The 144,179-nt window shown below is 31.7% G+C and overlaps 2 protein-coding genes and 2 long non-coding RNA genes across 4 annotated transcripts; 2 read left to right on the top strand and 2 right to left on the bottom strand.

Annotated features, from left to right (window-relative positions):
• The first annotated feature begins 22,816 nt into the window (after positions 1–22,816).
• On the top strand, positions 22,817–41,395 carry LOC143070751 (uncharacterized). Its single transcript, XR_012976679.1, has 3 exons — positions 22,817–22,928; positions 25,377–25,613; positions 41,207–41,395. It is a non-coding gene; the product is annotated as an uncharacterized LOC143070751 (long non-coding RNA).
• A 15,387-nt stretch (positions 41,396–56,782) lies between these two features.
• Positions 56,783–59,471, top strand: LOC143070750 (uncharacterized). The gene is made up of 3 exons (XR_012976678.1): positions 56,783–57,239; positions 57,937–58,129; positions 59,371–59,471. It is a non-coding gene; the product is annotated as an uncharacterized LOC143070750 (long non-coding RNA).
• Positions 59,472–73,660: 14,189 nt separating this feature from the next.
• On the bottom strand, positions 73,661–88,473 carry LOC143070748 (uromodulin-like). The gene is made up of 4 exons (XM_076244916.1): positions 88,353–88,473; positions 87,409–87,615; positions 75,431–75,598; positions 73,661–73,821 (listed from the first exon to the last, which is right to left on the bottom strand). The coding sequence occupies exons 1-4, from the start codon at positions 88,420–88,422 to the stop codon at positions 73,739–73,741; spliced, it is 528 nt and encodes a 175-aa protein (XP_076101031.1). The 5' UTR covers positions 88,423–88,473; the 3' UTR covers positions 73,661–73,738.
• Positions 88,474–95,428: 6,955 nt separating this feature from the next.
• Positions 95,429–142,022, bottom strand: LOC143072889 (von Willebrand factor D and EGF domain-containing protein-like). Its single transcript, XM_076248031.1, has 19 exons — positions 141,826–142,022; positions 136,513–136,684; positions 133,539–133,763; positions 127,630–127,748; positions 126,546–126,815; positions 117,428–117,702; positions 116,753–116,839; positions 113,493–113,876; positions 113,034–113,183; positions 112,572–112,775; positions 110,668–110,894; positions 107,860–108,217; positions 105,511–105,660; positions 104,966–105,152; positions 102,316–102,500; positions 101,077–101,328; positions 100,217–100,256; positions 97,536–97,638; positions 95,429–95,952 (listed from the first exon to the last, which is right to left on the bottom strand). Exons 1-19 carry the CDS (start codon positions 141,884–141,886, stop codon positions 95,736–95,738), a joined length of 3,666 nt encoding a protein of 1,221 aa, XP_076104146.1. The 5' UTR covers positions 141,887–142,022; the 3' UTR covers positions 95,429–95,735.
• Positions 142,023–144,179: the final 2,157 nt, after the last annotated feature.

Here is a 144,179-nt window from a genome sequence, read left to right as displayed (position 1 = left end):
AACGAGGATATGCTACAACAAGATTATAATATTCAGTTGTTTGTAACCATAACGACCTACAAACATTACAATATATACGTCATCCATTTTGATTACCATGTCAAATCAATATCGACTTGCCTACAAAAAACACATTTTTTAAGGTGGACAGTATTCGGAAAATTAAGAAATAACAATATTTGATAAATATTCATTATTATTACACAATGATAATTGAGTTAATCAGGTAGGTCGTCGTTACCCATTATAGTAACTTGAAGGTAGAATAACAAGGTCATTTTGTGTATGTAGATCCATGTTTAGAATACCAGACTCTCAATGAAGACAAACGATCTCCAGGTCACATGTTTGAACCATCTTCAGATCTTGCAATTAGCGACGATAGGTTGACATTAGGCTGGTACAGGATAATGAGTGAAGCAGGAGAGACTATGCCTACAGCTGCTCCAGATGCATTTAAATGTGGAACATGGTATCCAATATGGCTTAACGGTATGAAAGTTTACTTTGAAATGTAGTATGTAATATTGTATATGAACGTAACTTAATCTTCTAACTACAAACGAGGTGTTTTAAAACACCGCTCTGAAGTACGTCCAATATTCATTTTTTATTATTCAAAATTCAATAATGAATACTGAAATAGTTCATTATTCACTATTCAACGTTGAGTGATGAATAATGAATAATGAAACAGAGTATAACTTTGATATTGCAGTTTTCAAATTGAAAAGAAAATAATGAAACAAACAAAAATGACTGACACTATATCCCGTATTTCAAAATTCGTTATTTTGGTCAGTGTTGTATAACAATTTTTCAAATTAATATAAACACTCTGATGTTTTTTAATTATATTTATTTATTAAGTTTCGGTGGATAAATTAGTTGGTTTTTTAACAAAAAATCCTTGGTTCATTGTATGGACGACCTGAATACCAAAACATATATATATAAAAAATAAATCACTCTAAGTTGTCTTTTTTAAATCTTCACTTGAACTTTGCTATTCTTCAATCCCTGATTATGGATAAAACTTGTCGGTATTGCTGCAATGACCATTACGGAGAACTTACATGACAAAATACGAGTGAAAATGAAGAAATAGCCAATTTTGGAAAATGAAATGGATATTTTAAATAATGGAATGGACTGCTGCGACCCGCCAGCACCTAACTACAGAAAACAATTTGAAAGATTATAGATAGAGGAATAAAACCGTAATAACAATATGTGCCGCAATGACCCTTAGAAAGGGGAGGGGGTCACAGAGGACCTAAATACAAAATACACGTGAAAATAAAGAAATAGCCAATTTTGAATAATGACACAGATATTTTGAATAGTGGAATGAACTTCTGCAACCCTTCAGCCCAAAATCATACTAGGCATACCTTATACCTCATTCGAAAACTTATTGCTAGAGGAACAAAAGCTTCTTTTAAATATTCTTTTGGTTGACCTGAATAAATACTATTTCATATAAATGAGGGAAAGGGGCGATGAGAAGATTATTTGAAATATATATTAGGACTGAATTTTCATTTAATCAGCAGGAGGACGTCATCTTTATTAGCGCAACAAGAATTTGAAGCGTGATAAATAAAAATAAAATTGAGAATGGAAATGGGGAATGTGCCTAAGAGACAACAACCCGACCATAGAAAAAACAACAGCAGAAGGTCACCAACAGGTCTTCAATGTAGCGAGAAATTCCCGCACCCGGAGGCGTCCTTCAGCTGGCCCCTAAACAAATATATACTAGTTCAGTGATAATGAACGCCATACTTATTTCCAAATTGTACACAAGAAACTAAAATTAAAATAATACAAGACTAACAAAGGCCAGAGGCTCCTGACTTGGGAGAGGCGCAAAAATGCGGCGGGGTTAAACATGTTTGTGAGATCTCAACCCTCCCCCTATACCTCTAGCCAATGTAGAAAGCTTCTTTTGTTTATTATTGAGAAAGACTCGTTAAAACAATCGTATGTATTAAGGAATTAATTTGGGTGAAGAGAAAGTTTAAGAAGAATTTTCTGGTAAATAAACGAGCTACCAATCCCAATATACGTTACACATTTGTTGTTAATTCACATCAATCCAAAAGTATTCTTTAATGAGTTTAATCAAAATACAGTATTCATCTCTTCAGCTCCATTATAAGTGTATTAACAAAAATACCGAACTCAAAGAAATTCAAATTTCAATACGGAGGTCCCTTGTCAAACGAAGAAAAACTAATTTCTGACTTGGTACAAGCATTTCCTTATGTTGAAAAGAGTGGATTAAACCTGGTTTTGTAGCTAGCTTAACATCTCACTTGTATGCCAGTCGCAATAAAATTCCATTATATTAACAACAATGTGTGAACAAAACAATCATAATAGGTCTGATGTACATTTGTCGTTTGTTTATGTAATTTATACGTCTTTCTCGTTTCTCGTTTTTTTTATATAGATTAGACCGTTTGTTTGTCCGTTTGAATGGTTTTACACTAGTTATTTTGGGGCCCTTTATAGCTTGTTGTTCGGTGTGAGCCAAGGCTCCGTGTTGAAGGCCGTACCTTTACCTAAAATGGTATTATTATTTGGATGGAGAGTTGTCTCATTGGCACTCATACCACATCTTCCTATATCTATAATAGGTGCACATATAAAAAAGGCGTATAGCAGTCAACATTGTGTTATAATATCAGTTACTATAAAAACGAACAAATATGTCAACAAAGAAAAACAAAAATGCAAATAGACAAAGCACATAAGCAAAAATGGAAGACAAGATTTCAAAAATCGACCATACTTCGATTACACAATAATGGGACGTATAAGTCCTGTGACACGCCAATAGGATATTGCCAAAAATGGTATGAACAGCCAAGGAAAATGATTTACAAAGACAAATAAGAAAACTATATTTGATTTGGCATTCAAACTGTTTTGATGAAAGTGCTACTGATGATTGTTATGTAAACCAAACGATAAAAACTAAAACGCTGGATACTTTTGTCGAATTTATAAGGGTTTAGCGTAACTATGTGTGAGTGTCAATGAGTGTATATTTATTTAGTTAAAACGGTTGCAGTATAATGTTTGGGTTCTAAGCGAATTGTTAATTTTTCCCCTTATAAATATTTTACCAATTCGTTATGTATCCATGATTTCTAATTATTAATAAGTATATTTTCCTTCATAACAAAATAGATGAATGACTTCATGCGAATTTATTTTTCAAATAAAACCTGTTCAATGTGCAGATGCTTTTTTCAAATCATTACAATGTTTCCTAAAAGTAAAAATCTACAGTTTCTTACTGCGTAGATATACCAGAACAAAAGCACACGCTCCAATGTAAATGTAAAGTATGTCTTAAAACTCATTATCAAATATATTTTTAATGTTTACTTGATACATATATGATACAGTTATTTTTTATGTATTGAAGGAGCTCCTCCCGTTACCACTGGAGAAACGAAAACAGTGCCAGTTTGTCTAAAGACTTTCGATTCGACATGTGAAAACACCTGGGATATACAAATAAAGATCTGTTCGAGTGGCTTTCTCGTTTATGAACTTTCTCCAAGTCCAATTATAGATTCAGCATACTGTTTTGGTATGTTTTGAATCAAATTTTAGATGAAAGTAAAAAGTTAATAAACAACTTTTTACTAAAATTTACTTACAAGTAGGTGTAAAGAGAAAACTGTCATTACCCTTAAACATTTCTTTCTTTAAGGATGTATTTTTCTGACGTTTCAGTTTCGTTGAAATTTCGTTCTGGAATATTTTCCAAAACATGTGATACAAGTGAAAAATATCAATGAATTTTCAAAATATCATTATCAAACATAAATCTGTGAAAAAATTGTGTATCTACAATGAAGAGTTTTTGAGTAATCCAGTTTTAAAATTTTACGACCAATCAAGTCTTTTAAGCCAAAATTTTGAGAAAATGGGTGAGGGGTACACAAATGATTTTACAAAAATCATGTACATCCCATATCAATTTTGTCTTTTCAAATGTACTTTTTCAATCATTTATAACAAAGCAGTTGAAATAATATGCATTTTGTTCTGAAAACTAAGAAATATCACAAATTTACAAAATTGAAAGCATGGTAAATTTGACACAAAAAGCATCAAAATATGAGAAAACTTTCTTGATATATTAACACCTTTTTTATGCCCCACCTACTATAGGAGAGGGGCATTATGTTTTCTGGTCTGTGGGTCCGTTCGTTCGTCCGTCCGTTAGTTCGTCTGTCCCGCTTCAGGTTAAAGTTTTTGGTCTAATTTTAATGCCAGATAAGAGTTTTGACCCAATTTCACGGTTCACTGAACATAGAAAATGATAGTGCAAATTTCCGGTTACAGTTTTTGGTCAAGGTAGTTTTTAATGAAGTTGAAGTCCAATCAACTTGAAACTTAGTATACACCTGGTTAATATGCCACATTAGAGTTTTATCCCAATTTTACGGTCCACTAAACATAGAAAATGATAGTGCGAGTGGGGCATCCATGTACTATCGACACATTCTTGTTATTTACTGTTATTAAAAAAAGTTAGGAGAAAGCAAGACAGAACCACAAATGATAATAGGTGTATCTAGTTGTCATGTTAAAATTCTTGTAGAGTATGGTATATATAATACCACTGCATTAACAAGTTAACTTGTGTTTACATACATAAAAATTACACAAGCATGTTCACAGTCTATTTAGGTTTATCGTAAGATGTATTATTTTTGAATTCGTCAACCTTTTTATCAACATGCGTAATGCGGGTCACACATTGCCAATTATTGCTCCCGTTTGAGATCAGACAGCGATCCGACACGAGATACGACACGAAAAGTGAAAAATTCGGATTACTATCCTTAATTGTCTGGAATGTCGTATCATTGTCTGAACGCAGTTGTTTAAGATCGTAACAGATTCCTACGGGTCGGGATCAGTCCGAATAGTTCGGCGAAGCACCCCGACAGCTAAGTGCGTCCCGTAACATTCGGGGAACTCAGCCGATTTTGTCTAGTCGGATTACAATCGTGCCTATGTCGTGACAGATTCTGCTGTATCGGATCAAAATTCTAACAATGGTCTGTGTATTCTGGACGGTGTCCTGTGGAACGGGAATGATCTGGAGAAATTTTTCATTGCTGTTTTTCTGCCGATTGAGTCCAGATTGCATCCAGATCTTGTCAATTGCGAACTGTTTTTGCCGAAACCGTTCCGGAACAATTCCATGTTTAATACGAAATTCGTCAATGATACTCATGTCAGAGTCCCGACAATTACAGAATACAATACGACTGAGATCAGACAAAGCCGTTTGCAATGCGATAGAGCGGACCATGATAGGATTACGTTCCGACAGTACCTGATCATCCCGAGTATGCCGATAGTTTTCGAACGGATAACTTCCGTCAGCGTCGGTTCACTGTCTGACCACTGTCTAATCTCTGTCGGATTACATTCGGTAGAATCGGGACTCAGTCGTGGCAGACTCGGTCGAATTTTACAAGGCGAAAAATACAAATTGGATTAGAAGCGGATTGAGAACGGGATTATCGGGATAAATTCGTTTGAATATCGACGCTTCCTGAACAATATCTGATTGTTGTCGTGATTAAATTATTTGTTTTACAAATTTTAATTAAAGTTTGAATTTCGATCCACGATTCACAGAATCTCGATCAGACTTTTGACAAATTTTAATCGGGAATGGTCCTGTCAAGGACGGCAGTAAAAATCGTGAATGTGTGTGACCCCAGTTTAAGCAAATAAACGTTTTTAGACACCGCTAGTGGTTGTATTATAGAACTCGTTTACTTGAGAAAGTACACTTATAAATTGATAAAAACCTACCCAAATTAGACGAATTAAGTTCCTATGAATTTCATTAAAGAACAAAGTAACCACCAAGATGAATAAAGATTTTTAATTTAAAATTTGCTTTGCAAAAGATCGAAAAATATCGTATCAACAAAAGCACGATTCAAAATAAAAAAATGAGAAATATTGCATTTATTAAGTGTTTAAGTGTTATTTTGACAGGAAGCAGTGGCCCATGTCCAAATGGAACATCTTCTGAAACAGGAAATACTCCTGGATGCAGTAGTAAGTTAGAAAATATAAGCATTTTAACGTTTTCAAATACAGAATTTTCATAACACACACAGGAACCTAACCCAGTTGTTATTTTTTGTTGGATTGTGTGTACTATTTTTTGTTTTTCGTAAATGTTTAAGTGATGTACATGTATTCTTTTTATTGTTTTTTTTTTTTTTTTTTTCAGGATTTCCCATTTTATGATATAGGGAATATTTACAATGAACTATAGATTGACAAGAATACTACATCTATTTATTCTTTAACATAATACATTGATAAATAAAAAAAAAATAGAAAAAAATATTTTTAAAAACAAAAATTGTCTGCAATTTATTCGAGATCTGTTCACAATATCATTAATTGTTCGAAATAAAGGCGCTTCTGTATACTAAGTAATCACAATTGTGAAAATTGTACTACATGAATGCATTTAAAATTGCAGCTGACTTTCCCCCAGAGGAATTTACACCAGAAGTCACAGTGGCTAGACGTGAAGGGAATGTATTGATAAGTGCATTTAACGTTTACAACATTGAACCAGTTTTTATTTGTTCCTTTCCGGATCCTGGTCAGACATTTTACTATGACATTCACTGGTACATTAATGAAAATAAAGTAAAAACAGAGAAGAGTGTCCTATTTGCAGACTTAGAACAAACAATTCTTCGACCGAGACACTGGGAAGCTGCATATGACATGAATATGAAAGTAATTAAGCTACTTAGTTAATCCAAAAATTATCTAACTGTCATAAGGATGTAAAATGCTAATGTTCTATCAAATTAATGCATTTCAATTTTCTTCGTAATTATGTTAATATTATTATAGGCACTTGAATAAAGACAACCTAAAATGGTTTCTTCAATACTAGTAAAAACGCTCATTCTTTTTTCTCTTACTGTTTATTACTAGAAAAAGAAAGATCTGGTACAAGTGTCTATGAGACAACACTCCATTTAAGTAACAATATGTACAAAGGGAATCATTTAAATCAAAGAATGGTCTTCAACACGGAGCCATGGCTTACATCGAACAACGGCTATACAGGGCACAACAATGACTAGTGTAAAACAATTCAAACAGAAAAACCAATGGTATAATCTATATAAAAACGAGTAACACGTATGAACCACATAAACAAACACCAACCACTGAATAACAGGATCCTGACTTGGGGCAGGTGTAATTATCACTTTGAGCTGTAATTCAGTGGTATTCCCATGCTGCTGCATTCCGGCACAATTGCGTTTTTTTAGGCGTTGTGTTTGTTTTGTTCATGGTTGAAGCCGATGGTGACCTGAAGTTATTCACAACTGTGGCAATTGTCTTATGATGGATAGTTATCTCATTGTCAATCATAAACATATCCTTACTCTTTATATATAAAGACACGAATACATTATAGCTATTTTATCATTGATTTTAGGTCAAGTGTTCTGTTCGTGCCAGAACCAGTGAGAATTCAGTTCCTGGATATCAATTTTACAGCGCAGACTTTGTTGCTGGTATTGTGGTATGTCCAAATAGCGCACTAAAAATGAACTGCATCAAATATTATATATTCTTGCTAATGGACATTACTTGATGAATTATAAACAAAAAATCCCTCTCTTAAAATAGCCTTCCAACCTAATATTTCACCGGAAATGGGACGTCTCTTAAATCGTTTCCTAGCTGAATGATAGAATTGAGAAAGGAAATGGGGAATGTGTCAAAGCGACAACAACCTGACCATGGAGTAAATAACAGCTGAAGGCCACCCATGAGTCTTCAATGTAGCGAGAAACTCCCGCACCCGGAGACTTCCTTTAGCTAGCCCCTTCAAAAATATGTATACTAGTACAGGGATAATAGACGTCATACTAAACTCCGAATTATACACAAGAAACTAAAATTTAAAATCACACAAGACTAAAAAATTGCGGCGGGGTTAAACATGTTTATGAGATCTCAACGCTCCCGCTATACCTCTTGCCAATGTAGAAAAGTAAACGCATAACAATACGCACATTAAAATTCAGTTCAAGAGAAGTCCGAGTCCGATGTCAGAAGATGTAACAAAAGAAAATGAATAAAAAGACAATAATACATAAATAACAACAGACTAACTGATATGCCATCACCAGACCTCAATTAAACTGATTGAAAGATTACGTCTTCATCATATGAATATCAGGCACAATCCCTCCCGTTAGGGGTTTAGTATCATACTATCATAAAATATATGAGAAGAACATAACCCGTGTCATGCCAACAACTGTTTTTTTTTTAAAATAAATGTGTTTAGTTCCGATGCAAAGACCCTATAAGTGAATCAATATTAAAGCCAAAATATGCAATCTTTAAGGACCTGACAGTATCGTAAGTATATCCCTTCTTAATAAGTCTGTTTAACGGTTGTGTAAGCTTTTGAGGTGAACACTGACATTGTTGTGTTTTGTAAAGAATATTACCATGAATTCATATATAAAAGGTTTTTTTAAAAATATGATTGCATTTATTAATGGATAAATTAAGCTACCACCATGAATGCAAAATTAGTTTTTCACATTGCCCACTACTTTACACATACATTAACTTGTTTGAGCCTTATTGTTATTGTAACTGGCAGGGAACATCAGCATCAGCACATAGTCATCATCACAGAATTATATGACTTTTCAAACTTTCTTTATCTCTCTCTCTTCTTTTTACCTGTAAAAGCTAGTACTAGTATCATTTCTTTGAACTGTCTGTATGCATGTCGATTATTATACCCCATGCAACGAAGTTGCGGAGGGTATAATGTTTTTGACCCGTCCGTCCGTCAGTCCGTCCGTCCGTCAGTCCTGTTTCTTGTCATCGCAACTCCTCTCAAACCACACAACAGAATTTCACGAAACCTTTTCAGATAATAAGGACATACTATGTAGTTGTGCATATCGACGGGAAATTGCGATTCAATTTTTTTTCTAGGAGTTACGCCCCTTTGAACTTATTTACTTTAATGTACTACTGCAACAGTTTGTCATCGCAACTCCTCTCAAACCACACAACAGAATTTCACGAAACCTTTTCAGATAATAAGGACATACTATGAAGTTGTGCATATCGACGGGAAATTGCGATTCAATTTTTTTTCTAGGAGTTACGCCCCTTTGAACTTATTTACTTTAATGTACTACTGCAACAGTTTGTCATCGCAACTCCTCTCAAACCACACAACACAATTTCACGAAACCTTTTCAGATAATAAGGACATACTATGTAGTTGTGCATATCGACGGGAAATTGTGATTCAATTTTTTTTCTAGGAGTTACGCCCCTTTGAACTTATTTACTTTAATGTACTACTGCAACAGTTTGTCATCGCAACTCCTCTCAAACCACACAACAGAATTTCACGAAACCTTTTCAGATAATAAGGACATACTATGTAGATGTGCATATAGACAGGAAATTACGGTTCAATTTTTTTTCTAGGAGTTATGCCCCTTTGAACTTATTTGCTTCAATGTACTTCTGCAACAGTTTGTCATCTCAACTCCTCTGAAAACACACATCAGAATTTCATGAAATTTTGTAGATAATAAGGACATACTATGTATATTGACAGGAAATTATTATTCAATATTTTTTCTTATACAATTTTTTTTCTTATACTTATTTAATTTCTCCAATGACAATGTGGGGACATGGAGTATGTGAGCGTGCTCACTAAGGTTCTTTAATATCATACTATTATTGTACATGTAATTGTATAATATTGTATTATGGAGAAGACTTCATAAGTTTAATTTACTTGTGTCTAATTAATTTTGTTTTAATTCAGCAAATAAAATAAGTTTAAATTAAACTAAACTAAACTAACTTGTTTGCATACTCTGTCATTTTTTATAAGTTTTTAATTTATTATTTCAGCCTGATGCGTTCGTTTATGAAGTCGATGAGGGACAAACAGTTAACGTCACGTTAAGGGCTACGGTTCCAATTGGCTGTAATGCACAGATTTTTATAAACAATTGTAAAGAAACCATCAAATTGTCATATCCGAATGAATATAGCTGTAGGCATGGTGATACAAAGTGGGGTCCTATTATTCAGGAAGGCTGTGGTGCTGATATATTAGCCAATACCTGGTATGAAAATCATACTCTCGTTGTACATGGAAACATCGACAATATGTATAATATCAACAGTGTGAGATACGCTTCTGTTAAACTGACAAAAGCTTCAAGTAAAACGGATCCATCCAAGGCATGGGATAAAGTTAATATTCCAGATATAATAGTAAGAACGTAAAATTGTTTAATTAATCTTATAGAAATGTAAATACCAGTTATTTGACAGTTATTAGATACTATACAAACTCGTAATAAAAGTAACAAAGAAACAGGCAGTAAATGTAAGTTATAATAGTATAAACACATTTTTTTTAAATTTTTTTTTGATTTATCATATTTTATTGAAATCTGCACATTTGTTAGTTTAAAACATCAAGTACCGGTACCTTATCCCGGACTCGTTAACATTAGTAAATAACATATTTATATAGTTATTAGTATTTTTGAGTATTATACATTCAATATTCAATATTTGAAAGAAAAAAAAATATATATATACCTTGTCAGTAATTTCAAAAAGAAAGAAGTTTACCATTAAGATTTTCAAACATAATTATCTAGTATAACAAATGCACAGGTTTTGAAAATATATATAGTTTAAAAGTAAAAAACTCAAAAAATCACATCATAAATCGAACATTGTTTCTGTTAGCGCTTTCACCGCAACTCATGCAGTTCATCAGACAGAATTGTTATAGTTAATAGTAACGACTTGTGACGTTACGTTATAGTAACTACTTGTGACGTTAAGGGGGCTCGCGGGTCTAAATCAAATTTTTTATTTAATATAGGATTTCTCTTTATTTTTCTATAAATTAACTTTATCTTATACCTAATAGAAAAATAAAATAAAATAATGGGGTCACCGTTCATTTACGCTCACAATCTGCCTTCGAAAGAAGCATACACTTTTGTTTAATGTCCCTTTTTTTTTGTTGAACTAATAGCAGAAATAGCGGTAATATCGAAATAAAAAAATAACTAAATTACAGAAATCGCTTAAATTTTACAATTATTTAGTTTATGTACAGCTTCATCGAAAACAACAATAAAAAATATAGGTCACCGATGAGTTAAAAAAGATATTTCAATTTTAATGCCAAAAAATGGCATTTTTGCACAAAGGGAGATAATTTGGAGCATTTTCAATGATATAAACATTTTAGAGGCCCCTCATGGGGGGGGGGGGGGTCCTAGTAATCACATAATCACCATTTTTTTGCCAATATAATCACATAATCATTAAATATTTGCTTATCTTTAGTAATCAAATAATCATAAACTAAAAATACAGTCCTAGGTAATCAAATAATCATGAAATATTTGGCTTAATAATCAAATAATCATTAAAAAAACGGCCAAGTAGTCATATAATCAAAAACCCCATGAGGGCCCTCATTTTAAAAGTCACCTGGGGCCAACACGAATTGATTTTTTTGAATGATTTTTGTACCATATGATAAAATCACAACTACTAAAGGTAATAAATAAAATTTGTAATGAAAAATAAATGTTTAAATTTTTTCTGAAAATCTTATACCCGTGAGCCTCCTTAAGTTATAGTAACGTCATGCTGTAGTTGTATATATCTTACGATGTGATTTTTTTGTGTTTTTTACTTTTAAATTATATTTTCTGTACCAAGGACTTTTTATTTATCAATATATATTGTTTTTTATATTAAAGGAGTAGGTCTGGTAAGTGCCGATTTTGGCCTCAAATTTCAGGTTCATCTTACGAAAGATTTATGACACTTTTTAAACACTTAAGTGTCTATTTCAACTGATTAAGTCATTTTAAAAAACGCTCTGATTAAAGCTTAGATATGAAAAACCTATCAAATATGCTAAAAAATGACACTTTCAGATGGAATTTGTCAAAAATGAAAGTGGCCGCATGGGTGTTCATCCTCAACCTTTATATATGTTATGTATTATCATCAAATACAACTTACATTTCAATATTATGAATGAACACGAATGCGGCCTTTTTCATTTAAGACGGAAACCGTCTAAAATTTAACTAAAATGCTAAAATTAGTATTTTAGCTTGTCAATGACTTAGTGATGTTAGTACCCGATATCTATGCATTGTATTGTCAAAAACAGCCCATATTTGTGTAGCAGAACATTCTACTTGCCAATAAATAGCTAAACGATTACATTTTCACAATTCTGTAAAACTGCTATATTTTGGGGCCAAAAAGGGGTCTTACTAAACTTACTCCTTTCTTTTTTTCTTATATGCAAATGAACATAATAAGTTACACACATTTGTATGCATACTAGTTATATACACTAAAAAGACGATATATAATATATTTAATAGATACAGCAGTTTTAGTTTGATACATTGCAGATAATGATTTTAAGACAGAGGCTGTTTGGATATGAAATATATATACATTATATGTGGAGTCTATTTGGTTTTTTTTTGTTTTTTTTTTTGTTTTTTTTTTTGTTTTTTTTTTATTTTATGATAGTAAAGGAGTCCAGGGTTTCCAGCAGTTTTCTGCCCTACTGACTAATTTATTTTTATAGATTTTTTTTTTCTATTAATAAGTTTTCTATGAAAATTTTTTAAGTGCTATTATTTTGATTTGTTCCATAGATAATTTGCTTCTATAGATGTAGAATTTTGTTAACAGAAGTATCAAGTTTCTTAAATCATTTTTATCTGTTTTTGTTAAAATACCAAATAAAACCAAATCAATATTTAAAGTTAGTTCTATTTCTGTCTTCTCAAATATCCAGGAATTAAGGTCTTTCAATAATTTTGACATATATGGACACGTCCAGAATATATGTTCTATTGTTTCGACCCCTCCGCACCCAAAACTACAAATATTTGTATCTTTAATTTTTATTTTAAGGAGAAGTTCATTCGTGCCTAAAATTCGATGTATTATTCTGTATTGAAACCACTGCAATTTTGAAATTTGTAATACAAAAGGGCAATACATGGATATTTTTCCAATTGAAGTTTGCATTGAGAATTAATGACCATTTTTGTTCACATTTTTGTTTAGGATTTGACTTTTTACCATTCAAAATATTATACATATCTTTTGAACCTTTCTGTGATTTAAAAAAAAACTTTTAACACTGAGAGCAAAACTGGACCGTTTTCTCTCTTTAAGTCATTTGGATATATTTGATATTCTTTTAAATACTTTTTTATTGCCGAAATTAGGCCTTGATATGTGAGAAAATTAGTTTTAATATTGTATACATTATTAAAGTAATCAAAAGTCATAAAATTTTCACCTTCCTGTAACAAGTCATTGATAAGCCAAACCCCTTTTTTGTCCAATCTTTATATAAAACTGAATGGTTATTTGGTCATTTTTGGATTCGAGCGTCACTGATGAGTCTTTTGTAGACGAAACGCGCGTCTGGCGTATATACGAAAGGAGTAGGTTCGGTAACATAATAAACATATATAAGGTGACACATTTTCTCATTTCCCTTCAACAGAGAGTTTTTTTTTCAAGAAAAAAATCAGGAATCTAATAATTTGATAAAAAAAAAAAAAAGAATCATATCAAGTAAAAAATGAATGTTGTACACATTTAAGACTTTTTAAAATGCAACTTCGTAAAAAAGTAATAAATTACAGAAATGTTTTAGTGGTGAGTAAGCTAACGTTTGATTTTTATGGATGAAATGTGTGCGCATGTGCAAGGAAATGGACGTCTAAATTGCAGCTCTCAAAAATATTTGGAACTTACAGCTTTTCCTAGAGTATTAAATCCCGGAACTTGCTATTACATCAACATTTGGCTTACATTTGTCATTGTGTGTATGAAAATTATCAAAATGTTTGATATTTCCTTGTAAATTAAAATATTTGTATACGTAAATTTTTGATTCACATTTGTACAGTGGCGGGAAAATTATTTTCCATAAATGTAAACAGTGTAAACCACTTCCGGTTTACTTTTTTGTTTGTTTTTGTTTTGATCGGCAAACAGAGTCTCTGTGATTAAATAGGTAATAATATCCTATCTATCAATCCTTACACCTTATGTAATATGGCTTCCTAGTGTGTTTATCCTGTGTCCTTGAGTCGCCCAAGGAACGAAGATCTAATTTGTCATCAACTACTAACTGTCTTATTAAACATGTTATGAATGTGTATGAGAGTCACCATCCTTCTCTTCACTGATTATATTTTTGTGACACTTAGACTCTGTCAAAATGTTTAAACATAGCTTAGTCGTGATTTGCTCAACATTTTTTATTTTTCTGAGCACAGTCAATGAGTTTAATATACAAAATAATATACTAGATTCCAACAAATATGAGGGTATCACTATCAGCCTTCAATGTGACACAACAATTGAGGTATCCACCCAGATTTATTACTGGCACTTACATGTGTCCAATTTTAAAAATAAATGTGTTTTTGGCAAATCAGATCGCCACATTCACCTTTTGATTAGAATTCTCTTAAGCAACCAGGTTGAAACCAACCCTGGCCCATCAAACTTGAATGACTCCAGTTATCCATGCTCTATTTGCTCGCATGAGTGTACCTGGGACAGTGATGCTATTGTTTGTGATAATTTGCGATAAATGGTGTCATATTGGATGTGTAAATATAAGTCCATCTATGTATGAAAAGTTTGGAAATTCATCAGCACTTTGGATATGCCCGATATGTGATACTCCTAATCACTCTAGAACCATTTTTCAATCATACCTCTCATCAGGTAATTCTGTTTTGAACCCTAACTCATATTCAGTTCTTTCAGATAGTTCAGCTTTTTCCTTAAGCTTCAATATAAATGATAGTCATGAAAATTTTGGAGACCCAGTTGCTACATCATCACCAAAACCACCAGTGACTAAGCAATTAAAAAATAAAAATATTAATAGACAAAACTCATTAAGAGTTCTTCAGATTAATTTTAGAAGCTGTAAGAATAAAGTTCCTCAAATTGAAAATTTATTAACGTCATCTAAACCAGATATTATTATTGGTAATGAAACTTGGCTAAACAAAGATGTATTATCTTCTGAAATTTTTCCAAACACACTATTTGAAGATGTATTCCGAAACGACCGGGTCGGAAAAGAAGGTGGAGGTGTATTAATCGCCATTAAAAAAGGTATTATTTGCCAAGAAGTATATAAAAGCAAAAATGTAGAACTCATTGCTGCCCAAATTAATATAACTGATACCAAATCCTTAATTATTATTTCTGCATATAAACCACCAAATAAAAATGATATAGACTATCTAAAACAAATGATCATTGAAATTAATGAACTTAAGTTAAAATTTAAAAATTCCACCTTCTGGCTTGGTGGTGACTTTAACCTTCCAGACATAAAATGGCCGGAGCAAAATATATCTGACTCAATGTATACTAAGGAGCTGAATGAAGCATTTATAGATATGCTGAACAACTTAGGCATTGAACAAATGGTTGATTTTCCAACTAGGAAAGATAATATCCTTGACCTTTTCTGCACAAACCAACCTGCATTGATAACAAAAATAAAATCTATACCAGGTATATCTGACCATGATATTGTATTAGTGGATGCAATCTGCAAGCCCCAAAGATCTAAACAATCACAACATAAAATTTATTTATGGAAAAAGGTTGATATTAAAAAGATAAAAGACTAACATCTCATTTTATATCTGAACTTATATCTCAGGCTAATGAAAATTTAAATATTGACCAATTATGGAATAAATTCAAAGAAGGTAGTAATAAAATAATAGATGATAATGTACCAAGCAAAATAACTAAATCTAAGTACACCAACCCTTGGGCAAATAGGGATATAGACCATTTATGTAAAAAACAACGTAAAGCTTACAACAAAGCTAAAAAAACTGGTAAACAAGAACATAAAGATAAATATAAAAAGTTAAAAGCTACTGCTCAAAGAGAAATAAGAAGAGCCCAGAGCACGTACATGCAAGAAATAATTAGCCCCCCGTTAGAAGAAAAACCTAAATCTTTCTGGCAATTTATAAAAAGCAAAAAAAACAGAAACATCTGGAGTGTCACCATTAAGAGGAAAGGATGGTTTATTATATAGTGAGCCGAATACACAAGCTAACATCCTAAATGAACAATTTAAAAAGGCTTTTACTACCGAAGATACATCCTCTATGCCAAATAAAGGTACTAGTCCCCACCCCACTATGCCAGACATATTTATTAGTAATAATGGCTTATTAAAGTTACTTAAACACTTAAATCCACACAAAGCCACTGGCCCTGATAATCTGCCAGCATATTTTTTACATAATTTTGCAGAAGAATTGTCTCCATTTTTGACATTCTTTTTCCAAAAATCTATTGATACTGGTAAAATCCCAAATGATTGGAAGCAGGCTAATGTTGTACCAATATTTAAAAAAGGTGACAAGCATATTACGCTATTAATTATAGACCAGTTTCATTAACTGCAATATGTTGCAAAATTCTAGAACACATTTTAACAAGCAACATAAGGAAACATCTTACAATTAATAATATATTAAATGATAGTCAACATGGGTTTAGAAGTAAAAGGTCTTGTGAAACCCAACTTATCATCAGCATACAAGATCTTGCAAAATCATTGGGATATGGTAACCAAATAGATGTCATATTTTAAATTTTTCCAAAGCTTTTGATAAAGTCCCCCATCAAAGATTAGCCCAGAAATTAGAATTTTATGGTATTAGAAATCAAAATTTAAATTGTATAAATGACTTTTTAGCTGACAGGCAACTGCAAGTACTATTAAATGGTGTTAAATCTTCAAAATTAGCTGTTGACTCTGGTGTGCCTCAGGGAACAGTTTTAGGCCCAACATTATTTTTACTCTTTATTAATGACCTACCCGAACATGTAACTTGCAATGCAAGACTTTTTGCAGATGACTGTTTATTGTATAGAAATGTAAATAATAGTTCTGATGCACAATTACTTCAAAAAGATTTATCTAGTTTAGTAAAATGGGAAGAGGACTGACAAATGAATTTTAATCCTGAGAAGTGTTATGTAATTCATATTTCTAAAAAAAGTAAACCTTCCTCTTTTGATTATATATTGCACAATCATGTTTTAGAAGCAGTAAAAGACAGTAAATATTTAGGCGTAACTATAAGCCATGATCTTGATTGGGGAACACATATAAACAATATTACTTGTAAGGCAAATAAAACCTTAGATTTTCTTCGTAGGAACCTGAAAAACTGCACACGTAAGGATAAAAACCTTACGTACACATCACTTGTCCGTCCAGTCGTCGAATACTCTTCCCCTGTCTGGGATCCGTACAAAAAACAACACATCACTCAGGTTGAGCAGGTACAGCGTAAGGCAGCCAGGTTTGTCTTCAATGATTATAAAGACAGATCACCTGGTGCAGTTTCAAACTTAATTAAATCTTTGGAATGGGAAAATTTAGAAATAAGAAGGAAAAAAGCTAGATTAACTATGCTGTATAAAATAAATTGGGGGTTAGTGGAAGTTCCTATGGACAATTTAACAATATCTGATAGACGTACTAGGGGGAAACATAAATTTAGGCAAATATCTACAAATAAAGATTTCTATAAATTTTCATTCTATCCTCGCACTATTTCGGACTGGAACTCACTACCTGAAGCAATAGGTATGTCTGACACCCTGGAATCCTTCAAAAGTGGCATATCCACTCTAACACTTGAAGGATCCACAACAACTTATTAAACTACAAAGCCACTGTACATAATGTATATATGTTATTGTTAACGATTTTTCTTTGTCATATTATTTTTAAATTAAGTCCATATGTACATAGCACACAAGTTCCGGGAAGTTTTACACTCCTACCTAGGAGTGTACTCCCGTATTCGAAAGAAGAAGAAACGGAAAGCGTGTAGGGGGGGGGGGGAGGGGGGCTAATTTAATTTAGAAATAAACAAGCTGTGATCTTTATTTTGCTGAAAAAAGCCAGAATATGCCATTTCATCCCTCCATTCCCCCTGTAAAAAAATTCGTAAAAATCGCACGTTTGTTGCCAAATACATGAATTCAATATTCAGTGGTGGGGTCCCTGGGGTTGGAACCCCCTTTTTTTGGACGATCAATGCTTTTAAATGGGGACATATAGTTTGAACCCCCCCCCCCTCTGTTTTGTACTGGATTGGGAACCCCCTTTTTTATAATGGCTTGATCCGCCGCTAATATATATATATGCGTAAAAAATAATTTTCACATGTGCAGATATATATATTCATTAAATAAAATAATAAAATAAGTGAAAAGTTAATAGAATGGAACTGTTAACTTTTTACTTATTTTATTATTTTATTTAATGAATATATATATTATATATATATAAGTACGTCTGAGTCAGTGACAACTCTACAACAGATGTATCCATCGGATCGCCACCAATGATGGTGATACATGGCTGTGTACATAATGTATATATATATATATATACAACTCGTCTAAACATCAACCCAACAATGTTAGATCTGTAAATTTGCTTTCGCAAATTTTTAGTTCTTCCCTGGCCGGGATTCGAACCCATGCTACTGTGATATCGTGACACCAAATCGCCTGCACTGCAGCCGTCCCGCTAGACCACACGACCTATATACAACCCGTCTAAACATCAACCCAACAATGTTAGACCTGTAAATTTGCTTTCGCAAATTTTTGGTTCTTCCCTCGCCGGGATTCGAACCCATGCTACTGTGATATCGTGACACCAAATCGCCTGCACTGCAGCCGTCCCGCTAGACCACACGACCACCTGGGCTCTTAAAAATAGAGCTTTCGCTGGCCGTGTGTTACCTTTCCACGTCAGTTTTAATCTAGCGGCGTACTGCAGTACATGATATATAAGGCATGAAGATGTTATTGTTACAGATCAGCTAAATTATCTATAGTAAAGGATCCTACAAATTAATGTAAGATACAGTCACAGAAAATAATTATAGATATAAGTACGTCTGAGTCAGTGACAACCCTACAACAGATGTATCCATCGGATCGCCATCAATGATGGTGATACATGGCTGTGTACATAATGTATATACAACCCGTCTAAACATCAACCCAACAATGTTAGACCTGTAAATTTGCTTTCGCAAATTTTTGGTTCTTCCCTGGCCGGGATTCGAACCCATGCTACTGTGATATTCAATAACAATATAAATTTATCAAACGAATGAATTTCCTACTTCATAAGTGAATGAAATTGTATACAAAAAATGAATTTTGTCTTAATATTATATATATTCAGGCATATACTTTGATTTTTTTTTAATTCATGCTCGTCTCTAGATATGCAAGTGTTGATCGGGATTAAACACGTGTTACTAAATGATCCAATCGCAGCTTACAGTCCAAAATTGATGCAAAAGTTGAATGATTTTCCTCTTGATTTGCTGCTTATTTGGACGTGTATTACACGAACACTTTTATTTATAGGATCAATCGTGCATTGGTGAATTGATAGGGATTTTATATATATTTTTTTTTTTAATAAAAAGGTCGCCGGTATCATGATTTCTTTACTTTAAGCATTGTCCAAAATACTATTCATGTCCATATACTGAAGAAAACATTTATTGACCGATTAGTTTGCTTCATAAAGGGGGCGATATGTTATTTTTTGAGTACATTAACTATTTACTTTTCAACGCCATCACCCAAATATTTTTTTAGAATTAGCACTATTAAATATACGGTATTCGGAAAATAAGGAATCATGCAGAACATTAATTTGTCATCTGCTTGACCATAGTAATTTTTTTCTCATAGAATTTGGGATTAAAATATCTTTTTAAAGGAGAAAACCATACCCCCCCCTTTTTTTAAGTTAAATGTCTAATTCGTTAGTGTACTGATATGAATAGTATTTTACTGGAAATGTTTGAAAAAAGATATTGATATTAACGTAAATATAAAAAACAGGAAATATGTCGGTGAACCAAAAAGCGGCGTTTTGCATTTGCGCCGATTGCGCCGATTTTTTCTTTCAATCGAGCCGATTTTATTTTTCATTTGCGCTTAATTTTTTTACAGGTTAATTACAGTTTCATTTATTATTATTACCAATGTAATTTCAACTGACCGGGCGGAGCGAGCTACGTTTTAATTTGCATGAGGACAGTCGATTTGAAAATGTGTGTGATTACGATGCTTGCCGTTATAGTTATTACTGATTTCTAATCACCTATCAGTGACCTCAAAGGAATTTACAAAAGAATGACTGGACAATGCATTGATGAGTGTATCCTAAAACACCTATCTATAGATGAACTGGTTTATTATGAGCGAGCTGGATAAACTCCGCCCAGTCAAGTGAAATAAATTGAGTAATACTAACCTCTTCCGTTAACCAGTTGTACAAATCATATGAATTGTCAATCATAATATGTATATGACGGTTGTCCTGTGCTCACCACAAAGAGGTGGAAGTAGGATGTCGTGCAGGATAAGTCAATTTAAACGCACTATGTTCACATACTTTAAAATAAAGAAGTAAAAACCTTAGATAAAAGCACTCTGTTAACGTAAATGACGAATTAAAAATATATTTACAACATTAAAATTCATAAACGGAATAACATTAAAATCATTAATCTGTTCTTGTCGAGTATTTATAGGCAACACATCTAATATATTAATTTCTTGTGATTTTATCTCTTCTATATTTGTCGTAATTGTCAATAGAAGAACAAGAAGAATTGTTTATTATAGTGCAACCTGAATATAAAGTATATCATTACATTAAATACATATAATATAAAATTTCAGCCGGTCAAATAGGCTTATGATGCACTGTTTGAATCGTTATTTAACATACATATAATTAAGAGACTTTATCATTGTTCATAAAATTTAGTGTCATGTTATATATATAAGCGAATTGTAAAAAAAAATAGATAAATAATTTCAAATCAAATGATCATAGTGTTATACTTCTGATATGATAGCTTAATGAATCTGTTCCAATGTCAATTCCTTTACAAATGCGGTTTATTTCCGTCACTTGATCGTCAACAAACACTGCGAACAGGGTTGGTGCTAAATTGTTACCTTCTTGGACGCCTGCTTCTACTGAAAACCAGTCTGTTAGAGATCCGTTTAAGCGTACCGCTGCTTGAAGCTTTTCATAAGTTGACTTAATCGCCTTGTACATATTTCCATGAATTCCAATCGACAAAAGTTTGTGAAAAAGTAGGTTGTGATCTATGGAGTCGAACGCCCTTTGAAAATCGATGAAACAAAGAAAAGTGTCTTTATTCGCCAGTTTTCGATTTCGGAGAATAGTGCACAAACTGTTTAAATGGTCTAAGCATGATCGGAGTTTCCGAAATCCATTCTGTTCCTCGCTGAGTAAACTATTGTCCTCTATTTATCCTGATATTCAAGAAGTCGAGTGTTAAGAATATTGCTGTACGTTTTCGCTATTGTTGAGATGAGGCTAATACATCGACATCCTAAAGGATCTCTATAGTCTTTTCCCTTCTCCAAAAACGGATGAATGATACTCTCCGCCCATTAGTCCGGAACTATTCCATGTGTCAATATTGAAGTCCATGTACAAGTATTTACTCACCTGTGTTTAACTGTAAATGCAATAAGAAGCAAATTTAAAATCGGCGCAAATGAAAGAATGACAATTTTAAAAATCGGCGCAAATGTCATACGCCCCTAAAAAGTTCAAATCTAATTGAAAGTTAAAGTGCCCATGAACTAACTGATCATGCACGAGTGATTCTATTCATCAAAAGTGTCCGTGTATCAACTATAACGAGTCCGTGTATCATCTAAAAGGAGTCCGTGTAACACATGTTAATGTACTGTTTTTCTATTATAGCTCTACGTCGTATTTCTGTCGTACAAAATTAAATTATTTTACTCTTAAAAAAGGTTTTGAACATCTATACTACCGAGTTTTGTAAATTTTATTGCTGTTTGAAATGTGCTAATAAACATAACTAGCTGCTTCCCGTCACGAAACAGTTCTCATTTGAAAATCATACACTTTGCATTACAAAAGGGTAGATGAAAACATGATCATTAATTTTAATGCCCCTCTTTAATTGATCGTCAGCAGTTACTGTTAAAAAAAAATAATCTTGATTTGGTCAAACTAACGATTGTTAACGCATGAGAAAATTATAGTGAAACATCAAACAACTGGACTGGAAATGTGAAACACAATAAAATGAAATTTTTAATATTTTACATCAAAATATATTATCTTCACTGCATTTCATGTTTATTGACTCATTTAACTGTATCTTTCAAAGAAAATTCGAAGGATTTAATTGAAAACTTTTCCAAGATATATAATACTTTCAGATAGTATTTGATAATATACATGTATATATATATAAAAAAAATACATTGACTGCAGCACACAGAGTTCATCTCTAACCCCTTTAACCATTTCTTTCGAGTACATTAAACATAAAAGCCACCTCATTCTACAATTATTTAAACACGAGAGATACTTTCATATATATTCCGCTTAAGATCTTTTATAGACTTTTCATGTTCACGTTATGTATTAATTTTTAACGTATTAATTTTTATTGTAGATTAAAATCAACGATCGAGATCCTTCACTCTCGGGTAGGAAATGCGAGTCATATACCGATCCTAACTATAATACATTTGATTATAAACAGTACAGTGCTCAGATTTCAGGAGAATACGTGTTGTACAGGCATAAGCGAGAACCATATTGGGTAAATAACCGTTTTGATAGATTCATAAGCTGTCTTTTAGACGTGTTATTAAAGTAAATTCGGCTATCAACACTGAACAATCATGTGGTCCGAGTACACAGTTATCGTCCTTTGATTTTCGTTGTTCACGAATATAGTCATTAGTGTGGACAGCGTGTTACTTGCCAATTTTTGTTATACCCCTTCCAAATTTATTTCTCCATGTTTTATGTCTCATATAGCAAGTTGGGGAGGGAGGAGGGGAGGTGGTGAAATGACACTGTAAAAAAATTGAGTCATAAATATTAATGTAAAGTACTGATTAGGTCCAGCTGAAAAAGGTCAAAAATTAGCGGAAGCTGTCAAAAGATTTCAAGACCCCCTTAATATAAAATTGTCCATATTGAGTTAGAGCTGATGAAGTTTTCTATAATTTTGATATAATTTGTCCCAAAAGTAGTACAACATGTACTGTAAAAATATTATAGAGAAAGCGCAGGTGGGATTTTTTAAATATTCATTTATTGTTAAAAGAAATGCACTACGAAATAACTGTGTACTCGGACCATGTGATCATGTTTAACATTTTTAGCTGATAGAAAATAACTTTCATTAAAATGGGAGAACCCTCATCCCTTTGGCATAGTTTATGAGTGTATGGATACAATTTGAAACCAATTTTGGTTATATAGCTGTTCATGTATTTATACATTCTGGGCTTTAATTTATTTGAATTCTAGCATTCTCGATGAAGGTAAATAAAATAGATTTTTACCTAGGTACTTTAGTATGTTGAATATATCATTTAAAGATACGGAATCTTTTTAGAATGATAAAAAAAAATTAACCCATTAATTTCTAATAAAGTGGAAAAACTGGAGCAATGATTAGGAAAACTGAACAATGTTTCCTGCTGTTTTGATTTTTGCCAGTTGACTGATTACCACTGTAAAGCATACAGCTGTCATTTATTCCCCTAAAATATTTGTTATTTCATGCGAGTTTTTTTTCCCACAGAGCCCTTCTTGTGGGAATTGCATATTGACTTAAAGCTACTCAATTTTACCACGAATATCTACTTGTAGTAAACACAAAAATAAAAATTGGCATTTCTTGTCTCGTCTTGGTGATGACTTTAATCTTGACAGCTCTCCGAATCAATTTGTTATATTTTTGTCACATATTTTATGTAACAGGGTCATCGGCCTATTCGGGTTGTCTGAAGAAAGGATGTTTTCTGTTGGTTAAAAAAAAACAGTAATTTCTTCTAGTTCAAAGAATCGGGAACGCATCGGAGTTTGAATTTCCTCCAAAATGATAAAAATGTCTCATTAATAACGCAGTGTACCTGCAAAGGGAACACTTAAACACAAACAAAAAAAATGAGCTATGTATGATTGTTAATTTCCCATCGTTTATTATCCGTTTTTAGATGATGACGTTCCCTGACCAATGTCAACATCTTATGGAGTTTATATATCTCAACATATTTGAATCGCTCGGGTATATACCAACGTATTTGATTTCAATGAAAGAAATCTTTGTATTACTGTAAAATTATTGCACCAGGAATTTTGATAACACAACTTTTTTTTATCATTGGTAAATTTAATTCAACATGCAGACATCTTTTACGTTAAACTTAAAATACTCACATCCAATATTTTATAGTAAATTCTTTTCAAAGCACAACAATGCGGCATTCACCTCAAAAGCTAACAAAACCCTATAAACAGATTTATTAAGAAGGGATATAGTTACGATACTGTTATCGGGTCATTAAATATTGCATTTGCTGGCTTGAATATTGATTCACTTATAGGGTCTTTGCATCGGAATTAAACACATTCATTCTAAAACCAGTTGTTGGCATGACACGGGTTATGTTCTTCTGTTATATTTTATAACACTGGGCCCCTAACAGGAGTGATTGTGCTTGGGGTTTGGAGCTGGCATTTCAGTAAGTGCTAGTAGTCCTTTGTTAATTTTTGTATCATTGAATTTAACTGTGCGTATTGTTGTGTTTTTTTTTTCTAAATTAGCTAGAGGTATATGGGAGAGTTGATATATCAAACACATGTTGAACACCGCCGTATTTTAGCGCCTGTTCCAAACCAGGAGCCTCTGGCCTTTATTAGTCTTGTATGTTTTTAAATTTAGTTTCATTAATATATTTTGGAGTTTAGTATGACGTCCATTATCACTGAACTAGAATACATTTTTGATAGGGGCTAGCTGATGCGAGCCTACTGTTGCGGAATTTTATCGCTGTATTAAAGACCTATTGCTGGCCATCGGAAACTTGTTTTATTAATAATTTCTTCTTAACCGGTGAAAAGCTCGGCAAGGCTTTTCTGCAAATATTCTAAGCGCGTACAAATAAAAATCCGATAATGTATAAATATTTCTTTTTATATATATATATGTTAAAGGATTTTTTTTTTAACTTCAGACATTCTTTAATTTCAGGTACATACACTGTCTTCAGCATGTTACTGGGGGTCCTGCAACGTTGGAATTGCAATTCGAAGTCATGATTCTTTGTTTGTTGTTAGAACGGTAGACGAATGTAGAAACCCAATTCAATTCAATGGAACAGATCATGACTACACAGCAACCATTACCAGTCGTACATATCCAATGATAGATTTCAGGGTTTGTGATGATAGGAATATGAAAATTCAACGAAATGGAAAAGAATTCACGGTAATAACAGCATATTACGTTTTACATCTGTAACATGAGCGGAGTTTCCACTGGCCCCGTTGTATAACCAAGTTCTGGGATCTCGGACAACTATAAAACGTCTGCTCATTTAAATCCTTATTGTAGACTGCCCTGAACCCAGTGATTGACGGCATACTTATAGTTCAGAAGGACAAAAAGTTACGGAAATAAAATAATACTAACATAAACCAATTTCCCCAAATAAATAGAATGAACAAGCAAACAAAGTGACCACCATTACTCATCATACAACATGAAATAATTAAAGTCTTTTTAAGGAATTGCAATTGACAAATGACTAAAACTGAATACTCCTACCCTAAATGTGTATTTCATTATGTTTCGATTTTGTAAAACGGCAAGCCATAAAGAAGCCCTTTTTTTTACTTTTAAAAAGCGGAAACATGCAGTATTATTTTGAAACACTATATTTATGATTTTTCAAAGGGATATCTTATTTCTATCAGTATTTACCTAAATATTAATTTACCTTTTTAAAGTTGATGTTTATATATATATATAGGGTTAATTAGTTAAAGGCAATACTTTCAAGCTATTTTTCTGGCTTATTAAATTAAAAAATAAAAGGTCAAAAGGTTACACAATTTATATTAAATACAAGAATACTTGCATTAAATCAATGGTGAAAACACTGAAATAAAGTATTGTTAATTACGAATATGATTTAACGACAACACATTCGAATATTATTTTATTGACATTTTCCTTATTTCTTTACTTTTGAAGTTTTGTATGAATATCTCTTTTCTTCGAAAGCCGATAAGGATTATTCAAAATTCAAAATTCAAAATTCAATATTCAAAATTCAAATTTCAACATTCAAAATTCAACATTCAAAATTCAGATTTCAAAATTCAAAACACAAAAAATCCTTCTTTAATCTATCATTTTCCTGTGCATACGAAAGCCAACAAAGATTGCACAGAAAATACTACTGAAAGCTATGATATTATGCTAATAAAACGATTGTCTTAAAATAAGGCAAAGATTGCGTAAAACCTTAAAAGGAATACAAGAAACTTTATCATTTGAAAACCTTGGTAACACACCGTATCACATCGTATAGATATGTATTCAATGTGCAGGCACAGCTAGAGTATCGTTTCACTGAAATGAAACGTTCACAATGGAAACATTGAAATCATCGCTTTTTAACTGACACTCGTTGCCGATTCCGAATGTTCTGAGTTTACTGTATCCGTGATATCTTTCAGGTTAATTGCTTTAGGTAGCACTCCACACTTAGAAAATAAAATTAAAAATGAGCCCCAAAATGTTTTATCATCTCCTATTCCTGGATTTCTAATACATTAACCTAACTGTTTGTGTTGTACATGTGCATATGTATGTAATCAGTATCTTCCATAGATTTGATTTTCAAAAGTTAAAAGGGTGAAAATTAATTCCTTTTATGTGTATCCATGGCAACATTCTGCATTTATTTACCATAAAATATTGCAAAAAGGGGGGTGAACATGTCACATTATCCCCCCAAAATTTGGATCAAACTAGAATTTCAATGCCTTTGAGTGATACCTTTTTAGAAACTGTTTTCATAAATCTTTCTAATGATCAAATAAAAAATGGGTGTCTTTCGCATTTTTTCGTAAAATCCAATCACAAAAATCGTGCGATAAAAAGTTGGAAAATAACATTACAATAATTGCCGGACCAATGTATGGTATGGACATGCAAATACGGACTGTCATACAGAAAACAGCCTATATTACATACATTACATAACCTTGTTGTTCATATAAACCCAATACAAAGGCTATTTTAATACTCAGCTATCTAAAAATGATTTTTATTGCACACTAGCTCTCATATTTTAAAAATCCACAGGGGCCAAAATGCGAAACTACACACCTAACTGTGGAGTGCTACCTTATATTAAAATAACCTAAGTCAACAATTGCTGAGTTTCTCGTGTTTGTGGCGAAACAGAGGTAATGTTAAGATAAATTCCAGTTATTTCCATTTTGATTAAGAAGCTCTTTTCAACGTCTATTTCTGAATAATATAGAAACTTCCCTTTGAGTGATGTATAGAATTATGGTGATCTCTCGGTCTCTTTCTGATTTCTGATTACCAGTAAAACGCTTGTCAAATTAAAAGATATCTAAATATATGGTATGAGTGCCAATGAGACAACTATCTAGCCAAGTAACAACTTATAAAGTAAACCATTATAGGTCAAGGTAGAGCCTACAACACGGATCCTTGGATCGCACCAAAACCGCAAGCTATAAAGGGCCCAAAAATTACTAGTGTAAAACCATCCAAACGGGAAAACTAACGATCTTATCAATAGAAAAACAAGAAACACTATTTTTTTTATTTTTAATCTTTTTTATTGTTTCTAATTGTGAACTTATAACTAAAAGTAACTGTCCCCGCCTAAACAGAAGCATTATTGAAAGATGATTTTTAGTGTTTACATAGGAGTTTATTTTGTGACACTGACAGTGTTAGATGCAACTTTGGGAAATTGATATCCAGAAAAACATTTTTACTTTTCATAGGCGTTTTCGGGTTCAAGAAGTAACAGAAATAAATTAATAAATAATCATGTAAAAAATATTGTTGAAATTTTATAACTAATTATAATGATCGTCTAATACCCTCCCTACACCCCCCATAAATAATTAATGTTTACACCAGTTAAGCATGTCAGAGGTAATTTTAAACGTTGGATTGAAGCCATAGTTATTAGTTTTTATTAGACTAAGTATGATTGTTTTTTTTTTAGTTATGATTCTTATAGAGTAGAAATCGGCTTATTAATTGTACTTCTATTTTCGCAAGTTTATTTTTAGGTATTTCCACCTTTCCGTGGAACGACCTATTGATTTTGTTCTGATTATTATTATTATTATTATTTTTTTTTTCTTCCGCCTAATTTTTTCTTGTGTAATTTTGTTGTTTCAAAAGATGTCACTTAGATATTTGGAATATGATATCGTATAGTTTATACGCTTTAAAACTGACAACCGCGCAACTCAATACTTTGCGTTGTAAGAGTTATCTCCCCAAACACCGTTTTTCTGGTGGCCACTACTTCTTTGCAACCGTAAAAGATTACGACAAATTTATTTTACCAAATTGCTTGTTACATCTTCAGGATTCCGAGTTTAGTTTTGACCGAAGCTATCCGGAGACTCCATATGAGAGTTATTCCCCCTTATGTATTTGAAATAAGTGATTTGCATTTCTAACTGATAAACCATAAGTGATAGAGACCTAGGGTCTTTTGATTTGAGATCCTTTGTCCAAAAAAATTAAAATTAGGTCAAGGTCAAAGGTCAAGGTCATATTCTAATTTTTTTATTTTGGCTTATCTATAATACTAAAATTACGAGGTCCAATTTGTCAGCCGTCATCGGGTAAAAACGACAAATCAAAGAATTCAACTCAATATATAACTAATATAGGACAATGGTGTAGATTAAAAATTACACAACTCCAGACCCTTTAAGCCCTTTTGTTTTCCACATAATTAATATTGCCAATAATTAACAAGTTCCGGGTCTAATCCGATACCGATACCAATAGTATATTCACCTGTTAGCGATTACCTTATCTGTACGTTCCGCATTTGACAGGCGCACCACCAAACGGTGTATTTAGGATTTTGCTGTATACACGGGTCATAATCAAAGGGCTGACACTACTAAATTCAATCATTGTCAAATTGTTCCCTATTGTAGCTTTATTCAGCAATCAGCAAGACTTTCTAAGATAACTAATATAGGACAATGCTGTTGATTAAAAAATACCCCATTCCTGGATAGCCTGGACCTTTTGTTTTCCAAATAATTAATATTTCCAATAATTGATAAGTTCCAGGTCGACGGGTTCAAACAGAAAGATTTGAAAGCAGAGAAAACTGTGTATCTTATAATCGACATGACTTTATCAGATGACAATACCAATTACTAAAATAAGGCTTAGACATAGTTATATACTTTAATTCAGTCACGGACCCGCGATATCACGGGTGTGTACTTGTTTTTACTAATTTTCAAAACCTTATAACATATCAACATCTTATTTTCACTAAATTGTTAGTTGCGACATGCCGTTACTTATAAATTTTGGTTGAAAGGATGCGTAAACAATAAATAGGAGTTTTCGCCCATCTTATATTTATAATTACGCTTAAAGTGATATTACTCTTTAACCAAACATATTAAAGACCTAGGGTCTTTTGATTTAAGGTCCTTGGTTTGTTACCTTGAAATTGAAGTCAAGTTCATAGGTTAATAGGACGTTCTAGATTTTGACCTTTGCTTTAAATGGAAGTACACCACTAATTAATGGCCCCATTGCTTTCTATGTTAAATTCCTCAATTTCGAGTAGTCACAGCTCTTTTATCTTAAGTTCAAATAAAGTGACAATCATTGCATGTCAAAGCAACACCTTCTGGTGTCCTGTACTGAAAAAATCAACATACCTTACATTGCATATAAGAAAGAACTGGTTCCCGGAACTTCGGATGTACCAAAACAGGTACTTCCGATCTGACAAAAAGGCAAAATGTACCCTCCTTTTTAAATTTCATGCCATTTTTTTATTATTCAAATTTATCAGTCAAAAATTGTTCTACAATGATCACCAGTCATGCAGCTTTCATTTGATACCAAAATTAATAAAATACTCTAAATATTTTGAAAGTTATGTCCATGCGTAGGAACTATTTTGTGTTAAATATGTACTACTTTCTGGTATGTGCTTTCTGGCCGGGCCCGAATTAGTGGTGTTACACCAAATTGATATTAATACATCATAAAGCCATAGGAACTAACATTTTAAACTGATTTTTCATATTTCAATATCAAAATACATCTTTAATAGTGGAAATACCTTCAATTGTTCTCTGAACAATTGGTTTTTAAATATCATTAATTTTCTTTATAACTACAATTATGTTGAATTAAGATTACATTTTCGTCTGCTTAAATTAGATGAAGATAACAGTATTTTCCAAAGAATTTATTACACTAATTATTATTATTAAGTTAATTATATTTATAGGACATCTTCAGTAATGCAGTATAGTCATTAAGAGTTCAAATAATAGTCTTATGAAAATGCAGCTGTGGCGATTTAAATAATTTGTTTTTATCGTCTCTGGGAATCAAGTGTTAAATATGTCGTATGTTCAGACGTACACATTCCGTCTTTATGTCTTTAAACAAAACAAAGATTTTCTGATCAACTTATTTGGCTCTTTAGATGTCAGACTACCAATTAATACTCCCTTCAATTTAGAACGTAATTATTAACAAAAAAAGTCTTTTGGATGTCATTGTTTACTTAAACTAACCATCCAATTTGCATAATTGGAAAGATTAGAACTTGTTCTAAATCTTTACTTAGGCACTGGCCTCCCTAACAACAGGACAGGTTAGCTACTGTTACTAAATGTATTCACACTGAAATATAGTTCCCTATGGTTCTCATGTATGTGCACATAATACACATATAAATTGAAAAAAACTGGGTATATTATTGGAGCAGCTCATTCAAGAATGTATGTCATTAAGGTGTGTTGATGTGCAGGCTTTTTAAAAAACATTTTGATTAGGTAACTGGGTATTGATTCAACTAGTATGATTGACAACTGTCATGATCACTAAACAATCAGAGACAAGGCGGACCTTTAATTACAATGCCCCACCTCCTAAACTGCCAATCAAATTGACCACATTACCTATCAACCTCAGTCTTACATAATTATACAGACCACTCAGTATACATATAATTCTAAATACACAAGTATTTGACCTCATAATTGAATACACAAATGTGTATATTAGATGTTTGATAATTATAAGGATGATAGATTTATTTATTGCCAATTACTTTTGATCTACATTACATAAAGTGATTCTGTAAATTATATCTGAAAGATAAATGATTAATGGATTTATATATAACAAGATCTTAAAAAAATGAAATATGAATATAAATATGAATAAATAAAAGCTATTCAGGTAAGGCCTATAATTTACTTGATAAATTTCCAATAGTCATCTGTAATTAATCAACAATTACATTACTACACTCTTTTTTATCAGGAATTGGCTTGAAACAGTTTATTTTTAAAAATTTTAATTATAACAAACCATTGTTTATTGGTTTATTTCCAATCAATCATTATGTATATTTTAGTCATTTGAATTTTTATTAGAAGTGAATATATGTTTTTGCAATCAAGAAAGAATCCACATTTCAATAATATAAGATTTTTTAATTGGTTTACGTTGAAAAAGTACATTTTCAATGCCCTGTCTTGAAAAATACTTTAAAAATTGATCAAAAGGCACTCTAAAACTTTCAATCTTCAATGCCATATAACCTCTGTTTCAACTTACAAAATTCCCCAAAACAACATTTTTCAATTTTTTTTGTTGACACTTTACAGTTTTTAAGCTGTTGGTCCAGATTTATGTCTTACAAGGATAGTTGGTAACATTTACTAGAAGAATTTTTGATTTTTTTTTTTGTTTTTTTTTTTAAACATGTTCAGAACCGGCAACATAATTTCGATAAGATATAAACTACGGTTTAAATAAAATTGTGCAAATTAAGAGACCCATATTATTTAATTTGAGCTCATTTTATCCTCATAATGGAAAAGCAAGTTTCGTTCTAAAGACCTGCTGTAAACGCAATTTTCAGCAATAGTGCTTTATAAATGTTCATTTCCCCCCACCATACCTTAATATGAAATAATTCAAACTACTCTTCTAATCTTTTCATGAGTGATTTCCATCACTTTGATTGAAACTTTTGGTGAAAGGAGAAAAAATTGGGACCAATTTGACCCAAAATTCACTTGTGTATGAGTTTACATTACAAAATGAGGATTAATGCGTTCCACAGTGTATACTAGTTTAAGATTTCCAGAAAAAAAACAGGGGCTATTTTTGGAGTACATCTTTTTGAAGGTCGTTTTTTTTTTCTTTCTTAGAAGGCTTTGAAGGTATTTCAAAGTTGATGCATGTACAATTCAAGATATACCTGGTTACTATGATGTTAAGTGGTAAATTGTTTAGAAAGCTGTGAAAATCGCAAAATTTGGTTAAACAGACAGGGATGTTTAATTGGGGGTCTGACACTTTTATATGGGATAAACCGTAATTAGCGAAAAGATTAATAAACTATAAATAGAAATAGGCATCAAAATGATTAAGTACGAGACACAATGGAAAGCTACGGAAGTGTAACGACATAGATATGTCGTAATAACGACATCGCTATTTTTATATAAAAGAATATGTATTATGATTAGCAAGAGACTAAATGGTACAGATATTAACAACTATAGGTCATCATAATGTCCCAAATAATTAGAAAAGCCCCTGCATAGTCAACTATAAAAGAGAGACGAAATATACAAGAGGGAGAGTCCCAGAAATGCTGTGTGGCAGACAGTATTTTTAATTAATTATTAGCTCCCTTGGTAAAACTCCAAATTTCATATTTAATGTATTTCATTGTTAAATAATTTACATGAAGCTTAATAAGTATATATTTGTTAATTGCATAGCTTTTGCTATTTGAATTCATTGATGATTTTTTTTATATTTCGTTTTTTTTTCTTCTTCTTCGTCGTATTTAGGTAAGGTACTCTGTTCTTGCTCCACTAGTGACTCCTTACCTCAATACGACGAAGAAGAAGACAAACTAGAGGCTCTAAAGAGCCTGTGTCGCTCACCTTGGTCTATGTGAATATTAAACAAAGGAAGCAGATGGATTCATGACAAAATTGTGTTTTGGTGATGGTGATGTGTTTGTACATCTTACTTTACTGAACATTCTTGCTACTTACAATTATCTCTATTCTTGCTACTTACAATTATCTCTATCTATAATGAACTTGGCCCAGTAGTTTCAGTGGAAAATGTTAGTTAAAATTTACAAATTTTATGAAAATTGTTAAAAATTGACTATAAAGGACAATAACTCCTAAGGGGGCAATTGACCATTTCCGTCATGTTGACTTATTTGTAAATCTTACTTTGCTTAACATTATTGATGTTTACAGTTTATCTCTATCTATAATAATATTCAAGATAATAACTAAAAACAGCAAAAATTTCCATAAAATTACCAATTCAGGGGCAGCAACCCAACAACAGGTTGTCAGATTCATCTGAAAATTTCAGGGCAGATAGATCTTGACCTGATAAACAATTTTACCCGATGTCAGATTTGCTCTAAATGCTTTGGTTTTTGAGTGATAAGCCAAAAACTGCATTTTACCCCTATGTTCTATTTTTAGCCATGGCGGCCATCTTGGTTGGTTGGCCAGGTCACCGGACACAATTTTTTAACTAGATACCCCAATGATGATTGTGGTCAAGTTTGGTTTAATTTGGCCCAGTAGTTTCAGAGGAGAAGATTTTTGTAAACGATGACTAAGATTTACTAAAAATGGTTAAAAATTGACTATAAAGGGCAATAACTCCTAAAGGGGTCAACAGATCATTTTGGTCCTGTTGACTTATTTGTAGATCTTACTTTACTGAACATTTTTGCTGTTTACAGTTTATCTCTATCTATGATAATATTCAAGATAATAACCAAAAACAGCAAAATTTCCTTAAAATTACCAATTCAGGGGCAGCAACCTATCAACGGGTTGTCCGATTCATCTCAAAATTTCAGGGCAGATAGATCTTGACCTCATTAACAATTTTACTGCTGTCAGATTTGCTCTAAATGCTTTGGTTTTTGAGTTATAAGCCAAAAACTGCATTTTACCCCTATGTTTTATTTTTAGCCATGGAGGCCATCTTGGTTGGTTGGCCGAGTCACCGGACACAATTTTTAAACTAGATACCCTAATAATGATTGTGGCCAAGTTTGGTAAAAATTGGCCCAGTAGTTTCAGAGGAGAAGATTTTTGTAAAAGCTAACGACGGACGACGACGACGACGACGACGGACGACGGACGACGGACGCCGGACGCCGGACGCCGGACGCCAAGTGATGAGAAAAGCTCACTTGGCCCTTTGGGCCAGGTGAGCTAAAAAACGAAATATAAAAAAAAATTATCAATTGCCAGTGAATTTGGTTATGATGAAAGATGTATTCCAATTATAATTATAGCGAATAGCCGAAAATATAATTTTTCGTCCACCTTTTAAGAAGTTATCGATCGTCAAAGAGCTGTATAGCCAGTCAAAGTCTCTGTAAATTAGTATATGATGGAAGAATAATATGTGGAATTAAATGAGGACTGACATGAAGTGGACTTAAATAAGGACTGACATTCAGTCCTACCTAGGCATCTCCCTTTAAATAAGCGCAAACTACATGCCTTCATGTGATAAGGGTGATGTGAAGTATTGATTGCTCTTTTGCTACTATCAACGTTGGGCACGATGTTCCTGCAACACGACGTTACACTTTCACTGTGCTTAAACGGCTGTGGGTAACTTAAGTTACCCACAGCCCAAGATGGCGGACTCTAAACTCGTTGATATTTAATTCATACAAATGTACCTTTTGCGACGTTTTTCATGCAGAATGTAATAACTAACAATTACCATAAATTTGTTAATATAGAGTTCATTAAAGCGCAAGGCCAACTTTAAAAAATGCATAAGACGTCCGTAACTTTTTGATCGAAACTAAGCAGACTGTCCGTAACTTTATTTTCAGATGTGGGTAACTTTTGATTTAAAATTTTAAGAATTATAATTTCAACAATTAACATCATATTTGTAACCTTCACGGCCGTTTATATTACTCATTCACCACCAAATGTGATTTTATTAACGCATCATACTTACACCACAGAGGTTTTATGTGGGGTTTGTGGTACTCGATCCTGGACCTGGTTATGGTTTGAGTTTTTATTAACTGATGTGCGTCTTATCGAAGTTTTCGATTCGCACAATGGCTGTGTCATGAATTTTTCGAAAAACTAAGGATTTTCTTATCCCAGGCATAGATTACCTTAGCCGTATTTGGCACAACTTTTGGGAATTTTGGATCCTCAATGCTCTTGAACTTTGTACTGGTTTGGCTTTATAAATATTTCGATATGAGCGTCACTGATGAGTCTTATGTAGACGAAACGCGCGTCTGGCGTACTAAATTATAATCCTGGTACCTTTGATAACTTCATACTCTTTAATTTTTTTAGTTTAATTATCTGTTTGCGGTTTATTTTCACCTCTGTTTCTTTTTATGTGTATTTTGATGAATACTCTTTGACGCGGCTCAGTATTTATACAATCCCACCAGTAAGTTATAGTGTTATGTTTTTTTGAATACGTTTCCTAGTTTGTTTGTTTTTTTTTTTTTTTTTGTTTTTTTTTTATTTCTCTTTGTATGTTATCAGGGATTGTTAAACTATTAAATTACTCTGTTGTCTTAGTTATTTATATTTTCATATACTATTTCTAATTGTTACACTATGTTGATTGCCCTATTCCTTTTATGTCACTGAATTTTAACTATTGTGTCCTTTAGTTTAGTTCAATTTTATGAAATTTAATGCAACTTGCATACAAATGAAATAGACAGCTCTGTAAAACTAGGTTTTATACATTTTTACAAAATGTTCTTTCTTCAAGTTTTCTCATTTACTGCAAATCTATAAAGTTCAAGCATGGAATGCAACAGGCCACTATAAATTCTAATCGAATCGTAATGTCATTGGACTTAGAATTAAGTGATTTTTTTTTACATCAATGGAAATGAATGTCTTATGAATATAATCGTTTTTGGCTGAACCTTCGATAATTGTCATGTGATTGGGCAATTTTGGTCCCCCCCCCAACCCCCCAAAACAATAAATAATCCCGGATTTACGCATGATCTACTCTTGTTATTGCTGGGAGAAAATCAGTTAGTGCATACACGCCATATACATGTGTAAAAAATACTTGTGTAGTCTACTTGTTCAAAAATAAAAATCAACAATGATGTTTTAACAGATTATCTGCAATGGTAGGAAACCACCATCCGAACTGAGCGATTTGGGTATCCCAACGTTATAAAAAATCAGACCCGAGTTTAACGGATTTATCGTTATTTTTTTCATATTATTCCCAATTTTGTCTTCCATTCTAATTCAAATGAATTATATCATACTAGAGATCTACTTCATTTCTGATTATGTATTCGATGCAATCTCTATCATAAGTAAAACATTACGTCCACGTATGTCGATTCTTTGAAAGTTACGGACATTGGTATAATGAAAAAAGTTACGGACAAGTTGTTTTTAAGTTACGGACAGCCTAAGCGATTTTTCAAATCGTGCTGTGATCGTTTATTTTGTAGACTTTAATCACCTGTTAAGTTTAGGGGTTTCCCTAAACAATTAATACAACTTTTTAATTCAGTGGTTTAATTGATGCATCCATGGTATTGTTATTCTATAGAAGAGAAGTCCCTAACCGACCCAAGGCGGCTCCATCTTGGGCTGTGGGTAACTTAAGTTACCCACAACCGTTTAAGCACAGTGACTTTAATAAATGCGGCGTCGAAGAGGGTTTATGACTTCGATTAATTTTTGCAAGTTTTATTCGTTTTTAACCGGATTTTTGTGACAAAAATGTCGGTTATTGATTTGGGGATGTACGGCGGGCGGCCGGGCGGGCGGGCGGGCGGCAATCAAATGTTGTCCGTGCATTAACTCATGAACCGTTCAACCAAAGCTTTTAAAATTTTAATATGTTATTACTGACAACTATAAGAAGGTCAAGTTCAATAATAGCGATTTTGACTTTTACCGTTCAGGAGTTATGGTTCTTGAAAGATTGAAAAATGGAGTTTCCAGTCGTGTTTGTGCATTTACGCATGAACTGTTCTACCAAAGCTTCCCAAATTTTAATATGCTGTTACTGATGACAAAATGGAGGTCAAGTTCAATAATGACGATTTTGACTTTTACCGTTCAGGAGTTATGGTTCTTGAAAGATTGAAAAATGGTGTTTCCCGTCGTGTCCGTGCATTTTCTCATGAACCATTTAACCAAAGCTTTTAAAATTTTAATATGATGTTACTGATGACAAAATAGAGGTCAAGTTCAATAATGACGATTTTGACTTTTACCGTTCAGGAGTTATGGTTCTTGAAAGATCGTAAAATGGCGTTTCCATTCATGTTGTTGCATTTACTCATGAACCTTTCAATCTAAGCTTTTCAAATTTTAATATGTTGATACTGATGACAAAATGGAGGTCAAATTTGATATTGACGATTTTCACTTTCACCATTCATCAGTAATGGTTCTTGTGATATTGCCAGGAAACAAATAAATGTTAATAAATCCGGTTTGCTGTCGTTGTGACAGCCTCTTGTTTTATATGTTGGTTGATTCTGGATCTGTTCGTTTTGTGATGTCATTTTATCATGAATTACCTCAAGTTGTTGAAATCGATTTAATAATGTTTACCCTTTAAGTTATTTCAACTAAAAATGCAGTACTGTCGCAAGTAATGTAGGAAGGAAAGATGGGACGTAAGTACATGTATACGGTTTTCCATAAAAAAAAATTTTAGATGTACAAAACTTTTATCATAGGACTTTCAAGGTGCATATCATCTGCCATTGTAAAATTTCTATATCTTAATTCAACCCCTAATACAAATATATCTGACACTCTGCAAGTACATCGAACATTTTTACCCTTGGTTAAGTTTGAATAGAATTGTATTCTCCCTGGCACATAAGTTGTCGAAATGCACCCCTTCAATTACTTGAACCTTGGCTTGAGAATTATCTCCCAAGTCATCTATAGTGTTTAACTTCTGATATACATTTATCCAACGCAATCATAGTTTGAACGTAGTTTTCAATTTAGACTCGTATATATATAGATATAGTAATTGGGTCGCCCGCGAAAACCGCTAATACAATCCCGGGTTTTTATTAATTCGATGCAACGGTTTTCGTCGCTGTTTGGGATCTGTCTTTCAATAACCTCCATTTCATGCACAAGTTTATATTGACGAAAAGTTCCGGCTTCGCTAGTACAGGAATTACTTTCATCACGACAGTTATAACATGAATAGCAGGACAAACCGCGAAGTAAAACATTCCGTGAACTGGTATTAAGTCTTTTAATATTGGTGATTGCACCTTACTGAAGTGACGACTTTAAATGACCTATTTCGGAGTACTTCCGCAACATAAATTTCAATTCGCATTTTACATTTAGAGGACTGTTCATGGACGAAGTTCATGTAATGAGATTTATTCCCCATTTCACCATTATTTTAAATAAATCGTTAAAAGCTATAAATGATGAATAAAAATTGCAAAATTTAACCTGTGTCGAACCCATGTCCTCGGGCGGAGTCCATAACAACATGCACTATTCTTTTTTTTTTGGCAGCAATCATCAACCTCTTTTTCCAAATTTTTAAAACACGATTTGTTTTAATTATCATGAACATTTAATTGTAACTTTAGCACATGTAACGTCGGAAATTAGCGTCTTTCGGATTTAAGACGTTTTCAGACGTTTGGACAAATTGGCTGCCGTTTTGTAATGTGTGGAAGCATTTTATTCCTTTAAGACCCAAATATGTAGTTAATAAGAAAAGATTTTTGGCATTTTTTACTCTTACTTACTTTTAAACTTTTGTTTTGATCAATTATTAAAAAAATACGCGTTAACTGCTTTGAAAAATTAAAAATCAAAGTTTTTAACGACCTTGACTGGCTATACAGTCCTTGCAAGGTCGTTTTTGAAAAATGAAATATAAACTTGGACAAAATGGCTACCGTTTGAAAAACGACTGTGTAGAGAAGATTTTATTGAATCAGAAGTATTTGAACTCACGAACAATGAGGCAAATATTTGTACTTTTGGTAGATATTATTATTGTCTTACTCTTTTTATTCATTTTCTGCTTTATCTACTTTCAGTCGTTGAGTTAACGAAAAACGTCGTTGGACATTTTTCTTATTCCAGCTTAATATGCAGCAACTGAGTCAAATGAAAGGATTTGGCAAAATAATGGCTTTAACGCTTCAAAGAACCGACACATGTCACTGTTCCTGCAAAGAATTAAGAAGATCAGAGAATAAGAAATAGGGTCACTATACATAAGAGTTAAAACAGTTTTTCATAAATGTATCGTTGGACATCCGTGTTTTTCACTTAGCGCTGTTATTTCAATCCTCTAATATACTAGATATTACTTAGTATATGATCAAGAGCTGTAAAAATATCATTTAAAACATATATTGAATTTGTATTGGTTCGTGTTTTCTAACATTTTTATTTTGTTTTGCGGATGAAATTTCGAAGATTCTGTTTAAAATCCTAGGGGTTGTAGGAACATCGTGCCTAAAGTTTGAAAGTAGAAACAGAGCAATCAATACTTCTATTCACCCTTATTACAAGAAGGCATGTAGTTTGCGCTTATTTAAAAGGAGGTGGCAAGCTTGGCATGCCTTGGTAGGCTGAATGTCCTCATATATTTCCACTTATTTTTCTTCCAATTATTACAACAGCAAGAAGATTATCTTCTCTGGCTATATAGCCTTTCCACGACAATTAACTTATTATTCTGCAATGGGATGTATAAAGATTTATTAGTTTCTCACAGACGGTAACCAAAGAAGGTAACCAACGATTCTGCGACGATGCAAATATTAAACTTTACAATATAAATAAATATCTTTGACCAATGAATTCAAATAGCAAAAGCTATGCAATTAACAAATATATACTTATTAAGCTTCATCTAAATTATTTAACGATGAAATACATTAAATATGAAATTTGGAGTTTTACCAAGGGAGCTATTTAATAATTAATTAATAACACTGTCTGCCACACAGCATTTCTGGGACTCTTCCTCTGGTATCTTTCGTCCTTTTTTATAGCTGACTATGCGGTGGCTTTTCTAATTATTTGGGGCATTATGGTGACCTATATTTGCTAATTTCTGTGTCATTTAGTCTCTTGGCAATCATAATACATATTCTTTTATATATATCGGGACGGCTACAGTGCAGGCGATTAGGTGTCACGATATCTCAGTAGCATGGGTTCGAATCCCGTCGAGGGAAGAACAAAAAATTTGCGAAAGCAAATTTACAGATCTAACATTGTTGGGTTGATGTTTAGACGAGTTTTATATATATATATATATATATATATAGCGATGTCGTTATTACGACATAGCTGTGTCGTTACAACGACATAGTGATGTCGTTATTACGACATGACATGTCGAAATTACGACATAGCGATGTCATAATAACGACATGTTTTGTCGAAATTACGATATGCTATGTCGTTTTTACGACATAAAAATATTTTTATGAATGGCCCTTATCGGCTTCCGTAGAAAGCCGCACAGATACGTTAAGAAGATAACTATCGTAATCCGTATTCATGGTGTACAAAATTATTAAAAATCGTCGCTTAATTCCGACTGAAAGGAAAACATTAGCTTTATACGCTCATTAATTCATTCTTGAAGATTGTTTGCATCTTAACTGCCGACGAATGTATGCTTTTTCTGATTTACTGATTTTTGATTTATTTATTTATTTTCAGGTAACCCTTCCATCTGGGACAGAAATATTCTTTCGAATAAAGTTAGACGTATGGAATGATGATTTATTAGTTGTAAACAATATTAATATCAAGCCATCATTATTAGATATTTCACAAACAGAAGGATTATGCGGAACTTTAAATTTCAATTATAATGATGAATTCCAGGAAAGGAATACAGAAACAATTGTGAGCCAAGATCAGTTTGTAACGTCATGGTCGTAAGTATTTATTCGCTTTATAGATATATCGCTTAACAGATGAAATTAGAAACAATGAGATTAAGGAGACCAACTCGGTTCACATTAGATTTGTTTGTTTTTAAATGGGGATTTCAAAACACGCAGAAATTAATATTATATGCAAGTTAAAATTAGATTATTTTGTACTGGTTAGAATATTTCAGTTAACTCCAAGAATTATGTTACACGTTGACGTAGGTTGTCCTGTAACTTAATTCTTTAAATTTGGATTTGTGTTCAATTAGTGATGACAGTCCATGCTTCTCTGCTGGTGGATGTGTTAATCTTACTTAAAAAGAAAAAAAAACGATCTATAATGTGAATGAATCAAGACTTGTAGGATATGGTTGGTCAACACAGTGAAAAGAATTTACAAAACCGTACCATAGTACACATATGTAGATGTAGAATTGACATTTTATAATAAAACATACGTTCCTGTCAGTTATGTTTGCAATAATTACGATCGTCAAGTATTTACGGATGTACATTTTATTTATCAAATGAATTCTATTTTTAAATTCTAACATTCCACTATATGAATGTGTTACTATGCAAAATATAAGCAAAGACTGTGTTAGTGACTTAAAGCAGAACAAAATAGTTAACATTATGATAGTAATTATAAACATTTTGTTATGATTATTGTATAAAATTATTACGTGTTATTTTTTTTAGCTGCAAGGATTTAAGTCTTTAATTGTGATTGAAAACTCACAAGTATTTTTATTCATGACGTTTAAGAGTTTAACATTTAATTAATTTATCTTACTTTCCGTTTCATCGATAAATTATAATACAAAAAATTAAATGACAGCTTACTAAAATGGTATGAAATAATAAACGTAGAAATATAATGATTATTATTTATCAACATTTTTTTGTAGGATGCCAGATTTTTTTTCAGATTTAATTGTTATGTTTCATTTACAACTAAATTTTTAAAAATACCAAATCAGAGTATCTTGTTACATAAAATACTTATTTCTTAATTACAACTCTGAAAATATACTGACTTCAATTATTGTTAATTTCTAAAGAAGCATATATACAGTAGATATTTTGTATGTATTTCTTTAATTTCTTTTAAATTAGTTATATTCAATTCAATTCAATTCAAAGTTTTATTGTCATTTAAACTATACAGTTTGTGACATATAACAACAGCAAAAACAAATGAAGACAATAACTAAGTAGCTCAATATATATAAACACCCTGCCATCAAATTCACCCATGAAACATCTAATTCCACCATAAACTATCTTGATACATCTAGCACCCTCTCTGTAGGTATAATAAATATATATACTCTAAACCTACCGATACTGATCAATACTTGTCGCCTGAAAGTTGCCATCCTCCACACTGCACGAAGAGTATTCCATACAGCCAAGCTCTCAGAATAAGGCGAATCTGCTCCTCTGAAGACACTGCAAATCAACGTCTGGGGCAGCTCTAAGGACATTTGAAAAGAAGGGGATATAAACACAAAAACATCAAAAATAGTTTTCGAAAAGCGGAATCCATCGTCAGAAGCAGTCTGCTAACTTACAAGGAAAAACAGAAAAGTAAAAGAATCCCATGTGTGCTCACTTACCATCCATGCCTGAGAAATAGTTTCAAGACCATTCGTGATCATTGGACAGCAATCGAGAAACATTCTAAGTTATCCAAAATCTTTCCTGAGCCTCCCATGATTGCCTTCAATCAAACTAACAGCCTGAGAAATATACTTGTCCGTGCTGACCTTTCCAAACCTAACCATACTGTAGGTAATTGCCAGCTTTGTGGGGATAAGCGCTGCAAATGTTGCAACCAATTGCTGCATTCATCAACATTTCACAGTAAGACCACAGAAAAGACATACAAGATCTTCTGCAATGTCAACTGCAAAAGCTCAAACGTGATTTACGTTCTTGAGTGTCCTATATGTGGTCTCCAATATGTTGTTGAATCTATGCAGCCATTTCACAAACGCCTTAATGGCCACAAGAGTGATCTCACAAAAAAAACCGTATATTCCTGTCAGCCAACACTTCAGGTTACCAGATCACAATCTGAAAGATTTTGATCACATGAAGATCCTTGTGATCGAACAGGATTGTACATGGCAAAATAGGCGAAGAGAGAATCGGGAGAATATTTGGATGAGAGAACTGGGTGCCCTCCATCCAGATGGAATCAATAGAAAGAAATAATTAAATTTACAGTCTAATGTTTATATTATGATATTCAGAATCACCAAAACTTACCCGTATTATTATTGATCTATTTTCACACCTTATACATTATGTATCAGTATTGTTAAAACTTTTGACACTGAGGAAGACCATTTGTTGAGCCGAAATATTTGCAATTATTGTATAATTTATATCATCTGTTCAGTTTCCCCATCTTTGTGCGATGATATTCAACACTTTTTAGTGTTTTGTTTTCCATCTATTTATCGGTATTGTTACACAATCTTTTAGACTCATATAGTTTTTCCTGTTTGTGTAGTATTGTCAATTTTGATGATTCAATATCTTTTAAGTTTACTGGTTGGTAGATTCTTATAGACTCTATATTATTATTAGGCTACCTGCATTGTGTTTTCACGATCCCAGCAGACTTATATTCCAACTGTGTACAAAATGAATTATGATCAATATTTCAAACAACTAAGGATCACTAAACAACAACAAATTAGTACTAGACACCATCTTTCTAATTACTTTCATTATATTGACAATAATTTTATTCCTGGTGGCTTATGATGGAAAATTTCTATTATCCATATGGGATAGTAAACATGAATGTGATGAGAGATTTTTGGTGTGTAACAGGGCTTCACTAAACAGTATTTGTTTTAACAACTAAAGAATTGTTTATACAAATATCATTTTTTCTTTACCAATAATGAATTGTAAGTTCAATTTTGACAATTTTTAAGGAGCAGACTAGAGTAAAGGACCATGATCGACAGAAAAATTGTGTCATGTGATTTCCTGTCAATAATCAAAGAACAGTTCAGCCAGTTCTTGTTAAATTTTAAGAGGTTATTAATATTGAAAGTGTCCTCGGGTGGATTCTTTTTGGTCTGTCTAGACAGAAATCCTTCATGTTTATACATGTGACAACTGAGACAGGTTTGAATATATTTATCTGAAATTAATTAAGTAAAATTCTATGAAGCTCTGTATGCAATGTCATGTTCCTCTTTTGTAGCATCAGCAATTCTTCAGACGAAAGTCTATTTGCTACTTCACCAAAGTTCACAAATGATCGTTTTTTCTACAAACCATATTGTGTTTGTGGTGAAGAAGAAACTGGTACCGGTCCGATCGGAGGCAAATACCATGTGCACTGTAATCTTACTCAGCCAATGGAACAATGCTACGATACTACTACAAATATTGATACTTTCCTTTATTCTTCGTGTTCAGGAAGAAAAAGAAGAGATACTAGATATATCAGAGATACACAAGAAAGTGACGAGGTGTTTGATATTTCTCCTTTGACTTACTCACCGGATTTTCAAGAAAACTATATTCCCCCAGTAAGTAGTCAACAAATGATTGGGTGTTTAATTTCTTAGATTGTTATATAGCTAATCAAGCTAAACATTTTCCGATAAACTGATAATTTATTTTGTAAAATGCCTTCTCATTTGTTAAATTTTCAACGATTCAATCGGTCATATTATAATTTAGCTTCAATTTACTATTCGTCCAGTCTACAAGATAAATCCGAAGCAAAAGATCATACTTGCACAGCAGAGAGATTCCGAACGATAAATGGCGAGAAAATCCAAGTTATCCTAATTTCAAAAAGGGTGTCTTTGTGACTTCTAATCACGCATGCATAGTTTCCTGGCAAATTCTCAGACCATGCATGTACAACACCGATTTCCGCATTGATGAATTAATTCACTTTTGGTGCATGACACAAGAATGCATTGTCATTACCGAACCACATCAAACAATACCACACATTACTGTTCCCAATTATCCACTTATAATCAGTGTTCGGTATAATATTAGGCTGGCGTTACTTGTGGGAAGGAACGAAGCCTGTATAACTTATCATATTTAATATGGTTAAGAGTACGTTGCGACAATTTATTTGACGTAATTGATATGATGTTTTTAAATCTTTAAACTTATAATTTTAAAACAACGACCATTATTTCTGTCTTCCGATTTAAAGAGTTATATAGTTAAGCTTCCACTATAAATCTTCATAACAAATCGACAAACGACTGTTTTTGAACCTCAAAAACTACTCTGAGTACTGAATAACGTGTAAAGTTGCAAACGTGGTAAGGCCTGACATCCAATAAATCAAAATAGAATGCATAGTGTGTTTCATTTTTTATTTTATTTTTACGGACAGTTTTTCTTTTTATTTCTGCTGTTGGTAAATAAACAAACACATTTTTATACCTGACTTACAGTTGATACTGTCTACTCAGTTACACGTTGAAACTTACTTATTGTTGTGTAAATGTCTACTGATCTACGTCCATTAATCATTGACAATTAATACAAAACAATACAGTTGTTACCTGAAAAGTAGCTTCTTTAAGCGTTACCACAAATTTCTGCAGGAACAAAACAAATCTGTTCAAAATTTAAGAAAAAGATTGTTTTTTTATGTTATGCATTTTTGCAGTCTGGTTTCAGACCGCCAATTAAAAATCTGAATCTGTTCAACAAAATTTTTCAGTTTTCACAGATTTCTAAATATATTTTACTTTAAATTTAACTTCATGGAAACCAGGTATATCCTGAATTGTACATGTATCACCTTTCTACATTCCAATTTTCAACCTAACTTTAAAGTCTTAAAGAAAAATCTGACCTCAGAAACATAGTTACCACCAAAAAACATGGATTAGTATAAAATGGAGCGCAATTATCCTTAATATGTTAAATGCGAACTCATAATGGTCTAAATATATTTCTCTTGTATTAAAAGTTTAATTTCAGCAATTTCTTTTGGTTATTTTAAGTTAACTAGGACATCAACAGCACCATTTTTGTCAGAGTAGGACATTTACATACTTTCTATATTAGAGGGAGTAATTAGAATCTGACACCTCAGTCAAATTGTTTTAAATTTTGATTTTATTACAAATTGAAGAGATTTATTTCTTTCAAATTTTAGATGAACAATATCTATACAGATTGACAAATCCTTTTGCTTGTATTTGCATTCGTAAGAAGGAATGACTTAACTAAATATTCACCTTCTGTACAAAATCGTGATACATCTACTGTTTAAACTCTCTTCGATATGAACAAGTTATTATCTGTACTGTATGACTGATTTATTAAAAATGTTATATCGTGTAAAGAGGGAATGGAGGAACTTAGATCTTATTACGAACACTAACGAATTACATTTGTTTTATGGTTGCTCTTAATTGCCGTGTGTATACTTTTCCCGTATAAATTTTTTCAATATCATATAATTATTATACTTGAAGTGCTTTTCTCATTTGTACAAAGATAACATATTTTATTTATGACTAGATTATTATGTTTTTGTTCGTTGGTAAAATAAGCTTTTTATTCGAAGGTGTAATATGTTATTATATAAAGAATACTTCATTTAAAAAATCTCAAAGTGTTTGAAGTGGTACTCTATACCCATTTTTTTTTAATTTACGTATTTCCGTACAATCCTTGTAATAAAAAAAATAGAGAAATAAATCATACTTGTTAGTTGTTCGTTAATTTGAACTACGTGCACTTTATTTTATTTTTATTAACCTGATGAACAATTAAACATTCTTATTATAATAATAATATTTAAAGCATAAAACTGCACTTTAGCAAGAAATAAGTCGCTATTAAAAGCACGAACTCTGTAAAAGAGAAACTTTATCCTTGTTTTAGTTGAATTCATATGAAATTGGTGTGTATTTTGACGCCTTTTTAATTACTGTTTCGATTCAAGATGTGTGATGGTTCTTGATAATGTATTCTTATTTACAAAAAATTAATTTGAAATAATTGATGTGAAAATTTACAAATCAATCTAAAAATATCTATATTAAAATGTTTCAATTCAGAAAATGCGCCCTTTCGAATGAAATTTGATTTTGTCACAAGAACATGACATAATACATGTTTTAGCCTGCAGATTGGAAGTTCGAATGGACAGAAGACCTGGCAAGAGAAACTTGTATTCATGCATTTGATAACGTCACTGCGCTCGAAACATGCAAGGAATATGCCAACTTGAATACAGATGAGTATATTGCATCATGCATGACTGATATAAAGGTACATTTTAAAACTCGTAATAACCATGAGAAATATTCTCAAATTTGGTATTCAAATAAGAAATAGGCAAATCAAATATCAAGTTTTATATGCAAATATTTTAATTTTAGAAGAATATTAAAAAGGTAACGTAATGGTGGTATATAAACGCTGATGAACAACTGAAAACAACTTCGTCTTTGATTTATGGATCATGGAAGATTTTTATACTTTAATGTATTCGTCAACCGACCATACGTAGTCGAAAGACAATTTATTCAACGTTTGAATAACGAAATAAAAGCTTAAATCACACGTAAAGCCGATCATAAAGAGGTGCTAGTTGATTATATTGAACGTTTATTTTTTTAAGACGACAGTAAAAAATAGTAGGCTTTTCGAAACAGGTTGCTGTAATAAGGATAAAAAAAACCATTTTGTTCATATATATTTTTCACTTTCATTATTTTCTCAACAATCCCTTTATATCCTAGTATATAGTAAAGTATTGTGACTTTATTTTTTTTAGTCGTGAAGTCAACATCTGACAAAACATTATTAAATGTCATGTCTCCTCAGACTATTCATGACCTTTCAAGCTTAATCTGCTGAACGTGTAATGATTTATACACTACTATGGGAGAGCATGATGTATTAATTAATTGTAAATTGGCTTTGAACTAGCCTTCAGTAACTGATATTACTCTTACTCTTGTGATTTTTTACTAATGTATTCATGTTAGGTGTTTTTGTGTCTCTTAGATATCTTTGAGCTCAGCCCATTGCAACTGATTTTTTAGTTTGTTTCATATGTCATATTGTCACACCACTGCTCCAGGAAAAAGGTATATAATTATATGAGTTCATTTTAAACTTTCAGAACATTTTTCTATCAAAACACTTATCAACCCGACAGTAGTGCAACCGTAAGGGCATATGCTTTCTCCGACTGCTCGCTAAAATTGCAAATTTTAATAAAAAAAATCATTTTTTCAAGGAAACTGGTGGTACTTCATTACTTCAAGGTACCATACTAACCATGTTCTCGGTATGTTTATCAGAAGTCTCAAGAAATGAAACTCTTTTTGTTACTCCATCAAATAATTCCACCAACGGGACATCAGGATCAACAGGAACAAGTGGTGTGGTTTTTAAATCAATGTTAGATGAAATAAAGAGTCAGCTGTGCAATAACAACTGCAGTCAAAATGGAATTTGTGATAAAGGTAGGACATAAATCGTCAATATTTCAGACTCATTTTGAATCTTCTACCTACACTAATTATTATAATGCACGATTGACATAGAAAACAAAACGTTAAACGTTAGTTTCATGTAAACCTTGCTAATTATGTTTTTAAACACTTACCTGACAATGTGATTTTATTTGACGTTAAGTCAGACTGAAACAACGTGATACCATTTTAAAAAATTGTTGATATTTCTTATAACTTCCATAAGATAATATATGTCACTTTCTGCTATTCAAAGTAGAGTTGAATTATATCAGTCTGAAAATAATATTTATTCAGTTCAAGGTAAGAGTGTACACTTAATGACTGGGTATGAGGGAATAGTAAGTTTATAGTTCTCGAGGTGTAATTATTGCCCTTAGTAGACATAATTAAGATTTTTTTTTACACCAATCCTTTTATCGTAATAAATTAAATTAAGTAATAGTCATAGATTTTCTATTGTTTGAAAAAAAAATGAAACATGAGTGAAATGCTTTTATTTCTTCTGCATAACTGTGTTGCTTGACTTTGGGATATGTTTGACATAACTTTTTAGAAAGTGACAAAATCATTCTTTTACGTGTTTATTTTAAAACAATTTACGGAGAGTCAAAGTCGTAACCTTTTTTTGTTTGGTATGAATTTGTTAGCTGATAAAAATGATAAGTTTTAAAGGTAATTATAAAGAAAAACACATTATGATAGAAATTTAAAAATCACTATCTCCCGTTTGAATTACACGTTACAATTGATATTTGCATAGACATTATAGACATTAAACAAAGGTTAGTAGTCGTCATGAAGTGGAGTTCGTGTATTGTAGAATCTGTACGTTTACTTTATTGTATCACTTTGCACTTTGAAAACTTAACTGCGGTTGTCTATAACAGTTGGTTAAAATGTCTATTAAGTTGAAATTTTTCAATTACTTTCTGCATGATGGTCAGAATTTTAAACGAATCGTGATAAATCGGGCAAAAATTATAATCAAGTCACAGTAACGACAGGGAACTTACTTTAACTAATAGCAATCAGTAAGATTTTGATAATAAAACTGTACCCCCTTAACTATAAAACAACAACGCGCGACAATCCAATTTATGATTTTGCATTGTTTGAAACAATATTAGTAGAAATAAAAACCATGTATGGAAACGATATTCACGGGCCTGTATTTGCTACCATAATTTTCTTGATAGAGAGTTGCTGCTGACAAAGAAACTATTAAACCAAATTTGCAGATGATGAAGTTTGAAATCATCCCTTGTTAATTTTTAAATTGCCTTTCAATACCATCATAGTCATATTCCAGAATATTGTTGTTGTTCCGAGTGTGAATTTGCATTCGTGTACGACGTATCTCGGTATTTTGACATACAACATTTTTGTATTGATATTTGAAATTTCTATTATGGTTTCGAATAATGTGATTTGACTTTAAACATATTTTATTCATTAAGCTATGAACATGGTTGAGCAACAGGCACAGTCTATAAAAGCTCTCTCCATATTGCATGTTCAAGATATACATTAAATATTAACAACTGTATTTACACAAATATAATATAGTGGAACATGCATGCTACTTATGAGTGAACGCAAAGATATTTTTACAGTGTAAATTACTAAATGTAAAGTATATATAAGTATATACATGTACCCAAGTAATCATCATTTATTCAAGTAAATTGAAACATGTGAATATTCTTTATAAGTCGTTAGAAATATATATATATATATATATATATATATATATATATATATATATTTGTGGCATAACATCATGGCCACAAGTTAAAAAAATTTTCTGTTTAGTATTGAATTTATATTAAGATCCATTTTGTTACATCTTGTGATCAATTTTATTTGGCAATCGCCAATGTCAGTCAGCAGGGTTAAAGAACATCAGTTGTTCGACCTGTTAGTCAAATGCGTTTTGTTTAAATATACTTTTTCACTTTTTTGGTCTTTTGCCTTATATATCATGTACTGCAGTACGACGCTAGATTAAAACTGACGAGGAAAGGTAACACACGGCCACTGAAAGCTTTATTTTTGTGAAGCCCAGGTGGTCGTGTGGTCTAGCGGGACGGCTACAGTGCAGGCGATTTGGTGTCACGATATCTCAGTAGCATGTGATCGAATCCCGGCGAGGGAAGAACAAAAAATTTGCGAAAGCAAAGTTACAGATCTAACATTGTTGGGTTGATGTTTAGACGAGTTATATATATATACTGCAATTGTTATACGTGTGCATGTAAAACAAATTTCGTTGTAGAAGGGTCTAAATACAGCACAAACAACATTTTCCAAGAGACCAAAAAAGTGAAAAAGTATATTTAAACAAAACGCATTTGACTAATAGGTCGAACAACTGATGCTCTTAAGCCCTGCTGACTGCCATTGGCGATTGCCAAATAAAATTGATCACAAGATGTAACAAAATGGATCTAAATATAAATTTAATACTAAACAGAAAACAATAAACTTGTTGCCAAGATGTTATGCCACAAACTTGAGGTGTCAATATTTTTTTAGTAAACCAGATCCGGATTTCGACAATAAATGTCTCTTCAGTGATGTCAGGGATCGAAACGTATTTGGAAGGCCATAAAATTTACCCTCAATTTAATATAGACTATTGAATTTTAAGAGTCAATATAGGATGAACGGATCATATAAACCGGAGGGAAAATATGATTCAAGCCCAAACGAAAAAATATAAACAAGTCTAAATTGAAAACTACGTTCAAACCTATGATTGCGTTGGATAAAAACCGCAATTTTTATACGTGTGCATGTAAAACAAATTTCGTTGTAGAAGAGTCTAAATACAGCACAAACAACATTTTCCAAAAAACCAAAAAAGTGAAAAAGTATATTTAAACAAAACGCATTTGACTAACAGATCGAACAACTGATGTTCTTTAACCCTGATGACTGCCATTGGCGATTGCCAAATAAAATTGATCACAAGATGTAACAAAATGGATCTAAATATAAATTTAATACTAAACAGAAAACAATTAAACTTGTTGCCAAGATGTTATGCCACACACATGAGGTGTCAATATTTTTTAGTATATATATATATATATTTATCTTTATCTAAATAAAAAAAGTCCAATATTGCCGGATAATGCATATTTTATTTAATATTCACAAGTACTTTCATGTTTTACGACAATCTTCAGGTGAAAGGCGAATACCTGTAATTATGAGCAACTGAAGATTGTTGTAAAACATGAAAATAATTGTGAATATTAAAAAATATATACTTTATCCGGCAACATTGGACTTATTTATTTAGATATATTTGTCTATACTTTTAAGACTTTATAAGACTTTTAACAAGACGGTATATATATGTCTGGAAGAGACACTAAGCCTACTTAGTGGAATAAATCATAAAATGAATAAATGCTGAAGTAGAGAAAAAACACTAAATAAGACAAAAAAATAAGAAAATGTCAGACGAAACGTTGAGTGTTGCTGACATATTTCTCAACGGATAATGTGTTCTGTTTTTATCGTTTGTAGTTCAAATAATCATAAGAATGCCTTTCAATATTATCATTGTCAAGATAATTATATTTTTAATATTGTCATTAACTGGCCGGTTTGGCAAGCCATTTAACCAGATTCAACCCACCACCGTTTTCTTAAATGGCCTATACTATGTCTTGAATAGGACAGTTGTTATCAAATAGTTCGTTCCTATATAAGTTGATTTTTGTTTTTGTTGCTCTTCAGTGTTCCTATTGTTTCTTTCTTTTCCTCTTATAGTTGATGTGTTTCCCTTGGTTTAGTTTTTTACCCGGATTTGTTTTCTCTCAACCGAATTATGACTTTTAAACACCGCTATACTTCTGTTGCCTTTATTCACAAAGACTATCACGAGATGGTTGACCGTTATGGAACATTCGTTCCACAGATAATAGCGTGTTTTTTCTTTGTGTCGTTACTACAATCCCGTCCTCTTCGCGAATTGGACAACAGAATTAAACTTGTTACTGTGTTGTACTTAAATGAGAAAGACGACGGGTGCGACACGTAGAGCATGGTCTGCCTATCCAGATGACACCTACGAACACCCGAAGTTTTTGTGGAGTCGTGTTGCTCAGATTTTAGTTTTCTAAGTTGTGTTATATTTATTATTGTTTGTCTGTCTGTCTGCCCTTTCTTTAACCATGGCGTTGTCAGTTTCTTTTTAAATGTCCCTCTGATTTCTCTCCCCTCTTAGACATTATGTGCTGGTTTCAATGACAACATATTTTAGCTTTTAGAAAATTGTTTAACTTTTCAATTTAGGCTATTAAACTGATATTTTTTTTGGTTTAACGAACTGATATTTAATATAAAAGTATGCATGCAGATTTTCATTGATTTTTTTTTTAATACGTAAAGCATCTTTGTATATTGATGTACGTGATTCTTAGTCTTGGCAATATACCAACATACGAGCTAATTTTGGAGTCCAAGTTTGACTACATGCATAATCTTTCGATAGAAAATTTTACTCACGGCCCTCCTTAACCCAGGTTATGATTCGACTTTGTATGAGTTGAATACATAACAATTGTAGAATTGTATTATAATGAAGGCAACAGTAATATACCGCTGTTCATAAATCGATTTAGAAAAAAATCCAGGTTACATACTTAAACTGAGGGAAACACTACAAATATAAGAGGAGATCAACGACACAACAGAAACACTAAAATGCAACACACACAGAAACAAACTATAAGGTAACAATTGCCATTTATTTACCTGATTTGTTACAGGACATGTTACGAAAAAAATATGGGTTGAACCTGGTTTTGTGGCTAGTCAAACCTCGCACTTTAATGGCAATGTTAAATATAACATTACTATGGACCATTAAATAACAGGAATACAGTACAAATAAATGCCAGAACATTTAAGACAAAGAAATACGCAAATAAACAATACAATATAGATCATTCCGACAAAGAAACAACAGAAACACTGAAGTGAACAAAAAACAAACGACAATGCAACACACATAGAAACAAACTATTATAACATACTATTTGTATATATGCAATATCAAGATTCTGGAATGATTTGTTGTTACCACTTTCAGTAAAACGAGTACATGGAAAATGTTGACTACAAAATATAGCTTAAGAATGAATTGTAAAATGACTTGCGGAATATAGTCAATGAGACACATCAAATACACAAATTATAAGAAAACCCTAACACAGAAAGATGTTTTACATAGAGAATATCATATGGTTTTTTCAGTGTCACATCCGTATCAACCCGAGACACTAATATAATCCCATAAGCTCTACTTCTAGTTTTCACAAAAATGATTAAATTCAAATTGTCCTTTTAAATAATGCAGTAATCCATGTCCTATTTGTATACAAACGTTTAAAGAACGCATTATGGTATAGTTTGTCCGTCCGTCCGTTTATTGACGTAAAATCCGTTTCGATTCCATCAAAATCTCAAAAATGCTTTAGGCAGTTTCATGAAATTTTGGTGGTTTGTATATTACTTTTGACGTAAGCCTTTTTTCGATCTTTATAAATTTTATATTTTGCGTTTGCGAGTTATAGGCTTTAATCAATTAAAAATTAGTATTTTACAGTTTTCGGAAGGAAAACAACTAAAAAATACTGAAACTTTTGGGATTGCTTATAAACATTCCCTAAGCTCTCTTTCCATTTTCATAACTTTTTTATTTCTTTTCCCCAGCTAAAAAAAGATATGGTTTTACGGTTTTCCGACAATAAATCAAAAGTGCTTTGAGAAACTTTAGTGATTAGTTTAATATATATTTCAAAATAACCTGCCCTTTTTTATATATACATATAACATTCTAATGACATAGAGGAGTTATGGAAGGGTTTTTTTTATCAATAATGCGAGGGTGTGTCATGTGTTAATTCTGCAGCTATTTATCAAAGTTTTGGTTTAACCTTTTTTTCAAAATATTGTGAAAAACATCAACGGTTGCATAAAAACTGTTGGTTTGAGAACATTATCAAACCTTTAAAACAAAAATGATCTAAACAGTCAAACAAAAATCATAAACTAAGAGACTCAAATATACAGTAGAACAAAAATCATTGTTTTTTTCTCGTTAAGATACAACTCATTTCGTTTCATCTTCTTACCTTAGGAAATTGTGTATGTGATGACGGGTTTATTGGTGACGATTGTTCTTATTTGAGGACATCACCACCCGTCGGTTTAACTATCCCATATGGAGGAAAATGTGGAACCAGAAGCAGAAACTGTGAAAGAACACTTTTGAATGGGAGGTTTGAATCAACAGAGGTTTGGTGTAAACTTGTCTACTTCGAGGTATATGCTTGTTTCTGACCTCAAATGATTTTACCCCTATACATCTTTGTTACAATCAAGATGATGTAGGTGAATATAAATAATACTTTTTTTGTTCACAGGAGGAACAAAGGTTATACATAAAAATTGCAATAAATGAGATTCTTATTTTTTTCACATTTGATCTCCTTGTTTAGAACAAATGACCAAAATGAAACCAATTTGCAAAAAAACTCATTTTAAAATTGGAAAGTATATCATTTGTCAACTGTTAATTTTTTGTGTGCATTTATTATTTCAATTATTTAAGAATGAGCAAAAATACAAGATTGATTTATGGGAATTCCTACAAACTGACATATGCATCAAATTCAGAATTTGAGATCTTATTATCTAGGTATTTGAAGACAGAACATGGTTTTAGACCTCCCTATTTTTAAAAATTCGTTACTTTTTCATAATAATTTCAAATATTATCTCGTTTTGGTATATACTGCATACGTACATATACTATAAAATTGAGAATGGAAATGAGGAATGTGCCAAAGAGACAACAACCCGACCATAGAGGAGACAACAGCAGAAGGTCACCAACAGGTCTTCAATGCAACTAGAAATTCCCGCACCCGGAGGCGTCCTTCAGCTGGCCCCTTAACAAATATATACTAGTTCAGTTTGGTTATATGATTATATGTGTTTGCTAGTTCCGAGTTAACTATCCACGACGGTCACTGATTATTGTAGAGAGAGAAATAAACAAGCTTGGCAGACTTTTTACTGATAATCATAATAGAAAAATCTTGATATACTGGTTTTTTTGGCAAACAAAATATTTACCATAGCTCCTTGAACTTTCTTGAATTCAACTAACCGCTTCTAAAAATTAAAAGAAAATCTTTGGTACACTACCTCCTCTACACAAACAAAGAAAAAGTTCACATGGCATTGACATTATGATTTTAAGCCTTTTGACCTAACATCACTCCTTTGAATACTGAATTAAATCAACATTTTCAACTGGCCTTACTCAGTATTACACAAAAGCGGGAATAGCATTATTCTCAGTAGGTGGTACCACGCAAATGACGACCAAGTGCTACATATTGCAGGTATCTGCTTTCAGTTATGGCACACATTTACGGGTAAGGTCATTGTAGAATTTCTAAAATTACTACAAAAAGTATTAACATAGATACAGTTGTTAAAGTATCTTCAAATCCCCAAAGATAAAAACAACAACCAACAAATTGACGGAGTTTCTTAAAATAAAAAAGGGAGCGGAGCTTGAGATGTCGAAATCAACAAATGACACACACTAAATTCCCTATGATCGTGTCTTTAGTATTTTGAGGCATTGCTATTCCTGGTATTGTCAACACATTCGTGACTGTAATTTGAGAAAAAAGATGTTATATTTGCGTTAATTTCGTTCGTCCTTCCTATGTCGGAACAATCCAAAAAGGTAGGAAAACATATTCCAAATGTTATGTTCGTTTCTGAACTGTCAATACTGCTTTTTCAGTGGCAAATTAATTTCTACCATACATTAATGCCAACAATTGAAAAGATCTTATATCATGCTGATAACTGCTAAAAGTCTAGGCAAGTAGTAAATTAAATTAATTTAAACCATCAATAATCTAACTTTTTCACCTTTTATCCTAATCAGTTGAAATTCTATGTGTATTGAAAGGTGTTAAATTAAGTCTATTTGTTTTCCAGGTTGTCAATAATCAAAAACAATCATCACTTAGTCCCATAATTGAAAAAGCAGAGTATAAAAGTTTTAGTACAGTGTCATGCCCATTACCCACGTCATCGGAACGACGCAAAAAGAGATCAATCTCTTATAAAACTGCAGATGGATATGATATCAGTTTGTCAAATGACGGGACAATCTTCGGCGACGAAGCGACGATATTGATTTACGACGATGAATGCTATTCATGTAACGTAACATCAGTATCATGCACGCTTCTAGTATGTATAATTAAAAATCACAAATAATTGCAGTAAAACATGATACAATTACCTTTACTTATAAACATGGAATGATAGTAAAACACAAATAAAATATAACTCTTTTTACTTAAGGTGGTGTTGGAATTTGTTTCCTATGTTACAGGATAAAAAAAATTGTGCCTCATAACACCGATTTGTTTTACATATAATGCTGCATTAGCTCAAAAAAGATCATTTTTCAAAATGTTAAAAGATTCTAGATCGAAACCAAAATGATAACAATGAAAATATAAGGTAAAAGTCCGAGTCAGCCTTTTCCCGCCATTATTTTAAACTCAAATATCTCGAAAGGGAGCTCCATAACCTATCAATATTTTTTGCTTATTCTATTTCTTAACTAATGCTATTCTGACTTATAATATCAGTTTCAATTTCTTGATTTTTTAAATTTCACCTTAGTACATTCTTAATGGACAAAAATAACCCATAACCACATCAAGAAATGAAAAAAGGGAAAAAAAACGTATATTGTTTAACTTAAATTAGGCATTTAAAAAGAAGAAATGGATTCCGCTTTTGTTGTATACTTATGTTTGTTTATCGAAAAAGTATCAGTTTAAAACACAATATATAATACTACCATTTAAGACGGATATATATTCATCTAATGTTTGAAATAAAATACAAGCCTTAATGCACACTCCTATCTTTTCAGAGTTCCTGTTCTTTGACAACAGTAGAAACATCTGGTGTATCTTCTGATTCAGTGGTCACAACAGACTCTACTGTAAAAACATCGACAGCAAACAAGCCAACAAACTTGCTAACAACTACAACAACACCACAGCGACATTCATCCACATCGGAATCAACAACCAAAACAGTTGAACCAACCGAAGATTCACACGGTACTGTAATTGTTTACCGCTATCAATTTTTTGTCCTTTCTGTAATATATCTCTTAAGGTTTAAACTACAAATATATCCATGAAGTTTCAGATACTTAGTTTTAAGAGTTTCTTGTGAAGTTAAGTTTGAGCATTTCTACAAAATACATCCGCGAACAATGACCTAGTTGATTGAACCTATATTTAAGGATAGTTTCTAATTACTTAAATATAGCATTCCAAATTGTCATGTTCTCTAGAATTGAAAAAGAAGATAGTGACATAAAAAAGTCTTTAATTTCGACATTGTTTTTTTTCCTGTTTGCGTCTATCTTACTTATATTTTTTATTCATTAACATTCGATGAAATGTAGTAAGTCTGAAAAATATTGTGCCCAGTACACCGGCTCCATTTGGACATTTTGAGATATTTTCAAGAAACTGAAAAGAAAACACTTTGACTGGTTGTTTTCGCCTTTCTTTCAATAATAAAGAATTAGAATTGAAATAGTAATTTGTTTTTCAAGTACCATATTTTTACGGAAACCTTATTATGCATTAACTAGTCATTTGTTATTAGCATTGATGGTATAATGCCTCATTAACCTATTCATTTCTCATATCTTGATCATAGATAGAAAACTTATTTGCATATGAGATCACATTATGTAACGGACTAATTTCAACATGTTTTACTGTCCTCCTTTATTTAAAGATTGTCATTACACTCTCTTTGAAAATCCGAAATCGAGAATTGAGAACATGCACAATTAATAGGTAGGCCAATATTTCACGGCATCATTTTCTGACGAAGTAAACTGATATTTAAAAAAAAGGTTAACGAATCACTTGAAATTTAGTTTTTTGAAGAAATAACTATATAACAATATATAACTGCGACAAGCTGTTTCATGATAATTCATCATTGTATTGCTGAAATGCACGTTAAACTGTCACTCGTTGGCACCAGACATCCTAGTTATGGACTTCTGCTCGTATCCAATCAACTCTTCTACTGCACAATTGTTGACGTACGGTAATGCTTGAAACAATGTTATTTATTCAACTACATTACCATAGTTTTAGGAAACTGTTGTTATGTGTATCTGTATCAACATCAAAGAGTAACGTACTTTGTTTTTACTGATTCTAAATAAATGTTACTTCGAAAACGAGCTTAATAACCGCAAAGACAAAGTTAAGTGTATATTCATTTATTCATTTATTTTATTCAAAATTAATCAGCTAAAAAATAATTTCAGATATGATTCTAATCATTTGTGGCACTGTCGTAGGGATATGTCTTCTAGTAGCCATTGGATTTATTGTGTATTGTAAATGCAAACCGTCAAATGCAACGTAAGTCATTAAATCAAATAGTTTGTAGAGATAATAAATACAAATTCCCTTGATTGGAAAGAGTTGTCTTTAATATGTTGACAGACCCAATCAATTCTTATATCTTTATTTAGATGGGAGTTTTTGAAAACCTGGACCAACATATTTATAAGAAAGTGTTGTTTTATATCTCTCCATACTTCAAAAGCACCAAGTAAAACAACTGAACAAGTTACTATATACACGTACTCCATACTTGTTTTCTTATTTTTTATACATAAATTATAAACAAAATATGTATGCCTTGCTGACAAAAGATTTGAACAAAATGATTGTTAATTTCTTTTCTAAATAATATGAACTTGCCTTTTAATATAACTATGCTCACACAAAGTAAGAAGAAGATAATTACACAGGTCACAATTGTTAATCGACATTCAAATTTCTTAAATCGATTAGAAGATACAACCCAATGTAACAAACAGAAACAGACGGAATCGCATCAACTCCGGGTACGCCTATATTGTAAGCGTCTCCTGATATGTATGCATCGACCACTACAGGCATTCACACTTAGTACAGATGTAACAATTTGGAATAGGAAAAAAATGGTTATATTACAGAGTTAAAACTGGTATATTTAGATCAAAGACCGTCAAAACATGTCGCTAGTGATTTCAATACCGGAACATTGTATCGGTCAGCCAATTGGCGATGTTAATCGTACAACTAATACATTGTCGATTTTTGTCGTATAAAGCTCATATTCGGCTTTATATGAGCACAAAAAAAACCCAGTCTGTCAGCAGTGGTTTACAATCATGTGATCATTGAAATATCGAATATCCGCTGAAATAGTATTCCACCAAAATGAGAGAAAACATCTAAAATTGCTTATGTGACTTATTGCCCGACTTCAAAAACTAGAATAAAGTATGATATTCACACTACGACCCGTATGGTAAAGATATATACTGTATGGTAAAGAAAATTTATTACTTGATATAAAATATTAAAAACATAAATACTGCTGTTTTTGTTTGAATCTTTTTTGTGGTGTTAACAGCAATCCCTAAAAATCAGAACGCGTAAATGAACAACCCTTGTTGAGGTAAAGCACAAGAAACGCTAAATGCAACATAGAATTAACGACATTTGATAAGCACTAGACCTTTTACCTTTTGGAAAGGTTTCCTTTTAGGTACTGTGTCTTATTTAAATCTTTTATGACATTGAGAATTATAGAAAATACAAGTTTCAGTTATTTATATAGTATATTAGTATATGAAAAATGAAAATACTTTATGAATGAGATACAGGAATAAGTGCCTAGGTTTTTTTTTTCTTCTTGGTTGTAGTTGATATAATCAATTTTATGAATGAATGTAAAACATTTTACATTGATAGGCAAACCAACTTATTCCCGGATTTTGATGGACAAAATGTTTCACCATATATTACACATATGCAGTCGAAGGGTGAATTTAAGAAAGAAAATTCTTATCTAGCTAACCTAGATATGCAGTGGCTGGACAATAGACCAAAAACACCAGAGCATTTGTTCGTTGCATCTGACTGTAAATCATAAATATTCATAAAATGACAACGAAGTAAAGTTTTGAAAATAAAAGGTACAGTGAAGGTTATTATGTCTTTTGAATTGACCTTGATATTATTGTATTTTTTTTCTAATCGTGAAATAATGTTAAGTTAACAACAACAAATGTTCTTCAAGCGGTATTTTTTTATGACTTCAATCAATTTCCATAAAATTAACTGTCAAATTGTAATCAAATATTTCAAAAAGTTCTAGCATTGCACCCCGGGGTAAATATTTAGGACCTGGGTGGGTAGGTAGAATAGAAAATATTCTTCCTTTTATTTCAGTATTAAACTGAGAGAAAAATACGTTTTGCATTCGATATTTTCGCCTTTGAAGCCCTTGAGGAAATTTTAAAAAAAATATTGTTAGAAAAATATCAAATTCAAAACGGTGGAGAAAGTTCATAAAGCCTTACATAATCAAAAAATTTTAAAACTATATCAACTAAAGGTACGAATAAAAAAAGAACTGTCATATGCCGTATTTTGAACACCTATTTTTCAAAAAAAAAACTATGTTTGAAAATATTTAAAAAAAAAGATCAACTTCTCAAAAATGTTATATCATTAGTTACATAGTGTGCTATTGGCCTAGTACGAAACATATGAGGTCAGTAAATACTATAAGGGATGACAGCGAAGCTAAAATCTTCATATTGAATTGATTGACCCAATTTATATCGTATTAGGTCTTTAATACACTGTATAACGAATTCATCTTTCTAACTATCTTAAAAACGTGGCATTTAGAGTGGTGGCCAATCAAAGTGATCAATTAGTCTTTAATATTAAGAACCTTCTTCCATTGGTCAATACAAAAATAATTGCCAGTCATGACAACTTCTTAGCTTTTAATGTGTTTTGTGAATTCATTTCAATCCTTCATCATCAATTTCTTCGACTGGTAAAACCTCTCAGATTTTTTCCTATCACCGTTGTTGTTTTAAAAAGTGAGTTAACACCACTACTAACATTGAATTCAAATAAACCACACTTTTAACTAGAAATTTATAGGAGGTAAGATAAACAGATATGTAACACTGTTTACTTTTTAAGAAGCCTTATCATGACACCCTTTTAATGACAGTATGTTGTCCAACAGTTTTACGGAGTTATACGAGTACGGTCATTCATCAATTAATGCCAGTGCATATAACTAAATCTGTATGTTTTATCTGTTGCGTAGTTTTGTTAATGTTTCAATTTTATTTTCAATTGAGGCATATCCATACATTATTTAAGAATGTATGTTTTTACATTGCCATTATATTTTTCTGTGGTATTATTTGCATAGTTGTTTGTAGCATTTGTTTTTTATTCCACGATTGGTTTATAATGATAACAACTTAATATTATCCTTTTAACACAAGTATTGTTTGTTTGCATTTTAACTAACAAATAAACTGTTAGCTAGATAACGGTTATACAATACAAAACTAGGAACAAAGTAACGTATTTAATTTAAAACTTTGCGTTTACCACGTTGCTTTTCATGTGTTTAAAGAAACTGACAAGGTAAACTCTTTCTTATATAAATAGTCATCATATGATTAAAGTAATTGATTTTTTAATAAATGACTCTGTTTCGTATTTTTTTCAATATTTTCAGGTAAAATTAGCTCCCAGTTCCTTGAATTCTACCTAGGTCTATTCCCGGTCACATTTTTGGAATTTGGTTAATCAAAACCCTTCATTGCATTTAGATTCCAATATGATTATGTTAAAGAAAACAGTATAATGGTGATAGCGCTCAAAGATAACATGATAAAGAATTTTTCACTAAAATAAATTTGCTATTTTATAATAATTTTTAGTTGTTGGTTTTGTTGGGATTTATTTTTTTTGGGGGGGGGGAGTTAAGGGGCTTAATTGATCACAGACTAACAAGCTATCTAACACTAACAAATGTAGCTCTTGTAAACTAATCTTTACATACATGTTGTATATTTGACTTTGTTTTCATTGACGAATCAATGCATGATCGACAAGTTTTTTTTATCTAATCGTTATTGTATTCAGAATATGAAAAATGTTTACTTATTAAAATCATTGTTCATATAAAGAGAACATGCTTAGATGATATAAAGGACGCTAACAAGTTAATTGAAATGAATAAAGTAATTAAATCGTTTAATTATCCAGCAATTTATCATATCAACTAGTAATTAATTTTTATTTCAATAGCCCTTTAAAAGCGTGTCTCATACATTTTACAAACTGTTTGATTTTTTTTTATTGATATTTAACGAACTCATTCACTTTTATTTATTTCAACATATTTTTCAAAACTTAATCCGTCCAAACTATTTAGCTTTTCACGTTTGTTTATAATGATATATATTACTTGTGATATGGCAATGGCAAAACTTCGGTTATTGATAGAAATCAGTTATTTAAGGATTCGTTACTTCCCCAAAAATAATAAATCACTGAAAATGATAAAAGTGCAGACTATACCATACACAGTACAACTTTGGATCGGTTCATATCTAAAGATTTGTGATCATTCCTTGATGCATTCCTTACAAGTATATGATACTAATAAGTCTGTCTAACCAATACCTTTAGGCCTACATAAACAAAGAATTTTATGCATTTTCATTTACGTTTATCAATGGTCTTATACTATATTCAAATTTTTACTTCAAGATATTGATTATGAGACTTGAGTATAATCACTAATTTGAGAGCTATTCTGTGTTTGAAAAGTTTTATTTATGAAATGTACGATTCAAGAATAAACAACTAGCTTTCTCTTTTATCAAAATCAGAATAGTGATTAATGTGTTAAATTTTTTTCTGTGAAGTATAAAAACTGTATCTTTTTATACATTTAGATGCTTTAAGCTTTCTTTGAAAATCATTTATTCTCCACTTGTGTTCATTTTATATCAAAATAAGTTTTCAGTCAATATGTTTCATCTAATTCCACGATTCAGTAACGAAGCTCGTTTGAATTCACCGTTCATAGTTTTTTCTCGTCTTGACAGAGTCAAAAAGCGAAACTGAGGTATGATGTTTCCGACGACATTTGCATGGATATTATTTAACCCGCCCCTCAGTTATGGTATATTGACTCTCAAACGGTTGCTTTCTTTTCATATATTTGTTTGTAATTTTGTCAGTTAATGGGTAACACAGTGGTAGGTTAATGATATTCGGTATGCAGTTGCATTAGCATTGGCACATCTAATTTCCCTTCATTTTGTTAGCCCTGCTCTCTCGGTGATGATCTAATTGGCAATTTTTCTTACTTGCATGTATTTATTTGGGATTATGTCAGTTTATGGGTAACTACTAGTGGCAGGTGAATGATATTTGGTATGCAGATGTAGTAGCATTTGCCCTTCTCCTTTCATGCAGATTATTTTGCCATGCCCCTCTATCATGAATAATGACTTTGATACTTTTGCTTGGTTTACATTTATTTATTTGGGATAATGTCTGCTTATGGGGAACCACTTGTGGCATGTGAATGATATTTGGCATTCAGCTGTAGTAGCATTGGCACATCTCCTTTCGTGCAGATTTTTTTGCCATGCCCCTCTATCATGGATAATGACTTTGATACTTTTGCTTGGTTTACATTTATTTATTTGGGATAATGTCTGCTTATGGGAAACCACTTGTGGCAGGTGAATGATATTTGGCATGCAGCTGTAGTAGCATTGGCACATCTCATTTCGTGCAGATTATTTTGCCATGCCCCTCTATCATGGATAATGACTTTGATACTTTTGCTTGGTTTACATTTATTTATTTGGGATAATGTCTGCTTATGGGGAACCACTTGTGGTAGGTGAAGAATATTTGGTATGCAGTCGTATTAGCATTCGGCACATCTCTTTTCATGGGAATTATTTTGATTCATTGACTTTGATTGATTTGCTTAGTTTATAACAACATATTTAAATATTGTTACATGGATTCAGTATAAGTAACATTCTACCAAAACTACAACAAGGCGAGACATGTCTTTGTGTCAACAGTTTATTTTGTCAACTTGTGAAAAAATTTTGAGCAGGTAGGGATTTGTTTATTTATTTTTTTTTTTTTTTTGTACATTATGTAAAAAGAACTGTTCTGTTGCACTGATAACTAATATTAGAATCGAAGAATAAAATACGAATTTAACATGCAGTTGATGTTTGATGTAACAAGCTTCGGATTATAACATGAACAATACAATAGGGCTAATGTAAAATAAGTATCTAAATATGTTATCTTCCAGACTTTTTGCTTTAATTTCTTTAAATTTATAATACAATAACTTTGATAAATTAAATTAACTAAACTTCTTTTTATGAACAAAAGAAGAATGCTTCAATTAGAGTGACCGTGTAGAATAGTTTTCAGACCTAATATCAGTATTTGTAACCGAAGTTTCGCCCAAATTTTCATTTTTTTCATGACTGTGATATTTTTTAATGTGTTTTATCATATTGTTAAGTGTTGTGTGAATAAAAACTTTATATTTAGTGTGTTTTACTCAAATGGTTTTTTTTTCGTATTTTTATTACTATGATATTTTTTCTTTGTATCAATGTTATGTGTTGATTTAATAAAAACATCATTGTGAATGAGTTTTACCGAGATGTATTTGATATAAGATCCTTGGTTAATAAGGAGAACATTAAGGTCATGGCCATGTTCTAAATTTTAAAATTTGCTTGTTATTTCAGATTTTTAGAAACCTTTCAAATTATCGACATAAACTTTTGTGAAAGTCAAAGTAATATTATAACATGTATAATGTATTGTTTGGGTTGACTGGTTTGGTGACTTACAGGGAGATTTTTCCTTTCAAATATTCAAAACAAGTCAAATTGGCGCCTGGTTTGATTAGCAACGGAATACTTCACTCCAATAACATATAAAGTAAAGATTAAAATGTTCAATTCGGCACCCATTTCCAACGGAAAGGAAGGATCAATGACTCTATACACAAATGAGTACATACAATGAAAATTATACATATTGTGACGTCAAAACCCGCAAAAGATTAATAAATAGCTACATCAAATAGTAGTGTTAACGGACCAAAATTCTGAAAAAATTACCATGTCATGGTTCAATCACAGTATCACAGTCCAATGTGGGTATTTTCGTTATTTATAGAGATTTTATATATAACCTAATTACAAACCACGAGATATAATTCTGAAAAGTTGCCAGACTTTGGCAAATTTTGTGATTCTTTATATCATTACACATTTGATAAATGTTAATCGCAACCACAATTGAACATATTGAACATAAGTGGCGTTCATCGATGCGAAATCGCTTTAAACATGAATGGAATATTTGGCACTTTACGTTTAGCAACCAACTGAATGACAGGGTTCTGAGTTGGAACTGGTACATACACAAAGTGAAGGTGTAGAAAATGTTAGTTGGCTCCCAACTATCCCCCTAACATGGGACAGTGTGGTAACAGTAAAACATAAGATCTAACTATAAAAATCAGTTAAAAAGGCTTTACTCATCAGATTGATACAAATAGAAATACATCTAACAAAAGCAAAGTGGACGTGGCCAGAAAATTATACATCATCACAACAGAAAGACACCAAGTTCTGATCTGAGAGTACTTCCAGTTACTGACAGCTATTTCAAAGCAAATAACAACTAAAAGCAAGTTATGCATCTAAGACGAAATTATAAATCAGTACACATCCAACATCAAATGAATTTTAAAAGTATAAAGACGTCATAAACAGTCCGAGAAAAACATGAATTTGTGCAAAACCAAGATACAGGCATCGACATATTGTTGAGCCATGAATATGAATGTATTTGAAAAAATAATATTAATTTTGGCTTTCATTAACTGATAACAAAGTCAATATTAACCAAAAAACAATATTAAGAGATATAATTGCTTGCAACTACAAAATGTAGCACTGAATAACATGTTGATTTAATGGAAGTTTGTAAAAATTGTTGAAAAATTATCAAAATATATTATATAGACTATATCGATCAAAAGTTCCTTACACTTTTCTACACTTAACACAAATATTCCCCATTCGAAACTAAAAGAAAAAGTAAAAATGTTGGTATTGTTTTGTTCCATAAAATAGAATGGAAATGTAGGCACAGTATATCTTGTCTTAGGAAGGGATTAATCCTACTTTGTAAAGAAACACCCTGATTCAAACTAAAAATTAACTGAAACTGACATTATCAAGATGCTTGATTTCTTGATTGACAACATGTATGTGGCATTTTAATGACGTTATTTCAACAAACTCTCGGTATTCCAATGGGAACCAATTTTGCCCCTCTTCTTGTCGACGCGTTTCTTTATTATTATGAGGCTGACTTCATACAGGAACTTCTTAGGATGAAAGATAAGAAGTTACCAATATCATAAAACTTTATTTCCGGTATAGAGATGATGTTCTCTCGCTAAAAACTTCAAATTTGGTGAGTATGTTGAATGAATCTATCCCATTGAACTAGAGATACAAGATGCAATAGACACAGTTAATTCTGTCTCATATCTTTACTTACATCTAGGAAATGACAATGAGGGTCGGTTGAAAACAAAACTTTACGACAATAGATAGGATTTTTTTAGCTTCTCAATTGTGAGCTTTCTATTATAATGTAGCAACATTCCAGCAGCGCCTGCATACGGACTATATATTCCCGATTGATGCAATATTCCCGGGCTTGTTTTTTTCTATCATGCTTTCCTTGATATAGGATTGATGCTCATAAGGAAGCTATTAAACCAAGAGTTCTAAATGGTGAATTTGAAAATAAACTCATCATAGATACCAGAATTGAAATTTTTTATATACACCAGACGCGCGTTTCATCTACAAAATACTCATCAATGACACTTGAATCAAAGAATGGTAAAAGGTCAAACAAAAGCTCGAAGTTGAGGAGCAATGGGAACCAACAATTACTAAAAGTTTGCCAAATCCAGCTCAGGTAATCTATTCTCGAGGTAGAAAAGCCATGGTATTTCAAATATTCAAAATTTTGTTACCAATGAATTTATAATTATGAAAATATCAATGATAACTCAAGTCAACACAGAAGTGCTTACTACTGGGTTGGTGATACCCTCGGGGATATAAATCTCCACCAACAGTGGCTCGATCCAGTGGACGTAAAAAAAAAATACATCATAGATACCATGATTGAGAATCATCCCTTCGTTAATTTAACGGACACTAACAGGAGTTGGTTTGACCGTGTTAAACAGATGATATCGGATATATTTCATATGTCGTAACAGCAATCCCCTTCTTTTTCACGAATGTCACCACCCGAATTTGTAACAACATGAGCAACACGACGGGTGCTACATGTGGAGCCGGACCTGCTTACCCTTCCGGAGCACCGGTGATCATTCCCAGTTTTTGGTGAGGTTCGTATTGTTTAGTCTTTAGTTTTCTCTGTTGTGTCTTATGTACTATTATTTGTCTGTTTGTTTTTTTTTCCAATTTTTAGCCATGACGTCAGTTTGTTTTCGACTGTCCCTTTGGTATTTTTCGCTCTTTTCAATCTTGAGGAGGGAAAACTTACTATCATCAAGTGGTAGTCAATAAACACAATAACATTATTTGTGATTTTATAGTTGTTATGTAGATGAAATATCAACCAAATTTAGATTAAACTGTGTTTAGAAAGTTAAGTAAATATGGTTGAGTTTTAAAATGTATGACTATAAAGACTATTTTGAAAAAATGAAATAGCTAAGGTTGAAAACACGTTTAGATTTACGATTTTCCTTTACAATTTAACCCAACAAAAAATGTTTGTTTGAAAAGTCTTCATTTGTACCATTAATGACGAGCAAAATGAAATACTACTATTACGATGAATAAAGTAAAGTAGAACTAGCATCAAATTACGTCAATGTCGAAATGTTGTCAAAGTTAAAAAATTGTTGGATCGCGCGATTGCGGACTATCAAAATATTTAAATTCATAAATAAAGTACAAAACACATGATGATTTACATTTTCAGTTGATTTGTTTTTGACTAAAGAATTTACGTGGTACTTTATAAGTTTCAGGTAACTAAAAGTGTTACTCCACTGGAGGTTATGATTTGTAAACCAATGAATAGCATCAGGTATAATGATTATTCAAATCTACAAAATCCTGAAGACGAGGTTAACAAATGCAATAAGGAATTACAAGGATCATGTAAAAACACTTGCACAAACGTAAAAGTAGTGGTTCATTAAAACATCGCGCTCAGTGACAAACTTGTATTCTACTGCACATTTTGTACATTTCATTTATATAAATCAAGATAGGGGGCGTGAAGTAACAAGTTACAAAGTTGAATGTACGAGAAAAATATAAGATATTTTAGTTTATAATCAACATATAGTGATAGATTTGAGTGAATATTATTGAACGTTTAAAATTAACACTTCACAAAAGTTATCGTTATCGATTTACAATCAATGGAATTTGAAAATTTCTTACAACAACAACAAGTGATGACCACATTACCTTCAATTTATAATTTAGTTTTACCATTACGATATAAAATTTCATATCGTTTCTGTATTAATTGTCAATCCTCCGTCTTTATGTCAACATTGGTTAAAAGATATTTTTTTTTCTCTTTTAATAATTAAATATCAAAAGTTCAGGTTTTAGTAGATTGATCCTTCTTGAAGTCCGGATATGAGTTTTTAAATAGTGGTATCAATGCAGCAACAAGCCTGCTACTTTCCAGCAGCATCACTTGACTATCCGATTAGCCGTTTTAGTACTTCCCGCTTTGTCATATTCATGTAGAAAATAGTTACTTACATTAGTAGAAAGTCTCTTATACCCTAAAGTGTAATTGTTTATTCTGATAGTTTGAAAACATAGCCAACCTAGTGTTTTTGTAGTGGCATTCTTGTACAATTATCCTCAAATCTATGCTTCTTTTAATTTCTTTTGCTTTTCAACATATGCTCATCTTCTCTCTTTTTTAACAGGCGTGGTCAAATTGACTTGAAAGTAAAACAACGAACTCCGGGGAAGATCTTATCTGGAAAGTCCAGAAGCAAATGGCACATCCAAAAGCTTAAACGCATCAAACGAATGGATAACAACTGTCTATATCCTGACTTGTACAGATTTGACGTATAGAGTGAAGTTATACCGCTATTCATATCTTCTGTCTGTTTTTCTAGTTTTTCGGAAACCAATCAAGAATATTTCAGAACTCATCAAAACTACGATGAGACAAATATGCGATTAACCTTATCATATGCATCTTTAATCATCATCCATCCAATATATCTAGATCCAATATAAAAGGAAATATTCAAATGTCAATAAATGCCGTCAAATGAAAAAAAATTATTATTAAATATAGATTGGTATGGGAGTCTAAAATAAAAAATGATAGATATGAGCGTCACTGATGAGTCTTATGTAGACGAAACGTTTACTCAATTATAATCCTGGTACCTTTTATAACTATTGATAAAACAATTAATGTATATACCGTATAACGAAATAAGAAACCATTAGCAAGCATTTGTCTCAAGTCAGTATAAGTGCGGATACATTGTGTTATGTTATATTTACTACAGTGACAGTACAAACTTTTCGGTGAAGGACAATACTTTCGGAAAATGTGTACAAATATATGAAAGTAATTTCCCATTTTATTGATTTGTTTAAAATATCAAATTATTTTACCTGCAGATTTTAGATATATTTTGACATAAAAGTGTAAATGTAAGATAAAAGTCGAATGATGTTTACTGGCAAATAACACTAGAAGTGCTATTTAAGTCGTTATAATGTTCTGACACAAAAGTAAGAAGTTTCAACAGTTGAATGTTACTCGTAAAATACGATTGAAACCATCATAAAACATAAAATGTGGGAAACATATAAGTAATTTGAGTAAAATGCAAAATATGAAATATCACAGAAAAATTATGAATAAACAATTTTCGTATTGTGTCAAGAACAAATGTAATAGATAAATTCGTTGGTAATTTATACATAAATTGAAATATACTCCTGGGTAAAGCGTTGTTCTTTTTTATTTTTATTTAAATGGTTTTCAACAATAACAATGACAACATAATTTATTTCGAAACACTCAGACACATATGTACACGTGTACCAAGAGGCAAAATCCGTTTGAGGATTTAGTTATGTACAAACCAACACCATTTTCCCCTTTCTCTTAAAAAACTTACATTGATTAATTCTTGAACACTAACTATTAATATGACTGTATTGAAGACGAATCCTTCCAGGGCATTCACCATTTCAGCATCATTCTAATTAGCGGTTTGTCTGTATTTCAAAGGGGTGATGAATTATAGTACGACACATAAGTTAAATAACTAAATAAAACAATCACAGTAGGTACAAACATGCATGTTAATTGATCTTCCAAAAAATAAAAAAATAAAAACAGAAACATTCAAAGAAACTATTGAATAAAGCAATGTTCCATACTGTGTACTATTTACCAACCGAATTATACTATTTACCGGGTTTGTAATAGTAGGAACAACCCTTCCGGAGCACCTGAGATCATCCACGATTTTTGTGGTGTTCGTGTTTTTTTTCTTTTTTAGCCATGACGTTGTCAGTTTGTTTTCGATCTATGAGTTTCACTGTCCCTCTTTTATAGAGACTATAAAATATTACCTCATAGAATGTTAATGAAAATTTTGAAACACTAACATGAGACTCATATTTTTAATGTTGTGTTTTTGAATTAAAATGTCATAAGAATACCGTTGTCGTGAGAGTACCATACCAATGCATAGTGTAAGTCTAAGTAAATCACAGAAGAATGTTTTAGAATTCTTCACATTGGAAAACGCATGCTTATATCAGTCGACTCAAAAAGGCTCTGCTATATTTTAAACGATTACTTTCTTTTATATCTTTCGGATGTAAAGACAATTTCCTTTATTCAAAACCGGAAAACAATGTTATCCGGGGAATTGTCTTTGTATACATATCTGCACGCTCAATTTTTTAAGCTATCACAGATGTCAGAAGATGTGACATGAGTGCAATTGAGACAACTCTCAATTCAAGTTACAACTTATAAAAGGAAACCATTATAGGTCAAAGTACGGTTTTCAACACGGAGTCTTTGCTCATACCGAAAAGCAAGCCTAAAAGGACCCCAAAAATTACAAGTGTAAAACCTTTCAAACGGGAATACCAACGGTCTCATATATATATATATATAAAAAACGAGAAACGAGAAACACTCTTGAACCACACCAACTAACAACAACTACTGAATATATGTATCATGCCTTTTTCTTATAACATATTTAGGAAACAGTATGTCAACTAAGTATAGGAAGATGTGGTGTGAGTGCCAATGAGACAACTCTCTATCCAAATAACAATTTAAAAAAAGTGAACCATTATAGGTCAATGTACGGCCTTCAACACGGAGCCTTGGCTCAAACCGAACAACAAGCTATAAAGGGCCCCAAAATTACTAGTGTAAAACCATTCAAACGGGAAAACCAACGGTCTAATCTATATAAAATATAAAATAAAAACGAGAAACGAATAACACGTATAAATTACAAATCACAAACGACAACTACTGTACATGAGATTCCTGACTTAGGACAGGTGCAAACATTTGCAGCGGGATTAAACGTTTTAACGGATCCGTTCTCACTTTTTCTGAAACAATAGTATAACATCACAACATAAAAAAACACACGATAAAATATCCATTGGCAGGCTTAACTCAATCAAAAAACATACATTAATACACTATAAACGAAAAAATTTGATCTGCGATATTTGAATGCCAATGCACAGTTAATAAAATATTAGGGACAAACATTACATGTTTTTGGTTTCTATTGAGGTCTAAATTAATGATACTTACTATGTTCGTCCTTGATATTAACATGATTAAATAGAAAAAAGATTAATACACAACTCAAATAAAAAGATTTGTACAATCAAGTAAAGTACGCACCTATTTACTACATTTACTTGAACCAATTCTTAATCAATAAAGAGATGAAATATTCAAATGTATTTAGCTATACGTTTAACAAAATTACAGTTAGAGAAAATTTACTTTAACCATTTATCAATATATAAATAAAGTGTTCAAAATATTTAGCTATACGATCAACAAACATTTCAAATTAACATCATTTTACCCTAACCATGTCATTATCCATTAAGTGATAAAATGTTCAAAGTATTTAGCGATACGATAGACAAAAGAAAATACAATGAAGGGTATTGTGAGAAAACGGATTTTGTATAAAAAAAAGATCTTTTCTTCAATTAAGATAAATCTCATAATGAAAATCAAAACATTTTATTTTGAATTATCTCAATACAGTTCAAAATCTTAATCAGTAATACAAGGGTTAGTGTCAGATACAAGGAAAAGCATCAATACAAGCATGTGCAATAATGTCAAACTGGACAATCATTTTCTTTTTTAAAATGTCAAAGAAAATAGATTTCCAATCCTTGATGAATGTTAATTTTACATAGATTATTAAAATCATTCATAAATATGAACACAACTATATATAAATAAGTGTTATGCAAAATCATTGTATCATTTTAATCAATGAATATTAAGATGTCATTAAAGAGAGTAAAATATTCATATCAAAAATAATTAATGAAAACATCTTATTTTTTAAAAGACAATGTATTAATCTATTCTATCAGATAATATTTATTTAAAATCAACAACTACCTTACCTGAGTCTTTTTGGCATTGTGAAAAGGCACCTGGAAATTGATGAGGCTCCTGTAAACCTAAAATGAACGCATTGTTTTAAAAACAATTGATTTAAAAATGCTTAGTAAGTAATATTTTTACAGGAAAAAAAAAGATGATACAAAAGGGGGCAATAAACGGACCATCAACCAAATTGAAAGGCGGAATCCCAATAAAAAAGGACAAAAAGACAGCATCAGTGCATTAATTAAACAAGATCACCTAATGTTTACTAACATGGCTGTATTTATGTGATGCGGCAATTGCATCACATTATGAGAATGAAGGAAAATAAAAGCAATAAAAGTAATGTGTATACCATCAATTTTTAAATAAGCATTTCATACAATAATATATCTCCGTCCCTCACTCGTCCAAAACTCTTGATTACGCAGGAATTTGGTCGAAATGTTTTGTAAACCTTATTTTTTGCTACTATCCAATTGAACTTGACAAAAGACATCGCAGATAAATTTATGTCTATTTCATGAGGATCGCAATCACGAAATTAACAATTAAGGACGTGCTCAACTAACCTTAAAACACATATCCAATATTGATTTTCTAGCACAAATAGTTGATCCTGATTACTGAAGCGTAGGTATTCTTTATATAAATTGACCTCAATTAACACAATTGTGGTATAGAACTTAATCACTGGGCATTTTCAGCTCTAGTATATATAAACCGTACTGACGGGACGCTAAGGTATGTGACATATAGTGCAAATACGCAGAATTGTCCGGCTGGCAAGGACATTTAAAATATGTACCTTAGAAATTAATGTGCCATACACTCTGCACGATGACCTATGTTGCAAGCATCACTGAAGAGACATGTATTGTCGAAATGCGCATCTGGTGCAGGAAAATTGGTACCGTTAATGCTATTGCAACTTAAGCTTTTGTGCATAATTCGTAGGTGGTCTGCTGTAGGGCAATACCTTTCAACAAATGCGATATTACCATCTGTGCCAGCACCAATGGAAACCGTTATAAGTTATGTGTACAAAGCGCTTTTCTGGATATCCCTTCATCATGAAGTATTATTCCTCCCTCCCTCCATCCTATTCAATTTTTAAAAACATACATGCTTGCTTTATTTATCGTTGATTTATTTTGGTCCTGTGCGATATCTTCAAGTAAAAGATGTTCATCATCATTTAGATCACCGTGATTCCCAAATGATACTAAGGAGACAAGCTACGCTACTAAATGATTAAGACGAATCCAACTAAATATCACTGTGAATCAATTGCCATAAAATGCTTAGAAGCATCTGTTGTAATACTTATTGCAGTTAAAAATACAATGTTAAAATCTACAACAGAGAGACAAAAACCACTAAAGAGACGTTCCAAATGACAAACAGAACAAATAAAAGTACACATGACACAACATAGAAAATTAAAAACTAAGCAACACATAACCCACCAAAAACTGGGGGTGATCTCAGGTGCTCCGGGAGGGTAAGCAGATTCTGTTCTGCATGTGACACTAACGGTGCTCTGGGTAGGTAAGGATATAATGACCCTCATGAGTAACATGCCGTGTTGTTCATGTTATTACAAACCCGGTTGTTAGTCTTATACTGCAAATTATATTCGGAAATAAAGGGACAGGCTTGTAGTAGTTTTAAGAAAATTACCAAAACAATATCCTGAGTCTGTAAACGGACTTGGGGTTAGTTCATAAATAAATGATCCATCACAACAGTAAATTATGTTTATGGCCCAAGTTTGATCACACTCATTTGAAAATGATTGAAGGCATACGTTTCGAACAAAGACTTCACCAGGAATTGAGGAAAGGTTACCTGTAAAGAAAAAGAAATCAATTACTTGCATTGTCATTTATATAAGGATGTAGTTAGGTGAGGTTAGGTAAAAATTAATAAATCAAGAATTTGAAATTGATACTATAAGCTGTTAGAGCATTCGTTAAGGATAAAAATAAGCTAAAAATATTGATAGGTCATGGACCTCCTTTTCGAGATATTTGACATTTAAAATATGGCGGGAAAAGGCTGACTCGGACTTTTACCTTATATTTTCATTGGTATTATTTGGGTCTCAAAACAAAAGAAAGAAAATCAAGAATCTTCTAAAATTTTGGTAAATGACCTTTTATGAGGTATTAAGTCTTATATGAAAAAATAAATGGGTGTTATGGGGCATAATATTTTACCTTGTAATGTATGAAAAAACACCAAGGAGTCTGAATATTTGACATGAATTCCTAAACCTCACCTAAGTACATCCTTATGTCAAAATTTAAGAACAGAAACTAGATTAATAGGTTATGTAAATCCGAAAGGACCATGCTAATATTGTAGTACAATGCAGTTATATTACAATCGCAATAGATGTACAAGTTGAATGGATTTTTTTCACGGTTATTTTTTGGCTGGTTTTCTTTTTGAAACAAGGTTAGACTTTCGATTGTGTTTCAAGCGGTGAAGATAAAACTTATGATAAAACAAGAAAAGACCGAGCCATTTCCCTTTTTTCGAATTTTATGGACATTATAAAACAGGCATTTGACACTTACCACAGAATATATAGAAGCTCCTTAAAAGGTTATAAAGTATAACTAGTATGATATATAAAAAAGGAGATGTGGTATGATTGCCAATGAGACAACTATCCACAAAAGACCAAAATGACACAGACATTAACAACTATAGGTCAACGTACGGCCTTCAACAATGAGCAAAGCCCATACCGCATAGTGAGCTATAAAAGGCCCCGATAAGACAATGTAAAACAATTCAAACGAGAAAACTAACGGCCTTATTTATGTAAAAAAAATGAGCATACCTGGAATTTGCATACGGATTTACAGAGTAAAAGGTCAGGTACGATAGGAAACACCTTGTGCAGAAGTATTAAATAGATGCAAAATTCATTGCTTTAAAGGATCGAAAGTAAGAATAGAAGGTATAACAAATAACCGGGTCATGAAAAAGCTTAAGTCTGTATTTAAATTCATGGTCAATGAAAAGGACGTGATCAGGCAAGGGAAATTCCCGAACTACCCACACAATAATATTTCTTCTTCTCTTATTATGCTACCATTTAGAGAAAACACTCCAAAATTCCAAAAAGTTGTGCCAAATACGGCTAAGGTCATCTATGCCTGCGATAAGAAAATCCTTAGTTTTTCGAAAAAAATCAAAGTTTTGTAAACAGGAAATTTATAAAAATGACCACATTATTGATTTTCATGTCAACACTGAAGTGTTGACTACTGGGCTGGTGATACCCTCAGAAATTGGCAAAATGATAGATATTAAGAGTCAGCTTAATTTCTTTGAAGGTCAAATGACATCAAACTCTCTTCCAGACCTCGTTTGTTTGGGTTTTTTTTTTTTCGTATAAAGAGCTAGGCAGGTGTACGCAGTCTGCGTTATCAAGGAACACCGACTAATTTCTTTGACAATGTTACGATACAAAATATTCATTAGACGTAAAATTTACAGAATAATTTACAATCCATTTCAGTCGTAATATTTCTTTGTTAAAGAGTGGCCTGTTACAAAGCATATGTTTGTCCCTTTCCAATATACTCTCATGTTGCGATTTTTATCTGTTACATAATTGCGGTCACAGACGTTTCAAACAAATCCGCATTGGAAAAGATGAAAAAGAGAAAAGATCTTTTTCTTAATCTTTTCTATGCCAACAAAGGCCTCTATGGCGTCAACTTAGGCAATATCCTTCATCATAGATTAGTTCAGTCGAAAACACCTCCTTATTTCAAAGATCAGTTTGTACCATTCATTTCTTATACCCATACCAAACCTATTGCAACTAATAATATCGTCAGCCTAAATCCATCAATTGGAATTACACCTTCAAAATTTTTGATGGATTCAGTCGAGGATTGTGCCAGGCAATGGACTAAGCGCGAGAAAACAAACGTAGACACTCTTTCTGAATGGATTAAGGCTGTGAGGTCGTTGATACAAATCAGAATTAAGAAACTGAATAGGTCTATCAATGCCCATGCTACGTCCATCTTTAAAGACCCAAATGTTACAAAACATTTATCCTACCTCAATGACAAATATGTTGTCGTCCCCGCACATAAAGCACCAAACAACATTTTTTGGGGTAAAACTTATTTCAATAACTGCTTGATAAACGAATAAAGTATTGGCAATGCACTTGGAAACTTAACATATTCCCTCACGACACTTACCAAAGAGAAAATCCTGGATAATCAAAAACCTGTTCTATGTTCCTTTGGAATTTCAACCAAAGATAAGGAACTTGATCTTCCATCACAGTATTGGATACCTTAACTACTCAATGACTAGGCGTCATTACAAACAACGGTATATATTGCTGAGTCTTCCAATGCCTTCACAAAGCCTCTTTCGAAATTATTAACATCTATTGTATCTGTAATCAAAGCCGGGCATTTAAGTTATTGTGAAACTGCCTATTCTTGAGGTGATGTGAATCAGATGTAGATATTAAAAAAAACAAAGATCTTTTAGAGAACATACAATCTAAGTCTCTTTCATTTTGCAATAGTATTAAAAAATTTGACTTTTCTACACTTTACACAAGTATTACACATTCCAAACTAAAAGACAAATTGAAAGAGTTGGTATCGCTTTGTTTCATAAAAAACAATGGCCAACGTGGATACAAGTAGCTTGTTTTATGGAGGGATAAATCCTAATTAGTAAAGGATCACTTTGATTCACACAAAAAATCTCTAAAACTGACTTGATACTTTGTTTCTTGATTGACAATATGTTTGTTACGTTTTGAGGACTGTCGGCATTCCAATGGGAACCAATTGTGCCCCTCTTCTTGTCGACTTGTTTCTTTATTATTATGAGGCTGACTTCATACAGAAATTTCTTAGGAAGAAAGACAAAAAAGTTAGCAATATCCTTTAACTCTTCTTTCCGCTATATAGATTTGGTGACTATGTTGAACGCATTTATGAAATCGAACTGGAGATAAAGGACACAACAGATACAGTTAAGTCGGCCTCATATCTTGACTTACATCTAGAAATTGACAATAAGGGTCGGTTGAAACAAAACTTTACGACAAAGGAGATCTTTCGGCTTTCTAATTGTGAACTTTCTATTTCTAAGTAGAAACATTCCAGCAGCACCTGCATACGGGGTATACATCTTCCAATTGATACGATATTCCCGTCCTTGTATTTTCTATCATGATTTTCTTGATAAAGGTTTGCTGCTTACAAAGAAGCTATTAAAGAGTTCCAAATGGTGAAGTTGAAAACATCCCTTCGTATATTTTACGGAGTTGGTTGTCCGTTATGGAATAACCGTTTCACAGATGATATCGGATATGTTCCTTACGGCGTAACTACAATCTCCGTCCCTTTTATGAATGTGACCGACCGAATTAGACAATTTACCGGATTCGTTATAACATGAGCAACGGATGCCATATATAGAGCAAAATCTGCTTACCTTTCCGTGTACCTGAGATCTAGGGGTGATCTCGGGTGCTCCGGAAGGGTACACAGATCCTTCTCTACATGTGGCACCCGTCGTGTTGCTTGTGTTATAACAATCCGGGTTTTGGTGGGGTTCGTGTTGCATATTCTTTAGTTTTTATGTTGTGTTATGTGTACTATTGTTTGTCTGTTTGTCTTTTTTCATTTTTAGCCATGTCGTTGTCAGTTTATTTTTCATTTATGAATTTGACTCTGGTATCCTACGTCTCTCTTTTACATGATTCTGCTATAAATGTCAACATTGGAAGTGGAACCGAATTGAACCAAAAAGACACCTACAGGGCAAAATAAAGTCAATGCGGTTTTTCATGACCCCGCAACGAAGTTGTCGGTGCCATATCGTTTTACCCTTGACCGTTATTCCGTCATTCCGTAATTCTGTCATTTCGTCATTCCGTCAATCTATCATTCCGTAATTCCGTCATTCTGTCATTCCGTCATTCCGTCTTCCGCAACAAACCATTATACGGAGTTTTTTCTAAACGCCTTCAGATATTGGGCTGATTTTTGTTATGTGAGTTAACCATGATGAGTTACAGATCAAGTTTAAGTTTCGTTCCGCTCCACTAATTTTTGCCGAAATTACGGGCTTTGGACTTTGATAACTTGTTGAAAATGACATTTAAACAGACTTTTTTCTAAACACTTTCAGATATTGGGCTGATTTTTGGTATGTGAGATACTCATGATGAGTTACAGATCAAGTTAAAGGTTCAATCCGCTCGGCTAATTTTTGCTGTAATTTCGGGCTTTGGACTTTGATAAAAAAAAATGAAAATCAAAGTTATACGGACCTTTTTATTAAATGCTTTCAGATATTGGTGCTGGATTTTTTGTATGTGAGTCAACCATGATGAGTTACAGATCAAGTGTAAGTTTCGGTCCGCTCCACTAATTTTTGCCAAAATTAAGGGTATACAACTTTTAAAATTGTTGAAAATCACAGTTATACGTGCTTTTTTCAATACGCCTCCAGATTTTGAGCTGATTTTTTATATGTGATACAACCATCATGTGTGTGTCCATATGTGTTATTGAAATTACAGATTTTTCAACTTTTTGAGACGGGACCATTCGTGTCGGTTTGACACATCTAGTTTGAAAAAAGTTTGGTTCTGGTAAATGTGGAATAAAAAAAAAATCCCTCCCGAAAAGTAACAACTGAGTTATCATTTACTTAGAGCTAAGAACCTCCTTTCATTTCGTATTATTTTTCATTTCCCCCTTGGACATTCTGTATCTTATTTTATCATATACTTAGGTCTTGTTCACATTGACTTAAACTCGGTGTTGTGTTAGTGTAACTCACACGTAAACTAAACACAATTACGTTCCCATTGATTAAACTCGATGTTTACATGTAGTGTAAATCATGTTTAGTCTACATGCAGTCGATAGTCAATGTAGGCCTTGTGTAGGTTAATTATTGAATCTATATATTAATATATTAAGTGTACATAAAACTAGGCATTTAGAACATTAATTTTACCATGTATATTTAAGTAAAAAACGATTTTTGAATAAAATTGATATTTATAACAATTATTAATAAAGTTTTTTACAGAAATAATTGTCTAAACTTGATATATTTAATTTATTTGTTTAAGAAAAACCTTAACGTAGCTTTATTAACCCATTATCAAGACTCAAAGCAGCACCATTGCTGAACACATAATTCATTTGAAAAGGTCTTCCCGAATCGACTTGACGTTCACAGAAATATTTGCCACTGATCTTTACTAAAAAAAAAATTCACTCATAAATGCATAACTAAAAGAAGTGTGAGGTAAATGTATTGTCAGTCTAGTTTCTCAGATCCGTTAAATTACACTTAAAAATTAAAAAAACATTACCCCCTCCCTTTGCCAAATACTCCTTGGAGAAGAAATGTCATTTGGAACAAACAAAAAAGATAGAAATGTAGTGATCCCTAATATCGCAATCCCTTTCTTCGTCTTTAAGCACGCTGTTGCAGCCTACGTTTTCTAATGCTTAATCGAAACATCTTTAGTATCTTTAAACTACTGCAAATCATCAACATGGCTTTCATAAATGTGCAACCATTTAACTTTAAAAAAGGGGGGTATATTTTGTTTTATCTGAGTTAGAATTTTTTTTCGCGCTACGTTTTATTCCGTGGTTTTTTTTTCGATGCTGGAGTAATCAAATTTTTTTTTCAATATTTAACACTATAATTTATGGGGAAAATCTTGATTCAGAATTAAAAAAAATATCATCTGTATGACCCGATTTTTTTTTATCCAATTGGAAATCGAAATAATTCACCCCCCCCCCCTTTTTTTAAATCAAATTGTCGTTCCCTTACTGCTAAAAAAAAGTTGTCCGAAAACTTTTCATTCGGTTCACCGTAATGAACATTTAAATGACATATAGTTTACATGTATGAACAAATCTTATGTACAGGTATGTAAACAAGGTGTATAGATATGAACAATTTTAATGTGAAACCAGTGTCCATTACATTAAACTAAGGCCGTGTTCACATTGACCTAAACTCGGTGTTGTGTAAGTGTAACTCACACGTAAACTAAACAAAATTACGTTCCCATTGATAAAACTCAATGTTTACATGTAGTGTAAATCATGTTTTGTCTACATGCAGTCGATACTCGATGTAGGCCCTGTGTAGATTAAGTGTACACAAAACTAGGCATTTAAAACATTAGTTTCACCGTGCATATTTAAGGAAGAAACGATTTTTGAATAAAATTGATATTTATAGCAATTACTTATTATAATAAAGTTCTTTACAGAAATATTTGTCTAAACTTGATATATTTATTTGTTTTGTTTAGAAATAAAACTAAATGTAGCTTTATTAAGCCCTTATCAGGACTCAAAGCAGCTTCATTGCCGAACACAATTCATTTTAAAATTAAGGTCTTTCCGAATCGACTTGACTTACACAGAAATACTTGCCACTGGTCTTTACTCAAACAACGATTCACTCATAAATGCATTTTCAGAAAACGACATCTGTAACAAACATAAACTTTTAGCTACCGCTTTACAAGCAGAGCCAAATACAATGAAAGTCCCAACTATGTACTGGCTTCCGAAGCTACATAAAACACCTTACAAATATAGATTTATTTCGTCTTCAAGCCATTGTTCCACTACTAAATTGTCTATTCTTCTTACCAGCACACTTGGTACAATTAAAAACCTGATAATAAATTGTTCAAATAAGGCCTTCGAAAATAGTTGAATTAATTACTTTTGGAGTGTCAAGAACTCGTTGGAAGTACTTGATAAATTGCATGCTTATATTTGGTGATTTTAAATCTGTTCAAAGTTTTGATTTTTCTACCCTGTACACCACATTGCCTCACATTCTCATTAAGAAAAAATTCACACACCTAATTAAATGGGCATTTAAAAAGTCAGAATGTGAATATATATGTTCAAACTCTTTTAGGTCATTTTTAGTAGCAATAAACAAAAAAACTATGTCAATTGGACATGCTTTGATACTATATATGCCCTTGAATTTTTACTAGATAACATTTTTGTTCGCTTTGGGGATTCCGTATATCGTCAGATTATCGGAATTCCAATGGGGACTAACTGTGCACCACTTATTGCGGACCTGTTTTTGTATTGCTATGAGTTACAATTTATGACAAAAATAAGCAAAGACCCATCGAAACAACATCTGATAAACAAATTTAATAATACTTTTAGATATTTGGATGATATTTTGGCTCTCAATAATGACGACTTCAGTATGTATATTAAAGAAATTTATCCTGTTGAACTTACTTTAAATAAAGCTAATACTAACAATGACCACTGCCCTTTCCTCGATCTTGATATCTATATCACTAACGGAAAGCTGAATACTAAAATTTATGATAAAAGAGATGATTTTTCATTTCCTATCGTTAATTATCCATTTTTAGATGGTGACGTTCCCTTGTCACCATCTTACGGTGTTTGTATATCTCAACTTGTACGATTCGCTCGTGTATGTAACAATGTTTTCGATTTTAACGAGAGAAATTTATGTATTACTGAAAAATTATTACACCAGGGTTTTCGATATCACAAACTAGTCAAAACATTTACTAAATTTTATCATCGGTATAAGGACATCATTCGTAAATATAGCTCAACATGCAGACTTCTTATACGTTCAGGTATTTCACATCCAATTTTTTATGGAAATATTCTTTATAAAGCACAAAGGTGTCAGTATTCACCTCAAAAACTAACAAAACCTTTGAATAGACTTATTAAGAAGGGATATAGTTACGATACTGTTGTCAGGTCATTAAAGATTGCATATTTTGGCGTTAATATTGATTCACTTATAGGGTCTTTGCATCGGAACTAAACACATTTATTCAAACACCAGTTGTTGGCATGACACGGGTTATGTTCTTCTCATATATGTTATGATGGTATGATACTAAACCCCTAACGGGAAGGATTGTTCCTGATGTTCATATGATGAAATCATAATCTTTCAGTCAGTTTAATTGAAGTCTGGAGCTGGCATGTCAGTTAACTGCTAGTAGTCTGTTGTTATTTATGTATTATTGTCATTTTGTTTATTTTCTTTGGTTACATCTTCTGACATCAGACTCGGACTTCTCTTGAACTGAATTTTAATGTGCGTATTGTTATGCGTTTACTTTTCTACATTGGCTAGAGGTATAGGGGGAGGGTTGAGATCTCACAAACATGTTTAACCCAGCCGCATTTTTGCGCCTGTCCCAAGTCAGGAGCCTCTGGCCTTTGTTAGTCTTGTATTATTTTAATTTTAGTTTCTTGTGTACAATTTGGAAATTAGTATGGCGTTCATTATCACTGAACTAGTATATATTTGTTTAGGGGCCAGTTGAAGGACGCCTCCGGGTGCGGGAATTTCTCGCTACATTGAAGACCTGTTGGTGACCTTCTGCTGTTGTTTTTTTTCTATGGTCGGGTTGTTGTCTCTTTGGCACATTCCCCATTTCCATTCTCAATTTTATTACTTAAAAAGTGTGAGGTAAATGTATTGTTTGTCTAGTATCTCTAATCCGTGAAATTACACTTAAAAAGTAAAAAAAAAAACATTACCCCCTCCCTTTGCCAAATACTTCTACGAGAAGAAATACCATTTAAACAAGCAGAAAAGATAGAAATATAGTGATCCCTAATATATCAATCCTTCTTCTTCGTCTGTAAGCACGCTGTTGCAGCCTACGTTTTCTAATGCTTAATCGAGATATCTTTAGTATCTTTAAACTACTGCAAATCATCAAAATGGCTTTCATAAAGAAGCAACCACTTAACTTCAAAAAAAGGGGGGTGTATTTTGTTTATTTATCTGAGTCAGAATTTTTTCCGCTCAAACGTTTTATTCCGGTTGGTTTTTTTTTTCGATGCTGGTAATCAATTTTTTTTTCTTCAACATTTAACACTATAATGTATGGGGAAATTCTTGATTCAGAATATTTTTTATCATCTGTAGAACCAGAATTGTTTTCTTTATCCAATTGGGTTCGGAATATTTCCATCCCCCCTATTTAGAGTCAAATGGTCGTTCCCTTACTGCTAGAAAAGTTGTTTGAAAACTTTTCATTCGATTCTACGTAATGAACATTTAAATGACATAGAGTTTACAAGTGTGCACAAATCTGATGTACAGGTAATTAAACAAGGTGTATAGATGTGAACAAATTTAATGTGAAACCAATGTCCAGTACATTAAACTAATTGTAAACAAGTTAACTGTACATGGAGTTTGGTGTGAACACGGCCTAATTGTTAACATGTTTACGGTACATGGCGTTTGATGTGAACACGGCCATAGACTAAATGACATATGATTTTTACCTGAGACTACTATAAAATGTGTTATAGTAGTCTCAGTTTTTACTGAATGATAATAGCCTTAAATTAACGTAAAGTCCATATTTTTCAAATTGGTGCTTAGCGGGCTGATATGAAAAGCTTATCACATGCTTCGACTGTGTATCACATGCCTTTCCGTAACGTTATCGCATGGCGAATCCTCGGCAAATTCCGGGAAATACATCTCAATGCTACGTTTTCAGTGAAAAACATTACAAAATAGTGTACAAAACAATTATTTGGATACTCGAAAGTATATCTTGTAAAATAATAAAACAAAACAACAAAACAACTCAATCAAATTATTACATAAATGCATTTTTTAAAAGTTTCAAACATAATTTAAAAAGTTTAGACTTAAAGGGGCACTAGCTACGAAATATATAAAAAAAAAATCAAAAGTATGATTTTTTTGTTCAATCATTAATGAAAGTGAAAAAGTGAAATAATCATTTGCTTTTATCAGCTGAAATGGTTCAATTTTGTCAAATTAAGCTAATAAACATTGATAATGAGTTATTCACTAGCAAGTGAATCATTCGACCTCATTAAATCCATATTCATGTGAACTCCAATTTAACCTCGTAGAAAGTGATAGAATAATGCATGCATTCTCCGTGTACAGGTATTTAAGGCTCAGATCACCCCTGTTAGAACAAAGGAGCTGGGATGTAAAGGAAAAGAATGTCAACATTGAAAGTGAAACAAAGGTAAATAATTTGATTAACTGATTCCATCCACACAAAAACATTCTTATTAAAGTAAAAACGACGGTAAACATAAATTTCTAATCTATAATACAAAATTTAACAGACCTATAAAAATCCAATTGCACGAGTTGCTTAATCTATTCGTATATGTGCTTATGTTTACATCGCTTATATGGTCATAGAAGGTCAACTCGATAGTTAACTGATTGCGTCTTGGCTAAATTTCACACGAAACTAAGCAACATCTTATTGCGACCATGTCCTGTAAATTGTTTATTTGATATTTTTGATAGTTTGGAAAAATGTTTTACATTGTTACAAAAAAAAAATATGAAAATTTGAGTCAAATAGGTGAACATGAATTTGGCAGCTAGTGCCCCTTTAAAAAAGTGGACTTTTCCAAATAATGTTCATTATGTATGTTGTTGAAATATTTTAATTTTGTCGTTTGGTCCATATTAAAATGTGTTTCTTCTTTGTTGAGGTATATAATAGAAAGATTTCATATCGAATGTAGTTTAATTTGGGGCCCGACATCCGTGAACTTCTCACCATTTGAACTTCTATTTAGGAACCACGTAAGAGGATCAATAAACAATCTAATTAAAAACCGATCTCTCATCGCTCCTGAATCTGATATGTCGCGTGGGAGATCTAACGAAACCGGCTTTGAGGTCACATGTGAGTGAACTAAAAGTTATGAATTTATAAAGATATGCAAATGACTTGACGACCTATTAATAAGCCAATCAAAAAAGTTTATGAATTATTTTGACTGACGATTTCGTCGTAAATAAAATGAGTTACATCCCTTTGCCTTACGTTAAACTTCCAAGATCGTGGAAGACTCAATTTCATTGGTCGAAAAAGACACACCTACGAGGTCACTCACATGTGACCTCAAAGCGGGTTTCGTTAGATCTCCCACGCGACATATCAGAAACAGGAGCGATGAGAGATCGGTTTTTAATTAGATTGCGACATATCAGAAACAGGAGCGATGAGAGATCGGTTTTTAATTAGATTGATCAATAAATGAATCTGTTATTTTTCTTCATTGTTGAAGTATATGATAAAAAGGTCATAACATGTCATTTTTTATATCGCATGTATTATCAGCCCTCGAGCCATGCGGCTCTTGGGTTGATATTGAACCTAGGGCTGGTAATACATGCGATATGAACAATGCCATATAAAATTCTGATAGTATCGTATGAGTTTACTCATTATGACAGTCTTTGAGATGGCCAGTAATAGTTCGCATTGTTATCAAACGGTCTTAATAAAAAAAAAGTTGACTTATATGCAATCATAACTACAACGATTCATTTCATTATCAAACAAAAGAACTTTTATGATTTGTACACTTTCTTGATGTAAAACTTTGATTCATTAGATGGCGTATTAAATTATAATCCCGGTACATTTGTTTACTATATTCAAACAATCATTTAAATATAATAACATAGTTTGAATAATAAAGCACTCCAACTTCTACCCTTCGTATAAATTAATTTCGACCTTGACGACAGATACAACATACCATTCAACCATATTGGATACCAGGTTCCACAGCTGAAGGCTCCAGGTGGTGTTTGTACCATTTGATCGCCAATTGTCCGATTTATTTTATACCATTGTCGTACCAAACGATCATCAGAAAATGGAGTTTCAGTTGTATAATTATGTATATATGTATACGTTCTTTTTTCATCTCCGATAACAACCTTATTTAAATCGTCACAGGGGCCTAAAATATGTAAATAAAAATGTTGCGGTAATGTTATTCATCATGCAGACAGTTATAAATATTTCAAAAATGTTTTTAGTCAATATATCTCTTCATTTCATAATCTTTTATACTGTCATCATTGGTTGAAAAAGCAGAAAAAATCGATCTTGACATTCAATTTTTTTTAATTTTTTTTTCTTTTCAAGGATTTGTATAGTAGCATCTTTGCGTTCATTCGTTTTACCATTACATCTATGGTTTTACAAATCCTTTTTCTTTTCAACGTTTTTTTTTTTTTTACTAATTCACAATGTCTTCTGTTAATTATTTCCTAATCATAAGAAGTCCGTTGTGCAATGTATAATTTATAGTTGTCAATATGCATAGGCAGACTTATCTCATTATAAATTGAAAGTGATTGTACGCGTCTTAAATAGAATGGCTACATGCTAATATACTGAAAGGATGAATAGATAATCATTCCTGTACACTTAAAAATACTTCGTGTATTTTGTTTTAATTGAATACATTTTCAGTGGCGGATCTAGAAATTCATGAGCGGGGGCCCAATGACATGCTACAGTGATTCCCTATACTTGCTATATAATCAATCAAATTTTTCCCAGAAAAAGGGGGGGCGGAGTGTCCTTGAAATACCCTCTATATCCGCCTCTGATTTTTAATGAATTTGAATGTGTATAACAAAACACAGTCAAAACATATAGAATATACATCACGTTTGTTAATTCACTCACCTGGCTGTGAAAGTGCTAATTCAAGAGCACTTATGATGATTAATAATCCAAATCTAGCAATAATCATCATAAAAAATACAACGAGTTACTTAGGCAGGAATTAGATTAAGAAGGAAGTACATATTAGGGAACGTAAATAGAAGTTGCGTAAGTCTTTTGTTCAAAAGAAATAGTATACAAAGAATACACACGAATAGAGATTTAAACTCAAGGTCTCCCTAAAATGAAAATGTTTATTGCTTTATATTAACATAGGTGTACTTAATATCGCAGTTAGTAAAGTGTCAGTGGTTATATATTTTCCTGTCTTTTTAGGAAGTGCGTGCAGACCAGGTTTTTTTTCGAATTAAGTTAAATGCCATGACCTTGATGATCTCTTATTCTGCATTAAATTATATCAGCTTGACTCTTGGCGATCTTAAAAATTGAGAATGGACACGGGGAATGTGTCAAAGATTTATTTGAAATATATTTTCTATTTCACCTAGAAACTTCAAGACATCTGTCTTAGCGAATAGAAAGTCAAAGAAAATGTCTTTTGTGGGTCGTTATAAGTATAAGACAATACTATTATCTCTCCTTTCATATGCCTTTATTTTGTGTTCACAAGCCAAGTTTCCAATGCACCCCTTTTTTCGTTGTACACATTTTTCTATCACATTGCAATTGCATGGCTTAGAACTTTTCATACAAATAATAACTTTATTCTATTTTATTAAATTTGGGAGTAGGTGGTTTATTGTTTTGTGTGTAAATGGTCTGATGCATTTGTAAAGTATCAAACATTAGTTTATGTATGGAAATTACGGTACTATTGCATTAAGTAAGAAGCTTTTGGAATATGTTTTAACTTAATGATATAAGATCATTACATGGTATTTTTTTCATATCAAATATATTATCAGTACTAGAGCAGAAAGCTCGAGTGCTGATATGGACCGAGGGATGATAATACATATTATATGAAACATTACATATTATAATTTTTTTTGCAAATGCTTCAACAATGGAGGAAAATTTAAAGCTTAGTATACTGACCCAGGTGAATGTTTTTTTAAGGAGAAGTTCAAAAAGTTTAAAGTTTACAGACGACGGACTCAATATGTGATACATCTGATATAAAAATCTTGCTATCATATATATCAACAGTGGAGAAACACAACAGTTAAATGCATTTTTATATTGATGATAAAAAAATGAACAAAACATAATAAATGTTGTTTGGAAATATCAACATTTGTAAAGTGGTTTGCTAAATTATGCTGAAAATTTCATTTCACATAAGATCGTTTCTTGTTTCAATAAATCTGTTTGGACAGTACTTTTTTAATGATCCCTGACCTTTTTGCGTATATTCCAGAATTTGCCGAGTAACGTTGGAATGACATGGGAAAACATAAAGGAAAGGCATGCAATAATAGCAGTAAACAGTTGACATTTTTTATATATGTCTGAACGCTAAATATCATTTCGGAAAATATGGAATTCAGGTAATTTAAATGCTATTTTCATACTGTGAAAAATATTAGTTTTTTACTCTAAATATATGATTATTAAGATTAATTATACATGCGATTACTTATTATTGAGTATTACGACATATGAGCCTTCTTCTGTATATAGAGTACAAGGTCAAGGAGAAATTGACTCGAAAGAACAATGAAAAATCTTAAAACATGATTGATGTACCTACCTTCATGTATATATATTACATCAAATTTGTAAAATTTGGGAACTCATGAAATACTTGACTATAAGGAGCTTTGAATTATAATATCCAAAGAGTTATAATATTATTTTGTTAATTTCAATGCTTTGTCTGTTTTATTATATCCATTGGACGTGGCTCGGTGCCTTCACATCTCGTCATAATGTTATTGTTCTATGATAGTTCTCGTATTCTTGTATTTTATTTTCGCTAATGTGATTTGTCTTTATGTCTTTTTTATATACATATGACGTGTCTTTGTACTTTCATTGTGCAATTGTAAAACAAGTCTGTGCGATAATCTTTTATATTTTACTTAGGTGCTTTGTTTATATGCCTTTTTATGTTTTTTTTTTTATCCATAAATGACGTGGCTCTATAGGTTGCACTCTGTAAATTCAGCTGTTTCTCAAAACACGCCTCTTTTGGGGAGATCTTGAATATTCATAGAAAAATAATTTTTATTTACATACTGGTTCCCAGGTATGCTCCCTGTGTTCCATCTTACAGAGACATAACTTGGGAGTGTTACCAATAGATAAAAATGTGCATATTGTTTACATTGAAATCTGTGATAACCTTTCATTCGAGGTAGGGGTAGTTAAGAAAATTAGTGTTAGTTTAAACTCTGAGAAGTTCAGGGCATATAAACGTTGGAAATATGCCGCACAGCCCTATATTTTGACCTTTGAAAAAAATTGTAGAGCATATGAACTTTCAATTCTAAGATAAGAATTTTCAAAACTTCATAGTAAAAGTGGTACAGTTTTAGTCGAAAAAGGAGTTCCTATGGGAAATTGCATTGTCAATATTTACAGAAATGCATCCTATACCTATATGTATCCCGTCATTGAGTTATTGTACTACAGTAAATTTGTGTATTCTTGTCTTTCATTTTTGCTAATATGCTTTATCTATACGTCATTTTGTGCTTCTTTTAAGAATGTTACATATTTGTTTGATTTTATGCTGATTAAGATTATAACACAATGTTGACTGCTGACCCCTTTTTTGATATTTTTTACCTATTACATCTGTTTGTTTTGTTCACACAACGTTGTCAATATAATGGAATTTAATGAGACTGTCATTCAAATACAAGTGAGAGTAAGAGGTTTAGCTATCTTTAAAACCAGGTTTAATCCACAATAATCTTCATAAAAAAACTATTGTACCAATTCAGGAATATGACATTTTCCTCTTGAGTTCAGTTTTTTTTTGTGATTTTGCTTTTTTCTTTCAAAATGTAAACATAAAGGCTTTTTATAAATCATGGAACTGTCGTGCAGGTAAGAGGTTTGGCTAGCTATAAAACCAGGGTTTACCCCTATGTTCTCCGCAAGGAAATGTCTGTTCCAAATCAGGAATTAATTTTTCATTCGTTTGATCATGTGTTAACACTTTTGATCAGGGACTTTCCGTTTGAATTTTCACTGAAGTTCTTTATTTTTGTTTATTTATTTCATCAGTAAAGCTAACATACAAAAAAAGAAAAAGAACTAGCCTTTTCCATGGTAAATTGTAACCTATCATTTGAATACAAGAACCACACTTTGAACAAGTATATCGTTTGTACCTTCATTAACAAAAAAATATCCCTATTGTTTATAAGGTCCTTCCACTTTTCCGTGGAAAGACCTATTGGTTTTCTTCTGATAATAATTTTTTTTCCACCTAATATTTTTCCTTCGCTGTATTAATTTTTCGCAAGATGTCGCTTAGATATCGTATAGTTTGTACGTTTTTGTTTCTACTTCTGCATAACCGAATACTTTTCTATGTAAGAGTTATCTCCCTGAACACTGTTTACTTGTTATCTCTAGGGCTTCGCAACCGTATATGTAACTGACAAAATTTTTCCAAATTGTTCGTTATATCCTAGGATGTTCTATTTTATTTTGACTGAAGCCGTAAACCCTTTTGTGTTTGATATACGTTAAATGTATTTTTAACTGAAAAACCATTAGTGATAGAAGCCTAGGGTCTTTTGATTTGAGATCATTGGTCCAAAAAAATGAAAAAGAGGTCAAGGTCAAAGGTCAAGGTCAATGTTCAAAATTTTGATTTTGGCTTGTTATCTCTTATTTTCAAAAATAGATATTTGATGCGAGTTCCCATCCTTTTTATCTCAATTATTAGTTGTATTGTAATATTACTCATTAACAATATGAAGTACAGGCCTAGAGTCTTTTGATTTGAGGTTCTTTGTTGATGACCTTGATATAAAGCTCAAGGTCATAGGTAAATTTAACATTCTAGATTTTGACCTTTGCTTTTACCATATATGGGTACATGATAAAGACATGGGACTTTTTACATTAAATGCAAGCAATGTGACCTTGAAAAAGCCAATTGGAAGTGGCCTTTTGTAAAACAGTATGAGCTATTTTTTGTACTAAATTAATGTTATAGTGTATAGAACCATATATATAGAATGAGTGTTAAGTAAACTATCAAACAAAACCGAAAGTAACATCTTTTAAACCGGAAGTTAAAAAATATCTCCCTTATTTATATCTTTATGTAAAGAAACCATACATTTTTGGAATCAGCATTCAATAAGCTGACATTTGACGCTGAAATTGACATTTTAAACCATTTTTTTTTTTCATTTCAAAATAGATTCTTACTGGTGGAAAGACCGTCAAATATTCTGTGAACAATTGGTTTTTAATTTGATTTGATTTTATAGTTTAAATATAAAACATATTGATATTACACACTTTCTAATTGTATTGCTGTTGTTGTAATAACATCTTAGTCTGGCGTATTAAATTTTAATCCTGGTACCTTTGATAACTATTATTCACCACATATTATGTTCTTCGCAAGTGTGACACAAGTAGCATCCGTTTTTTTTTCACAAATAGGCCTTCATACAAGTATTAACGTTTTTTAAGCACGTGTCGTGTCGGGTCATTTCGATTTTTATATCTAAGTAGCTTTTAACCGGTAACACTATTTTTATTACAAAGATTTATTAATTGCTCGGTTTATTTTCCTGAAGTGACTTTATGCGAATAATTTGAGTACGAAATTTCATGCAGTGGAAACATCTCAAAATTAACTTGAACAACGAACAGTACTGAATAATATATTGTACTGACTTTTCAAATGCTGTTGATGTTCATCAAAGGGAATGGAATAATTTGGCCGTGTTTACATCACATCTGCTATGTGTGCAGAAAAACGGGTGCATCTAGGAGAGTTTTTGTGTAACCTTCAGCAGAAATGAACAAAAATGTTTTTAATATTCAGAAACTTGAAATACAATTTTGTATATGTAGGTCCTGTAATAATCTTCTACATTTCCAGGTGCAATGGTTTGTGTAAATACGGCCATATTTGATAAACGGTTTTGATCAACCTTAAGACAATTACCGTTTAACTTGATGTTATTTGGAACATTCAACAAAAACTCGAATACGAATTTGAATACTTTATTATATTCAATTTAAGCTCCCGTTTTCGAGTTCATACATGTATTTATAGAAAAAGTAGACTAAGTAATTAAACAGTAGTTTTAAGATATTTTATTACATTGAAAAAAATAAACAAATAGAATGAAATTCAAAACAGTGTAGCTGTGGCCATTGATTGACACATTAAAATCATCCGTTGACTGGGACAATTTAGGTGAACGTTTGTATGTAACGACCAATGCTCATTATGTACTTTTTAAAGACACTTAAACTATGGGGTCACCAAAGGTTCTCAACACCTAAATAAAGTAATTCGAAAAATTAATCAGAAATAACACGATATTTTGATTTATATCAATTATATAAATCAAAGCACAAAGGTTATTCCTGATTAATTTTTCGAATTATTTTATAATTAAAGGCGTTAAGAAACCTTTGGTGACCCCACAGTTTAAATGTCTATCGTAGGTACGTCGTGAACAGTGGTCGTTACAGACAAACGTTCACGTAAATTGTCCCAGTCAATGGATGATTTTAATGTGTCAATCAATGGCCACAGCTACACTGTTTTGAATTTCATTCTATTTGGAACATTCAACAAAAACTCGAATACGAATTTGAATACTTTATTATATTCAATTAAAGCTCCCGTTTTCGAGTTCATACATGTATTTATAGAAATAGTAGACTAAGTAATTAAACAGTCGTGTTAAGATATTTTATTACATTGAAAAAAAATAAACAAATAACTATTCTTTATACAAGACAGTTAATGAAAATAGATAAATAGATTAACAATCATTTTAATACACAGATCATAGTCAATAAAAGAATCGATACATAAGTTTGAACTAATTTTTATCATAAAAACTGTTAAATAGTCCTATTAAAAAAACATTGTTTACAAAGCAAATACCGAGAAAAAGAACACTGGGGCCAAATTTATTTTGTGGAAAATGATGACAGCATTTAATTTCGAAGATGAGAATTAAGTATGCGAATATCTGTAAACTCATTCAATATTTTAAGCAGACCTGGTTTAATATTTTAGATTTTGAGTTCTTATATCGATTTTGGAATTTTGGTGAAAATACAATTTTTGAAATTACAACAAAATTAGAGAAAAGAAATTCGCGTCTTTTTCATAAATCATTGGTTTTAATGAGAAAATAACACTCTGTAAAAATAAGACCAAATTGAATAGGGCACTTATTTATTTCGGTACAGTGGATCCAATGTCATTATATATATAGAAAACACATTGCCTTGTATGTGTATTTTTTGGGTTTTTTTTTTTGTTTTTGCAAAGTATATAAAATAGAGCAGGGAAACGTAGAATGCATCAAACAGACAACAACCCGACAGAGCAAAAAACAACTCATGGCCATCAATGGGTCTTGAACACAGCGAAAAATTTTCCGCTACCAAAGGCATGCTTTATCTGGCCCCTAATCAGGTATACCAGTTCCTCGAAATGCGCGTCACAATAAATTTCCAAACGTTTAAATAAACCAAAATTCAATTAAAAATACAACATACAAGATAAACAAAGCCAAGGGGCTCCCTCCTTTTATACCTTTAGTTAATATGAAATAAACAAACACACAGCAATACGCACAGTAAAATTCAGTTTAAAAGATGTTAAAATAGGTAAAGTTAGTTTTCCAACTCTCATCTAAAACGGATATTCCCTTATGAACTTAAAAATCAAACGAAATAAAATTAAGAATGGAAATGGGTATTAAGTCAAAAGAGGGACAAAAGATACCAGAGGGACAGTCAAATCCATAGAAACAACAACCCGAGCAAAGAACTGATAACAGCTGAAGGCCACCTATAAGCTCTTCAACGCAGAGAGAAAATATTTTGGCCTTGGCTCATCTGAAAATATGAATAATTCAAAAAATCAAATGTGATGTGGATTTGACAGTAATTACGACAAAAACTTGAATAAGAAGATAATTTATATATACATAATATTTTTCATATGGTGGTATTTCAACACAGTAGGCGAATACATTTAAATCAAATTAAATGTTCTTATTTCTATAGTGGAACAATATTGAAAATACGACAAAATGAAATGTACATGTATAGTACAATAATAATCAGTTTTTATTGGGAGATATAAGTTTATTAAGACATGTCCGTCTAGGTATAAGAATGTTTTAAGTAAAATTAATGATTGCAACACAATAGTATTTGATAATTGACATTAAACAAAAGTATATAGTAAGCATATATTCAGCTTCTTTAATTGTGAACATTTTTCTCAACTAAAAAAAGCTCAAATGGAGTTTTTGGACGCTTTTCTACTTCGTCTTTCAGCTGAGTGGCTGTTGTTTTCTCTCTATGTAGATGATCATAAACAGGAAGCGTATTTATTACAGGGGGGATATTACACACATTCAATTCATCATCTAAATCTGTATTTGTTTCGTCAGTATTTTCTTCGTATTGAGGCTTCTGTCTGAAAAATAATGTTAATAGTACCTTTTTAATATTAAAATTATGTCAAATACGGAAGGTAAATCTTAAAAATGATAAAATTGAAGGTCTTTCTTTCTCAATATAGATAATAATGAATATGTTTATAAAACAGTGTTAGAAGATGTCACTCCTGGTTCATATATTTTTTTTTACTTCAAATTGATTCTTAGAGAGTAGGGTTTCTATGTACTTTCGGTAAAATAATGTCATTTTCGTTGGATCTTTTTAAAGGATATTTCTACCAATCTTAAAGAATCACCGAAACACTTCGACAGACATGGGTTCAAGTTGCCCCCAGTCATAGAAAAAACATATAGCAAAAGTCTTTTAGTATAAGCTGTTATAGTTTCTTTACAATAAAGATAAAAACATGACCTTAACATTTGACCTTGACCTCAATATCCCCTTCTAATGAACCAAGTACTTTATATCCAAAGACTTTAGGTCATGATTTATGAAAAAAGAATTAACCCAATATATCATTATGTTGCTACTGATATGGTTGAAACTCCAACATCTGATAAAAATCAACCATTTTGATCTCAGAAGTTTATTTACACTTTGCATTTACTTTTTCCAATATGGATTTTTTATTCAATTAGTTCCTATTTTATTTTTAACATTTTTCCAAAAAGTGAGTTCTGCATGTGTACATAAATCATCAGTTGGTCAGTTTAGATATTCTTATTTGGGATTAATCTGGAATTATAATTGTTTACATGAAATTATGATATTTTAACACATAGTAGATTTTCTTCTTTTTGTAGTTTGAAAATGGAATATTTAATTTGTGTGCTCATTTAAAAAGAAGTCATATTTACACATTCTACTCAGGAAAATCTGATATAAACCATCAAATTATATAATATCGTTGTAACTATTAAAAAGTTGTTAATGTTGCAGCTTAAGCTTGGAGTCAATAAAATGTACTGGCATATCTGTTATCTTCAAATACCTGAATATTTTAGTATAAAGTTAAGTAATGTTTGAAATGCGGGTTCGTTTATTTACGGCCAAACACAAAAAAAATTCTTTTGGCTCTAATGGCTCTCCAGACATTGGGAGGTCAACTGTACATGTATGACATTAACTTCAACGTTGATGCATATTTGTTCACCTACGGCTACTTTGTGTCGTTTTCTCAGGTATGAGCAGAAATACGAACTTCGAATATTGAAATCAAATAAAACTCTTTTTTCTGCATTGTAGGACTTTCCTGTTGTCTGATAAACGCATTTAAGAGAAACATTGTTGTGGCTAATATATTTACTTGGATCTATACTACAAAGGTATGAATAATCTCAGTGAGGATGATGGTTTGGAAGGAGGTGTTTTAACTAGCTAGGATGGTTAAAGCATATCCATTAAACTAGTATTTTGAACATTCATTTACTTTTCATTTTTATGCATTAGAGCCTTATAAAGTTACGACCCTTTTTATTATTGAGTGATTTCAATATTTGTACATACCTTAATGATTGATTCATACAAGTGTTTATTTAAATCAAACGTTCACAATGTTCATTTAATTCAAAAGATACCTCAAAGTTTTGCTTGACTTACCTGTTATTTTTGTATTTGTAAAACTTAATCCCGATAATTAGTATAACAAGCAGTATGACACCAGCTAGAACTAGTCCTATAATTAAACCAATTGTTCGACCATCTGCAAAATTATATATTAGTCTAATTTAACATACATCATTGTTTTTATTCAAAGTTTAAATCTATTAAAGTATTTGAAGAGATATGCTAAGATTCGAGTCTATAAAACGGTGGTCTTTTTTATGTTTGAATATTTTGGTTTGTTTTAGTTTGACACCGACACCACAAAAAAAATCATATTTTGGCCATTTGCAAAATTAAACGGTACCATAAAGCAGCTCTCATTTAATTATCTCATTATAGACCTATTACATTGTTATCTTGTTTAGGAAAAGTTTTTACATCCATTTTGAATGATAGATTAAATATTTTTATAGAAGAAAATAAATTATTACATGAAAACCAAGCTGGTTTTAGGCATGGTTACTCAACAAATGATCACATATTTGCATTGTATGCATTATTTGAATTACTCTCTCTCAGAAAGAAAAAGCTACACTGTGCATTTGTCGATTTCGAAAAAGCATTTGACTTTGTTCACCGTAACTCATTATTTTTTAAGCTTGTTCATACAAATATTACTGGCAAATTTTTAAGAATTATACAAAATATGTATGAAAATGTAAAATCATGTATTAAGCATAACAATGAAACTTCGGAGATCTTTTTCTCTGAAATTGGAGTAAGACAGGGAGAAAATTTATCGCCTGTATTATTTTCACTATATTTAAATGATTTGCAATCATATTTAGAAACAAAATATATTAAAGGTTTAGAATCTATCAGCAAAGATGCTGAAAACGAACTTACAGTGTATTTAAAAATATTTTTGCTTTTATATGCAGATGACACCATTTTATTAGCAGAATCGGTTGAAGATCTGCAACTTATGCTTGATAATTTTTCACAATATTGTCTTATGTGGAAACTTAAAGTAAATGTAGAGAAAACTAAAGTTTTAGTTTTTTCAAAAGGCAGGATGTCAAAACACACAAAATTTTATTTGAATAATAATGAGCTTGAAATAGTTAAAGATTATAAATATCTTGGTATATTCTTTTGTAAAAGTGGATCATTCTTGTCTACAAGAAAGTATCTAAAGGAACAGGCAACTAAAGCTATGTTTGGATTATTGAAGAAATGTAGAAGAAATAACTTATCTATTGAATGTCAAATTGATTTGTTTAAAAAATTAGTAGAACCTGTAATATTATATGGATCAGAAATTTGGGGTTTTGAAAATTTAGATGTTCTTGAAAGTATACAGTTGCGATTTTTTAAAATTATATTGCACTTGAAGCAATCCACACCCAACTTTATTGTATATGGTGAGCTAGGAATATTTCCTATATCGATACAAATAAAGACGTATGATAAATTTCTGGTGTAGACTTGTTAGAGGAAATGAAACAAAATTTTCATCCTTATTATATAAATTGTTACATGTTTACTACACAGGTTAAGGTTATGAATCTAAATGGTTAAAGTTTATAAAGAATATTTTAGATGATTGTGGTATGTCAAATGTTTGGCAAAACCAAACTGTTTTTTCGTCATTATGGATTTCAAAGTGTATTGAACAGAAACTTAAGGATCAATTTATACAATTTTGGTATTCAGAAATGTTCAAGTCTCCTAAGGCATTGTGCTATAGATTATTTAAAACTCATTTTTGTTTTGAAAAATATATCTCAGAGTTATCACCCTATTATATGTACATCCTTTGTAAATTTAGATGTGGTAGTCACAGATTACCGGTCGAGACCGGGAGATGTCGCAATTTGCCAAGAAGCGAAAGAGTGTGCTCTCTGTGTGACTCTATGGATATCGGTGATGAATACCACTATATAATGACATGTAGCTACTTTATCAATGAAAGAATAAATCTGCTTCCCCCTTTTTGTCACGAAAATGTTAACATTTATAAGTTTGAACAGCTATTTGCTTCCAACAATGTAATTGTATTAGAAAAACTATTTAAATTTATTAAGAACGTCCAAGAGAAGGTCGTGCCTCCAGGTTAGAACTTCTTAGTATCACTTTATGTATGTATATGTAATTCACACATGCTATATAAGTTTGTATATTGTTAATATGTATATGTTCTCTGTAACAATTGTTTTAAGAGAATAAAGTATTCATTCATTCATTCATTCATTTATCTTACATTAATTTTATCATGCAAATTAAATTGTTTGAATATCTGAATAATTGAAAACTTACCCACCAAAAATGTATTCAATATAATATTTTATACTACTACATGTAGTTCTTCATATGTTATGAAATCCCCCAGAATTATGTTAATACTTTTAATTAAATTTTCACCATGTTGCTGTAGAACTCAAAGCTATTTCGAGTCTATTTGAATTGATATTTTCTGGTAATGTTTTTTCACGATTGCATTTGGTTCTCTTTTGATTTATGCTTTATATCAACAATGTATGATTTGAATTGTCAGAATTTTACATATATCATAAAGTCTCTGATATAATTTTTTTTTTAAATATTACTAACTTCATTGCCTCTTACATTATTCCATTAACTTATATTCATAGTTGCTATTTTGCGCTAGTTATTGCTATTGGTCGTATATTTTAAGTCTACATTTGGGGGATAAATTCTAAAAAATAATTTACCTGAATTTATCTTTGTTGCTGTATCTGTTTGACATGAATCCTTAAGAATAAATTGAGATTATTTGAAAAATTCAAGAACCTAACGTTATCTACAAGTAATATATATTTAACCTATATATATCAATATATATATATAACAAAATGTTATATGCCAGATTTAATTACATTTTAAATAATAAAATTACAACATAAACATACAAACGTGCAATAAATGTTTGTTCACTAATTGATGTTCATCATATCAAAACAAGAATATTTTTATAAACAACAATCACTCCGAAATGCGTTCAAGATGAAAAATAATGTTCATTCCAGCTTAGAGAACAACACTGACTCACGCAAAAGCAATTCCTGGTAAATAGAGTATCTAGTGTAGTATATATAGAATTCATAGAATCACTCGAAAAACCATCAAGTTATGAAGTCAGTGATGACAATATTTGATACGATACTGAACCAAAAGAAACTCCTACAGTGTATCCATTTCAAAAAGGTTAAAATCGACACCAAACCATTTTTTACGGTACAATGTGACTGTTTCAACTCTCTAGCGACATATTTTTATGGACAAATATTTTTAAATAACAGAATAATCGCCTTATCTGTAAAGTTACCCTAAAGTTGTCCTATGCCTTATTCGACACGTTAGCGAATGTATACAAGTCAATGTAATCAATGCAGGACACGCCTACTGTGATGCCATAACCGGTTAAGCGGTCTCAAATTTAACTAACTTTTGTTTGCATTGATTTCTATCTATTTATTTGAATATAAGATTAGAACAAAACAAAAACTACATTAGCCAGATTAACACAACTGATAAGTCTTATGTTTACCATACCATTTTATCAGCTACTTACCAATATTGAACATGAAACCGTGATGGCATTACATGAGTAACAGTTTTCATCATATATAATAATAGTAACTTCCTCTCCGAACGTTGACCCGTCCAATGAAAAGCTAAGATAATAGCCTTCTGCCATAACTGTATTGCTCAGATCTCTTTTTATCCCCGAGGAGGCAAGCTGACAAGTAACCATATACGGATTTCGGTATTCTGCTTTCAGTGTTTCTATTATTCCGCTGGAACGATTTTGGTTATCTATTATCTATAAGAAAAGATAAAAATTACAAAACTACTGGAAAAAAGTGATAGACAGAATTTGAAACAAAAAGAAAAAAAGGAGCATTTTCTATTAATTAAAAAAATGAGGAAATACTACTTGTATGTTTTCTGCATTCATCCTAATTTCTAGTATATGATAGAGAATATTTGGTAATATGTTGGAATATTGCATAATAGTTTTTAAATTTCCCATATATTGAGATATTCACATACAACTTCGACTTTTCTTGTCATTCGATGAAAAAACAAATGCAGTGAAACCACTTGCTTAAGAGATATAAGCTTCAGGTTAAAATCTATTTAAGATAAAAGATAATCAACAATTAAAAATGTAAGGTTAATTAACATCACTAGTTGAGGTAAGGTTAACATCTGTTAAAGAAAAGGGGGTATCAGTAAGATAAACAGGGCTAGTAACGGACTACTAATGTAGATTCTATTAGGGAAGTTAAAGGCAAAATAAATTTACAAATGTGTCACTGTTTCGAGTAATTTCTTGAATGCCTAACTCACATCAATTGTCAATCTCTGTTCTTTATATATGGTAATTTCATTGTAATCTTAACGCTTTAGATCGTTGCAAATTATCATTTTTTTACAGAAATATTGTTAGTATATAACAGAGCTATAGGATTTGAATTGGCCACAACTGTGATATTTACGATTGCTATGTTATTTAAAACATCAATAATGCAGTGATACTTATTCTTGAACCTTAATCTGCACTTGTAGTACATTTTGTTATATTGTAAAGATGAAAAGTAATAACTCAAAGCATAATTTACATTCTTTAACTCTCCCCATCTAAACAATGTGGTTGTACCAAGTTCGGAGCTTATAATGCATTGTCGTAGTGTGTTGTCTTTAATATTTGGGTTTTTTGTTGTTGTGTTGTCATAAATCAGGCCTTCAATGATAACAGAGAGTGGCTTTATATACGTAAAAAAAGATATAAACATAATCTTATCACCTGAAAATGTCTTCGTTTGAACCATATGTCCTCGGTGTCGAAATCACCGTAAACATTTGTTTTACTACATTGCCGGGTTCTGGTTCCACATCTACCAGCATCAGGAAGAGTTATTCCAGATGGAGGTAAATTGTTAAAAAACGAACAGTCTAATCCGGTAAATCCATTTGTGCATTTGCAAATTCCTAGTTTAATACAAAAGAAGGTAATAGGTAATTAATGATCAAACAAATCCTTGCATGCGCCTGACAAATGATAAAATCAAAACGAAAGCGTGATAGACTACCTCAATAAAGATAAAAAGCTTGTAACGAACTACTTGTATGTACAAGAAGACCCCTTAAAACAAGCCTTATTAAACTCCCTCTGAGATGGCGATACAGATAATAGGTATAGTCAACAAATTCCTGACTACGAGATGTAATATATCTCACAAATCCTGTGTTCTTTAATGTTACCAATTATCTCTTTCTAGATTACACGTTCAAGAAATTCACGAAGTTTTTTTTAAAGATTTCTGTTGAATATTTGTAATTTGTCATTAACTAATTATTGAACTGATTTAAACAGTCAGCATAACATCAAGTCATGCGATATAAAAAAAAAAAAAAAAAAAAAAAAAAAAATGAAATCCACTATTATTATAAGTGCTTGAGGCGTCAGTTCCTACCCCCCCCCCTCGACTGTAGTAAAAAAATCCTTAACTGAAGTAAAATGTGTACCAGGGTTTACACTATGTCTCATACGATAACATCCGGACAGTCATTATGTATTTGTTGAGTTTGTAGAGCTTTTAATTATGTAAAAGGTTAGTTTTCAGTAAAGAAACCCAAATTCGATCTGGAAGTCGTCACTATGACCCTTTTTACAAAAACTCATTGAAAACTGTTGTGTCTATATAACACCAATACCATGTTAAAACATTTTTTTAAAGTTAAAAAGCAATCCCGAAAGTCCAGCCTCGAAATGTTAGGTTGACTGGATCTGTAAGTCAACTTTATTGACTGATTTGAATAAATTGCACTCCTGATCTGCAACCGTACCAAAAAGACTGTATAAGTAAAATTGTCTAGTGAATCACGTAACGTTGGGGAAAATGGTCCAGAAACTCCACCTGTTATTCATCACTATTACCTATTATGTCATAGATCAAAATCTGCAGACATGATAAAATAGATTCGGTCAAATGTTTGGCCTCAGGTCGGGCATGAGTAACACTTTAGGCCACAGCCAGTAGAAGCACAGGCTAAATAAAAAATGTAGCATACTTTTCTATTATAGTATGAAATTCAAAACAGTGTAGCTGTGGCCATTGATTGACCCATCAAAATCATCCATTGACTGGGACAATTTACGTGAACGTTTGTCTGTAACAACCACTGTTCATGACGTACCTACGATAGACATTTAAACGGTGGGGTCACCAAAGGTTTCTTAACGCCTTTAATTATAAAATAATTCGAAAAATTAATCAGGAATAACCTTTGTGTTTTGATTTATATAATTGATATAAATCAAAATATCGTCTTATTTCTGATTAATTTTTCGAATTACTTAATTAGGTGTTGAGAACCTTTGGTGACCCCTTAGTTTAAGTGTCTTTAAAAGTACATAGTGAGCGTTGGTCGTTACATACAAACGTTCACCTAAATTGTCCCAGTCAATGAATGATTTTAATGTGTCAATCAATGGCCACAGCTACACTGTTTTGAATTTCATACTATATGATTAGTGAATTAGATACATTAAAAGCCGTTATTTCTGTAAACCAAGACAAAATATACGTAGGACTCTTAAGTGCAATGGGGACGCTAAAGTACAATGGTCACACTTAAGTGCGATGGTTTGCGCTAAAGTGAGATGCCTTCATACGGTAAAGTCCGATGGTCTGCGAAAGTATAGACATAAGAAACGCAGTTTGATTATGACGTTAAAACGCCCGAATTGTTAAAAATTCATTAAAAGGAAATATAGTATTTTGTGACACCTAAATAACCTTTTTAGAAATTATTACTAGGTCAGTCTTCTAAATTTAAAAACATTCACATAACACTACCTTTAAATCGTAAATCTCATCACATTATATGTTATATCATAGCATACGAGCTTGCAAAAAGACTTGTTTTTAACATCAATGTTATTTCATTGTTTTAAGCCCTTAAACCTTACTCTATTTTTCCATCGCACTTAAGCATACCATACCGTCGCACTTTAGCAAACAAACAACCATCGTACTTTAGCGTGAGTCACCATCGTACATTAGCGTAGACCATCGCACTTTAGCGTGACCATCGCACTTTAGAGTACCATCGCACTTTAGAGTCCTACATATATAATCAATCAGGATCTGTAGGTGAATATGTTTTCCCTTTTTTTTGTGCGGTTGAATGGTACAAACTAAATTTGTATTTAAATTGTATTCCTATGATAATACAAATAAGAAACATTTAGAGACGTTAACTTAAATTACCTACGGGAAAATAGTAAAAACAGTAATCTATCATAACGTATATCGTATATTCTGTAAGCATTACATTACTTAAAGATATTTTTCTCCACCAGTAAGTAAAGTTATATTTTATATGTTATCTCCAATTGTATATAAAATATATCAAGCCTAAGAAAAATAACCAAAAAAAATCAATGATACCTTTTTCACAAGTCCCATGACCACTACAGTCATTCTGACAGAGTTCACTTGTAATGGCTTCAGATAGGGATTCTCTAGATCCAGATTCTGAGCTGTTTCGCAATGATTCATTTCTTGATATCTCAATGACACACGATGAAAGCATTTTATCGACTGTCATCATCATTAGCGTTGTATTTCCAGATGCCTACGAAAAAAATGTATTTATCATTATTTCAGAATAACCATATTCCTACAGAAGCAAAAAATCGTATATCATGAAACTTCTAGATTTGTTGTTGCATGTTTGTAGCTTCAAGTATGGAGTCATAAACATGATTCATGACATGATTTCTTTTTCGATTTTTTTTCCTCAATGATTAGTTATCATCTATTATGAATCCATGTATTTGTTGCGCCAGTCCGAAACTCAAGCTCCAAAATCTTGTGTTGATTTAATGAATTTTTAATTATTTGAAAGTTATAGTTATTTCAAAGCATGCAATATGTACATGTATCTACATTAGATAGTAAAAAATATATCAGGAGATGTTTTTCTTCAATACCTTGATATCTTCAATACACGACGTAACATATTCTTCCGTAAATAGGTAAACATATTCTTTACATTTAGATAGTTGTACATTGTCATCAAATCCAGTTGTACACGCTATACGGGCTTTTTCTTCTGTCCAACCATCTGTCCATTCTGGTTCCTGTAAGCATGCAGGAAAGTAAATGTGTATCAAGTTATTAAAACTATTATATACAACTTGCAGTAAAATCACCGCAGACACCAAGTATAATTGTTTTACGCAAGGCACACATTTCGTTCAAATAATACCCAAAAGTGACTCGCGAGTAAAAAGACGTTTAAAAGGCCAACATCAGTAGGATATATTACAGGGATAGAAAATACTTAGTTAAAAACAAAACAACAACTGTAAACTGCTAATTTATAAATCGTTAACACTTTATGACAAAACAGAGGTGCTTACTACTGCACTGGTGTTACTCTTGTAGATCAAAACCTCAAAAATCAAGAAAGTTCTGCTGGAATTATTTTACACAGATGACTTAAAAATAAATACTTTAATGGCGTTATCTGGTCATTGGTTTGTTTTCGATTTATGAGTATGAATGTCCCTCTGATATGTTTTACCTCTCTTTTGTCATTACTAGAACTCGTCTTTTTCCTGGTATCATTGTCAAGCAAATACGTTTTCGAAATGAGCATAACTAAACATGTGGTTGCGTCCGATTTTTACTTTTATTATAATCTTTAAAAACCTATATCTATTTAAAGTTTGTACTTTGATTACAAGCGTGTATATGTCGTGTACAAGTTGCGATTTTGTACAGGTTATAATATGTACAAAAATATTGTACATGTTATAACTTGTATAATGCAAAAATACAAGTTATAACATGTACAAAAGTACCTCATACATGTTATAACCTGTACAAAATATTGCTTAAAAATGGTTTTAACTTGTACAAAATCGAAAAATAAGGATATTTTTCTATTATCGCAACAGATGATATTGACCTCAATAACATATTCATAACTTTTGTATTATTCCTTCATGTTAGTGTGTTTTCTCCTTTTTTGATACTGTAATGTCCAGGGGTCGGTAATATTACGAAGCATTCCTTAGACCTGTCATAAGATATATCTTAGGACATGTCTTATGATCCTCTTATGACTACCTATGGACATATCTTTATTTAATGAATTATAATGGTGAGTGTCCACTTTGAAGGCAATAGTAAAATACATTCTTTCTACTTGACACTAAAAGACATAAGAGGATAGCCAGGATAGATGTGTCTACAAATAAAATTGGGAATTGAAATGGGGTATGTGTCTAAAAGACAACAACCCGCCCATGGAGCAGACAACATCCAAAGGCCACAAATACATGCTTTCAAAGTAGAGGATATATATTTAAAACATCAAAATGACATTCGCCTCATGCAATGATCTTATAGTTTATAAACAAAAATTGAGTTATAAATTTACATATGTCATGCTGAAGGCCAAAAATGTAGAAGAGTAGATCCAAAGATATTGATAATGAAGCATTGTCCAATGAAAACTATTTCAGCTCTCTCTTGCTTTTACAGAGTAAGCATATAAGACATTGTTTTAGTCTTTGCATGTTATAAAAACGAGAGGGAGGAGTATTTCCCAAAATTATTTAGAGTCGTTCTTAAATTTTATGGAAGAATTTAGTTACTATATAGTATCTAATGTAATTGTCATTGAGGAATGCAAGCTTTTAGTGAATAGTTTCACACTTATCTAAGCCATGATGGACTGCATGAAACATACAATTACATGAAAACACATTTTGCCAACATAAGTCATGAAACATATATTTCTGAAACTTTGTGATCATTGTCCTCTACAGAAAAAGACACGTTCTGGCCTATTTATTGTTTTTCTTTATGCATTGGTGAATTTAAATGTATATTTTACTTCATTAAAATTTATTTTAAATTTTGTACAAGTTAAAACCATTATTAAGCAATATTTTGTACAGGTTATAACATGTATGATGTACTTTTGTACATGTTATAACTTGTATTTTTGCATTATACAAGTTATAACATGTACAATATTTTTGTACATGTTATAACCTGTACAAAATCGCAATTTGTACACGACATATATAACTTGAGATGTCTATGAAAACATGTTATTTTGTACTTGTTTTGTTATAATAATTTTGACGTTATTGAATTGTTTTAATTGTTGATACTTTTTTATCATCTATATATTTTTTAAACTATTGGAAAAAATGATAACAATTTTTCAAAATGATCTTTTTGTGCATCAAATTAAATCCGGTCTAGCAATTCATTGTTTTGTATTAAAATGACAGTGGAAAATTTAGATACTTTCTACGTACTGGTCTGAAAAACTTTGGAACAAAATCCGATGCATAACGAAGAATAGTTTCCTCGGTTATGTCATCACTATCTTCGATGCTTCTTTTTACTTTTCTTGTTTGTCTGTCTTCTGAAAAAATAACATCTCTCTTTTTCCTTGCAGGAGAGCATGATGAATAAAATGATGTATCTAAATCAGTCGTGGTATTATAGCAACCTTCTAAGGGCTGTGTTAAGTTGCAGTCAACTTTGTTGAAGTTTTGAAACGAAGAACTGTCACTCAAAACCTCTTTACAGACGCAAAATGGTTGAAGATACTCATCACTTAAAAATCCTGGATCAGCTGTGAATAAACTCTCGGTTGAATCTTCTTCAATACTTTAAAATTTTAAAAGTTGAAAATCAAACAATTTAAAAATCATACAAATCAATGTGTATTCGATTTATGAAGTACAAAAAAAAATATCTAAAAGTTTCTTTCATTATATTCACTCATGAACGATTACTTTGGTATGACATCACATCTGTAACATAGTATAGCTGCAATAACAATGACTTTTATGAATGTGCAAATTGGATAGCGACAAAACGGGAATATTTAAAATACTAGAAAGTAAGACACCAGTAGTTTACTAATGTTCAATTACGATCCCGCAAATGTAACATGATTACAACAACGATATACAGAGAGGCATACAGGAAGATGGTCGCTCTAAATGAAACCACAATTGTATGTCGATAATGAGCATTTAATATGAAATGTCAATATCAAAAAAGAGAACACATGTACAATATAATATTAAAAACAAATTTTATAAAATATAAAAAATATGAAAATAATTCATTTAACCAATATGATAAAACCATGCATTTGACTGATTGGTTCATCTTATATAATTAGAGCAGAGTAGGGGCATAAAAATCGCCCACAAACATGGAAATAAAAATAATAATAATAATAACCAGACTATCGAATACCGATTAATTCATGTGATTACAAACCACATGAGAGGAAAACCAAAACATTACAAACATTTACACCTTTTCAAATAAAAAAAAAGATTTGATTTCACAGGATTGAGGTAGGGGAGAAAAGCGGAAAATCGACGAATTAAATTTTCGTGGGATAACATTTTTTTTCTTTGTTTATCTAAATGAAGGTGTTGCCAAAAGAAGACTTTTCACTAGTTGATCGGCTATCAATCTAAAACAAGAAACCTGCTAAAACAATAGCAACAACCATGGCTGTATTTAGGGGCCATAAATTTATTTATGCTTAAAATGAATACCTGTCTCGTCAATCGATTTAAAAGAGAAAACAAGGTTGCAAACAATACATAGCTGCGCTCGTCATTGTTAAACAGATACAAATTTAAAATACATTCATTTCATTTCAGAAACTTATATAAAAACACAACAACCTAAGAGGCTATCTTAATAGATATAACCATTTACCAAAATGGCATGGCTACTGCTCTAATCACTTTTGAGTTAGTGTCCGTATACCAGAAATCCCTCTTTCTTATGAATATAATTTCTTATCTCGAAAACTTAAAAAAGAATTTATAAATCAAAAGGCATCTTTCATTTACAAATATGAATAATTGACCCAAGTTTTATGCAAATAAGTAAATGCGTTTTTGTGTAATGTCCAACATGTTGACTACGGACAGACGGACATCGGTATACCATAATGCATCCCGCTAACGAGCGTATAAAATTGGAGCGAGACTTGATCATTTGACAGAGTAAGCGATTTTTTCTATGCATGCAGATATCGCCTTGCGAATTCACGACCAGTCTAAGAAAGAGAGACGAAAGATAAAAAACGGGATACACTAATTCGTATTAAAACTGACACCACCATGGCTTAAAAAAACCTCTAACAGACGAACAACAGTACAAAAAACACTACATTAATAACTCAAGACTGAGCAACACGCAACCCACCAAAAACCGGGGTTGATCCTAGGTGCGCCAGACGAGTTAGCAAATAATGCTCCACATCTGGCATCCATCGTGTGACTCATGTTAGTACAATATTGGTGATAGTTTTTATTAGTAGGGTCACATTCGGGGAAAAGAGGAACGGGATTGTAGTTACGATGATTGGGATAAATCCGTATTTTATAACGACGGCATCTGTAAATATCACCGACGGCTCATTTATTATCATATTAAAATTAAATAACTGGGATTGATATAAAGCGATATTCAATTCTAACTCGTTATGAAATATATAAATATCAATGATATTTCTTTTAAGAAAAAAGGTGATGACGACTTGGTTTTGATATCGTCGGAAAAGAAACTACTATCGAAACACCCTGGTATTTCAGTATTGTAAATTGTGTTATCTTACCGTAGCATCAATGCGGTGAATAGAAGAGAGATGGAAGAAATTAAAGGGATATTCAAATTCAAGCGTCGAAAATAAACTGACAACGCCATGGCAAAAAACACAAAATACCGGAGTTGATCTTAATTGTTCCGGATTGGTTATTAGATTCTGTATTTTTATTTGCTGATGTTGCATGTATTTAAGTATTTAACAGCTTAACTAACCATGTATATTTAATGAGCTTGAATTTAAAATGTTGATACAAATGGTTCATTATACGTCTTACAAACAAGCAAAATAGTATGCTTATGACTGCAACTTAAATTGAGTTTAGGATACATGTCTTATTTTGTTAACTTAAATTGATACGAGTGAACACCATACAAAAACTAGCTCGTTTGAGTGTGTAATCAAGTTAAACTAGTAACTTCACCTTATACACGATTGTAAAGAAAATATGTCCACACCCCACGTCGAATAAACTTACTTCCACGATTTTATAAATGTACTCTCATCTACAACATGTCCAGTGTCGCGTTCTAAAAAATCGTCATTTTTGCTTCCGTCCCGACTTAAAAATCCACATAGTCCTTCTGTTTGTTCTATGTCCAGTGCTGAAGGTTTTATTGTGACGTGCCATACCCAGTAACCTGGAAACCCAAGTATTCCTTTTCCAATTTTAAACCATATTTCTGTACCAGTTGGAAGTATTACCTACAAAGAGAACACACATATTCTTTAGGAGTGAACATTCAAAGGAAATTCAACAGAAAGTCCCTCAACAAATGGCACAATCAAAAATTGAAACAAATACTTCAAAAAGCAATTATGAATGTAGTTGTTTCTTAGAAAAACAAAAAAACAAAACTGGAAATCAAATCAAACACCTTTGGAAAAAGTAATGAATTAGTACTTGTTTTAAGTAATCGTTGTTATTTCTTTATTATGAATGATTTATCAATTCTGTTTTAATGTATTGGAACATAGGTCGTCCAACTTGATACCCTGCTAAAAAGTTCTGACTATAATGAAAAGATCTGATCGATTATCTAATTTAAGAAAATATATCAAGTTATACCTTTCAAACATAAATATAGCTAAAACTTAAGGTGTCATGGTAAATTTCAATTTAGTAGTGTTTCAACTGTAAATATTTGCAGTTACAATGTACATACAATTAAAACTGCAAGACCAACCATTGAAAGAATAACAGGTATGATATATAAATAACCGTTATTCTGATAGGAAAATGTACAAAAGTAAATCACTGAAATTAGTACATTCCAAATTTGATATGGGACCTTTTGTTTTCCTTCGATTTCAGTGCATTTGCTTGTTTTACTTTTTATATATAATTCAGTTTATTCGAACAGCTGAAACAAGACGTGAAATTAGAATTTTATGTTTAAACTCAAAATAAATAATACTAAACAACTATTATTTCGTTGACAAGGTTTATAGCTTTTCAGCCGAAAATCGATTTACTGCGTAGTTAAACAAAAATGCAGAATTCCAAGGACAAATTCTAAACGGAAAGTCCATAATCAAATCAAAAATGTACAACTGAAGGAAAAACAACTGTCACATGACCGGAAACAGGCATTTCCCTAATTAGAAAACGGTTGATAAAACCACACCATAAGGCAATTAACAAAGCAAAACTGCAAAGGTTAATATTTTACAAAGACAAATAAAATAACCTTATAGCACGTTTTTAAGATAATAAACAACGTCAGTACCTATAATCTATACTAGTAAACGGTTAACTATTTTATGAAGTTGTACAGGATACTTATCAACAAGGTCTCGGTATCTTCCAATGAACTTGTTTATAAAAAAGACAAGATGTTTTGTTTTTCATTACCGTGGTTCAACATCTTTCTGCTCCGACACTGTTGACATTTGATCAAGCCTGAGTAGCATCTACTAGCTCTTGAATACCGAATGAATTGCGTAATATGTATCACATATGCAGGTGCAGTTATCATATTGGTACTAAGGTGGTGGGAATGTTCATTTCAAAATTATAATCATCTAATTTGTTATAGATTCTAGAACTGAGATGACTGCTAATGTAAAATTTGACGTGCAAGTGTGAAAATGAGACTAAAAAGCCGTTGACTGTTGTTCCTTTTACTTCTAGTTCTAGGGAACATATTTATGGAACCCAATCAGAAAAGTTTTGATTGTTAATGGGAAGAATATCATCAATATATCTGAATGGTCAGCCTTCTGTTTCTTTTATGTAGCTTTTCAGCTTTTATAAAGTTAACGTGAAACCTCGGATTGCATTATTTTTAACAATGTATAAACTTTGTGCTTTCAACAATTCCAACTATTGCTGACACTCTTACATCTAAAATTCAAATGTGTTAAATCAATATTTCTTACCGTGTATTGTGTTCCGTGTCGTTTTACAACCATATTTTGGTCATCACAGTGGCGAAAATTAACAAATGGATGCACACGACCTTGAACAACAACATTATGGGAGACTACATCACTAGTCCTAACAACAAACAGAGAATTGTGGCTACGTATCGCCACACCTACATTGCAGGTACCATCCCAACATGCTGTAGACAGTGTATGAACCTAAAGTCAATAGAAAAGACAAACATAAATATAAAAAATTGGTTTGCTTGTTTGGTATTTCATTCGATACATTTGTTTTCCTTTTTTATTTTCAAAGAATGTTTAATTGAGATTTTAGCTATAGCTTAACTTGAATTGACCAGATTAAAATGTATTTTTTGTTAAATTCTCAGACAAGTTTTTAATGTTTGAATCAGTAGGTTTGAGGTCATTTTAGTTCTAAATATTGAATGTTACAATTTATACAATTATACATACCCAATAAGGATTTCTTTTATGTCGATATAACACATATTCTCCGGATATAGACTTTGAGAAATATGTCCTGTCGAATGTGTAATATCTAGGATCACTCCATGTTTCGCACTTAGCAAGTTCAATATTGATGTCTTCGTCCTTTATTCGGATCTAATAAAAGATTATCGAAATTAACAAAAAAAAGAATATATTTATATAAAGAATAAAATTTGGGCTAAGTACCGGTATTTTATTAAGTCAAGTATTGGAGATCGCTGGCATTTTATAAAAGGTATTATTTTTTTTTTTGAAAATAAGAAAAAAGATTATATCAATCATTTGATTGCGTTTACATTTATATTGGGGGGGAAGGTACTGTGAAATAATAGTGTGTGTTACAGTCAAAGAAAACATAATGCCATTGTCTACAAAAAATAATGTGGTAATTGGGAAAAATTATATAAGATAAACTATACACACCTGAATATTAGGAATTATAACATTGTCCCACGCATGAGATGGATCTTTCCTACTTAACTGATGTGTAAGGCGAATGTTAGTAGTTCGCACACTTTCTGTGTTATATACACTGTCTACATATCCGTATACGACAATATCATTTATTTTATTCCAGTTATTAGCCGGAATTTCGACTCCACATGTTTCTCTTTCAAATGCAAGGTCGCCATTATCTATTGAACCATCACAGGCATCTGAATTTTTCGTATAACTTGGATAGCCTATTTTGAACGTTTCTTTACAATTATTGATTAACAAAATACTTGTACAACCAATGGGTACTGTTGATGACACAGTAAATGTAACGTTACTTCCTTCGGAAACCTCGTATATGTAGTTGTCTGGCTGCAAATAAAGACAAATAACACATTAAAAAAATCAAATCTAAACTTATTTTACAAAAGCAATACAGCCAACTTTTTCGTCGTTGTAGTAAAATAAATTAAATATTCACATTACCTCCTGAAGAAGATCCTATTTAGTGTACTTGTTGCTCTACATAAACGGTCTTTTGATCTTAAATTAAGTGATCACATAAGTAAACTTTAACTTTGCTGTATGCGTTGTATACTGTTTGTTTGTTATTTGTGTTATTATATATATATTTCAATTTTTAACAAGAGTCTCTGAAGTTACTGCTTCCCTGATCTAGTTCATTTGCACTTTCAAAAATGGACACTCTCCAACATTGAACACCAGAATAAAATTCATGACAAAATCTCTTTTTCTTGTTTTCTAGTTAATAAACAATCCAACCGACATAAGCCTCATCATTAATGCTTAAATCGAAATATACTTTGACAACGAATATATGAACAAAGTTGAAGATACAGATATAAGATGGTGTGGTCTAAGACAACTCTCCACAAGAGACAAAACAACGCATAAATAAACAAAAACATGTCATCGTACGACCTTTAACCACGAGGAAAACCAATATCGCATAGTCAGCTATAAAAAAAAAAACAAAAAAAAGAAATTCAAATCCCAAAATTACAATAAGTATGCTGAAGATGGCAACATTTATCTATGTTTGAGGCAAACAATTCGTAGAAGTTCGACCCCTAATAAACAAACAAAGAAACAAAATTGAAAACAACTTTTAATTCGTGCTCAAACCAAAAATTTGAAATCCAGGATGTATAAGAACCAAAACAGTTGCAGATTGATTGGTACCTTTTTCTTTGGTGTGTCAACATAAGAGGGCTGACTACCGCAAGAAGTGTCTCCGAACCAGTGTTTTATTGTAAAAGCTCATTTAAGATACTAAATGCGCTTCTGATATACATAAAACCCATCAGTGGTGCTCAAATCAAAATAGTAGGGAGGTCAGCACAAGTACGAAATTGAATAGTATTGAAATTTCGAAATTCTTAATCGTTGTCTCTAATAATATTAATGTCGTCTGAATTTCTGGGAGTACACAATCCTTAGTATTTCAATTAATTCAACAAAACTTTGAGAAATACGTAAAAAGTCAAAGAGCAAACGTTAATCTTTGAATCTTTTAAAAAGATTGATTAACAATAACACGAAATTTTAAATCATTATGGTGCATCGGAAGGGTGAACAGATCCTGTTCAACTTGTTTCATCCTTTGAATGCATCATGGTGAGAACAAACTTGAAGATCAATCTCACTCTCACAATGTGAGTACACATTGACGAAAAAGGGAGACGGTTGTGGATACGACAATTGCAAGATATTCGTTTTAATCTGTGGTACAGAGGTTCGGTAACTTTACCAAAAGAAACCATTGTTTTTAAAGCTTCATTGTAAGCAGCAATCGTCTATCAATAGAACCAAGCCCTGGATTGTCATCGTTTTGTCTTCAGACATAAACATGGAATTTTGAATAAATAAATAAAATGTTAATGTCACCTTCAGAAAATTCTTTGTTTTAATTACAGAGGCCTTTTAAAAAGTAAGATCTACTCTTTCTTATTCTACTTTAGATGAGAGTAATACCGGAAACAAACTTTAAAGTTAGCTACTTTAAGGCTAAAATTAGAAGTTAAACGTATCAAAAACTGTTTATTTATGGTTATTTTAAGGTTAAACTGACAATTGAGCTGTAAAGCATATAACCATAAAACAAATAGACGATTAGAGATGTTTAAACTGTGACAAAATAAGGTTTAATGACCACATGAGTTTAACAGATTAATAAGCTTGTCAAATATGAAGGCCTTTTAAATTAATTTGATTGTATTCAGTGTAATTAAAGTGTGTATTTTGAAATTCTATTTTCATTTTATCACTTTAAATGGTGACTTATTGGTTCATTGGGCCGGGTGTATTGTATATGTATTTATATTTTGTACAAATTTATATACTTATTCTGATTTACACATGTCACTATAATAAACAATGTACTTACTTACTTACTTACTGGTATGACTTTTGAAAGTAGAAATATAAATGAAAAGACGAACAAATACTTACAATATAAATATGCCATGATAATTAAATCATTAAAGAATGGTTTTTAATTAAAACCATTTTTCGCCCGACAAATTAAGTAAATTGGAAAATACTTCAATGCTTTTATTCTTGAATTCAAAAGACAACAAAAGTAGCTTATCATTTCTTTTTCCTTTGTTCCTTTTGTCAGGCATTTTCAAAATCATTGAAGAATGGGGAGCGAAACACAATTTTTAATAGGAGAAGTTTTTAAAGAAAGTTTTTCCAAATTAGATAGAGATTTATCTTGTGCTTAAATGCATGTGTTTTAATTCTATATAGTGGCGAAGATATCATAAAAATAACACATACTATTGTAGTGCTTTTAGCTTCTTTTTAGTAGTTGTCTAACTACTATCAAAGAACTCGTATGAAGCATATGAAAAAATGAAATGTCTATTTTGGAATAATACCACATCTGCCTGTTCTTATATTTTGTTTAAGATGTTTGGTATGAGGGAGCCAACAAATATTTTAGATATTGACATCTAAAGCTGTATTGTTTTCGTTTGAAAATGAAATATTGACTACAAAATACATTCTATTGTTGATATGCAAATAGATGAGGATGGCATTTTTGCACCAAATCCAATGCCAATTTGTTTGGGTTTTATGTACTCTATTTGATTTTTAAATCTACACGTGCACATTATAATTGATGCAACAAAACTACTGTAAGCACGTCAACATAAATTGAATTATAAAGTCACAAACTACGATAAACACGTGAACGTAATATTGTAATTTCGTCAACTTACAATTACTCCTGCTATAAAATTTGCACTATATTGATGAGGACTTGGTGTGCCATCGACACTTTTCCTTGCCCTAACAGAACATTTTACCTGCAAAGATACATTTGTAAATTAAAAGAAAAGAATGAATGAGAGACATTGTGACTGGCAGTTAAAAATAATATTTTGCTTTCATTGTACACGGGACTTTTTCTGCTAGAATTGTGTATAAGATTAAAATATAAAACCATGATATGAAATGACGATGACGTCACCTTTCATAGTAATTGTCACAAAATTAACCCCGTAAGAAATTTACTACAGAAGGGGTGACCATTTAACGGTGTTTAACCGCTCATAGTGTCTTTTATTTACCTGAAGTGCGATAATGATTGGTAAAATTATTTGCCCTATGTTTTTTTGTGTTATGGATTATGTTTATTTATCATTTAATACAAGGGTGTTTTAACGAATTGTGTCAGGTATGCACGACCTTTCTAACAGGCCTTATCTGACCATGTGGAATAAAGTGATATGAATTTTTAAGTTTATTTGCGAACAACATGATGTTGTTTAAACGATAGCTAGCTTAAGGTTTAAACCATGCAGTTCAGTTCTTTTATATGGGATATATCTGGGATGTTTAATCTTGTATAGCCTAATCGTTTATAACAAGGAAAAGGTAGTGGTTCTACTTACATACATATTCATTTTGTAGTTTTGAACCCAGTGTTCAGGGCGGAGCCAAGTTGAATCAATATCTTGGAATATAACATTTTCAAATGTTTTCACGCTGTTTTCATTGATGTACCAATATATAGAGTAAAAATATGTTTTTCCAACCACATCTACAAAACTGCATTTGAAGACAGGTTCTAAATTTGGAGAGCTTTGACCTAAAAATTCAGTAATAACTGAACCTTCTTCTCTGCTTGCTTCTACGTGGATTGAAAATACGTCAGAAGGAAAGTCAACTGAAATGTATAAATGCGCTTTGTATATTTTCACATTTTGAATAAAAAGTACAAGTCAGAATAAACTATTTCAATAAACCTAGGCATACTGTACACAAATTTATTGCGTCATTTTTCTCAATTTTTCAGATTTTCTGTTTATCAAATAAGGAAATTGGAGAGAAAAAAAAATCTTTTATAAATATAAATCTATACGCAGGATGTTGATCTCATTAATTTTTATTAAAATTTTGGTAATTTTATGATTTATAACTTTAAACTGGCATGGTACGTATAGTATAGAAATTTAATTTACAAATTGAACTTATAAGTGACATGAGTATGCATCAGAGAAGGGTCCGATTACTTTTAATGTGAATGATTAAATAACAACAACTTTGTCAATCATAAGATTGAATTAAATTAATGATTTTGTTTTGGGTTTTTTTTTTTTTTTTTTTTTGGGGGGGGGGGGGTCATATTAGCTGATTGAATTAAGTATTATAATAGGAAATTAAACAGGATTACATCTGATTACAACAAATTTAAAAACAGAAAAAAAAAAGCATTTGAACTATGTTTATATATACTGTAGCATGTTATGAGAAAGGATTTTATTTCGATAAAATATTCTACATCAAGAAATGCCTGTACTTAGTCATGTATATGACAGTTTGTATCCATTTATTCGATGTGTTTGAGCTTTTGACTTTCCATTTTGAATTTTCCATGGAGAACAGTGTTTTTGTAATTTTACTTTTAAAAATGTTATTAAAAGATAAGATTCGCAACATATATACATGAACATTTAATTTATTACTGGTTATTGCCATTTACACTTTTCCATTATATAATTAATAGTATTATAGATATTTTGACTTCGATTAAAAAAAGATTAGCAAACTTTTAAGGTGCTTTGTTATTGTTTTCTGATATTTTAGAGATTATTTATGCATTTCAGTGATTTAAAACACATATCTTAAGCTGTAATAGTTTTGTTTATAAAAAGTCATTGCATTTACATGTTATTATACAAACCAACGTTTGTATAATTTAAATTACATATTTGGCACAATTTTTGTAAGTAGATAGTTCTCTTTTATCTATTATCACATTGCCCTAAGTACAAAAATGGTATTTAAAGTAAAAACAACCTGTAATAGGTGTCTTCATCTCCATTCAAATGTGACAATTAACACAATATTAACTAAATGATTATAGTTCATGCTCCGATAAGTCAAATTGTTTGGCTGAGCGTTAATTATTTTAGATATTGCTAATGTATGTTTTTCAACGGTTAATCAATATATGACACTTCAAAAAAAAGTCTATTTATTATTATATGTTAATGAAACGTAAAACATGAAGAATAAAGGCAACAGTAGTATACCGCTGTTCAAAACTCATAAATCCATGGACAAAAAACAAAATCGGGGTAACAAACTAAAACCGAGGGAAACGCATTAAATATAAGAGGAGAACAACGACACAATACTTAAATGTAACACACACAGAAACGGACAAAGCATGAGACAAAATCCCACGATAATAACAAATATAACATCAAAACCAAATACATGAATTTGGGATAGACAAGTACCGTGACACGTCTTATCGAAATGTGAAATTACACTCAAAAATAAGAGAAAACAAACGACGCAACGTTACAATGTAACACACACAGAAACGAACAATAATATAACAATGGCCATATTCCTGACTTGGTATAGGACATTTTTAAATGAAAAAATGGTGGGTTGAACCTGGTTTTGTGGCATACCAAACCTCGCACTTTAATGTCAATGTTAAATATAACATGGAAATGACAACATAATATTACAGGACTACAATACAAATACAGTGGAGATCACTTCTAACCTCTCATTAAATCTGTCAGGAGAACTGTTCTAGAACAGTACTTAGAACTGTCAGCCTGACACCTTTTAGTCAGTTCTAGGTTAGAACTGTTCTAGCTAGTTTCAAGATGTGATTGATTGATTCACAATTACTGTTTTTCCATTGCAATGGAATTCTCGACTCTGTTTTTCGAGCATTGTACACGTAATCCCTTATAGTAGGAATAACTTTTTGCGTAAGATATGGACCAACGAGGTCTTCATATTTTCTTTCAATATCAGTAACCTTAGTGGAAAAATCTACCGTCGTATCTGAATTCATGTTAATAACAGTTTGCATATCATCAGCAATATTTTGTTTGTTGAAAGGATTTTTTTCATTAATAACATGATATTTAACGTTTTGGACATATTTTGAGTCACGTGGCTGATGTTCAGATTCAAAGTTATCAGTGAAAATTTGTTTAACTGATTTTCCAGCTTCTATTTCAGATCTAACTTGCGATTTAGTATCAGGTGATGTTCTGATATATTCTTGATTTGTCAGTTTAGCGTTACCATGCTTGTTAACTACTTCAATAGGCTAAGTTCCTATGTACTCTGCTATGGCTTTATTCATTGTTTCCAATGAATGGCCAGGCATTTTATCGAACCAACTAATTCATTGTTCTTGATAGGAACAACATTAGATGTGGCTTCGTAAGGTAATAACAGTACACACAATGTGGAACATCAAATGAGATTAACGAGTCGCGTGTCCTCTGTTTTATTGCTACAATAACATCCAATTAACACCTTCAACTTTGTACACGCGTCAGACTATACAATTACACGCGCCAGAATATACAATCATTGTAAATAGTGAACACTAGTCTTGTTGAAAACTCAAAATTGTCATTAATTTCCTTTCATCTTCAATCAATATGCATAAACATGATAAATATCGTTTAATGAGGCAATAAACAAATAAAAAGATGAAAACATTCACATTTCAATTTTCTTTTCCTCCTGTTTGATTTCAGTTCTTTGTATTTCACAATTTGTGTTAATATTTTCAGGACAATGATGCACAAATAATTCATTTTGCGAGCTTAATATATATTGCACGAAAAGAGTTTTAAAAAACAAATTATAAGATAAATAATATGTTCTAAAACGCAAGGAAAAGTAATCTCATAATACAATAATTAAACGTAATACTGGCTGTTATTCATAATAGATGATAAAATATTATGTAAATAATGTTTCATTTTTTTCTATCAATTTTAACTTTCTTGTCGCTAAAATTATTTTCTTTTGCATATTCTTTTAATATTTATTGCAATAATTAATTTTAATTAAAAAAAAATGTTTTCTTGTCGCTAAATAGTTTCTTGTCGCTTCTTGTCGCTAAAATAATTCTTGTTGTCGCTTCTTGTCGCTTGTTGACGCTTGTTGTCGCTAAAATTCTTGTTGTCGCTAATTAGTGAGACCACTAGCTAGAATTGATTTGGTCAGTTCTACCTAGAACTGATTTGGACAGTTCTACCTAGAACTGATCCTGACAGTTCTACCCTAGAACTGATCCTGACAGTTCTACCCTAGAACTGATCCTGACAGTTCTACCCTAGAACTGATCCTGACAGTTCTAGCTAGAACTGACCAGATATTTGGTCAGTTCTAATTCTAGAACAGTTCTACGGTTAGAATTGATTTCTAATTCTACGGCTTGAATTGATTTTTATAAATTCTACGGCCAGATTTGATTTATAAATTCTACGGCTAAAATTGATTTATAAATTCTACGGCTAAAATTGATTTATAAATTCTACGGCTAAAATTGATTTATAAATTCTGCGGCTAAAATTGATTTATAAATTCTGCGGCTAAAATTGATTTATAAATTCTACGGCTAGAGTTGATTTATCAGTTTTAAGAACACTTTGCCTTAATATAAAGGGTTGGGTAAAAAAGCGATTTAAATTATATAGTTTGCTATTTTGACGGTTTTATTTCAGATTTATAATCGGCAAGACTTAGTTTAATAAGTTTAAACATATTTATTTATAGTGGATTGGGAAACAAGTTTTGCAACTTATATTAATCCCTTTCCACTTTGCGGGTGCGAGTGCTGCCTTGTAGCGGTATTAGCCTGCTCTTTTTCGAAATCTACAAGGGTGTCTTTAACGTGCAAGAGATATGGCTCTCTCTTAACACGGGTCAGCCATTTATCGTCCCCTTCCGACGGACTATCATCGTTTCCTCGAGACCATACTCGCAAATGGTGTCAAGTGAGAGCCGAAAATTCAGTTCCTGAAATTTTCATCCCAGACGGGAATCGAACCAGGAACCTTTGTGTAAGTAGTCCGATGCACTAACCACTACACAACGGCTCTCTTAGCTAGACTTAGCTAGGCAGCAACCATTTGATTTTCTGGGGGGAGGGCTATGGTTTGTTTCCAGTTTTTGGTGAAAAAAATTATTTGTTTTGGACCCTGAGAAAAAATAATTGTTTGTTTCATCCTCAGCTGCCACTATATGTAATGCTAAAATTGAAAGAAAAAAATTGTTTTCGGTTTGTCGTTAAAAAAATCGATTGTTCTTCGCCGGTGTCGAAAAAAAAAGTTTGTACAGAAAAAAAAACCATCAGTGATTTTCTTTTGTTGATGTGTTACATAAATTTTTGTTTTTCTCTCAATTTTGTACATAAATTAGGCCGTTAGTATTAGGGGGGGGGATTATTATTTGAATTGTTTTACATTTGTTATTCCGGGAGTCAGGATGGCTCATTATCACATAACAAAATTATCGGACCTCAATAACCAATATAATATCTGTTTACGAGTAGTTTTCATACCTCGGACGACCTGTTTAACAAAAATCTTTTGACCGCATCAATCTAAACTGCCTTTATTTGCTTTTTCTTTCTGCAAATCTATATAGGTGCACAGTACTTCAGTTTTAATTTTAGGTCTAGAGGGACTGTAATATAAGTAACAGCAATTTTGGAAAAAAAATGTAATTGTTCACATCAATTTATAGTGCCAGCATGCAGGGGCAGCTAGATCCTATATGCTCCCATTCATATGCATTGATGTTAAAAAAAAAAGTGGGGTTCCAACCCCTGGACCCCCTCCCCTTGATCCTCCAATGAGCATGTCCTTGTTTTATTCAAAATATTGAATCATCAACAAATATCAGTAGTTTTTATACTTCAGACTGAGTCGTGTAATAAAATCTTTTGACTGCATCAACCAAAACTTACCATATTTGCTTTTTATTATGTAAATCTATATAGCTGCACAGCAATTCAGTTATAATTTTAGTTCGAGAAGTGCCAGCATGTCCTCTTTTTAATCAAAATTTTGAATCGTAAACTAATTTCAGTAGTTTTGATATCTTAGACTGACTCATGGATATAACAAAATTATTTGTCCGCATCAACCAAAACCATGAAAACTGACCATATTTGACCGCATCAACCAAAACTGACCATATGTGACCGCATCAACCAAAACTGACCATATTTACACTTTATAAAGTAAATCTTAATATATATATATATATATAGTCGCATAGTAAATCACTTATACATGTAGTTACATATCACGATGGATTGTATAATTCAAATGACAGCAATATTGTAACACATTGGCTTAAAAATAGAATTTCACATCAATTTAGAGTACCAGCAATTTTCTGCAAGTCCTCTTTTTATTCAAAATATTGAATTGTAAACAAATTTCAGTAGTTTCGATATACATGTATCAGACTGAGTTGTTTTAACAAAATTATTTGACCATATCAACCAAAACTGAACTTATTTACACTTATCATGTAAATATATAATATGGCCTAATTGTAAACCAATAATATTTCTATGTCAGGACGGATCGTATGATAAAAATGACACCAACTTTGGAACACAATACACCTATATTGCTAATCCTGGCTGACCCAGCCTCTTGAACTTTTGAAGCATACAACAATCACTTTTCCATTGTGGCGTCAGATATTTTGTTTTATGATGTCAAATTTTTACGGGAACCTGTGCGATATCCAGTAATGGCAGACAAATAGCGGTAAGGTGTATTTATACCATATCTAAAAATTTAGCGCACCCTTATTTTCTATCTGTATCCATAATAATGAACCGTCACTAAAGTGACTTTTTAAGTCAGTTAGGCAGCAACCATTTTATTTTCGGGGGGGGGGGGCTATGTTTTTTTTTGGAAAAAAAGTTTGTTTCCAGTTTTTGGAGAAAATAATAATTGACGAGATGGTGCAAATGTATATAGTTTATTAACGTTATAATACGTTATAATACAACACTTTTATCATTAATATCCCATAATTCATCCACTGTACAATTTTCGTATGAACATATGTCAAAACAGAATCTTAAATGAATGTAAATCCAAGGCAAACAAGGTAAATAACGATTAAAAAATTCCATGAATTAAATGCAGAGATATATTTATGACATGTATGAAGAGACTGTTAAAAACGGGAAACGAAGAAACGTAAACAATGATGTTTCCTATGCAATCTTATAAAAATATTTCTCCGATGAGTTGGATAACCTCCTATTCACTTCGATATTTGTACATGTAACGTATGATCAGAAAGAAATATAGAAAATCTGCTATAATATAGCAAAGTAATTGGAAGTGATTTATTTCTTCTAAATTCTAAAGTGCCCTTACTGCAGTGACGTCAGTTTAGAACTGTTCTACAGTCCTGACTGATTTAGTCAGTTCTGCTGACAGTTCTACGGTTAGAACTGATTTGGACAGTTCTACCTAGAACTGATTTAGACAGTTCTACCCTAGAACTGATCCTGACAGTTCTACCTAGAACTGATTTAGTCAGTTCTACCTTGAACTGATTTAGTCAGTTCTACCTTGAACTGATTTAGTCAGTTCTACCTTGAACTGATTTAGTCAGTTCTACCTTGAACTGATTCTGACAGTTCTACTTAGAACAGTTCTAGGGTAGAACTGTTCTAGGTAGAACTGTTCTAGGACAGGTTAGAACAGTTCTATGACAGTTCTAATGAGAGGTTAGAAGAGATCTCCACTGTAAATAGGAGAACGTATTAGACAAAGAAACACATGATTAATGAATAACAAAAAGCATCAGGTTTAAAATTTAATACGTCAAAAACGCGACTCGTCCACACAAGACTCACCAGTGACGCCCAGATATAAAAGATCGAAAGCGAAAAAAAGTACAAAGTTGTACAGCACTGAAGATCAAAAGTTGAAAAAGGCTGTGTCAAATACGGCTATGTTTTTATGCTTGGGATAAGAACATCCTTATTATTTAGAACAATTAATGCTATTGCAAATAGTAAATTTTATCAAATGAATATAACAGATATACATAACGAAACTGAAGTAATAACTCATTATAGAAAACAAACACGAATACATGCAAAGACCAACACAGAATAGACACACCTGACTCAGTCCAGGCCTCAACGCAGTAAATTGTGAAAATGACGTGACATACGATGGTGAAAAGGCATTAAAAATTACGTCACATTTGAATTTATGAAATTTCTGAAACAGCAGAAGAATGACGTCACATATGAAAAACTATATCTCAAAAGTAAGATCGAATTAGGATTGATTAAAGATTATAATAGAACTAAATACTGATATTGCATTTAAACACAATGCATATTGCAATACTTATTAATAGCAATTAACTATAATATATATATATGTCCAGTTTGTTATGAATCCAACTTCAAACGTAAATTATCGTACAGATTACATTGACCAAAATTAAATCTAATAAATGACGGCAGAGATTAATTTTTCTTTCCATAACACATAAATATAATAGAAAAGACGTCAACACATTTGACAAAATCCGATGAGAATTACAAATATAACATTAAACATTTAAACTAAATATATGAATTTGGGATCGACAAGTACCGTAACACGTCTTATAGTAATGCGAATTCACACTCAGCAAAACAGTCACAATCGGGAATAAGTCACGTTTGGTAATTAAAATATTAGACGACATAATGACAAACCACAATCTACCATGTGGTAAAAATGTCCTAAGCTAGTTTGCTTAAAGACACATCGTATGGATCCACCAATTCGTGATGGTGTCCATAAAATTTACGGAGTGTCAGTTTTAATCTGTCCCCCTCATAACTTTGTTGGAGTAGTTTCTGCGTAAGGATCACACTCCTGTATATGAAGTCCGTATAGTGTGAACAAGCACGTGAATAACGTATCAATTGTGATATGTAAACACCATACGAAGGGGCAGATGGTATGTTACTGCTGAGAAATGGGAAATTGATAATTGGGAAGTTGAAATCGTCCCGTTTGTCATAGATTATAAAACAGTCATTATCAAATAAACAACTGTAATTGTAAATATGTGTATAATACTTTTTATATAAGAAAACAAGGTCTTTCGATACTGTAATAGTTTATTTTAAAAGCAGTTAGTGAATCAATAAGGCATAAATTAATACTACATGTAGCATTAGTTATTTACAATTAAAAACAAACTATGTTCAATAAGTTTTATGCGTTTAGTTGGTGTTCTTTTTGTTAACACTTATTTTCACAAGGTGCCAGTTGCTAAGGCGAAACATAAACCCCAATTGCTAAAAACATTAGCTTCAGACAAATTGATCACACTAGTTATACCAACTACCTGTTCCACTTTCATCAATCAAAGTAATGTTGTTCATTCAGATAAATTTTAAATTCAAGTATTCAAAGTAAAAGAGTAAATGTATTTATCTTTTCGTCTCTAGAATGCAGTGAAATATAATTCATATCAGCCAAAATGAAAATATCTTAGAAATCAGTTTAGAATGAACGTTTATATATAAATACATGTATGCATAAAATGTTTAACAGGAGCTAATGAAATTGTCTGATTTCAAGATCATTTATTTTTTTTAAATTAAAAAATAACTGGTCAAACATCCAAACTAGATAAGACTAATGACGTGTAAAACAATATTTCAATCGCGACATGACTTACCATTACTACTGTAAATTTTCATTCCCATTGGCGACAGCACTTCATTAGTTATGGCAACTGGTGTAGAGTTTGCTAGTTTTGAAACCTTAAAAATACCATAAAGAGACCAATCGGAGTAGTATATATAGCTCCCATATACATCCATATCAAAAGGATGTGGTAACCATTCCGAACTTTTCAGAATTAACTGTTTGTTAGATCCATCCAGGTTTGATGATTTAATTTGTTTTAATCCACCATCAACCCAGTAGATTCTTTGGTCATTAAAATCTATAATATATGATTTATCAAACATAATTTTTAGTTTAGTTTAAACATAATTTATTTGCAAACAGAAACAACAACACAAAAAGATACTAATAAGTCAAAGATAAAACGTCTTCTCAATAACTAATAATATAGTATCAAATAGTTTATGTTATATTTTGATTTAATTAAAACGCAATACATAGACAGTATTAGATTTGCCGATATTTTCATTTGCTTTTCTTTACCTAGCAAATAGTGAATGTATGATGAGTTGAAAAAATTTAATCTTTACCGATATTTTCATACTTTTGCCAAATAAATTTGGGTTCGCAGTCAGGAAGTCAATAAATAAATGACATAGAGATAAATATAAAAAATACACATATTTACGCTTAGGCAAACGAGAGATTTACAAGATGGAGAAAATTGATATTACGTCTCTACTGCAGGCATCAGCGATGCAGATATGGGAAACAGTACCATCAATGTTGCCTACATATTTAATAGTATATTATCAAAGAGTTATTGTAGTCATATTCAGGATTATTTTTCCTCGTAGTAAATTATATTAACCACGCAAACTAGTACAATATGACAGATATATACACTTTGGAAAATATTACTTTACATTTGTGCGAATACTTTAAACAAATGCACAATTACATAATAGATCATAAAATGCAAATATGTCCTTTCAGTTTAAACCATTATATCATTAAAACATCTATATTTTAGACGTATATTTAAAAGCTTCACAGTTCATTTAATTGCATGTTTTTTTTTCTATTATTATTATGGAAAATTGTACATAATGATCAGTTATATATAAATATACCTATTGCTAATGCATTTGGCCACATTAAGTCATCACTGACAATTGTTTGTCTACTTGTCCCGTCGAACTTGCACTTTTCAATTTTTGGCGTAGTACCCCAGTCACTTAAGTACATCAGGCTACCAAATAAACAATGCATACCTTATTATCAAATAAGGTATTTTCCCTTACCATTATGCATATCATAACATATTTAGGTACTTTTATCATATTTCCAATTGATAGTGACGACTACTTTGCATTACCTAAATATGCTTATGTTGTCAAACAAAGTATAAAAAAGGAAGATGTAGTCTGATACACAAGAAACCAAATGACACAGATATTAACAACAATCACCGTACGGCCATCAAAAATTAGCGAAGCCAATACCGCAGCTATAAAAGGCCCCGAAATGAAAAAAAGTGTCTGTTCAGAAGCGCCAGGGCATATATCTATTTTGTCTATTGCAATATATTAATGGCGTCATAACTACAATAGAAATCATCATATCATGTATCCTATCTGTATCCCAGTATCCAGTACTTCGGAAATGGCATACAAATATAGATTTTGTGTTATCAAAATTTGCCGTTACAAAATTATTGAAATTATCTAAATTTAAGGAATGTATCTCCCTTACGCAAAGCTCTGATTCCTTGCCTAGCTTTGGTATACTTTTTTGTCCTTTTGGTTTATAGCTCTTCATCCTGTAAATAAGCGTTTGATTTTTAGAGAATTTGGCACCCAAGGATCACTTAAGAGACATTGGTTGTCGAAATGCGCATCTGGTGCAGAAAAATTGGCCCCGTTTAGGTAATTACTACCACTGGGTCGATGCCTCTGCTGATGGACTGATATTTACCGAGGGTATCATCATCTAGTAGCCCGTACTACTGTATTTGCATGAAAAAACGGATTCTGTTTTATTAAAATTTGCCGTTACAAAATTTTTGAAATTATTTAAAATTGAGGAATGTATTTCTCTCTTGCAAAGCTCTGATTCCTTGCCCGGCTTTTGTATACTCTTCTGTTCTTTTTCGTTTATAGCGCTTCATATCTTAAAAAGCTTTGGATTTTCAAATATGTTTGCCTCGAGCATCGATAACGAAACATTGATTGTCGAAATACGCATCTTTTGCAGAAATATTGGTACTATTTATGCTATTTTATCTTCCTTACTTAAAAAATCACTAATTGAGAGAGTTTCAACAATTTTAGGGGTCATTAGCTACGAGATATAAACAACTTTTTTTTCAATCATTAAGGAAAGTTAAACAGTGAAATAATAATCTTTAAGCTGCCAATTTGGTTTTTCATTTGCCAAAATAAACTACGAAACAACGCTAAGAATTATTTACTGGCAGATTAATCATTCGAACTCTATGAATCCGTATTCGTGTGACCTTCATTCAAACTTTTTAGCGGTGGGTTATGCATGAGTTAAGCGTTTTCACTTATTAAAAGGAAAATCAATGTCAACATTGAACTTTAAACAAAGGCAAACCATTCAAATGACTGAATCGATGCACAAAACTTATTCTCATACAGGTAAAAACGATGGTTAACAAATAATTTAAACCTTCAATTTGAAACCAAACAGACCTTGAAAAATCCTTTTGAACGAGTGTATTTTCTATTTATATTTATGTTGATATCTGGTTAAATGAACGTCGTCGACAGGCACCTCGATTGTTTATTATATGGCGTCTAAGACTAAAATATACACAACATATTGATACATATAATCTCGTCCATGCATTATGAATTGTTTATTTTAGACTTTTTATTATTTAGATGTACTTTTTATAAGGTTATAAAGCAAATATTTTAGTCAATTCGATGAACTTAAATTTGACAGCTAATGCCATCTCAGAATATATTGTTAATTATATCGAAAACTTTTGGTGTTAGACCTTTAACTTTCTAACTACAAGATATTTGTATTACAAAATTCCAGGTAGCATTTATTTCAATGCAGAAGAAAAAACCGTTCAAACGCTTTCTTGGTCATAAGTTGGAACATATTTGTATCATAAATGGAAATCTGAGACCTTGATAGATTCCGATTATCATTCAATCATGCATCAGATTAGTAAATACGGCTTGAAATAAACTCAAACTTAAATTTAACTTTTTTTCATACTTGGATTATATATTTGACATTGTGACTAAACGGCTACACTTCTTGAAATGATCTAAGAACTCCGATCTTTTGCACACAAAATGTAACGTTTTTGCGTAAAATGGATGATTAAGTGTAATATTTTTTTTGTATTTTGAATTTCGGTTCCTATTTTTCTTTATTTTCAAGTCTATTGTAATTACTACATTACTTTTTAGCTCACCTGGCCGAAAGGCCAAGTGAGCTTTTCTCATCACTTGGCGTCCGTCGTCCGTCGTCCGTCGTCGTCGTCGTCGTCCGTCGTCGTCCTGCGTTAACTTTTACAAAAATCTTCTCCTCTGAAACTACTGGGCCAAATTTAACCAAACTTGGCCACAATCATCATTGGGGTATCTAGTTTTAAAAATGTGTCCGGTGACCCGGCCAACCAACCAAGATGGCCGCCATGCCTAAAAATAGAACATAGGGGTAAAATGCAGTTTTTGACTTATAACTCAAAAACCAAAGCATTTAGAGCAAATCTGACAGGGGTAATATTGTTCATCAGGTCACGATCTATCTGCCCTGAAATTTTCAGATGAATTGGACATTTCGTTGTTGGGTTGCTGCCCCTGAAATGGTAATTTTAAGGAAATTTTGCAGTTTTTGGTTATAATCTTGAATATTATTATAGATAGAGATAAACTGTAAACAGCAATAATGTTCAGCAAAGTAAGATCTACAAATAAGTCAACATGACCAAAATAGTCAGTTGACCACTTTAGGAGTTATTGCCCTTTATAGTCAATTTTTAACTATTTTTCGTAAATCTTAGTAATCTTTTAGAAAAATCTTCTCCTCTGAAACTACTAGGCCAAATTTAACCAAACTTGGCAACAATCATCATTGGGGTATCTAGTTTAAAAAATGTGTCCGGTGACCCGGCCAACCAACCAAGATGGCCGCCATGCCTAAAAATAGAACATAGGGGTAAAATGCAGTTTTTGACTTATAACTCAAAAACCAAAGCATTTAGAGCAAATCTGACAGGGGTAATATTGTTCATCAGGTCACGATCTATCTGCCCTGAAATTTTCAGATGAATTGGACATTTCGTTGTTGGGTTGCTGCCCCTGAAATGGTAATTTTAAGGAAATTTTGCAGTTTTTGGTTATTATCTTGAATATTATTATAGATAGAGATAAACTGTAAACAGCAATAATGTTCAGCAAATTAAGATCTACAAATAAGTCAACATGACCAAAATAGTCAGTTGACCACTTTAGGAGTTATTGCCCTTTATAGTCAATTTTTAATCATTTTTCGTAAATCTTAGTAATCTTTTAGAAAAATCTTCTCCTCTGAAACTACTGGGCCAAATTTTACCAAACTTGGCCATAATCATCATTGGGGTATCTAGTTTAAAAAATGTGTCTGGTGCCCCGCCCAACCAACCAAGATGGCCGCCATGCCTAAAAATAGAACATAGGGGTAAAATGCAGTTTTTGGCTTATAACTCAAAAACCAAAGCATTTAGAGCAAATCTGACATCGAGTAAAATTGTTCATCAGGTCAAGATCAAGCTGCCCTGAAATTTTCAGATGAATCGGACATTCTGTTGTTGGGTTGCTGCCCCTGAAATGGTAATTTTAAGGAAATTTTGCTGTTTTTGGTTATTATCTTGAATATTATTATAGATAGAGATAAACTGTAAACAGCAATAATGTTCAGCAAAGTAAGATCTACACATAAGTTATCATGACCAAACTGGTCAGTTGACCACTTTAGGAGTTATTGCCCTTTATAGTCTATTTTTAACCATTTTTCGTAAATCTTAGTAATCTTTTAGAAAAATCTTCTCCTCTGAAACTATTGGGCCAAATTTAACCAAACTTGGCCATAATCATCATTGGGGTATCTAGTTTAAAAATTTGTCCGGTGACCCGGCCAACCAACCAAGATGGCCGCCATGGCTAAAAATAGAACATAGGGGTAAAATGCAGTTTTTGGCTTATAACTCAAAAACCAAAGCATTTAGAGCAAATGGGGTAAAATTGTTCATCAGGTCAAGATCTATCTGCCCTGAAATTTTCAGATGAGTCAGACATTTCTTTGTTGGGTTGCTGCCCCTGAAATGGTAATTTTAAGGAAATTTTGCTGTTTTTGGTTATTATCTTGAATATTATTATAGATAGAGATAAACTGTAAACAGCAATAATGTTCAGCAAAGTAAGATCTACAAATAAGTCATTTGACCAAAATGGTCAGTTGACCACTTTAGGAGTTATTGCCCTTTATAGTCAATTTTTAACCATTTTTCGTAAATCTTAGTAATCTTTTAGAAAAATCTTCTCCTCTGAAACTAATGGGCCAAATTTAACCAAACTTAGCCATAATCATCATTGGGGTATCTAGTTAAAAAAAATGTGTCCGGTAACTCGGCCAACAAACCAAGATGGCCGCCATGGCTAAAAATAGAACATGGGGGTAAAATGCAGTTTTTGGCTTATAACTCAAAAACCAAAGCATTAAGAGCAAATCTGACAGGAAGTAAAATTGTTGATCAGGTCACGATCTATCTGCCATGGAATTTTCAGATGAATCAGATAATCGGTTGTTAGGTTGCTGCCCCTGACTTGGTAATTTTGAGGAAATTTTGCTGTTTTTTTGTTATCTTGAATATTATTATAGATAGAGATAAACTGTAAACAGCAATAATGTACAGCAAAGTAAGAACTAAAAATAAGTCACTATGACCAAAATAGTCAATTGACCCCCTAAGGAGTTATTGCCCTTCATAGTCAATTTTTAACAATTTTCTTAAAATTTGAAGATTTTCAATAACATTTTCCACAGAAAGTACTGTTATAGATAAAGATAATTGTAAGCAGCAAGAATGTTTAGTAAAGTAAGATCTACAAACACATCACCATCACCAAAACACAATTTTGTCATGAATCCATCTGTGTCCATTGTTTAATATTCACATAGACCAAGGTGAGCGACACAGGCTCTTTAGAGCCTCTAGTTTGTATCGAACAGACGTATTTATTTTTATGATTGTCAAAAGCAAAATGAAATACAATCAACTGCTTGCGCAACGTATATACACTTAAAAATGAAAACTTATACAGACATGTCCATTAGTATCAAATCAGGCTTGGACAGTTAATAAATTTGTATGAAAATGAGTATTTTATGTCTTTTTACAGTAACTTACACAAATATAAATAAAGACTTCAAGCCAGTTAATGTTCTGAACCCTCTCACAAAAATACCGAATTCCGAGATAAATTAAAAACGGAAAGTCTCTAATCAAATGATAAAACATATCAAACGAATGGACAACAACTTTAATATTCCTGACTTGGTGCAGGCAATTTCAAATGTAGAAAATGGTTTATTGAACCTGTATTTTTAGCGCTAAACCTCTCACTTTGTATGGGACGGGTGTCACATGAAGAGCAGGATCTGCTTACCCTTCCGGAGCACCTGAGATCTCCCCTAGTTTTTTGGTGGGGTTCGTGTTGTTTATTCTTTAGTTTTCTATGTTGTGTCATGTGTGCTGTTGTTTGTTTGTCTTTTTCATTTTTAGCCATGGCGTTGTCAGTTTGTTTTAGATCTATGAGTTTGACTGTCCCTTTGGTATCTTTCGTCCCTCTTGTACGACAGTCGCATCAAATTCAATTATATTTAAAAATGATGTGTACACATTTAAGGGATCAGTATAAGATAATGAATGAAATGAAGGACACATAAAAAACTATAAATAAAATAACGCTTTGAAAATTAAAACCAGTATATCTAAATAGATGGTAATATGTACCTATTCGATGTATCCAACACAATGGCTCTGGGCTCTTGTAAATCTGTATCCAGAATGACAGTTCTTACAGATCCGTCTAGATTGGATCGCATTACTTTATCTATTCCTGTGTCTGTCCAGTATAGATGGTCATTGACAGAATCTATCGCAATTCCATCCGGGGTCATTATATCTTCTGTAATAATAACTTCGACTGTCCCATTGTTTGATGATTGGTACTTAATTCTGAATTAAACAAGTGCAAAAAGTCAAATGTTTGTTTTCGTAAAGTATGTAATTATATATATGTATATGACGGGAAAACAATATTATTCAGCTTTTACTTCTAATTCATTTCTTAAATTTTGAATACACGTTTTTGCAAGAAATACGTTTTAAAACTGTCTTGATTCACATTAATTCATAAATAAATTTGTAATCAAAATCAAGATTGGTAATATTGACAGTCTATACATGTCATTATTTGTCATTGTTATGGTAAACGTTGTAAATTATGGATAATATTCAGATTGTTAATTATTAAATGGAAACTTAAGTACAGTATACCGAAATGGCATAAGATTTCGTTTTCAAATATCAAATATCATTTGATAATTTAAATTCATTACCTTTATGCTTGTAATTCTTTTTGTGTCTTGTGATAATTGTGTTGTCATTTGAACTCACAAACAATTAAAGGGGCATTAGATACAATATATGACAACAAATCAAATATCATGTTTTGTTTGTTCAAGCAGTAATGAAAGTGAAATCGTGAAATAATGATTCGCTTTTAGCAGCAAATTTCCAATATGTCACAATAAACTAAGTCATAGATGAATTGACCTGCAAGCAAATAATTCGACCTCAATGAAACTGTATTCATGTGACTTTTAATTGTACTATTTAGCGACAGATGTGTTACGCATAGAACAATCCATGTTCAGCTATTAAAAGAAAAAGAGTGTCAACATTGAGTGAAAGAAGAGTATATTTTTGGTTCCATGGATGACTGATTCCTTCCACAAAAACTCATTCTTATACAGGTTAAATTTATATTTTTTTAACCTATAATTTGGAATCAAAGAGACCTGAAAAAATCAATTAGACGAGCTTGCTATCTACTAGTATTTATGTTTACATTTAAGTCTACAATAGGTCATATGACAAACGACAGTTTTCGGAGATCACATCAACTGTTAATTATATGGCGTCTAAAATACACACGAAATGCTGATACACTTTTATCGAATTTATGCATCGTAAGTTATCTATTTTAGACTTTATATTTTTTAGATGTACGCTTCAGTATGTTATTAGTCTAATACGAGAATTCGAGTCAAATCGGAGAACAAGAATTTGACAGCTAGTGTTCCTTTACGGAAAGAAGTTTTATTGTGAAAAGACGTCTCAACAATAATTTGAATAAACGACACAATGGATAAAGTAAGCGTTGGATTGTTAAACCTTCATCTTCGTAGTATCTTTTTAACAAACAAACGCCTATCGATTTTCATATGTTTAAATAATGGAAATTGCTTTTTAAATGTGATTAAACATAATTCCGAGAAAAAAAATCAGAATTATACATTATCCCTAATTATGAAAAAAAATGATGCTACATATTTTGTCGGTCACAGTGACTAGGTTCCACAATATCTCATATCAGTGATTGCATCTTACAAACATTTGTAAACACAAGACTGTGTGCTTGCATCATCCATTTGTGTTAAGCAGTAAATAAAATACTGACAACTTGTACAAAATATCTGTACAAATTATAATTTGTACAACATTATAACTTGTACACAACATATACATCCAGCCCCACTCGGGGAGGAAGTTAAATCAGATCTACTCTAACATTGTTAGGTTGATTTTCTAGTATATATATATATATATATATATATAACGTCTGAATAGTAGTCAACGATTTTCCCCACGAGGGCGCTGGATCGTTACGAGTCACGATACATGTACACAATAAATAAATTATATAAACGCCTAAAAAAGTGTACACAACAACTCCAAATACAAAAAAAGGTAACTATAAATGTAATTATTTAGAAATATTTCGGATAACAGATATCCTTCGTCAGTCAGATTCTGATGTTAAATGAATCATCTTTAAGTCTTCTTAAATTAAACTTTCACTAAATCTTGAAATTTATACAATAAAAAAAGTCAAACCGAACATCAGTTAAGACGCTTGCATCATTCTAAAAAATTGTTAAACATGACATAGGTTATATGGCTTATTACAACAGAGACCTCACATATATGCTTTAAATACAAATAATAATGTGCGATTTGAACCAGCACAATTCTACAACTTTATCGGGAACGACAATTATAATGGTATAACATGTATAAGCATGATAACGTCTGTAAAATTACCAAATAGACAGCACTGAAGGATCTAAATTTTAAAATATTTGAAATTGACAGAGTAAAGTAGCTACAACAGAGTCTGAATATTTAAACATCGCGAACAAACGGCCGTTAAAATGTAATAATAGTTTTTGACTAAGTATAACTAGTGTAGCTACTTTACTCTGTCAATTTCAAATATTTTAAAATTAAGATCCTTCAGTGCTGTCTATTTGGTAATTCTACAGACGTTATCATGCTTATACATGTTATACCATCATAATTGTCGTTCCCGATAAAGTTTTAGAATTGTGCTGGTTCAAATCGCACATTATTATTTGTATTTAAAGCATATATGTGTTAAAATGTGATATCTGTTATCCGAAATATTTCTAAATAATTACATTTATAGTTACCTTTTTTGTATTTGGAGTTGTTGTGTACACTTTTTTAGGCGTTTATATAGATATAGATATATATATATATATATATATATATATATATATATATATATATATCAGTAAGTATAATTGATATTTCGAATAAAATCATTACACATGTTACTTGTACCTAAATGTGATACTCCAAGAGAGAATATAGAGACAGTTTGTAGATAAAATATTACCTGGATATTGTTCGGTCTGTAACATCTGACCAGTATATATAGCCTTTAGTAACATGAAAGTCAACTGAGATAGCCCTGTTTATGTTACTAGCAATCGTTGTTTTTACACCGGTGTCAGTGTCAATAATCTCTATTTCGTTGATATTTGAATACAATAACTGAGGATTGGAATCTGTCAAATGAATTCAAAAATAGTTTTCGTCAGACAGTATTCATTTAATATCATTAAATGATAACATGTTAGTAAGCAATAATATTTCAGTAATGTTTGATTTCACTATGTATAGTTTTCTAGAAAATAAGCAATAGTGATATAAGAAATTATTCGTTCTAAAAATAGACCTCAGGTCAGGAATCAAAGGTGAAATCTAGTCACTTTCAGAAAGATTGTTGTGCATACTTACACGCGTTAAGAGTGAAATACATTACTTTGGGCCATTTTTACTACTAAAAGTCTATGGTTATACATTAAGAACTGATTTGATTATTCGATTGCTAAATATGATCCGAGTTTGACATATATACATACAAAGATCATCCAGCTGTTAAATAAGATTGACACTGACTCATTCAATTTTCTAAGAAGAACGTCTGACAAGGCAACTTTAATGTCATCTTGAATTCCAAAATATAAAAGTATTTTAGATCTACCAAATAAAACCAGTAAAACCAGTATACCCGACCACGTCCACTTGTTTTTTTTTTGTCCATCTGATGAGTTAGGCCCTTTTCAACTGATTTTTATAGTTCTTATGTTGTACTGTCATACCACTGTCCCAGGTTAGGGGGAGGGTTGGGATCCCGCTAACATGTTTAACCCCGCCACATTTTTTATGTGTGTGTCTGTCCCAAGTCAGGAGCCTGTAATTCAGTGGTTGTCGTTTGTTTATGTGTTACATATTTGTTTTTCGTTCATTTTTTAAAATAAATAAAGCCGTTAGTTTTTTCTCGTTTGAATTGTTTACACTGTCTTATGGGGGCCTTTTTTTAGGTGACTATGCAGTATGGGCTTTGCTCATTGTTGAAGGCCGCACTGTGACCTATTGTTAATGTCTGTGTCATTTTGGTCTTTTGTGGATAGTTGTCTCATTGGCAATCATACCTCATCTTCTTTTTTATATATATATATATTTAAATTTGTCTTATGATATTAGAGCTTTGATGTTTTTATAATAAGATCAAACCAATAAACTGGCAACATATCCTCAATTTGATATCATGTCATTATATTTTAGAAATGAGAAACAGCTAAATCCAAAAAGAGGTTTTTTGCTACAACAGAGATATTGTACAAAGATGGTAATGTGTGTGAAACACCATTTATTTGAGACATTCTTCCTTTTATAAGAAAAACAAAATTTAAATTGCTGGATACTCAACCTGTATTGTCTTTCACCTTGAATTCTATATTTATTTCATGACAAATATCGTTCAGTAATAATTTTGCGAGTTCTGTTTTGAAACACGGCAACTTTTGTTCGTTTTTTTTCTGTATTCATGTGGGTATGAATTGTTAAAAATTAATAAATAGACAAATATGCGGAGGTAGCTTTCGATACGCAGGAATAGAAAAGTCCTCATTAACATTTTTAAAGGGAAACTTCGCAAAAAAATCAAAAATTGATATTATGTTCATTCTGTATAAAAATGTTCAAATTCATAGATATTAAAGTTTTATTCCGCTAGATAAGCGATCACCATCGATTTTAAATTTAGAGTATCAATTCTCCGAGATCCGCCATCTTGTCTTCTTTCCCGATGAATAAAAACGATATGTCTATAAACCACAAAGAAACAAAACTACAGTAACCGATGTAGTCGTAATTGCGTGTCGATATCTTGTCAATCGTACGGTTGTTTAATACGACTAACTAACTTGATACGGAAAATATTCTTACTTTTTTTAAATTACCATGGTCTGTTGTTTTTAAACTGTTTATATTGGAATTAGGTGAAAAGTCAAAGTTGAAATCATAAATAAGTGTTCCGTGAAAATTGTTTTCGAAAATCTAATTTGTTCATAATTCTTTAAAGTAATAAACTTTTTTCAAATATATTTTGATCTTCCCTTATCTGATCACCAGCATGGCTAAAGGTATTACTTCCAAAGGTATTGTGAGGGGTGTGAGGTGACACGTCCAGGTATTCAAGCGATTTCCTGTCGGGCTTGCAAGTTCATGCATCGTTTCACTTCTGCAGGTATTGATCAGTGTACACGGCTGATAACTTATAACTTATAACTTTCCATTTTGAACTATCAGATGTATAATATACAACTCTGTCTTACTTGTCATTACTAAACTCATACGCTTGTTTATAAATAACATTTCTGGTGTAAAGAATATAATTCATAATATATAAATAATACCCAAAAAATAAGATTTGATGAAATTAAAATCTATTTAAATATTTTTTCCAAGGGTGAATTTGGGAAAATGTAATATATAGTCATTGTCAATAGTGAAGGACAGATTGGAACAGATCAGAAATATTGATTTAAAAAAATGTACGCACTTGCCGACGATTCGTTTATACGACTGGATATAAAGTTACGGAACTATAGCGCAATTTAAAATATATACGTGTATACATTGAACATAAGAAAAAAACATATATTTTGAATAAATAGGGGTAAAAGTGTTGTAAATAGACTAGCCAACGTATGCCAACAGTATGTAATCATCGAATGTCGATAGACTACAGTTGTATACCAAAAGAAGAAGAGAACCAATTTGATTTAAATACAGGTCGATGTATAACTTTTGCTTTGGTTCATTGAAGCTGTGGACCTAGGAAAATCACAGATTTATATTTCAATAAGATTGTTCTCAAACAAAGGAAGGAATTCGTCATCACAATTGTTATATATGCCACTGGACGAACACTAATTATCCCCAGGGGATGTGAATATTTTGCTGGGAAACTTTTGAGTATCAAAGTTTCAAATTAATTTCGGGATTTATTTTCTTTCTTGGTATTCAATAACCGAAAAAAGAATAAATTACTTGTTCGCTAAATAGGGATATTCTTGTCAGATAAAAGAATTTTAGTTATATTTAAAAAATAGGGAAATATGACATTAAATTGGTTCTGTCTTTTTTTAAACATCGTTAAAACGATGTGTGTCTAAGGTGAACGCCACAAGAACCCTGTAATACTAGTACGAGAGTATAGCATGTAAACATTCCTTCTCAATAATATGGTTGTATTGGAAAACTTTTCATACAGATTGACAACTCATTGTCCGATATGCATGTAATATTTGCCACATGACGCCCATAGTTCTTTCTACCATCATCACCTTATTCCTTGATATTGCTGTAAACATCGATGGTTCACACCCAAACAAAATTGGAGTAAAGAACCTTCAGAGCTTCTCCGTGTTATACACTTGTGAAATATATAGACGAAATTTCTGTATTGAAATGAATCTACATCTCACAAACAGGATTTTCAAATAACGATTTTGAGTAATCACCTTACAAACCAATATAAACGTATGGCAAGATATAACCATGAAGGAATTTAGTTTTTGTCAGAACTCATCACTATATCATAAACGTATACGTATATATATGCATACAGTTTCAAATATCAAGAACAAGCGTTCGATGTCGATAGTCTGTTCTCTAACTGTTCAGAGTTAGACATGTCACTTGTTCATTCTTGGAAGCCTTCATATTCCCCGTCTAACGATGGGAACTCTTTCTGATTGTGTTGACTATAAATGCTTGTATGGTAATTCTGTCGTTTATCTGTACAAGCGGTTGCATTTCCTCTCCTTTCCCAACAAACAAACGAACGAAACGCAACTAGTCTGATTTCTCTGGAGCTCAGCCTCAATGGCTCTTATACGTCAGGAAACTTACATGTATACTAATAATGATTGTTTCATGAACAACGATGTATGAACGAACTATTATAAATTCGTCAATATCTATAATGCATGACTAAAGTATAACTTTTATTACAACTACTGTATTACTTATTTGGGTTAATGACGGCTATCATGTTCAACATTGCACAACTATTATCATAGAATTTTAAAAAAAAATCCTCAAAAATCCTCAAAAGATATAATGCCTTAGCTTAGATAATTAGTATTCTTTTCACAAAAAGTTCGTGTAAATGATTGTCAAATGAATTTAATTATGTAAGAATAAAATGTTAAAAAGAAACTAAAAAAAAATTATGCATGTTGTATGTTGTATTTTTTTGTCAATTAAAAACTTTAAAATTGCAATAGTTTTATTAGCATTTAAACACAGCCAGATTTGAATACAAGTTAAGAAATTCCGGTAAAGTCAATGATATCAAACAGATGTACAATGGTATATCAAATTGGGTAATATTGCATTTAGTTTTTATTAAAGATTAAAACTACTATTTTTTGCTTCATATTTGAATCTTTACGCCAATTGCCGCTAAGAAAGTAATCAAAAATTGTTTCCTTTTATTTTTATACACTTTCGGAATTACGAATCTGAATTTTATTTTCAATTAATTTACACAATTTAATTATTGTATCTTTATTCTCATCGTGTATTTAATCTTAGTGTATTAACATCATGACAGCATATACTCTAATCCTTTCTATTTATCCTTTCCAAATAACAACATTTATACCTGTGTACGCTTGAACTCACACCTGCGGCTAAATAGCTACAAGGTAAACGAATTGACCTCAAGCCGAGAAATATACAGTGACCTTTACAAAATAATATACACACTCTGCTCACACATTAGTTGCATTGAAATGATTATCAAAACAATAACGGTAAATAGAACTGAAATATTTTCAGTTCAATATCAGTAAAAATGTTCAATAAATATTTTATGAAAAAAATCTCAACAATAATTAATTAAATTTATTCAAAAACATTTACTAGAGATAATTTTATAGGAGTTTAATTCAATCAATACAAAACGGTGTATATATGCATATTCACTTTCGTTCATTCTTATATTGTGGTTTATAACTTCGACCATTCGTCAGCTGTGCGCTTTTAATTACGTATATTGTCGATAAGCTATAAGAGTTAAACAGATTTTACTTTTTCCCAGAATTCAATAAATCGGGCTAATACGTCACGACCCACTCGAGAATTCAACCAAAAAAGTTATAAATACTTGATTTTCTCCGTTATTAGAAGGAATATAAATTTAAAACTTTGCAAATGTGTTTTTTATGTTAAGATGAACATAATTAGATGATAAGTAAAAAATCGCGGAATTTCCCTTTAAATTAGTTTGTACAGTAGCACATTTCACAATAATTACAGACAACTGAATTTTACAATACAGTATGCTTACCATTCTGACATGTTGAAATCATCACATGACTCAGAAGAAGTAAATGTTGTAAAAACATCATTATTACACATTACAATTCCGAATAATTCAAGTAGTTCATTTTTATCTTAAACTTTTTACAAATACATGTATACGCATTGAATTATCCAGAATTTATATACATATGATATAGCAATTAAAAACTACCCGGAAGTTTTTAAGTCTGAAAATTTAAATGATATTGTGTTCTGTTAAACATTGCATTGACTGCAAATATAACTGTGTGTAAATATATAACAGAATAAAAGATCTCAGCCAGGTGTGACATTTGACTTACATATTATATACTAGTGTATATAAACAAGAAAATGTTAGCGTGGAATAGGTAAAAAAAGTGTTAAACAAGTCCATTACTTAAAGAAAGGACAGCAATATAGAATGAAATAAACTTTGTAGGTGGATTGACTGAACAGTGTTGGAGAAGGTATTGTGTCCTCAAGTTGAAAATAAAAATAAAAACTTCTATTGAAAAGATACCAACTGTTGAAATGTCCACCTTGTCCGGTTCTACAGTAGCATACATCTACACGCAAATCAGTTTCTAGAAGATTTCTCATTAGCAAACACACATCATTTCCTTCTTTTAAAACCGTGAATGCGAAGTGTTACTACTGTTTTCATTGAATTTACAGTTTTGTTTAGGGAAGAAAGAAATATCGTTGAAGTATACAAGATTAAGTTCAACATGGACTACCACTGTGATAACTGTTTGAAGTGTCGATTTTAGTTATAACTTCAGAGTTCATTTGTTTACGGTAATCCCTTTACAATATCAGCATTCTACCCCCAAAACGCTCCGTATAAGAAGCATTACCATATACATTTGAACTTTGTAGTGAAAACATTGGTGCTAATGTTTTCCTACATATTTGCTTAGTTACATCGATCCATATACAAATTGATTTAATACGAAGCTCGCGGTTTGGAAACTAGTTTTTATATAAAAAAAAAAAAATAACGTGACTGATCTTTACTTTTGTTATAGTGACAATCGAGAAGAATGACAATTTAAAATACTTCAAATGTATATAGTATTTTATAAGGTTTAAAGGTAAATACATTTTCTTTCCCTTTATCACTAAGATGAGAAACCAAATGTCACTGAAAATCATTTCGGAAATGAACGCAGTCTCGCCAAGAATGCTTGCTAATTACTTATATATTGAAGTCTTCTTTAACCAATTGTTTTACAACATTGAAGTACAAATAAACTCACCATAGACACCAGGCTTTGTAAAAACGGCAGATGCGCGTTTTGCTACAAAAAAACTTATTTGTGACGCTAAAAAAAAGACAAAATAAAGTACGACATTGATAAGCATTTAGGACCTTTAGTCAATGTGAGCAATAGGCCAAATACGACGAGGTTATCTATTTCCAAGGTAGAAAATTCTTAGAATTTCGAAAAAAATCAAAGTTTTGTTAGCATTAATTAATAATTCAAACCATATCAATGATGATACATGTCTCATAAGTGATAATTACTGATATGGTGGAAAAAAACCCTTAACGGCAGCGGCATCAACCCAGTGGTTGTAAATTAACTCCTCATTTATATCTGGCCTGATAAATGACACAAAACGCGCCATTCATCAGATGCTTTGTGTCTTATATTAGTAATTTAATATAAAGAAATAACATGCAATCAAATAATTCAATGTTATAGTATTACATATTACATATTTATGTTTTTTTAAGAATCCGAGGTTGCAGGCAACCGTTACGTGAAATTCCCAAAAATGCAGCATTCATAACAGTTAAGTAGAATGAATTCGAAATTAAATTGCTAAAGCTAGATAATAATTGAATGCATTACTTTTTTAAATGTATAGTGGTACATAAGTATTAATCGTGCCCGCATTTTATGAACGAGACATGATACTTTTCATATGACACGTGCTTCGTTTGCAACTACATATAACGAAAGTAGAAGGTGTGCTCCAAAGCATGTTTTTTTCCTTGATTTAATTATTTGTCTTTGTAAATTATTACTTTTACTGTTTAATTCATTTGGGTAATATACTTTGGCTTGGTATTTAAATATCTCGTATTTGCAAACATGAATAAATGAAAACTAACTTAAATAAAATTGCAATTGAATCATGAGGAAAATAGTAAAAATCTCATCAAAAATACTAAGCTTATACATTGGTACTATAGACGCACGAATCTTATACATAATATTTATTAGTGGCTCTTGAATCAAAACATATGTTACGACAATTGAATATTATGAAGCTGAGGGAAAATAATAACTGATCATTCAAAAAAAAAACAGTACAAAGTACGACTAAGACAACATATATCTGAAGCTT

Source organism: Mytilus galloprovincialis, chromosome 4 (assembly GCF_965363235.1).
Source record: "Mytilus galloprovincialis chromosome 4, xbMytGall1.hap1.1, whole genome shotgun sequence".
Lineage (NCBI taxonomy): Eukaryota > Metazoa > Mollusca > Bivalvia > Mytilida > Mytilidae > Mytilus > Mytilus galloprovincialis.
Note: the sequence above shows the minus strand (reverse complement) of the source record. Positions and strands in the feature narration are given on the sequence as shown.

Bases quoted from the DNA above. Each gene is read 5' to 3' on its own strand.
- LOC143072889 (XM_076248031.1), bottom strand. From the start codon at position 141,886: ATGATGTTTTTACAACATTTACTTCTTCTGAGTCATGTGATGATTTCA. The intron at 116,840-117,427 runs GTAAGTAGAACC...GTATCTTTGCAG, and splicing joins ACTACAAAATGAATATGTAT to GTAAAATGTTCTGTTAGGGC. The intron at 113,877-116,752 runs GTAAGTTGACGA...CTTTATTTGCAG, and splicing joins ATTTTATAGCAGGAGTAATT to CCAGACAACTACATATACGA.
- LOC143070748 (XM_076244916.1), bottom strand. From the start codon at position 88,422: ATGATGATTATTGCTAGATTTGGATTATTAATCATCATAAGTGCTCTT. The intron at 75,599-87,408 runs GTATGTTGTATC...TTTTCTTTACAG, and splicing joins GTATCCAATATGGTTGAATG to GTAACCTTTCCTCAATTCCT. The intron at 73,822-75,430 runs GTAATTTTCTTA...CGTTCATTTTAG, and splicing joins AGACTCAGGATATTGTTTTG to GTTTACAGGAGCCTCATCAA.